The 144,179-nt window shown below is 39.4% G+C and overlaps 1 protein-coding gene across 7 annotated transcripts; it reads left to right on the top strand.

The window, feature by feature from the left end:
* Positions 1-67,814: 67,814 nt before the first annotated feature.
* LOC126848178 (uncharacterized) lies at positions 67,815-127,513 on the top strand. Of its 7 annotated transcripts, none has more exons than XM_050588849.1 (8): positions 67,819-68,163; positions 68,413-68,482; positions 68,594-68,702; positions 69,107-69,152; positions 97,252-97,349; positions 105,494-105,742; positions 117,753-118,174; positions 125,667-127,513. In XM_050588849.1, exons 6-8 carry the CDS (start codon positions 105,607-105,609, stop codon positions 125,847-125,849), a joined length of 741 nt encoding a protein of 246 aa, XP_050444806.1. In that variant the 5' UTR covers positions 67,819-68,163; positions 68,413-68,482; positions 68,594-68,702; positions 69,107-69,152; positions 97,252-97,349; positions 105,494-105,606; the 3' UTR covers positions 125,850-127,513. The 7 variants fall into 7 exon arrangements, with proteins under 7 accessions (XP_050444801.1, XP_050444806.1, XP_050444804.1 ...); XM_050588847.1 differs by having other exon boundaries at positions 68,356-68,478; XM_050588848.1 differs by having other exon boundaries at positions 68,356-68,482.
* Positions 127,514-144,179: the final 16,666 nt, after the last annotated feature.

The raw sequence follows: 144,179 nt of genomic DNA, 5'->3' as shown, positions 1-144,179 counted from the left end.
GTAGCCGTCGCGGATGCTGCCGCCGCGCCGCTGCCGGTGCAATTCGGTTCCGTGAATCTCGAGACCAGTTTAATCCACGTCGAGTTCGTCCAATCTTCTCCGGCACTTCCTTGAACGGGAGAATGAGTTGTCAGTAGCGCCTTCACGTCGCGGCGCTAACGTGCTGGTAAGTGGGTGTGCACGCGTACATACACAAATAAGCGCGAGCTCGTGTCTCGCGTTTCTTCTTACGATCGCCATCAGCTACACGTTTTCCGTCGCGGTGGATATTGTTTTTTTTTTTTTTTCATGACCATTTCCTTGATGACCATTGTGAAATAATTAGTACCGATTTATGAGCAATTTCGCATAAAAAAAAAAAAACCGTATCATTTAATTTCTATTTAATGCTATCAATGATGCACGGATTTTCGAAAACATCTATTTTAACGACAGAAATAAATTTGTGAAAATTTTTAATTTTATGCATATAAAAAATCCTATAACCATATATATTTTTATTAACATCTTTTATATTAATATTTTAGCTTACTGAAAATATATGGAGATATAAATTTAGAAATCTGTAAAATAATTTTTATTATGATAAAATATTATTTTTACTAGAGTTTTTAACTACGTTTTAAATGTACGAAAATAGCAACACAGTCTCCGTCCATCAAAGCTCTCTTGGTGCCTATATCCGCTATATAGATTTCTACCTGAATCCCCAAAAGGATTCGAATCCATCGCAAAGGAACAGGTGTCAAGAGGCAGAAAGGGACGAGGCAGGAAAGTGAAGAGAAAAAAAAAAAGTGGGAGAAGAGAGGCATAGTCCTCAGCACCCAACTCCCCCTCCTCAACTTCTTATATTCCCCGAGCGCATCGGAGGCCGTCGCGCGCAGGCTTCTCTCTCAAGGATAACGAGTAATTCTGGATAGTGGATCCCGCCGATCTCTTGACGCAGCCCACTCTCTTCCACCCTTTCCGCTTCGCCTTTTTCCTCCGCTCTCGATTCTCTGGGCCCTAGGATCCTTTCCAGATACCGTAATTACTTGAATTTTGATCCAAGTGGCGTGGCGAGATACCCCTCGGGCAGAGAAAATGTGGGAGGACTGTACCCCGGAGGAGGTCACTTTTTTCAAGTTTATTACTATAGGAAGACGGGCAACACGATATCGATTGTAGCATCTCATTCCCGTAGCCTCAGACTCAGTGGTTCTATCTCTGTTTCTCCTCTCGTCTTCTTTGCCTCTCTACCCTTAGAACGTGACTCGACGAAAGGTTGGGGTTTTGTTTTGACAAATCCTCGAATACGTGTGTGTCGAATCTCTTTCTTGGTAGACGTATGTTTCTGTGACTCCATGATTTTCTATGTAGAGACCTTTGCGTTCTATGTGTGTTCATGCAGAGTCTTCCTCCGTCCTTCTCCTCCACCCAGCTATCGAACTGACGTGTCTGCGCGCCGAGCGAGCGGAGGCAGGCGGGATACTTTAACTTACTCGTCGTTTTGTCGAGGTCCCCACCAACCTGGTCCGATGTAAACACGAGTGGCTGATAGCCGTGGGGCCCCATGAGCGGGACGAGGGGCCGGCGAGGGCCCGCGGAAGCGAGACAGCGAGCGAAAACGCGAATAAGAGCGAGAGACCGTCCTGGGCCCGAAGAACGCCGAGCCGAGGCGAACCAGACTGAGTCGAGATACAAACGAAACGAGCAAAGGGAGAAAAAAGTGAAACACGAGGGAGGCAAAGTGCAGCTGAGCCTCATTGGCGTAATCACTCGCAATTTCATCCGAGATTTCAGTCTTAATAACATAAAAATTCTTTCGATACACAGTGTATATTATTTGGGATTATATTTAACACATAATTGAATATATATATATATATATACCTAAATATTTAAAATATTATAATAATTAATTAGTAATATTATAGCATTCTATATATAATTTTAAATACCAATCAATATTAACGAATAAAAAATAAATATTATTTTACTCATATGTGTGTGTGTAAATTATTATATTTTCTTATATGTAAATATATAAAAAGTGCACAGTAAATATTATATATTTTATCATTATTCTTATTGAAACGTTAATCTATTTTCAAACGATGATGGCACATTACTTTTTTTTTTAAATAATAAGCGTTGTTTTCAATTATTTATTCTGCGATTATATTTGTTTTTTTTTTTTATAAAATCACGGAACTAGTAGAGCCCCGTGATTTTCCGTTAGAAAAAGTGAAAAAAAAAAACGCGGAAGCCATCCTATTGAAACGTGCGAGAGGGATGGACTTTTTTCAGGTTGAATCGTTGAGCTGATCCCATTGTGTTCTGCGTGCAAGTCAGTCCTCTGTAGCCTAGGGGTCTGGTCTAGCTAAAAGGGGCCCCAGGACCCAACAATCTGTATTCGTTAAATTCTAGGTCACCAGCAAAGTGCTTGATTGTATTTTTTTTCGTTCAGTTATCTCCCTTCTTTTTCTATCTCTCTCAATTATCAGATCTCGTCTTTTATTTGTTACTTATTTCCACTTTCTCTCTCTCTCTCTCTCTCTCTCTCTCTCTCTTTCTTTTTTTCGTTTTCTCTCTTTCTGTTTTCGCTCCTACATTTCTCTTAAAACGCATCAAAAATGATTTTTTTTTTTTATCTGGGTTAGCTTGGAAGTAAAACGCGAAAGAAAGACGGCTGCTGGTGAGGGGTGAGTGTCATTATGAAAATGATACTGTACCTGTAGCCAAGAGGACAGACCGCAGACCATGGTAATTACGCGTAATGAAACGCCCGGGTCTACGGATGGACGAGAGAGGCGGCGAAGGGCAATTGACGACGTTTATACCTACACGCCGTGGACCTGAAAACTCGGGTAAACTGCGACGCGATATCGCGTGTAAATAAGTCGTAAAAATCGGCGCGCCCTCCCTCCATGTGAATGATTACGCGTGAAGTTCTTGATGGGGGACAGACGAACGTATAAAAGACTCGAGTTCTCGCAAGACAAATCCTGAAAATTTTTTATTAACGCAACGATTTTTATCTCTTCATTTCATATTTATTACGAAAATACTGCTCTCGTATAATTTATAAAATATCTTAATTAAGGCGCGATATATTATATCCGGATATTCCGATATTACAACAGTCAATCGAATACGATGGTATCATATATCCAGATTTAAACCCCGGGGTCTAATATCGTGTTTTAAAATGCGTCACGTCATTATTCACACGATGGATGGCACGCACGCACACACACATGACATCTTACATCTCCTTTCTCGATTTACACTTTCACTTGTCATTCTTCGCTACCTAGGATGTCGTACATATGCACGGTTCACATCTGAAATTCTCCAACACGTGTTTCCACCCGCCGTGTTCACACAGTGTTTAGCCTTTTGTTTGACGTGAATCATTTTCTACACGCGTAACGCCAGCGTATGCGTAATGTACTCGCATAAGTCGGTTGTATGTGGATGTTCAACAGGTACGTGGGGCCCATTTTCTCTCTCTTTCTTTCTCTAACGCTGTTCTCTATACGGAAACGCGTTATACACGTACGAGTGGTTCCACGCATGATGAAGGGCTTCCAGTATTGTCTCCCATCCCGTATGAGTCACTAGAGGCGAACCATAAAATAGTCATAGAAGTGAGTTATGCCGTAACCCTCGAGCGGTATGATCGACTCACGTACCACGCAACTTCTGGATGTACTACCTGTATTCATAATATTGTTGTTCGATATTAAATGTAGATAATCTTTCTCTAATGTTTACAAACAATCTCGCATGATTGCAACAGCAGTGATTAATTGCATCTGTATTTTCTCTAAGTTATTAACGCTTCAAACTATTAATCTATAATCCATCTATTCGCTTGATACTCCTATGATGATTTAACAAAATGTAAATCTGTCTATTGGAACATCAGTTAGTTACACGTGTCATTTTATTTTATTAATCCATTACTAGTGATATTTTCTTTTAATATAAAAGAGCAGAGATTGAGAAAATGATGCTAAGAATAAAAAATGTCTAATGATTACAAATTAAATATTAATAACGGAAATTTCATTCTTCAAAATGTTCGGATAATAAAAGCATAATATCCTGCTTTTTAATTATTGAATAAGTTTACGTTTATTATGAGAGTTTTACGGATAAGCGAGATAGCATTCTGCAATCCGTTATCTCCGGATCTATTTACAAACTCACTTGTTGTGTGCGTTACGTGTTTAATGATCAATCTTGCTTCGTTGGACACAATGGACGAGCTTTTTTCCGATTTTGCGATAGCGCTATTAACACAGTTTTGCCCTGCTCCATCTTATTCAATTCTCCTTAGTTTAAAGCCCGCTCCCTCCAAGATAACGATCCGCGATAGCACATGAGTTGTACGATATAGATCGATAAACTTCAGAAAGAAATATAGAGGCGTTAGCTACTGTATGCAACCCGACGTCAGTCAGTACACGCTCGACGAATACATCGACAGAGATTGAAAGCGACAGCTAGATAAGTGGAAATGGAGAATAGATATTTAATCGTGAATAACAAGTAAATTGACTATACTTTGCATTATGCTGTCTTGCAGTGGCCATTTCCAGATGGATTTGATAAATTTATAAACGACTTACTCAATATCGGAAATACATTGCAGAAATATAACGCAACGTTTATGAAAATCAATAATTATTCCATTCAAGAGAAATCGTTATTGCCGAGAGAAATATTTATCAACGTGCAAATAAATTGCATCAAGCTTATAATTTTCTCAACAGTACTAATAACACGTATACGATTAGTGTGTTTACGTCTTTTTAATATTGCTTATCGCACGTATCTGAGAATTGACATTTTATTTTTAAAAGACTACTCATACATAAATACTTCGAAAATTATGCTAACTTAGTTGTATAGTTATGCCGATAAAAATATCATGCTGCTGGATTTTCACGCAAACTACGGTGACGCGAGAGGAAAAAGAAAAAGATATTTGTATTCAATATGCAACAGTCTATCATTCTTCAGTCGTTGAAAGCTCAGCTCATTCTAGTGTCTAGTGTCTAGTATTTCCAGCTGCCGTAGAAAACGAAATCGTTAACGGAGCCATTTCTTCGCTCTCGTTGCTCCCGACACATGGCTAACAGTGACCCAGATCTAAAGTGGCTGATAATTACGGCGAGTTGTCAGCGAGTAGCAGAAGTAAATCTAAGCGTCTACTGGACGACGAGGCATCGTTGTCGAGTGGCCGGTATGGATGGCAGGTCATCGTGCGACACGCGATGAACGAGCTAGACGGAGAGAGAAAAAGTAGACGGACAAGAAGACATAAGAGGAAGTGAGAAAGAGTGAGGGAGTGAGGGGGAGGCGAGAGGGTGTAGTCTAAATCGAGAATAGAGACGCGCGCATCATCCAGTGTGTCCACGCATGCACGTTTGGGATTAGCTCGCTTGTCCTAAGTAAGCACTTTCGAGCTTTGAATAGTACAGAATAGAACGATATATATATATATGTCGTGTCCTAAAACACAAACGGGACCAACCAACAGAAAGCAAGGCGGGGAAAAGGCGAAACATAAATAGGTCGACATCCAAACAATGATTTACGTATTTTTTTCCCTTTAACAGCTCTTTTCATCTTTAAATTCTTTTAATTATATTAATGATATTAATTCCGGACGAGCGTAAAACTCTCTAACTTTTGCTTCCTCATAGAGAAAGTTTTGTTTTTTAATTACTTTTTGTTTATTATCTTTTCAAAAAGAGATGGAAACGCTAATCAGCAAAATTTAAATTTAAAATGTACACTAAATATAAAGATTTTTCATTATCTAGAAGCTGTTTGCTTTCGTCGTTTATTATACTTTCTTTTCTACTTTATTCTGGATAACGTGCTGCGAGATTAGAGTCATCACGTAGAGAGAGACAGAGAGAGTTTAAGTATGATTCACATTATTTGCAAGAGAGCGCGACGTTTTCTTTTTCTTTTCATATTTCCTCTTGTTTCCTTCTCTCTTTTGCTTTCTCCGGTTCATCTATGCTTTCTCTGTTCCTCTACTGTGACAAGTGACATAATTACGCAGCGCCCCGAGGCTACTACACCTGAGTCACTCGTCTTCACTTTTTTCTTGTTTTCATTATCGTGTTGATAACATTTAATGGCCTAATAAACTCGTATTTCTCGTATTCCTTTTTAAAATTTTCGAAATAATTCCTAATAAATCTATCCTATGTCCACATATCATTAAGAAAACTTTAAAAATTTTTATTTAAAAAATTAAATTGCCTCGATGCGATTGTCGTATTAGACTGTGTATATTAAAAAATCATATCTTTATTTTGCAGAGTAATAAATTCGCGTGAATTTAATTTTTTGCATTTTACATAGAGTGTGCATTTCAATGATATCGTAAAAAAATAATCTTTACGATCGTATTCTTCGGGTTCAGAAGCGCGGGAAACCTGCTTTTTAATTGCACGCGTCACTTGACACCGTTTCACCAACAACCGTCACTCGGTTCAATCCAGTAGACGATGATCTTCGCGTTCACACATACAAGCGGAACATATTCGTGTAATAGCAAAGTAGACGAACCCGATCTCGTCTCCGTGGCTACTGTCTTACAATAGGGCGCTTTTTCCGTCCCTGAAACTTCTTATTTTTTGTAGAATGGCAAAGGTGTAGCTTAACACCGTGATCTACATATCAATAGCTCCCCTACTAAGTTCGCAGGTGTACTACCCCATTCACTACAAAAGAACAAACCTTTTGGGACAAGTGTGTTACGGCGAACGCGCTGCAGAGAAACGGTTACACCACGATTTTCTTCCCTTTCCTCTTTCTATCTCGACTGTCCTCTCCTCGCTGCTTCCCCCTTCGCCTTTTGGTTATGCACGGGGACCAGAGCGAGAGAAGGAACCTTCGCATTATCGAGGGGTCGGGAATCGAGGGTAACCGTAAGCGGAGTGTATGGGAATCTCACAGGTGTATGGTTTTCTAAGAGAGCAGAGGACTTCGCCCCGGGGCGAACATTCGTTCGTTCGTCATGTACGTGGGGGTGCGCGCGACGCACAAGGTAGGGAGGGAGGAGGGGCGGGGTTATGACCATGATGGCGATATTAAAACACAATATTCTATAGGATGACGTAGGGGTAGTCTAGGAACTGTGTGACGATGGTAGGTGATGACACTGCTCGAATGCACGTGCATGGGAATTTGATACTCTCCGCTTGAAGGAGATGAAGAGCGAGAGAGACCAACCAGACAGGGTCAAGAGTACTAACTATTAAGTTTCACGAGTTGAGGAGAGATCGCCTTATGAAGAGCTTAGAAATTTCAATCGTAATTTCTCATCTATCAATATGTCACCGCATGGGAGATTATTTGCAATCTATATATGGAGAGGCAGAACGCAATGCGTCATAGTGTGATTTCAGGAAGCACGATTTGTTTTTCATTGGTCATTATATAGTCAATCTAATAATTAGTCAATCTAATAATTATAAATATTGTATATGCTCTTCATGATTGAAATTAACAAAAATGTAAATTAAGAGTAATCTTTTAATACGTCATAAATCAGAAGCAAATGATTCTACGTATGATATAATCGCAATAAAACGGTAGTCGTAAACGCTCGTAAACATACCGACCATGAAAGAATTAATGTTTATCGAATCCGATTGCGTGATGATAAAAAACATACGATGATGAGAGATGAATCGCGCGTGTTAAAGAGAATGTTAAATCTTCGGAAAGACGCAGAACAGTTGTGTCAAAGTTGTCACTACAAAGTGTAACAGATTCGTCGCAATACGTTGCTTACACATTGCTTATCAGCATGCATTGAAATATTTTAGTGCTGTCACGTCGAAATGATTACAAACAGACTACGATTTTTAAAGCCTTATCGGGTACGACTTTAATCTGTCCTTTGTAATGTGTGTATAAATGTATGTATAAATATGTTATAAAACCAAAAATTTATACGATAACTACCTACTTTACTTATCTTAAATAAACATGTTTTAATAATCTTTTCGATAATTTTGATAATTTTTTTTTCTATATTCAAATATTATTATATGATTCATTATTATCGATGGTGATAAAATAAAAATGTACATTTTTATATTGTATTTTTTATTCTTATCTTAAATATAATAAATATTAATCTCTGTTAAAAACGAAAGATAGAAATTTTGTTCACTTTAAACAGCATACACACATGAGATTCTTATAATAAATTACTCCAGCAAACATAATAAATATTTGTTTATTCGATAAATTTATGGAGAGAGAGAGAGAGAGAGAGATTTCATATTTTTTCAGAATATTTTTTAGCACTGCAAAATTTTCATTTAATGTCTAACTATAGTCTGACTTTAAGTCTCTTGACCTTGACCGTACTGTTTTTGTGTCTAGTGAAAGAAAGAAAGATTTGTGTTGAGCGAAACGAAAATTATCTTTGAAGATTCATGGCAGTTTTACGATGTGATCGAGTTTGTTTTTTTCCAACGCGATCCTTTTTCTCCTGCGATGGGTTGAGTAAAGAAGAAAAAAAAGGGCGAACATGGCTATCTTCGAGGTCCACAGATACGTTCTCTGCAAAGTGCGATAGCAATATTTTCCGTTGTAAATTTCCCCAAAGCGTGAGTAGAACGTAAATCGATCAGGCACTGCCTTTGGCTCGCTATGGATGAGGTTTTGTTCCCTTTTGGGCCCTGCTCCCGTACAAGAGGGAATCGAGGGGCCTGATGACTCACGGACGGTGCCCCGCAGCGATGGAATACAGCAGTGGTTCTCCCCACTCTTTCGCATTCGGATTATTGTTTTCTATTGTGCCATTAATAAATTTTGACAGATGATTGATACGCGATTCTGATAAAACATATATCAATTTTTATTGTAAAATTGATCATCAATTTATTGACAAGCGATATCGGAAAATTGAATTTTTTTTTAATGGTTAAGATTAAACTGGGATTATAATAATTTAGATTTTTAATACATGCTTAGAGAGATTATGAAATATATATATTTATATATATAATAATATTTATAATTATATCTTAAAGATATAAATGTAAATATTTAGAAAAAATATGAGATCAATATATATAATTCCCATGTATTACTTTTTTTTTAGATTAATTTACACATGGACACATCTGAAAATATATTGTACAATTAAAAGTAAAATATTTTCTTTTTTTTCATACAAGAAATTGCCAAAATGACTAAGGTAGTACGGAATTGCTTAACACGTATGGTGATGCAAGAAGAATTTGAGAACCAAGGCTTTGGGTACGTTAGGAACACGTGCAGTCTCGAACGGTCCAGGTTTCCTCTCTCCCTTCCTTCCCCTTTTTCTCCCCCGTAAACGTGTTCAGATGGTGCTCGTACGAATGTGTAAGTGAGATATAGGAGCCTTCCCCCGCTCCATCGTCCGACAGTCACTGCCCTCCTCTCCTTCCTCCCGTCTTCTCAGTGCTCCGTACCCCAAGTTATATCCAAGAGGGGAGATTCGTATTTGTGCATTGGACGTATTGTTTGTGTAGGTTGGCTCCCCTGGCAGGTTGCCACCTGTTGACTAACCTGAACTTTAGGTCTACCCACACAAATCCCTCGGACGACGATGTTTTTAAACTACCCCCTCACCGATCAATCCTAATCTTTATTTTGCCCTGAGGGAGTTACAAACCTCTAACCTGAGTAACACGTAACTGCGCATTTCAAATCAATGGCCGCCAGGGCTGATGCGCTTTCCTCTTTTCCTGTTCATTTTCCATGTAAAAAGTACACCAAGGACCCTCAGAATTTGACGACATTTGACTTTGCAAATTTTAGGAAACCCTCGTCAATTTGTGGACAAAAAGTGTCATCGCGGTTCAAATCAAAACGCGTTTCTTTCGAGTTCTTTTCGCCGTTGTCAAGGAATCAACGACGTTTCCCAACGACGTCATTGCTGTAGTAAACTCTGAGATTTTCAATCTGAAGTTTACACATTACAATAGTTTTTATAATAATTAACTATAAGAATATATCTCTGCATATAACCGATTTTTGTTTTAATAATTCTTTTAAAATGATATCTAAAATTTGTAATTTTTTATTTGTTAAAAAATTTTTTCAATAATACATTTAAGAATATTTTATTATTTATAAATCTGCGTAAGATACCGGGATGATTTATTCAATAAATAAATTATTATAAAGAGAATAGTTGGAGAACGATTTACATGACCAGGAAGCTGTAAATGCAAATCACTTGTCGCCGTTGTTCGTGATCGAAGAGAGGCGCGAGCATGATTTGTGTTAGACGCGCGGAAAGTAAAAAGAACCGGTTACTCGCGAATGCACGATGCATAACACAAAGCGATAGCCCGAAGGGCGATTTTTCAGTTCGCTCGAGCAGGACGAAAGGACGTTTTTACGAGGTTTTAATTGCGATGCAATTAAGACTGTAGTCAATCTCTCTCGCGCAATCTGATCTAATACAATCTCCCTCAACTTCTAAATGCCGGCCGCATTAATCTCATGCTTCGAGATATCCTTTGGAACTTTTTTAATCAAACGACATTTCCTCAGTCTTCTCTTATCTCGAGCAAACCTGTTTCCTGACACGGAAAGTAGACACGAAAGCTGTATCGTGAGTGATGGATCGCAGTGCTCTCTCAGATATCTCATTTTTATTTACAACGACACGTCTTACAGCGATCCGTAACTGCGATTCTACCATTTAACGACTGTCTCCCATTAGAGGCCTAAACAAAACTTTAATAATTGTAATCACTGTGATTGCCTGATAGAATATCTAATTGCAACATATATATATATATTAAATACAGCCGAGAGAAAAAAAGAGTGAGAGAGAGAGAGAGGATCAAAATACGGCTTTGCTATATTTTATACTACTTTGTTCTTTTATTTTTGTATTAACATTCGAAGAAGCGATTAATGCAAATGCGCGCGATAGTAGGAGATCACAGTCGTGGGAGGAATGGAACGTGATTTGTTTTCGATGACGGAGGAAAAAAGAGGATGCTGATTGACGCGTATGATATATATATATATATATATATATATATATATATATATATATATAAGGCGCATTCTTAGTTGCGCGACCTTAGTTCACGTCTAGGACGATACAATCTTCGACAACGAAGATATTCATGTTGGAATGAAATTTCCATCCGGAATTGCCGCTGGCCCATTTCCAGCTGAACCTACCGGGAATGCCCAGTGATCCTTCCAACAATCCTGCAAATCGATTCAAACGTATTCAAAGCTACTCCCCGATATATAAGCGGATACTGTCACTATACTATAATAGCTACAAGGGAGTACAATGGAGCTCGTTGTGTCAGCCGTGTTTCGTTTAAATCTCGCGAATTCTGACTCACGTGCATGCAAATTACGTCAGAGATAAATCCAGGTCTGCGCGCGATGAAACAAAGTAATTATCTATTTATCTGATAATATTCAATATGTTGCACTCGGATTTTTATTTTAATCATAAAGATATTATTATGCATATTATTGGCTACGTGTTATCGAGAACGATTACAAATTAAATAATATATATGCAAATGCGATGTGCTTAGAAATATACGAATTAGAAATTCTTATGTAAGATTTAATCCAGTTTGCGTTTTGTTTTTTAAACGGAGATAGTTGTGCTAGTTCTACTAAGAATAAAAACTGGCAAACTGTTTACAACGATTGTGTATATCGCTAGACGTGAAAAAATATTTATCTAAAATTATAATTATCGTAAGATAACACGATGCGTGTTAATTACCACGCGATTCGTTTGTCTCGTTTGATTCGCTTGTCTTCGTTTGAAATAAAAGCGCGTGGTGGTACGGTCGACGTATTTTACGCGCAATAAAGCTAGAAAAGAGAGAGAAAAAGAAAGAGAGAGAGAGAGAGAGAGAGAGAGACAGGAAAATAGCCAGATAAGCACACACGCAAGGGTGCGATTATGTGGGAAAATAGAAATTATCTCATCTAACAGCCGCTTGTGATACTCGCGTGTCACGGAGTGATGCGAGCTGCGGAGCACCAAGATACGGGTTCCGTTTTCCTAATCGCAGAAAATGGTTATAATTAAAAGAACTGTAAGCGCAGCCGCTGCTCGCGCTCGCGGAAACGGCGAGTTATACCGGCACAATGAATGCCCGCCGGCGCCCGTTCCCTCACTCGCCATTGGCCGACGCCTAATTTCCTTTCTGTTATTCATATGTAGGTAACACGTGTTTTATCTCTTGCGGTTAATTAGCGAGGCGATGCCTACTTGCACCGCGCGGCGGATGGATTGCAGCGGTAATTAAATCGGCCTAACTATCGATTACTTTTATCAATAATTGCGGTTTAAATATCGCCCATTAGAATACCGTGAATAAGCGACACTCATTGCTGTTGCAATTGACAGCTATACACGATTTGATTGTCCATCATCATATGTCTTTTTATTGTATAAACTAATATGAGTTGCATTAATAATATTATTTTATGACATAAAATTTTTAAGCGCGATTTTAAACTAATTCTCTCTTTCTTTCTTTTTTGCAATTTTAGATACTCCTTCAACGTTCGCAATTTAAGCATTTAAAACTATAACATTGACACTTGAAAATTATTAATGACATTCAATTTTTTATGTATTTGATTTTGTATTCGTGTGAATTTCACGCATTTATGTCTTTCACAGTTAGATATTGCAATTTAACGTGATAACGATAACCGACATTAAATCGTCTCTCTGAGAGAGATATCATTTTGACAATTATGAATCATTGCGCCGTCGAAACATTAATTGCGTAAAATAATAGACCTAGAGATAAACGTCATTAATCGACGATACGCGCGCTACGCACTCGTGACGAGCGTATGTGATACTACTTCATTCAATTGGCGTGTCCACGCGCGTACGATTACGCGTAGGATTCAGACACGCTAGTGTTGTGCGAGAGAAAATCATTAGTAACGAAACGTCGCGGTCTGTTAATCCACGACAATCATTGCTGAGTCAGCGTTTTAACAAAAATCGTCGAACCGTTGATAAAAGTGAGGTGTCTCATTTTATATCACGCTCGCCCGAGTCTTATGCAGCTTCGTAAAGTTGAGGCTGTGTGCAACAACGATTCGATGTGACGTCATTTTTCTCATAATAATATCTTTTTTCTTACATTGAATTATTCACTCACACGATTTATGACATCTTCAAAATGGAAATGCATTATCTATGTGATGAACTTTGGCAAAAAAAGTACATTAAACAAGATATAAATATATCAATTTTATTAAAATTTTGTATAAATCTGGTGTAAATAAAAGAGAGTATACGCGTTTATTATCGTGAAAAAAATATTTGGATTAATACAATTTAGCTTGTTTGCGCGGTGATTATTCGTAAAAAGATCACGATATTTTTCCATCTAATACAGTTGGATACTAGCACAAAAACTTATATCGCAGTTTACAAGAACCGAACGGGGTCAATGGCATTTAGAAGTCATAATAACGGGAAAACTTGTTACGCGATGTGTTTAGTTTTGTTGTTGGTACATTCCGCCGTGTAATAATAATGTGCGGTTTGATTTTGACAGAGAGACACCTGAGTGATAAAAGTTTTTGCCGGCTAGAGCAAACGCGCGCGCGCGGGGATATCATTGCAGAAAATTGCGGTTCGATTGCGCACTACCTCTCATAATATTGTAATCTACGGGACAAAGAAACCCTCGCGTGTCCGTGGACGATCGAGGAGAGCTGATTGTCGATAGTCGATAGTCGTAACGGTTATCTGGGTTATATCTCACTTACCGTTTATCCAAGCGATTTTGTGATAGAAAACCTGACAGATAAAACGTTTTATTTGCCGTACAAATAATACGCAGTAGTAATTTTAAAGAACGTTATGTAAACTTGAAATTTTTACACGAGGAAGGGAAAAAGGATGCAATAATATTATACGTGATAAATTTTAATTGTTGCTTAAATCGATTAGATTTTCATCACTTTTAATTATTAAAATATTATTCAAGTATTTGCTTTCACGTTACAAAAAAAAAAAAATTATAAAGGATAGCGTATGAATATATAACTTTCGAGTACGAAGACGCCGGTTCAAAAGCAACCAAGCCGCATGATATACGAAATTGTATTTAATCTGCCGTTCTTCGGGAAGCCAGTAAAAGCCGCAAGCTCCCGTGTACGTACCGCAGACGTCACCGGAATAAAGTTATGGTCCCTGGCTCTTATTATGCAAGTGCGAGCGGCGATGAGGTTGAGAGAAGAGATGTCTATTCGTTTGTGCCGCCAAGAAATCACTTTGAAAGAGAGGAACGGACGAATCTTACGTTGCCGGAGATCGTAAGGGAGCGCTCTACTAGCTTACGCATGATTTATGTTTTAATCACGGTTTACAACGCCATGCCCTCGCCCACATCCGTGTGCCGGGACGTCGCCTCGACTTTGCATATTGCTTTTCAGCTGAATGCAATATGTAAAACCATCGTTTGCCGCGCGGCTCTTCCTTATTATTGGTGCACGAATCTCTTTCTTCTCCGCTGCTTCTACCTTCCTACCCATCGCTTATTTGGTCTTTTCTGCACTACTAACATCTACCTGGTTACCTACCAATACCCGCTTTTCCGGCTTCTTTCCTTTTCCGTTTGCGTTTATCTGTCAAATAGGAAAGAAATCCTTTAGCGTCGCGTAAAACTATCGGCCGGCGAATCTGTATTCTTTGAAATTTCCATGTTCTTCCGCAATATGAAAATACATCGAATAAGCTTGCATTCGTACTTTTACGATCGGATAAACGCATCGTATTTTTCCGCTATTTATCAGAATAAATGATTGAAAATATCAAGAAAAATATTGTTGTTTCGTTTTCTATCCAACGATTCTCGGCACTATGAATCTTTTTCTGCTGCTTCTGTTTTTCTATGTTTAGCTAGACTCGTTTTTGTTGTATTCTAGTCGTACTACATTTGGAAGGAAGTCTACCTGCTTTTCCAGCTCCTGTTATTTTTCACATTTCCCTTTATATGTCAGCTAGTCCAAAAAACTCCATTAGCAGAAACGAAAATTCTCACGGATGTCTATGGAAAACTTCTGTATTATTCAGGAAAAATACAATGTGATATAAAAGTTTTGATCAATTTCTAGAATTAAGTAGCCCATTGTATTTTTTCGAAATTTATTACAATAAAAACTTAAAAATAAGAAAAAAATGTTATTTTGTCTGAATACAATTTTTTGACGATAAATATAAATATAAAAAATATCTGTGCCAAGTAGAAATTTATTATATTATTATATATTTATTAAATTTATATATATTTAATAATAACAAATTTTTGTCGCATAAATAAATTTATATCTAAATACTGAATATTATGCCTCGAAAAAGCAGAGAATATTAAGATATGTAGGACAAAAATTATTTTTACAATTAAATAAAATCGTTGCTTTCCACTCGACTCATCATTCGCGATACACGTAGAAATCGCAATCGATCATCAAATTACATAGAAAATACCATCCGAGACACGCCTAGACGCTATTTTTCTCTCTCTCTCTCTCTCTCTCTTTTTCTTTCTTTTGTTGCCAATGCACTCCAGATAAATAATTGCACATCATTATGCAAACAGCATACACAAAGCCATCATCGACGCGGGCACAATGAAGCTAATGACACGCGATAGCTAATGATCCTAACCGCCGCCGCCAGTACGAGCAATCAGAGGGATCGGGTAAGGTTACGGTGTCATGGTCAACCGTGTTTGTATTATCAACAGATCGAAGAAGAAGGTCCCTCTCGTCGTGGCTTGCCATCGAGAAAAACAACGTTGCATCTCTCGAGAACGTTGCGACGGTTACCGCAGCGCGAGAGTCGGACAACCCGTAATCTCGATATTAATTCTTACATCTCTCTCTCTCTCTCTCTCTCTCTGTTTCTCCTTCGTTCTGTCTGGATGAGTAGCCGTCAGGGAACAGCGACGATCGGCGTGAAGGAAGAGGAAGCAAGGCCAAGTTTAGATCATCGACGACGACGCGACGTCGATCCTACGAGCACACTTCTCTCTCTATAAGCGAGCGATAGATGTTAGCAAGGATCCTAATGAATGAGAGGCATTCCCTTTCGTAATCTCGCCTCTAATTGCACGTCGCGTAACGGCCTTTTCGATCGATCGTTAAGGTGCCTCGCTCAAGGATCCTTGAGCGAGAAGCGCGGGCTTATATATATCTGGATCTATCCTTCCTTCTCTCTCTTTCTGCATCGCGCGGGGTTCCCTGCGGGCTCTATGATTAACGACGCTAATGGCATCGAGTTGCGGTGCGCGCACGCGGAGACAATGCGTCTCCGTGATGTGATGCAACGAGATGCAATGCAACGCGAACGGCTGAAAATCGTCGCGCGCGACCGGTGATCGATCTCGCCGCTGATAGCGCACGGCGACTGCGATTGCCGGCGATTAAGGAGCCATAATGGCCCCGGCATTATGCATGCCTCGACGGGGAAAATTGTACCGATTACCGATCGAAGGATATGTAATTTTTTAATTAAGACACCGCCAAGAGAGAGAGAGACACGGGGACTTGGCGTCCGTGTTTTTCTCTCTTTTTGTCTCTTGTGCGCTGTTGCGGAGATGATGCACGACACATTATTCGTTCGTACGCGCGATTGCTACATATTATTTATCTCCCGTATCTCGTGAGAACTATTATGGAGATACGACGACGATTACGAGTGTCACTCGTTTCATGGAAAAACTTGCGCGCTCATCATATCACGGCTCCTTGCGCTTTGTACAACCGTGTCGCCATGCGAGAGTTATTCTTTCTCGAAATAATAACAGAAGCATTATATCCGCGCTCAAATAATACAGGTCTTGGAGATGACCTTAAAACAATACGTGGTGTGACGTTGAGACAACAAATGCGGTTGGTATGCACGCCCGATGCACGCGTGCGTGCGTGCCGCGCAGTTCCGAAATGTAAGCACGGCCACGTGTTACGAGGCAACACGTGTCGTGCGGTGCCAGTGAAAATAAATCATGTGCCCCTCGGGGACGAAGGAGCTTTTAGAAGGAGAGAGAGAGAGAGAGAGAGAGAGAGAAAGAGTGAGCGAAGGACCGCCGCTGGAAGAAATTCGAGAAAAAGGTCGAAGTTCGAGACCCTTGTCAGCTGGTCTTGTTCTGTCTCGTGCCATCCAAGAACAGAATGGAAAAAAATAAGGAAAAGGATTACGCAGTGTATCGTCGTGCACAGAAAGATCGTGTTCCTGTTTTGTGAAAAACGCGAAACAGAAAGAGATCTGCGTGAAAAAAAAAAGGATTATATTTCAAAAATATGATATAACGTTTGACATCAAAATATTCTCAAATCTGTAATGTATTGAATTTTAATTATATATAGGAATCATGACAAAATCTTGACAAAATAAATAATAAATCGAACGTAATATATACACGATGTGCAGATCGTGACACACACGTCCGCGTTTCGAATATATAGGAATATGAATTTACGCCGCTTCGAGAGGAAACTTACGAGAAGTCTTAAACCTGCGCCCCGTTGAGACACCATTAACGTTAGCAGCTGGCCATTTTATGGACAACTTTGTAAGTCGCATTAAAAAATTGATCGTTGAACGTTTCTAACGGCCCTTTAACGGGTATAACTCCCGCCCTCTTTTCCCGTAAATCGATGCCTGTCAAAGGAGTGACTGACAAAGAGTTGCCCTACAAAGAGCATACATGTAAATTTATTTCTACGGGCGCGTTAATGCATTTTTTACGTTCATAACTGGAAGGTCTTCGCGTTTATGTCCTTCGTCACACGACACTCACTCACTCTCTACTCACTCGATCGGCGGAGCGTAACCTTTCGTCGTAATAATGTGTTGCATGTAGAAAACAGAAAGAGATTCCATAAATCGGTGGTGCCTGTCGGACGAGCGATTCATAAAGAAACTATGTTCTTCGGAGATATATATTTGTAAATTTCTACGACCGCGTTAATACGCTTTTTATGTCACGTCGTCACGTTTCGACGGAAGTTATGTATGGTTTATGATCCGCGCGACGAAATAGAATGTCGAACCAATAATGTTTCGCTAGCACGCGTCAAGAGAGGACCTTTTAAGACAAAAATTTGATATTATGTATATTCACTGACAGTTTCTGTAATAATTAAATATCATAAAAAAATGTTAGGCGTAAGAAAAGTTTTCCTTTTTACTCTTGAGATTATTACATCGCGCTAAACTTATTTCACGATCTAAAATTTACGTTTTATTCATAAATTTTTATCTACCTTATCTTATCTAATACAAAAAACACATTTGAGAAAGATGATATTCATAAATACACATTAAGATATGCGGTGCATATAAAATTATATACATATAATTCAGTCTTCAATTTCGTCACGAATTATAAACCGTCTAAAGCTGATTTTATAATAAAAATGATGGAAAAATTGATATTTAATTTTGTGAGAAACTGCAAATGAATAAACGTGAGAGTAAGTGAATTGAGTCGAGTAGAATAAAAGCGAAAAGTCATTCAAGAAGGATATCAATCAGAGATTTATGGAAAGTCGTCTATAACGATGTGCACAACCTTTTGTGGAAACAGCAGCGGATGTAGTCAAATACAGAGGTAAGACGATACTTGCGCGATGACGCGTTCTTCCATTCTCACGGAAGAAGAAAAACTCATCGTTTGCTTGCAGGTGTACATACAAGTGATCCGAGATGCATCGTGCGTTTTCCAAAAATATAATTGCTGACATATGTACGGCAAATCTGAGACTCACTTGATGAATCAGAGGAAATAATTGCACAATGTGTACGTGCTGCTTTTACGTGCTATAATAAGTTTCCTGCGTCCTTACGCGAAGAAGAAATACACGAAGAGGAAGAAATCATCGTAGGAATCACGCCGTGACTCTTTGTGTAATAACATTGCGTAATTTTAATTATAATTCAAGGTTTTCTTGGATCTTTGCGGAGAGTAACAAGCCGACAATCTATAGCGGAGCTTACGTAATTTCGCCAAAACAAATACGGAATACTGCCTGAACATGACGGAGAATTAGTGCGACTGTGCACACTGAATCATCCCTAACGTCTCTGTTAATTGCAAATCGATTGATAATAGTACATCGACGCGAATGTTTGCCGAGAAAACAAGATCAACGGGGGGCATCTATCGCGCTGCATCATCGATCGAGCAACATTATAGATTCTCATGTATATATTATTGATTATATTATATATTGATCTTAATATCTGTGGACGCATTGCAATTTTTACCTTTTATTTTTATCGTAACTTTTTTTCTAATAGAAATGAATAATTTTATGTGTACAATTCTTAATTATCCAAGTAGTACATGCTTATTAAACGATTATCGATTTATTCTTGAAAATGATAAGGAGAGACAGAGATATCGCAATTCCCAAATTTCCAAACCTGCATTTCGAAATTATCCAAAGAACGTATATCGGATCATCATTACTATCGTGTCCCTACGGATTCTCTGCTAATTACGAATCGATTTATTACGATGCAAGGAGAGACGATGTGTGTCGCCGTGTCGGATATTATCGGACGTTAACCACCGAGTGTACCAGTTTTGATAACAGGTCTTGAGAAACGGCCAGAGCAACGCGCGGGTGTGCGCCTTTTCCAATCCGAGAGCAGTAAGGCAGTGGACCAAGGTAATCTTGAAGCGGTTATCCGCGGTGTTTGGCATGATCTACGTAGTCACGTACCTGGATCAATATCCGACGTACATGTTCGAACGTCGGTATATGCTGCGGTAGGGAGGCGCGTACACCTCGATCTGTCTCGCTTTCCCCATTCCCTCGTCTCCTATCTATCCTTCTCCTTCACGAATATGTACACGGCCGAACCTGTACGTACTACGTGTCTAATTAGCGGAGCAAACAGTGTAGTTTCTGGATGGTAAGTACACAGAATAGTACGGCGGAAGGAAGGGGCAATAAGGGGAGGGGAGCCGAGTGAACAGAAGGAATCGCATTGTTCTATTGATTCGGACGCGTATCATGTCTCCGCTTTAAAGGTTATTCCCTTAGTGGCAACAGTGAGTTAAATTTCCGATTGAATTGCCAATTGTCGCTTAGACGTTAGCTAATTGAATCAAGACGTCCGGAGATTGCAAGATTTATTTTCTCTCTCTCTCTCTCTCTTTTCCTCTATCAAAGTTAATCGGCGATGGCAACGTTGAATTTATTATTGTATCATAAACATCATGTTTATCGAAGGAAGATGCAGCTGTACAACGTTGTCATCGTCGTCTCTAAAGCCATATACGAAGCGTCTATGTTCGTACTTCGTGTTCAACCGGATTAATATAACGATAATATCTTTAATAAAAGAATGGAGAGAGCGTGGAGCTCTCTGGCTCATGCCGTTTCGACACCGGCCTATCTCGCTGAGCGAGTAACGGTAGCATCCGAGATGAAGGGAACGATGAAGAGGACGAAGAAGAGAGGATGACGACAACGACAACGACGATGATGATGATGATGATGCAGGGCCCTCGAGCACGCAGCTGGCCGCACCGCCGTCGTGCATTATGCTGTCCCTCCCGTGCGCCTATCTCATCCAAGGCCAGTTGTACTACAGCTTACGCGCTGCATTGCAAAGGAAAATAAATCGTTGCGCAATCGATCGGCCAAGGCGCGATGGAGCGCGAGGGTGCTACTCGCGCTCGCGGTGGCATAAAATTATTGTCTCGTTTATTCCAGGCAATGATCTCATTGCCGGCCGCGACGCTGATATCGGGACATCGATCACATTATGAAATCGACGTGGCGCAAATCATTTTTTCTACTGTCTTTAAATAAATAATAATATTCATATATTTGAATATAATATCCATATGTAATATTATAGTTTGTACATAATAATATCTATCTTTCATATCTATATTTTTACACAGTTCGGGGGAATTTATTTTGCAATATGTTTTTGCAATGCGACAGTTTGATTTCCCCGAGTCTCTCTCTCGTGACATAAATACGAGTAATAATAATATCATAAACAAAGCGCCTCGCGCGCGCACGTCGCTGCAATTTAATTTAATTTATGTCGTTTTACAATCAGTGGTTAAACATAAATGTTAAACCGTTCCATAATTAAATAAACATTATTCGTGAAATACGATGTGGGGTATTCTTTTATCTCTCTTTTTCTTTTCCTCTCCCGGGGATTCGTAAGCAAACTTGTCAACGCGATAAAATCGGAATAATTCGCGTAATTTGCCGTAAACACCTGGCGATATATTTTGACGCTATTTATACAGGAGAAATTCAACTGAAATATTACGGACACTTTATCGAGGGAATCCTTTCTCCTCCCGTAGCGATACATTTCCTTCCACGTCACGCGCGAGATGCACGAATGAGGCTCGATCGTCAATATCCACTTGAAAATATATAAAAAGCTCGTTAAATCGAGAGACGCGTGTATACGCAGCTTCCCGCGGGGTACGCGTCCGTGAGCGGACTTGAAGCCTTAAATTAGGAGTCGAAGAATACATGTATACGTGCGCTATAGCAGGGAGGAGAGAGAAGGAACTAGTGAGAGTCGAGTATAAATACACTGAGCGAGCGGGGCCCTCTCGGGCCAGAACCTTAGCAATAAAAAGGAGGGTACCGAGGAAGAAAATAAGACGAAACAAAGTGTATCGGAGAACCGGCTCATCAGCTGGTCGGACTGGTCTGTTGTGCTGCCGTCCTCTTTCCGCACGCTCGCCACGCTCGGCACCGTCTCTCACTCCGTCACGAAAGATTGTTACTGCCCTGAATTTTATTCGGAATACATACGGTCAGCTTCGAGAATCGTCGGGGTATCGAGTTTACTGGTTGATAAACGGCTACTATGAAATACAATATATTAAACTCTCTCTCTCTCTCTCTCTCTCTCTTTGTATTCTTGAAAGATTACAGTATATAAAAGATGTATCCACATATATTTTTTCGCCTTTGATATACAAATTAGTTTAATACATTTGTTTATATACATGGGAATAAAATATATAATATAATTAAATATACTTTTTTTCTCAATTTTTAATTGAAATCAAGCTTATCATTTGTCATGTAATAAAAAATACGCAAAAAAGAAAAAAATAAATATTCACAAAAATCATGCAGCCTGCATGTCTTTCGGCACGCTTCGACATAATAAACTCGAAACCCGCGTTACGCGACGAACACCCTGTATTTAAAGGCGACGGCCTTAGTGGCTCGATCGAGGCTTCCGTGGCGATGCATGGCTTCTTCCTTTATGCAGTCTTCTTCAACGGCTCCTTGGCAGCCTTAGGCGCAGAAGAAGATCCTCTCCCTCTCTCTGTCTCTCTTTCTTTCCTCTCTTCATTCTGCAATCTACCTCCATCTCTTCCTTCGTCCTTTCTTGGCGAACCTTCGCGCTTTTTTCTTTCCTCGCGGGAACCATCTCCTTTCCTCCGCTCGCTCGCTCGCTCTCGTTCTCCCTCGCCCCCTCTTCCTTTTGCCTGCCTTCTCGGCATCGCTGTCCTCTGCTCTCCTTTTCCCCGCGTTAGTAGAAAAGCCAAGTGGTCCTTTTGCTCGGCGTTCACCGGTGGCGCGCGCGGCCAGGAGGCATATAATTTTCTCAGTGTTTTTATTGCGGGGTAACTTGTCTTCAGGTGAGCCGATCGAGTGAGGTGGAGGTGGCAGAGGCCGTGGAGGTAGAGTACTACAGGCACAACTAACGCGCAGTAGCCTTACTCTTCTCTCTCCGTTTCCCCTCTTCCCCCGTTGCCTCCTCTGCTTCCCTTACGTCCCGCTAGGCAAGTCACTCTTTCTCTCACTCCTATTGCTTTTCTCGAAAGCCCTTGGCCTCTATCTCTCTCTCGCTCTCTCCCGCTTCTCTTCTTCCTACTCTTCCTTTTCTCCTCAGTTTTTGTCTTTGTTTCTCCTCGCACGCCGTCTCGCTTCTTTTCACTTCTTGCTCCGCGCGCGCCGCGTCCCCGCAACGGCAGCGGCAGCTACAGCAGCAGCATCCTTCGAAGCGCAAGGATTTTGACCCTCGTTTCGTGTTGCTTGCGTTTCGCCGTAACTTTCCTGACTTTGTTTTTCGCCTTCGAGTGGAGAAACAAGATGGAAGAGAGAAAGAGATAGAGATAAGGTTGATAAACCGTCGGTTTGCTCCTATCCTTTTTTCCCCATTCCCTCAGTACCTACGAATTCGCATCTTCTATTTCCGTCTCAACCGAAAAGATCAGCATCCTTTTATTATCGTGAAATCCTGTCAACTTTGTTGATTCTTCGTTGCGTTGACGTTTTAGCTCATCACTTTGAATTGGATTATATTAGAAAAATTAATATTTTCATCGCGATATAAAAAATATTTGCACTTGCGAATAATGCATTCTTTTAAGGCTGATAAGGAAATATGATAGCTACAACACTATATTTCGTTATTTTTAAAAATGTGTGAAGATATTGAAAGAGCAACTTTCAGTTAAAATAATTCTATCCATATTTTATATAAAGATCAACAATGCATTATGCATCTGAAGTTTTGGCAATCCTTTCTATCGTTACACCCATATATTCTGTCGTCTACATTTCGACATCTATAATAAATTCATTTGAAATTCAACGTAGAGAATGTATGTATTTGTCACTGTGCATACGAGATTTGACTTTATCCGAGACTGAATTTTGCACTACATAAATTTTCTATCGTACTGTGTGTCAACTTCAGTCAAATCTATCTCAATTTATGATCCTCCTATTCGCTTTACTGGTCTATCTTATATACGATTCATACGTTATTACGCGTGTCCGGAATATCGACGCAATGTCATTCGTTCAATAATAGGTAATCGTGACGAGAAACGTCTTAAACAACGACGTGCCATAACGTCCGTCTGCGTAATTAGTAGACGATCGACTCGCGCACCTGTACGCTCCCATGACGTGTCCTGTCATTCGCTCAAAAAGAAAATCTCGATTTGTCAATACAGGATCTCGATGGAGATTAGTCACGTCTGCGGTAATGCCTCGCGAACGCGAAATGTCCGTTAGAGCAGATCTATGATCACTGCAATTAATTGCTTAAGGATCAACAATGAAATTCCATGAAACAGTACTATATATATATATATATATATATATATATATATATATATATATATATATATATCTTTGGTAAACTATATATTTCGCAATTTGTTGAAATTGCAATGGGTAAAACACTTTTTGAAAAAATTGTATACGTCTTCATTTTTATTGCATACAATTTTCTTATAACACTAGCAACTTTAAAAATATTAATTCGTGTTAACATTTTTATTTTTAAACGCGATTTATTATTACGCAAATATAAATGTTTATTTATCGTGAATTGTATACAAAATCCGAATTAAATGAAAATTGTATGTCGTAGAATTGACATGAACCGGATGATAAATGCGCTATCGGGCGCGAAATAATGGCTGTCGCAATAATCAACGATCACGTGCGCGCTCAGACAACGATAGCCGGATTGTAGAAGCATTCGCCGGATTCCAATTTCGCGAAGCCAACGGAGCCCTATTATATTGTGTACATCAGAGGCGGAGACGTGCATCGGGAGGCCCTCGGTCAAAGCTCCAAGTCGTGCTACTCGTCCTCGATCGATCGAAGCGCATCGCCGTGGGGATCACTCGCGCGCGCGCGGCCCCTCGACTCCTCTCCCTCTCCCTCCCTCCTTCTCTGTCTTTCTTTCTCTCTCGTTCTCTTTCTCCTTCTCTCGTTCTCGAATCCTCATCTATCTCGGATGCGCTCCCGGTAGCTCCCGTTTCGATCTCCCCGGCTGCGCGCAGCCTGGTAGCGCGAGTAACGCGCCAACTCGCGTAGCATATTATTAGCAACATCCCCCGTTGCCCGATCTCCCCCGTGGGCTACCGTACCTCGCACCACGCCTCTCTGTTTCTCTCGCTCGAAGAGGATGCACTGCCTCAACGTATCTCTCGCGTACGGATCGCGCTCGCGCAGCTGCGTATCTCGAGCGTATGTGTGTATACATGTACATATATGCATATTACGCACGCGTAGGATCGACGCGTACGATGCGCGTACGCACATGCACATTCTGAACGGCCGCTCGTGTACGCTGCAGCCTCAGCGTGGCGGATACAAGAGGCAAGGATAAAGCGAGACAGTTGCAAGAGAGATATGGTGAGCGAGAGAAGGAGAGAGTGAAAGGGAAGAGGGGAAGGGCAGAGACTTATTGTTGATCGCTAATTATCCTGCCCGGCAATTACATATAATTATCTGACACGCATGCACATCAGCGTGTCCCTTCACGCTGCGTTTCGTGATATTGGGCGGCTCTGTGTGCACGTGTGCGTGTGCCTGTATATAAATGTCAGTGCAACCCGGGTCGGAGTGTCCGACCAGGGTTGCGGAGGGAAGACGAAACCGATGTACCCGACAGCGTGACGCCGACCGTAGGGCTATTCTTTTCTTTTTTTTCTCGCTCCGCCTCTCCTCGTTCCCTTCTTCTTCTTTTCTCACTCTTTTCATCGTTCTCTTCTCCGGCTCTCTCTCTCTGCTTTTACTCGAACCCTCCGCTATCACTGTCCAATCTCCTGGTTTTTATCGCCGCAACCGTGGCTACCGGTAGCAGAATTTTCGGTCCGAAATGATCGAGAAATCGATTCGTACGAAGCGAGCTTATCTTCGATGTAGATGCCTGATATCGCGTGCGTTGTCCTCTTCTCTACAATTTTTATTTTTCCGAGTGTCTTTTTGTCATCGACCAATTGATAATAACTGTATCATATATGTGTTAAAGCTTTCGATAGATTCGTAAATTAACATAGAATATGATAATTAAGAGTCTCGTTATAACGCAACAGTTGTGATCGTGTTAAGACATTATGCGATAGAATTTAATTCTTATGACTTCCGCAATTGCATTAACGGATTTCTCGTATGAATTGATTATCGTGACACAACATCTCTATTTTAATTCTATATATTAGCAAATAATTAATTATATAAGACAAGATACTTAATAATTATTCGTCTTCCGTTTAAATCGACGATCACTTGTCGTAGCCAGATTACGCGATTAGATTACCAGATTACTCGCTAAACGGAAAAACCATCGCGTTATCTATACATCTAGTTTGAAACCAGTTTAATTTTTCACTGACCTGCGTACCTGCGTACACCAACTGCTGTTCCCTTACATAGTTATCACTGATCCTGAAACCCCCGATACGCGTTATCGATATATTCATTTCCCCCTCCCCCTCCTCTGCCACTAATAAGGATCAAACGCGCCTCTATCTAAGGAACTACCAAGCGACTAACGGTACACGCACGTGCATATATATGATTGCGTTAGCTCGCGATGGACTTGTCGATATCGCATAACAGACGTACACACGTACAACACCGAGCAGGTCGTGGTTTCTTGCGACCAGCGGCCACTTATATCATCCTCTCGACGCCTCTCTGCGGTCGAGCGTCTTGGACGAAAAACCTACGTCGCGCATCACGGCAAACGGAAGGTTAAACGGTCCGTCCGAACGGCCACGTCATATTTCTCTTTCTTACAGTCGAGAAAACGATCGAAACGTCGAATTACGCTGATAGAGAGAAAAACGTCAAGTACAAGTACGGACTTCTCGGTTATTGTTCTTCTCGCTCTTTCTTTTGATCTCTCTCTCTCTCTCTCTTCTTTCTCCCTTTTCTTCTGCACAAAGCGCTCGCTTATCGAGGCGAGATTCAATTATCATCGTTCTATCGCGACTCTACGCGTCCGCGTTCGATCCTTCGAGTCACCGAATGATTCGCGCGGCAGGATAATGAGGTTCATTATCCTAATGTGGCAGTCAGCGAAACAGGATCTGAACGACACACCGGTGGTAAATTCAGGGTCATCGTGCAGCAGGATAATCCTTGGCGGGATAATCCACTTTACTCTCAGCCGCGAGCCACTTTGAGGTGGAAAAAGTAAGGCGGAACAAATCGAGGATCGTCGGAAGAAAGATTGAGATGCGGGAAATAAAAAAAAAAGCGAACGAATCACTATTCTTCGGAGCAGTGATAGATCGGAAATATTTAATCAAAATGAATTCTCCGCGCGCAGTCTTTAGAATGAGGGCCGACTCGATGGCGAATTCGATAGGGTTCAAGGTGATTTTGTGATCCGCCGGACGAAACGGTGTGCATTACCAGAGGATCCTCTCTCGCGATCCATCCACTCATGCGGTCACGTCTGTATTATTTTGTTTCTCTCTCTCTCTCTCTCGTGGGCATCTGCCGTTGTATAAAACAAACGGGCGGCATTTGCAGCGCTACTAAAGAAACGTTATAAAACTGGCGCGAGCTGCTGAGCGTGGCCGCAGGGATGAGGAAGAAGCGCGCGAGGCAATCGTACTCAACGTTTAGCGGAAAGAAACGGGAACGGTTGCAGAGAGAGAAGTTAATGGATAACGCGCATTTAGAGAAGAGGCTGCGGGATCGAGCAGGCGCAGCAGGAAAAACCGATTATCGCTAGACCGATTGGAAGATACTTCGCCCGAAGGATGTCCGTAGTTTGATGTTACCGCGTTACGCTGATTAAAAAAAAATCCTTCGAGATTGCGAGAGTTATCATAATCTATAATCCCTCGATCTATGTGTGAGTTTGTTGTGCACAAGCAGAAATGGGAGTAAAGAGAGGAAAATAAATAGATGTACGATGTGCTTGCGGAGTTGGAGAGAGAGAATATTCTGATTTAAATTTCATATAGATCCGTGTCTGAATAAATAATGAAGAAAATAACAGATATGCGGAGAGATAGATACGAAGCACGAAAATAGCAGAGATTATTATCGGATCGACGAAACAGTCAAAGAGAGAGAGAGAGAGAGAGAGAGAGAGCGTGTGTAGAAATGGAGAGAAGCAGATGTCTTACGGCACATCCAGCGACGCAAACAGAAACCATATCGCCGTCTATGTATCCGCGAAGAAGCAGGCAAAAAGCATTGGAGAAGAAAACAGAAAACGTTACGCCGACCGCGCAATTACGCGAAATAAACGAAAAAGTATATTGGAGAGCCGCTGGTCGACTCGGCGATTATTTAGAGGAGAAGAAAGCGGCTGGTTGTGCAATAGTAGATAGAAGAGGAGAGGAAAAAAAAGGGAATGATCCTCGACGAATATGCGCGGTCGCGTTTAGCCGGAGGAGAAGGAGGAGGATAAAGAATCGGGACGTGGGTAGAGACGAGAGCGCGGCGAGGAAGAGAAATGAGACGACACAGGATGAGACCCGGCGCCACCGAGCTAATTACCCCCCTCCTCCTCCCTTTTCTCCCCTTCCTTGTTTTGTAACCTAAACGGCCGCAGGCGTTGTACCTGCGAGACGTATCTCTCGACTTACAGCATCCATCCATCCATCCATCCATCCGCCGAAGAGTATGTACGTCATGACGAACCACGCGGCATTGTGTTCGCCGCCTCTGCGGCGTGTACGCCGCCTCCTTGAGCCGTGTTCGCAGGAAATCGCGAAATGGATCCTATTTCGCGTACACCGGCGGCCACGGAAGTCGGAGTCGCTGGTGAGAGAAGGTGCCTCGACTGACGCGTCCAAACAGACGCCTTCGCGCGCTTCGAGAGGGTGAATTTGCTCCCGTTTCTAAAGAACATTGTTTGGGATGCGAGCGGGAGGGAAGCTAATACCCGACGCCGCTTACAGCGACTTCGCGGATGCATAAGTGGCTTTCGGGGATCGTATTTCCTCTCTATTTGGCGTTCCGCAGCTATACGATTTCGTCCCGTTCTTGTTTCTCTAAACCGCTTGCCCGCCCGCAGCGTCGTCTTGTGTGTACCATTAAGCGCAGAACGTAATTTATGCTCGCGAGATATCGTTTATAGTAGTATATATAAAGAGAGCCTTCTCTGTTTTCAAAGATCTTCATTCTTACGCGAGTAGAAATTCACGCGTAATTTTATTAAGAATTATACTCTTGTTATGATTAAAACATCTAGTGTTTATTAAAAATAATTTTTCTCAGATTATGATAATAATTATGATTATGTTCTTCTTTGTTTTACATCGTATATAGCGCAGTTCAATTATTATGCGCGATTTTGGCGAGGCAGTTAGATGATGTACTTTCCTCTTGCTCTTGCTAAAATTAATCGCGACTCGGCAACGGAAAAAGTTTCATTCAAAGTCGCTCACGCGGGAGAGAACACTCAAATTTCCCTCTCGGACGTGCTAAGGAATCGATAGCCGCATTTCGCGACAAATTGGTGAATCTCGCGTTTTCCGGGCTTTCTTGCCACCCCTTTTATCCCGGTACGTTCCACTCGACGCCACTCGAACTTTTCGTTGCTGGCGGAGCAGGAGGTTTGATTCAAAAGGTCGTGATTTTCGGCGCGATTTCATGTTTCGCGGTTCGTCCCCGGTCTAATGATCCATGTTCCCCGGGAATCTTGGGCTGAGTGTGGCTGAGGAGGTCCTTGTTCCTTGCCGAGGTTCTTCCAGATCCCGACTTAAAGAACTCAAGTGGTATACAATATCGTCGCCGTGGGGGTCAACGACACCCCCGCCGACGCTTCATCTTTTTTTTTTTTTCCAGTCGTTCTCCCTCTCTCCTATCCGCTCGCGCGCGCCCGCTCGACGGACCCTTTGGTCAATTAAAGCCGAAGGAATCGACGGAGAGATGATTGAACATTGTGCGTCACAATGCAGTAGCATGTACAAGGCCCCGCTCTCCGCGCTTAGCGAGAGTATGTAGTACATAAGAGCAACTGGACCATGATTGACGACGTGACGTTTCTCCCTTTATACCTCTCTCTCGTCTCTTCGCTCTTTGTTATCTCTTCTCTCTCTCTTTCTCTCTAGGTATTCTTCCTTCTCTACCACTTCGAGAGGTAGTAATCCTTCGCAAGCTGAACATCTCGCACTGAAGACGCACAATCCTCGTTCTCTCTCTTTCTCTTTCTTTTGTTTGTCTCTCTTTCTCCGCAGTGAGAAGTTCTCTTTTACTCTATCATTATATATATATATATATATATATATCTTTCCATTTCTCGACAGACACCATCTCTCTCGATCTGCTACCTCTCGTAATACCAGCTTTGTCCCGATCTTCGTCCTGATCCTACCTCCACGGCGCGGGGACACGCTCCTTCGGGATCCTCGAAACCGGAAGATGTTCCGCTCGCCCGGATTATATCGATGCAAGTGGACTCGCGCGAGAGATAACAGTCCTCCATATATCACGGCCAGTGAACCCGGGGATTCGACGAATCGATATATCGCCGTTGGTATATAGACTTTCGACACGCTTACTCTTCTGCTTTTTAATTCCGGAACGTAGGATATAAATGTGCTTAACGTCGACTCGCTTGACCCTTAATCCAAATACAACGCGATACGGATTTATGGATCTCAACGGCCGTGCGCGATATATAATAGTATCTATATAAATCAAATGTGATATTTGATATCGGAATCTACTCTGAGCGTAAAATAATCGTATAAAGTGTTCCAAATTATTATTATTTTTTTATCGTATTGTTTATCTAAACTTTATTGACGTAGCATAGCTTTACTTCTACTTTATCGTAAAACTCTTTGCGCTATGCGCTAATCCAACACTCGACCACTTTGAACGATCCATATCACAATTTGCTATAGATTCGTATCACCGTTCTTTCATCAATCATCTTGATGAATCGTTAGTGAAATTTACCGAAAGCCAAGTGTTCCGCGTTAGCCTTATCGCAGTGATGTATGACATCATAGCCGTAGCTACGATATACTCGTGCTCCGCTTTGTGTCTTCTTGCGTAATCAATTTTCAGTGATTCGATCGGTCTCGGTGTGTGTGTGTGTGTGTGAGAGAGAGAGAGAGAGAGTGTCGTGAGCGCTGGAGAGAAACAACCGCTTATGCGTCCGCGTATGCCCGCGCAGAATGAAATCGCAAGCGCGAAAGCAATTCCTTAGGACGAAGTTGAGGTGAAGGTAAGAACGTGCCCGCTCCAGGTCAACCAACTCAAACGTATGGTTGAAACGCCTCTCCCTCCTTTCTCTCTCTCTCTCTCTCTCTCTCTCTCTCTTTCTCTCTTTCTCAGTTGTTGGTTTCACATCGTATATGCCCCTTCCAATGTCTACCCGCCCTCTCCTACTCTTAAATCGGTGAACTCGTGCCATCGAGGTGCTCACATCGCGAGGTTTTGTATACAGTTTTTTTTATCTCTGTCAAATTTATGTAAAGGGAAGAGTTTATAAATGTTCAAATTAACTCTCTCTCTCTCTCTTTTTTTGCAGAAGAAAACATTATTGAAATTGAAAAAAAGAAAAAAAAAACAAACAAGAAACGTATAAAATCAAATTCTAATTGATATAAAAACTATTGATCTTATAATCGAGAAGATTAAACAATTCTTTATAACGTATTCATGCTGAAGGTTTCGTACATTGTAATAAACATTAATTTAAAAATACATGAGGAGGAAAATTGAATAAATGTATCCCTCACAAACAAAGCCTTTACTCTTATTGTTCTTCTGTGGCAATGTATTTCCGAAATGTGTAACATGCGGAAATTCGCGCTGTTTCATTGTATATTGTAATACGCGTTAATTAAAACGTGCACGTACTAATTTTCGATAACGAGTAAGAGATCCATCCACGCATACATTTTATAACGCATCAGAGAGGCGTTTTCATAGGATAGACAAGTTTCGAACAACAAATCGTTAATTGCTGCTTTATTTCCCGAGTCGCGTATAATTAAAGCGCCGATAATAATTATTCATTTACGTTTGACGTTTCGACAGTTTTTCGATAGGGTCGCATTTAAATCGACATTTTTTAAACTAATGACAGTCTACCATGATAAAGGATGACTCATTGGCACGACCGTGTTCTGTCCATTGCGGTTTGTAACGCATCACCTGACGAATAACGAAACAGATCGGAGTCTGTGGTTAAAGTGTACATTTAATTATAACTTGTGCATCGTATTCATTCATCGAAAAAAAAATGTGACCCCTTTCTTTCTCGTCACGTCCTCTTATTAAAACGCATCGACAATCATAATGTTGGCATCTGACCACCATTAATCGCGCGGTAAACCAAATGCATTTGATGCAACTGCCACGTAAATAGGTTGAACGCGTAATGATAGGTTGAATCGATCGTAACCGCCAAGTGATGAAGTTTCAATATTTCCATCGCCAAATATGCGAGAATTAGTGACGTTGAACCAAAGTTACGCGTTACTGACAAATAAATGCCCAATTAATGTACATTCCCTGCGACATAAACGCGGAAATACTGAAGTTTGCAATAAAGTTTTGTACATGTCGAATGAGTTTTCAGTAACTTATAGAAATAGACGTTTGCAGGCAGTCAAAATCAGTGATATATTATTTGATATTGTTGCTAAACCTTATAAAAAATTTGCCTATTATTATTTCAATTCTTATCATTATTTAAATTGATCAGATTCATTCAGATGTGTAACAACGCAGAATTTTTAATTCTGAATTATCTAGGATACTTTTACACGATTGTTCATAAAAGATACAAAATTCAATTTTTTGCAGGGAATAAAATATTTCATATCTTGTGCAAAATACAAACTTGAATCATTAGTAATCTAGATATATAATACTCGATACTCGTTTCATTGTTCGCCACAATCGAACAAGCTTATCGCAAACTACTAACTCGAGTCCTACAACCTGTTAGGAGACGGAGAAATTAACTTTTGTCGTTCCGTGGCTACGCAAACTGCCGCGTAAAACAAGTACGGATTTGTCCTTCGCACGGTCAAGTCACGTAGACTTGACCTAGTCTTTCTCGCGCGTAGCCAGGCGCGCAAGCCAGGCCAGAACCAGAGTTACCGGTGCTGCTCCCGGTGCATTCCGGTATCGAAAAATTTCAAGGCGCTCGCTCTCAAACCGCCTGACATAATTACGGGTGTGCCTCGCGTGTATCGCCATTTCGCGCATTTGTTGCAATTTGTCAGTACCGCCCGGCAAATTGCCATTAAATGGCGCGAGATTCGATCTAATGGCGCGTTATTATCGGCGAACGACACGCGCGACTTATCAATTTATCGCACACGTGATCGACGGGGATACGAGCGACGAGCCGAGTTTGCCTTTTGATAGACAACGCGATATCGCGCGTCACCGTTCAAGCTTCCGTCGTTTATTTTTTTTTTTTTTCTTTTATTTTCCGTCTCTCGCACACGCCGTCTGCTTTTCCGGAATTTCCGGCGAGCCCGAATGGGACAGTTTGCGCGTGCGATATCGCGTGTTTTCGAAGCCGGAGGCGCGCGGTGGAATGGACGCAGGAATCAACGCATTCGAAACGTTCTGCACGCAATGCTCTTTCGGGTTGCACTCCGCCGCTGTAATTCTCCCTATCTAGCCGTTTTTATCGCGCGGGCGTAAATCCCCGAGAGCGCGGCTTGTTTGCGAAACTACGGGGCCGGTGCACGAATCGCTGCGAGACATCCCGGAGAAAAGAGGCTTACGAATGGATTAAATGTCATTTATAAAACTGATTAGATGCTTCAAATTTCAATGCCTGTTGTAGTGAACATTATTTCGCTGCGATATTATATAGTCATGATTATATTTATACGACTTACAAAAAAGAGAAAAAATTTTTTTTTTATACAAATAGCCCCAATTTTTCTTGTTCATAGAAAAACAATATTTTATTCATATCACGAACAATAAAGAAATGTCTATAGTTTGAGTCGCGGGGAAATCTTGGTGGTATGCATAGTTGCGATTTAGTCTTCCGAGATAAACACCGACAATTTTCTTACGTGAATCTAATAATAGATAGCAAGAAAACTTTCTGTTGTTGAGGAACGTAAAAATTTCCCGAACCTTTCATACCTGAGAACCATCCATCTGTCGCTGCAAAAATAACAGGACGATCCTATGCAATCCTAATAAAACTTTTACGTGCGTGAGCGCATTTCTTTCAACTTCCGATCAAAAGATTGATAAAAACAAAAGAACATTGCTTCAAAGAAAATTAAGAGATATTTGTTATATATTTTGAAAAAGCATGGAGAAAGAATCTTTCTTATATGCGCGTTTTATTTTATACAAATTAAATTATATGAATATATAATTGTATAATAATAATTTACATTAATTATATAATTATAATTTTAATTATATTAATTTATAACGTATTTTTTAAGTAAGATTTTTTTCTACATGAGTTTTCTATTATTGAAAATAAGAGATTGTATAGATTAGAATAATAGTTATCCCGGTCTTGCCCAACTTGCAATTTCACAAAAGGTCTGTGTCGGGCAAACTTTCAAACCGACCAGCGATAAGACGGTATTACTTCGAGATAAGAAGTACGATACGATTTGGCTCGTGGCCAACGAAGACATAGCCGTCTTTGCAGCGTTTCTCATGCCGAGAACGTGTCTATCGTAGTAGTAGCCGTAATCCACTTCGTACAGCTAGAAAAGCCTGGCGGTAACGTTAATTTCCTGTCGCTGATTTTATTTTTTCTTTCCATCATCATTGAGACTTGGTGGAATTATTACTCATAATAAGTCATTTTTCTCGATTAAAACGATGGATAAAGAAAATTTGAATGATGCTTGAAGAATGGCGGAAGCTGAAGGCCAAGAGAATCGATCAAAAGTGCATTAATGTACGATGCGTTTTTAATTTTGCCGCAACCAATCACACTATAGTTTTCCCGTCATTCTCAGCTCTTTGATTCTCATCTTCCTCTACTGGATGCATGTCTTAAGAGTCATTTAGCTGCCAACTTCCACGAAGCTTCTCGCGCTCATTGACCTTGATTAATAAGAATCATTTGCGTGATGATTATAATGGAGCGAGTTATCAAGTTTTTAAATCAGCAATTTAAAATTACGGCAATTTCATCATATATTCGCACTCGATTACGACGAAATTAAAGCTCCTTGTACAAGGAGATATGGTTTCACAGGTGGACTAATCAAAAGTGCATTAGTAGGGTGCGATGCGTTTTTAATTTTAGTTTCCATTTTCGATCAATCAAACTTTCGCAGTCAAATCCAGTTTTTCGCATAGCCGTTCGTTCGCCTTTCGAATCAAGTTGATCCGGATTTTAAAGCCGAATCGAAGTTCGTTAATTACAAAGAATATGATAGAAACTTTGGACGAGAGGAAGATACGCACAACCCCGGACGCGATAAAAGGCATCGGGAGTAATTTACTCCTCGCATTCGTGCTTTCAAAAGGAAGTTTGATCGCAATTCAACTTCTCTATTTCTCCACGATTCGCGGCATTCAGGAAGCAAGGGGCAAGGGGGCAAGAGGGAGAAACGAGAAGGATATCGGTACGCGATAGTGTAGGCGCAACGCGGTGAGTACTAGCACCGTGAGACGTGCACGGATTTATGAACGGAGTCTTGGCACTATTCCAGGGGATTCCGAGTTAGCATTTATCCCCGCCGCCTCGCGTCGCTTTTCACGGGACGCAATCGAGTATGTATGGGTAGCACTGTGGGGTCCCATCTCCGAGGTGGAATGGGCCCCGTGTATTACCCTACAGAGCGCTAAATTATGCGCGAGAGAGCTTTTTACTACCGCGGAAATCGCCGTCTCGACCTCGCCGGAACACTCGGCCCTCGGTCTTTGGAAGACTCGCGGAAAGAGATTTTGATGCAGCGAATCAGAAACAGTCCACTAAACCTGTTGGATGGCATAAAAATAGATTACGCAACGATGATCGATCGTATTCTCATGGTATAAGATGGTATAAGGGAAAAAAAAATTGTTTACATGTTGAAACAAGTCTCTTGTTTTGTTTATTAGTTCGATTATTATGATTAAATTTGAATGGTATAAAACTAGCGTTATTAATACTAAGCATCTATTAAAAAATTTTGAAAATATTTAAGAGTAAAATTGACATCTGTCAGTTTCTTTTACTTTCTCACTTGCGATCTCTTTCAAGTAACAAATTTGCTTATCTCTTTCTCTCCTTCTCTTCATCTTAGAAAGTTGCGTTCGATGATTATGAATGCGTTTCGAAATCGTTCTGCAAACGGTGATACAAATATCTTATGATAATCGTGTCGCGTGTAAGCCAGTCGAGACATCGAATCATCGGTAGCACGTACGATCGTCCAATTAAAAGTGACAGAGCTCGAAGGAGGAGAACGGCCGAGCAATAAGAACAGGCGAGTAAACAAGAAATAATAAAGACGAGCCTGAGGAAGAAACGGCTTAAGAATACGGTAGCCGAGCTAAGTTATATTTGATGCGTTGATAATTAGTTTCGAGAGTGGCTCGGCCTCCTTCTTCGTTCGTCTACCTTGCTCTCTCTTTCTCTCTTTTCTCCTACTGGTTCTCCGCTCGGCAGTCCCGGTGGACCTGTTAAGTGTACCATTTATTTTCCAACTCGAAAGCCGAGAAACTGAATCCCTGTCTCGCTTTTGAAATTTTTGCATTGTGAAGAATGACAGCAAAAATTCCGAAAATCTCCTGTCAGCTACAACTTTCAACGAAAATAGGAAATTTTTTATTTATGACCAACGCATAAAGAAGGAAAGAAAACATTCATCTTATTTATGCTTTCACAAGATTTTTCAAAATATCCATTCATCTATTATAAATCTCAACGATATAAAAAATAATTTTCTTTTTAAATAAAGTATGAAATATATGCAAACGTCAGCAAATAATAATTTATAAATTATTAACAATTCTTTTACATCCAATGAATTATATAAATTTTTTATTTTGACAATTAGCACAATGAATCTTGAAACGCTCGATTATACACGATATTCGGTTATGAGACGTAAGGTTAATACGGTAGCTACAACACCATGACACGTTCGAGTTATCTCGTTGTGTACAACGATTATCTACAGAGAATGAACCGTAGCGCGTTGACTTGGACAGGGCCGGTTTCAGAGGATCCTCGCCGCGCGCGTGATCCTCGAAGAAGATTCACTGTCGAGCCGTAACTTTGCGAGCCAACAGTTATCACCCTCAGAAATCTGTCGTTCGTCCAAGGATCATCCGTATTCATCGCTCGACCGTCCTGGTCGTCTTAAAACACGAGAACACATCGCCTGGTTTTGTCGACCTCTAGTACGGGCCCTCGCAAATTAGAAATTTTACCGCGACCCTTGAACTTTTCTCTTTTTCTCTTGCTCTTCGCTCTTCTACAGAATAATCCGAAAGAATATCTCTTATTGTTAGGCAAACTGGGAAGGATCACGAGGAGAGTAAGTCCATTAATGGCAACGATATGCGGCAGCGATTATGATTATCCTGATCGAGAGAAGCGCGAGTAATGGAAATGTATACTCATGTGTGCTGCGTATATAAAATTGTTATGTCCGAGTTATTATATCGTGGTATTATCAGAGACGATTATCAGAGACAATGTCGGATCTCTGACGGGACTTGGGCATGTGGGAGAAAGCGTAACTGCGTTGTACCGACATATAATCGACGCATCCACAAAGTCTCATTTTTGCCACAAGGACAGAGGCGTCCTACTGTTGTTAGGCAAGAACTCTCTAGATTTACCTGTCGCCGGAGAGTCGAGGAAAATCGTCGCGTAGCGAGCGCTCCGAGATTACGGCCGAAGAGGAGACGGACGGACGGACGGCTGTTCGTCTCCATTTCGCCTACGCATTAATCCAGCCCTGGTCTTTAGGACTCGTATGTAAATGCGACGCTATATTTAGACCAGTATCTCGGGTGTATAATACGTTCGGTTGGAGAATCTCTTCTGCGGAGCTCGGGGCGACGTATATAAGTGTGTGCCGCGTACATGTCACGTGCGTGTACGCTGGCGACAGCTTGGTGTGCGCGCGGCCAGGCCGATACGTACACGTGCGTGCGCCGTTGCAACTGCAGGACCCGCCAAACCGGTTACCCACGCGGCTCCTCGACACCAACACCAGCCTCCGAGACACCGACTCCAACACCAAACGGAGTCCCTGCGCGGCGTATCGTTCGGACGGGAACACCATCCTCCGACCGCCATCCCTCCGCACTCTTCATCCTACATCGATCCTTCGCCTTTCTCTTCTTCTTTGCGCCTTCTCTCTCTCTCTCTCTCTCTTTCTTTCTTTCTTCCTTCCTCGCTCGCTTCTCCGCTCTCATCTCCTTGCACCAACCACGGGGATATGCACGATCATCAAACCGCGCTTACTGCCGAGGTTACACACCCATCGACCCGGAGATGCCTTCCAATGGACAGCTGGAAAACCATTGGATTGGGATTTCCTAGAAACCATCCAACGCGACCTCCTCGCCCTTAGTTCCTTTATGGGGTGAGCGGACGCTGTAGATTATCGCGCTTTTGAGATTTCGACTTTTCGCATACAATAGGTACACAGAATTCGCGTAAATACACTTTTGATGTAGGATCTCTGAACAGTACCTTTACAAACATTTTATGAATGCATGATTGCACCTATTTGTTGATCATAGGCATATTATTCATAATTATTTAATTTGTAACATACATTTTTAAAAAAGTTGCAAGAAATTATATGTATATATAAGAAAAAAAAAAAAAAAAAAAAAAAAAATTTGCTAATTTATATATTACAATTTTCTAACATATATGTGACGTTAAAAAACTATCGATAACGATATAATGCAGATGAGCAAATAATTAATATAATATATAATATATATAAGAAAAAGGATTCTCGTATACGCTTCTAAAAAACGTAAACGTCGCGACTAATGCTCTTCGACAGCGATCTAGTATAAGGCCCTACATTCGCTCGACGCCCAAGGATACGTAGCGCCCGCGCTCGAAAATCGTGCAAGTCGTCGAACTCTGGTGCACGAAGTAACCTTGAGACTTTCGTCACCGGAGGGGGGCACGGCCTCTTAATACTTGACGTAACCGCATGAAGAGCGCGGGAGAAGGAAGGATGGATAGAAAGAGAGAAAGAGAAGAAGGAAGGCACGATGCAGCGTGGGTGCGCTTTCTACACGCACGAGCGAGTGCGTACGCGAACGATATTTATGGCGCAGGTGACACGCGGATGGAAACGAATGGCCAGGATTCTCTCAGATACGCGCTCGATAATCGCGCATCAGCGCGTACCGAGGAAAAACCATTTCACGTAAAGAATGTGTGTCTATGTGTGTGTCTGTGCGTATGTGTGAGAGTTGACAGATACCTCGCACTCGCGGTAAAAATATTCCGCGAATATGCACCTCGTGTTCCGCCCGTCTAAACTTCATTCGTCTCCATCGAGTTTAACTACATGGTCGCGCGACCACGCACGATCGATGCATTGAAAAAAGCATCGGCAAGATTCATCCCATGGACAGAGACAGATCTACCTGTTTCAGTAGCGTGCGCGCTTACGTCGCCTACGGCTTTTATATTTCGCTACGCCGCCGAGAGAATGGCGAGAAAAACCCAAGTCGAAAGAGCATTCGAGCTCGACTCTTAGTTTCTTCGTTTAATCGCGCCTTCGGAATACACGTTCGAGTGACTTCATCAAGTCGTACGTGCTGTTGACTGTAAGGATCGAGTCGAATCTAGCTTTCAATCCGAGATTTTAATATATATATATATATTTCTAAATGTTATTTACATGATAATAAAAAATACATCAGGATATACACCTTATTTTTTTCTAAACTTTATTCGTCTTCGTCGAATTTAATTATAATTAATCGCGCGAACGATGCATTTAAAAAAATTATGGATCCATTAAAAAGATACGGTTATCTTAATTTAGCAACATTAAAGATTTTAGATGACGCAAGAAAGGCATAAGTTATGAACGACGATTGACGTGTATATACGTGACGTTGACTTGCATAAACGTGACGTGTAACTTCGGCACGTGGGGACCGGCGATACTATTATTTACTATTATTTACTATTCATGTCGCAGGTCGTTAAAGTCTATGCCTCGTGGCTGTACACATGCTCGCGCGATAATTGGACGATCAAAGCGAGAAATCTCTCACGAGTGCCATTTAAAAGTGTGATGCGCTTCCGTGCGCACTTTGCTAATGAGAGCGCACACCTGTTTTGGGAAATTACGAGCCCATTCATTTTTTCAGAGCTCGTTGTCCGGCGACAACGAGCGAAATTTAACCCGTTGTGCACGCGATAATTTTGTCATACAAACGCGACACGCATACTTTTGTGAAATCCTCCTCAAATATTTCAAAAAGAGTAGAAAGTAAGCCGCTCACAGATAAATAGAGATAATAGTATGATTTATGTTCTATGGCACGTCTATCCACCGATAACATCCGTGGCTGATGAGTAACACAAATTCTCGATCGTTTAACGAGCGAGATGCATCGACAAGATTCATCGCGCCAATTTATATCTCGTATGCGCACGCCGGCAGCAATTATAGAAATTTAATAGTCATATACGTGCTGCGACATTAAAATCATTTGTTACATCCGCAGGAAAAAATTTACGAGAGAAACGTCAGAATGGGGCTGAGCAAATTATACAATATATTATTTTTGGATCGGTGCAAGTATGATCGATAAATTCTGTAAAATAGACTTACAGATACTAATCCAATCGCTGAGAGATAGCTCGACAAACTAGTTGCCGTTAGGGATGACTTGCGCCATTACGACATTTTTATCAATACGCTTTATCGAATCATGTCGTAATTATTTCCGCATATTTTCTTGCGACTTGTACGTTTATTATATCGCCAAAAACATATGTCATGTTTTATGAACGTTATTACAAAAAAACTATGTGTATATAATATACATATATATATATTTTTGGTTATTGTTAACATCAATGCAGACTAGATTCATGAAATAGAAACAATGAAGAATTTTTTGAGAAAGTTAAATTACTATTTATTCGATAATGCCTTAAACTATAACATGAAATTAATACAATAAAAGTAAACTGAAAAATGTTTTGTGTTAAAGTTTCCAAAAAATCTCAAAAATATATTTTTACGTACATATTTATAACCTCGTGTCAAAACGAGAAAGAAAGATGTAGCTGATTAGAGAGATTACTGCATACATGTGAAAGGGAAAGAGAGAGAGACAGCGAATAGCTTCGATGTCGTTCTGAAATTGTATGTCTTATACTAATGATAAGATAGTATCGAATAACAACATTGCAGAGTGCGTAGATAACTTGGAAAGCGTTACACTTCAATTTGGATAATTGATGCATATCTTTGGCAAGGAAGGGGAAGTTATTAAGTCACAGCAATTTAACTCACGCAGTCAACCGGCTGGCCAATCGCGCGCGATCACCTTTAATAACACGTCTCCAATCGAATACAGAGTAGCGAGGAATAACTGCGTCGTACGCTCTCGCGCTAATAAAGCGATTCTTTGGAGCGGGCGCGCAAACTCGCGCACTCTCCTTCTGCTCTCTCTCGAACTTGAACCGGGAGCGCGGTGAACCAAGTGGACGGATGATGTAGAAGGGGCAAGGCTCAGAAAATGCATTCGATTCCGCCGTTATTGTCCAAGTTTACCGCAATAAGTTTCCAGGATAATGAGCGCGTAAATGGAGAAGCTAGGAGCCGAAGGAGGATAGCGAGAACAGATAATGATGGGCCTGGACTCGTTAAGGTGCCTACGTAGACCGCGAACAAAAAGACCTACCCACCAAACTGACCGCCAACTAACTCACAACCGATCGACCGACCGAGGAACGGACGAAGGGTAAAAAGAAAAATCGGGGCGCACCTGTGCACCTAGTAGTAATACTTTACTGCGCCTCGATGATGTAAACGCGAACGTAAATAAGAATAAGCGCGGCTGGACTTGAGAAAATTACATAGTAGAACGAGCTGACCATGCTCGCGCTCGCGAATACAACCGTTTGTTCGGTCATTTTTATAGTAACGTTGGAAACTGACCGTTATCGACAGTTTTTCGTCAACTTATGGATGCCGATGGTTTGCCAGATTAAGATTATAACACATCTTTTCTTTTATAGACTTTCGAATCGGTAAGAATAAATTCGATTCGTCTTACGAGCAAGACCGTAGCTGATCCCGGTAGTTTCTTTACAACGAATGAGCGAAAGTCTCTAGAGATTTCGTAAAAGTCATCTTCCGTGACCCCACGCCGCGGGGATAAGAGCATGCCCCGTCTCTGTGACATGTTTTGTAATATCGGAAATCTGCCAAGTCGCAGGTAATCAATTATTCATGTTTCCTTAAGAATACTGTAATTTATCGTGTATTCTAATCCCCAGAGATTATCTTGTAAATTAAAAAACAATCTAATATATTCGCAAATTATATTAAATCTCACAAGCCTGTGCACAGTTCGATATACATATAATCAAAATCAGAATTTATTATTATAACTCTCATATTGTGCGAGTTATAAAATCGAAGACTAAAAACAAAAAGATTATCGACATTTTCTGACGGGAGGAAGGAACCTGTATTTACATCGATAGTATGACATTGATAGTACGAAATAACAAGTTGGTGAGAATTCACAAGCTAGCAGCTCGTAAAGGCGGCTTTATATCGTAGATTTAAGTTTATTATGGCGTGACGCAGCCATGTATCAATTATCGCCGCCAGCTGAACGAGTTCCTAAATTCGCCGCACAGTAAAGCGCGCTCTCGATACTTTTCTAAATTCGACGTCATTGGCGACGCGACAAAAATCGCGGCTGCGGATGATAAATTCCGAAGCACGTCATAAACGGGCTTTTACGGCGCGCATAAATTATGAGCCGCGGAGCTGCATATCGAAAGCGGCTCTTGCTACCGCACCGAGAGCGACATTATCGTGACATGACAATACCACTGGTCTCTCTGCCTCTCTCTCTCTCTCTCTCTCTCTTTCTCTCTCTCTCTTGGCGGTCCGCGCGCGTATTGTACGCGCGAGCGGAGTTAAACGAATAAACACGCGCGTGTGCGTGAACGCGTACGCGAGCAAGCGAACGAGTACTACGTACGAACGAGGGGGCATAAACACGGGCCATTATACACACGTAAAAGCCGCATCGCCGTCGTCGTCGTCGTCGTCGTCGCCTCCTCCTCGAGAGTCGAGGAGGTGAAGTTCATTGCCTCCTCGTACGCGCGCGCTCGCTTTGCTCGCGCTGTGTGCGCGTGCGTTAGTCCTGGGTCCCCCGAGTGCATCTGTGTCGCTCGTAAATATACGAGTCACGTGCTGCCTGAAGACGTCAAAATGTGAGACGTAACTCAAGGCGAGAGATACACCCGGTAAGCGCGACGACTCCCACGCGGCGGTCGAATCGGTGCTCCTGTCGATCGATTCGATCGGCTCCCCTCGACAACGATGACTCTCAATCGACTATTGCTTCCCGGATTGATAACGGAGATTTTGTCGGCGTGAATTTGTACAAATTAGATTGATTATTCATATAAGGCGAAATGTAAGATGTTGGAAGATGGCGCAAAAAAATTGAAATACATTTTAAAATTCAAATATTAACATTTCTTTAAACTTTTCAAATTTAAATTTCTCTTATAAATTAACAATAAAATTACTAGAAAGTACAAATATTATCGAGCATTTAATTTTATATTCAGCAGATTAAATATAAAATTGCACAAGCAATTTTTGTTCTATATTTCTTTTAAATAATAAAGATATTAAAAAAGTGAGCTTAAATTCATAGCTGTAGTTTTTTAATATCATTTTTACTGCATCAAAAAATTGTGCATGCGTCTGAAATAAATCATAAAGATAGTGGCATGACAAGAAGAGAAAGACTTTTCTCTCTGAGATTTAAAATCTACGAATTTATTTCGAGACCAGTATAAATTCGATTTAAATAAGCTCAAAAATGTTGCCAAAATTGATCGTCGTAACGCATCGCATCGCGTCGCATCGCTTTATATCCTCGTGTCTCATTGGAATTCATAACATTTCCAACTACTAGAGGTTTATATATATACGCCAGTTTCTCGAGATAAGTTTGTTCGCGTATGCAATACATTCGGTTTTACACGGGGTAAGATAGTACGCATTAAATCGCGCGTCGACGCGGTAATCCGAAGGAGCTGATATCTACGGAACGGCCGCGCTGGCGGAGACTGGGTCTTGTCTAATCGCGAATGCAAATACGGCAGTCACGAATGATGCGTATCGCGCGTAATAGAGATATGATGATTGGCAGCGCGGTAACGCGCGTTCGCACCGTGGAAATGATATCTCGATCCGCGAAACGGAGCTCTCGAATCGGGGTAGGGACTATCGGCTCGATAAGTAGGTGGATTACATTTGAAACTGACTTGACAACGCAACGCGCACAGCTCGCAACAAGTTCTCGGGGAGGACGATTCGCGGTCGATGGTGGGGCTCACGAAGAGAGCATCAGTGTAAGAAAGAGAGAGAGAGAGAGAGAGAGAGAGAATAAATTTGACGAGCGTAGGAACGCGACGAAGACGCCTGGATAGAACGTGTGCGCAGTGCGTTGCTACCGTTCGTTGAAAAGGGACGAAGAAATTACGTTGTGGCGCAGCTTATGCGCCCTCGGGGCACCATTATATGGTAATCTCTGCATCTCCTTCTCTCCCTCCTTTTCTCCTCTTCCCTTTTTCTTTCTCCCTCCCTCGCATCCCAATGCGATCTCTTTCTCTCTTTCTCTTCGTTTCTCGTCCTTCCTTGTTCATCTAGTACTCAAGATTCTTTTTTGCGGTCTCCCTCTTTCCCTCTGTGTTCACTTATCTCGCTGCGCTCTCCTCAGCCTCCGCTTCATCCTCCGTCTCGCTTGTTCGCTCGATGAAGCATACGCATCAAGGCATTTCTCCTATTCCGTCGTTCGCTCCTCGGCCTTTCCTCTCATCTCCTCGCCTCGCTGCTTCTCCTTTTTTTTCTCTTTCTTAGTTCCTTTCTTTCTCTTTCTTTCTTATTTTTTTTTTGACTGTTCGCGCACCTCTACCTTTGCCCCTCTTTTCTCTTTTAGTTTATTTTCCATTGCCAGCGGGTAATTGTACTCTCTTGCTTTTACTTGCTCGACGCTTTTCTCTCTCGTCCCCCGGCATATACCAATGTTCCTATTCGTTTCCGTGTTTTTTGTTCATCTCCCTCTTCTTCTGCTTCGTTCTATTTTATTTTCCGACTAAGCTCGCTGTCTCTTTCCGAGAGATCCGATTTTTCACCACTGGTTCTCGCCCGTACATAGCAAAAAAAAAGGACAACCCGAGGTTGGGCGGGTATGCCTCGGGCCGCTCCAAATTTAATTATTCGCTGCCTCATTATAGGGCGAGAGAAGGACAAAAATTACGCGGCTACAATTATTTTCTCCCGAGAGCATTCGTTCCCCTTTATAGGCGATTTAATACGGTCGATTGCACATTTTGCGAGCTTTACACGACGATGTAGCATACTGTTTTTTTCTTCTGTTTTTTCTCATCCTCTTTTTTTCTTTTCTCTCTCTCTCTCTCTCTCTTGATATTTTAGAAAATATTTTTTTAACTGTTCAAAAAACACTAATATTCTGCAGATTTAAATTACATCGAAAACATATCGTAGAATGCGTATATATTCATTGATATGTTTGAATTATAATTAGTATTCAGCCGCGCACGTTCCGCGCACGTATCGCGCTGGCAAACAGACGTCTTTACACAAACAATTTGCTGGAGGAAACTCGGCTACGAATTAACATGCGGCATCTGGGCGTCAAACCGTTGAATAGACAGTGATAGGTGTCAGGTGCTACCAGAGAGACGAGTATTTACTTCCCCGCATCTCGCGAAATTCCAAATGTTTATCGGCGATGCCGTGCTTTTTGCCTACAAACAGAGGATGGGTTATCGCACTCGCGAGATATTCGCGAGTAAAGCATTGGCGTGTGCCATACGATACTTTATTATTTGCACAACGTATAGTAATTTAAATAATTTGTAACTTGTGTATGATTCAGCTGTTTTGACAAACGTTTTTCTTGAACAAGAATCGATAAAAAATTTTGATGAGATGACAATTCATGGATGAAGTTATCAAGATATGTTTGTTTCACTATGGACTACTGCTTTACTATATATGTATATTACTGTGAAAATGATGAATCCCATGAAAATCGGTTCGCGACGTCAGAAGGGGATTGTTTTGCTCGTAGCTTCGGCGAGACGGAAACTCGCTGGATCCTATAATGGGTAAAGCGATACGTAGCTCGTGTTTATGGGTAAAGACTGGAAGGTGCGGAGAGTAAGAGAGAAAGAGAGCCATTGCGAGCTGCTATATTGCTGCTCTACCCTCACCTCCCGATAATTTAAACGACGTATGTATGCATGGGGTCGATGAGTTATGGGGTGTTAAAGCATAGGTGACTTAACCATCCGATGCGTACCGTGTATCCTCCGAACTTTGCCGGGATCGTCAATAATGCAGTACTTTACGCGAGATACCGAGGTGTAATCTCTCTGCCGGTGTTACGAGAGGGGAATATCCTCTCGATGATTTCACTCTCTCTCTCTCTCTCTCTCTCTCTCTTTGTTTTTCCCTTACTCTTTTTTTTTTTTTGGAACCGCATATCCGAGCGCGTTACATCGTAGCGAGAACGCGCGCGCGTAAAAGAGTGCATGATCCGTTCAATGTGCGCTCATAAAGTTTATTAACGCGGCGATCCGAGAGATGTAACTAGAAGTATCGACGCATTGGCACGATCCCGCGCGCTGTGTCCAATGAAAAATTGATGGGATGAAAATTTAATACCCCTCGTTGGCGTGTATGCGCGAACGCGGAGTGAAAAGGTCTGTACGTTTTCATTATGCGATTTCAAATGAAAGTATCCCAAGCGAAACGATCAATCCGAGCCAACGCATTTATCGCGTACAACTAGATTAAACGAGAGGCGATTTTTTTTTCTTCCATTAAATCAACGTGCTATTGTACGCGTACGGAGTTGCAATTATTGAAAAAAAAAATGTACGTGTTCCCTAATTAATTTTACCAAAATTAATATTTAAATGTAATTATATATTTCTGTGAACGCATATGATTGTATTATTTAAATATAATTTACATTTCAAGATTGCTTTTTTCAATTAAAACATAATCTAGGTTTAGAGTAATATTTTCAAATAGTACAGATAATAAAAGAAACCTGCGCGTTTAAGTCTTAATTCAGCTTCGGCGATTTAAACGAGAGCCATCGTCGCGGCCTTTGGATCATAAGCGCGGTTAAATACGCGTTACATAAACTCAACAATACCGCCGCCTAACGACTAACGATAAAATTTAAGAAACAGTATTGTGTGTCGAGTCCCGCGCTCGCGTAGAAAGGAGTCGTTAAAGGCTGCTCAACCAGTTGAATTGGCGGCTCAATGTGGCGCGTGCTACCAACACACTGCGTCACGCACGGAACGCACCCGACCGGTGCTCTCTTATTATATTATGCATTATTATCTACTTATCGTGCTATTGTCCGTATTGACTTCATTGGAGCCGATTCTGGACAAGCTCGGCCTCTCTTCACCACTGATAATTGAGCGGGTCGGACTGCGCTTTGACAGCGCACACAACGAAGGGTCGAGAAAGAGAAAGAAAATATCAATTAAAGTGTGCGCGCCGTAGCTGCGCAGCATTGACAAGTTACAGTAATAATGAAAGAAATTCAATGACGCTTTCAAAAGCGCGGTAAGATTTATATTTTACTATTTTTAATACGCTCTGTCTCTCTTTCTATTTTTTTTTTTTTTTTCACGAATATGAATGACAAGACTGTAATTGTCTACAGTAGTAATTCGCGATTCGATTTTATCAAATTACGGAAAATATGATACGTGTATAATTTTCTATCTCAGTTTGTAATACGGTTGATATTTCCTGCTGTATTTATGTACGCTTTCACGAGCCTCGCGATTGATAAATTTGCCTCGTTTATTCCGCTTCCCCTCTAGTCGCTTTAGAATCTCTCGTGTATACCGCTGGCTACTACTATCTATTATCCATTTACGAACTGACACAGTTAGCGTGATCTGATAGCGGTTTGTAGCTACGCCTTCTCTCTCTCTCTCTCTCTTTCGCGCGCGAGAAATCGAGCGTGCTTGCGAGGTAACGAGTGCGCGTGCCCGCGATCGGAAACCCGGCGGAAAACTAAAAGCGATCGGGAGCGTTACCAGTTTTACTGCCCTACGGGATTTCTTATCTTATTGCCGCGTATTACGTAACGCGCGGCGAACCAGTTATTGTACGGATGCTGGCATTAAACTCGTTGAAATAATGCAGCAACAACCGTGAAATAAAGCGGCGCGCTGGTCGCGCTTGAAAGAGAGAGGCTGATGTAACATACGGCCAATTTTTGATTTCGAATTGACAACTAACCGCACACACGGCTCCGCACGACTACAAACGCACGCGTGTTTCGATGTGGAAATCATCTGAAGTTATATGATTATAATTTTTATATTGTAATCACGTGGACGTTTGCTGGCGTGACTTTACAACAAAGGGTGCGAACAAAATGATAGCAAGTTATAACTTTTTAAAAAAAAAAAAAGAAAAAAAAATATATGCCAAGAACATAAAAAAATATGTGAGCATTTGTATGCAAAAAATAAAAACTTGTAACAAATGAAAAAATTTAAGATATGCTTATATAATATATACTTGGCTGTTTTTGTCATAAAAGTCTATCACTCACCGGTCGATGCATCGATAGCGGAGTTGATATAAAAGCTATGTTGTTCTGTAACATAAAATACAAGAGTCAAATTGTAGCAGCGCTCAAAATAGTTAGTATCTCAAAAAATTATTATTGTATACACTGAATTTTATATATGATATTTATAATAATAAACAGATATTTTATGGTTTTAAATTCTGGAAAAACTATTCTTTTTAAGTAGAAATATTTTTACAAAATTATAAATTTTATATATATATATATTTCACAACAATTGTACAATAATTTAATCTCATAATCTTTGTTTGAAGCCTCGATACGATAGATATTGTTTCTGGAATACAACTTTCAGCTTATCCACGTCTCCTCGTTTACTATTTCGACGATGAAAGAAATTTCTCAATTATCGTCATGACCATAAAGTGGCCGTTCCGTCACGCATCATCGCATCGAATACGTCGACGCGTTATTTTTTAATTCCGCTTTAGGGCTGCCCTTAATTAACGTGCCGATGAAGCAGAAAGAAGGGACATGTGCGCATACGCACATCGGGGAGCCAGATTAATTCGTCGGGCTCGCCCTCGTCATGTTTCCAGGTTCACGTGCGAACAAACGCGCGACGCCAAGAATGTGCGTTTATTGTGACTTGAGGACCTAGGGCTTCCACGATGTGTAATATGTCGCATAACGCACGGTAACACTAAACCGACGGGCAAGAAGAGTTTGTAATCCAATAGCAAACGTGCTGGGCACAGTTGTGGCATGTGCCAGCTTCGTTCGGAGAGGAATCCTCCTTTATTATTGCTCCTCTCTCTGTTTCCCCGTCTTTCGCATCGTGCCGTTCGTAATTAAAAAAATAGATCCGCAATATGTTTTATTTGTTAAGTGACAAAGTTAAAATAACAGGTTCTGTAACGGAAAAATCGCAGTCTCTCGAAATCGTCATAAATCGTTATTATACACGGGCTTATAGTATCGGATATAGTATAGATTATCTTTACGCGAAAAAATCATTACTATAGGATGAACTGTATTAATTAATGATCGCAATCGTTAACTTTTAACGACAATATAAATAGTAATTAGCGTTTTTAGAACCGACAATTATATCTACTATCTAAAATCTCGTAGATTATAATTAATGATTTCTAAACGCACCATGGTCATCACATTGTGATTCTATTGACGTAATCGTGGACTTTTAATGATAATAAAATTAGATTAATCAGATTAATCGGGCAATTGATATGAACGCGGCATGCAATTTGCAGATTATAAACATTTTTTGCAAAAATATTTATTCTCTCTCTCTTTTTTTTCTCTTTCTCTTTCTCTCTCTTAAGATAAATATCGTTAATTTACTGAAATATATGGAAGTATCAAATGTGTAAATATCACTCTCACATCAAAGTATGTTTTCGAAATTACGGCGTTTGCGGAAGTGGTATTTGCGCGTAATATGGAAGTTATGGAACCATAAAGGTCTTACCGGGAAAAATTATTCCCGACAGTCGAATGAAATTGCACGTATCGGTCCACGCGAGTGAGAGTGAACATTTGTCTGATTATGCACATCACATGTTAGCCACGGTGTTCGCTAACAAGGAGTAATAAGATCTCAGATCCGATCTTGGCTCGAGAAACGGGAGTTGGACTTATCAGTATGCATACAAATTCTAATGTAATCTATTCCGCGTCTGGTGAAGTGTGAGGGTGGACGCATATTTATATATATGTATATATATATATATATATATATATATATATATATATATGTATAATGATCACGAGGTCATCATATTGAGGCGATGCAAACGGAATATGCGCTATCGCGGCAAATAATAAGTTCTTGTACTCCCGCTAAACCGATATCGAGATCAAAATAAATTTAACTCACACCGATGAAAATAATTTGTAATAATTTTTCCAGATCTTAGAATAGATAAATGAAATGCAACTAGACTTGAACAATCAAATTCATTTTTTATCATTACGAATTTTATATTATATTATGAAAACTACAATAAATTGTCTTCTTGAATAACAACGTCGTGTATATTTTGAATTGAACAGGAGAAAGAGGAAAGGGAATTTATAAAATTAATCTCCTAAATTATATCAGACAATAATTTGTGTGTGGTTATATACATATATAGAATACTTTTTTATACTAATTTTATCATAAAGAATTATAAAATTATAAAAGAAAATGAATTAATAAAATTCAACCTAATTTTAATTAAGGTTTCTCAAAGTGTGTTTGCTATAAACTTGAGTAATGCAAAAGCAAAAAATATAGCTGTATAAAGATCAATATAACAAAGAATATTGGTAACCATAAATTGACAATATACATTTATAGTAATTATTATCTTGAACAGTAAAAGACGAAAAGAGATACGCGATTTTTTGCGGTCGTCGAATGTCGCTAAAAAATCCCATTTAATGTTATCGCATAAGAAGAGAGTTCGTCATGAAACGACTTGACATTACATTAAATCCCGTTATTCGCGAGGCGAGCTAGCGAAATCGAGAGTCGAGAAAATATTGCGAAAGGAGGATTGTCGATATGATAGAGGGAAAACTGTGTATTCGATGCGTCTTATAGAGGAGAGTGCGGACGCGTGGCTCTTCGGCTTCTCTTGCAGCACGTGACGACTGGTAAAGTAAGTGGCGTTCTTAAATCGAAGTTGAGTCGAGCACAGGTGTGCGAGCGTAATCGCGATGTCACGGGCGAGTCACGGCCCTCTCACTCCTCCTTCTCTCTTTCGTTCTTGTCTTAAGTCTCCATCTCCATCTCTCGTTCTTTTTCTTTATTATGCCTTTTCTCTCGATCTCCTCCCGCTACTGCGATTCCTTTCTCTTTATTTCTTCTCTCTTTTTCTCTTTCTCTCTCTCTCTCTCTCTCTCTCTCTTTCTGTTTCCTCCTCTCTTAGCTGCATCAGACATAAGAATGCTTGTGAATGCTTCTTCACCATTTCTTGCCTGCGATTTCTTGTCATTGCAACGTTTTTATCTATCTATTTTGAAGGTCACTCGTTTCTTTCTGACTGTTCCATAAGAAAGAGAGGGAGAGAAATGCAATTAAGCTAATCTCTTTCTGATCCTTCTGATCCCCTGTGTGAATCACTGTCTCGAGTAGTCGAATTTCTGCGCTTTCAAATACTCGATTATCTCTTTGTATTCTTGTTTTCTTTACGACGATGAGAGGGTTTTACGCAGAAGTGCTTTAATACGATGGCATATTCTTATCTCGCATCTTTTTTTTTTATCAAGTATAATTATAACTGCATCAGAGTATATTGCTGCTCGTATTGCGCGACGACAGTATTATTCTCATGAATCATTCAAGAGCAAAAAATGATCGCGCAAAAACTTGGAATATCTAATGATGCTGTCACCGTTGATTCGCTGCATATTTCAATAAAAAAATAATAGTAAAAAGTAAGAGTTAATTAAAATATCCTTAAACACATCATATATTATTATATTATCATGTATACCTCTTTTTTTTGTATAATTAAATATACACATAATTTTGCCATGTTTTTACGAGTTGATCGGAATAATCGGACAGCCTTCGAAATGAAACACTGCAATATTATCGATTACCGCGAATCCGTGGAAAACGTCGCGTCCTCGCGCGCGTAAAGGCGAAGATGCGCGCGCTGAACGCTCCGGCACGCGTGCATGTAATTCGCTCCTCGGTGAGGCGCCTGCCGACCGTAATTTCAGCTAACCCCGAAGCCTGACCCCATGCACATGGGCCGAGTGTGTCACGTCACGTCAGCCCAGAATACTGGCAATAATTGCGGCATCGCGAGCAAGCGAGCGGGTTGGAAGCGCGGAAAGGAAGGAAGGGAGGAGGAGAGAAGATCAGGAGCAGACGAGGCAAAGAGGAAGAAGGGACAGAGGCCATGTGGCGAACAGTAGTTGGACGTCGAGATACGCGGAGATCGAGAGAAAGAGAAAGAGAAGAAGGATGAGAGAAGGAGAGAGTGCCGACCCCGGAGTCATCCACCCCTGAAGAAGAGGAGTCGGCGGTAGCTGTTGCCGCTGCTTGCTTCTTCGTGGTCGGCGCGCGGGGTTAATCGTCGCGACTTTGTAGATGAGATTGGATGGGGCATTAAATGGTGAACGCCAAGACCATCCCGTCGCTTCAAATTTAATTTGACCCCCGCGACTCCTCGAATTAATAATCCCGCGCTTGGATTCTTACTTCGGAGCCGTTATCGAGGATGATTAGGAATTATCGTTTATGCGCGACTACGTTTACGGCCAGCTTCGTGGTTACGTCCCGCCTAAGTAGGCAATATTCGGCTAATTCTGCGATTAACCGATATCGATACGATGTCGATAGATAGTAAAGAATGTCTATAGATTATTTAAAAAAAGAAAATTAATTTTTTCATGTGCCGTGTAATTAATTAAAGTTTCTATTTTTTATTTAGAAAATTAAAAAGCATAATTCTGTTTATATGTTTTCAATTTTTGAACATGTTATTGTTTATTTTATTTTTCCTATAATTTTTCTGCAAACGAGAGCGAAAGCAAACCTTGCCGACGCTGCTGCACAGACGATGCAGGCACGTCGCGAGGAGGTTTGACGGGAAGGGAGATACGAGTGAGGAGGGTAACAGAGGGGGGACCTAGTGGTCTGCGCTCGCGGTAAGCCTTAAGTTTCAGAGTCCGCATGAGGGAAACGCCGCGCATAGTTGAGAGACGACGGGAGGGGGAATAGGCCCGACTTGCAACGCGTGCACGTTTAGGGCGGAGTAGGAGAACGATCCTGGCAAGGGCCAGGAGTCATCGAGTGACACACGCACGACTGCCACGCTTCGTGGTCACGGTCAAAGCGCACGCGAAACATTGTCAACGAATGGGGAAGGATACGCTTCGATTGCTCCTGTAAGCGGAGCACGGCTCTTGCACGGCTGGCGGACCATGAGGATCCTGCGACGGTGTTCTTCGATCCCGATCGCGGGTCTCGGATTAGATTTCGTTACGCGATTGAAATAAAATTACTAGATCGTTGTCGAGATGTAAGCAGGTTATTGTAACGTAGAAAGATCTATACGCGATAACGAGATATGATAAAAATAAAATATTATTAAAGAGATGCTAAAATATGTCATATTATATTAACCGATTTTACTTATTTAATCTCAATTCTTCTCGACATTTATAAATTTAATTCTCAGTGCTATATAAAAAATATATATATTTTTTTATGCTAATTTTTCTTTTTTTTTTTACATAAATATAAATGCATTAAAAAGATAGTATTGTAAATATGATGGTGTAAATAATACTTGAACTAAATCTAGATTACGCTCAGCATCCTCTTAAACTGGCGCCAGTGATCCTAATGCGATTATAATTAGAACCATTTGCTCATCTTGGATCACGAATCCCAAAAGGGTCGTTTGCCTTTGCGACCAACAAACTCAAGTCGACGGTACCTTCGGGGTTTTCTGGAAGCCGTCTGGACAGATCAAGGATAATCTCGTTACCGTGATCGTAACGCGATAGCTATTCTGATATAAAATTGCCTATGTACAGCACACTGTGTCTGCGTGTCTCATATTAATGACAATATCTAACATACAACATAAAATCCAGGATAGGCTCCGAGGTTCAACAGCTGCTGTTGAGTCGCATTGTAATGAATGTTATGAACGTAACAGAGTGCTGCGCGCTCGCTATTCAATGACGAATACAGGTATCATCCGCCTAGTAATGTCAGGTAATTATGACGTAGCAGATAGTTAGAAACACGTCATCGTGGGTCTATTAGGGCGAATGGGCACGTATTCCTACTCGGCATTATCCCGCATTGTAAGAATTTAATCATTTCTGCAATCGCTGCAGTTTCCCTTTAATTAGGATTTGCTCGAGGTCGAGTAGACATCTGGATAAACTGACGTCAAGACTTTCAAGCGAAAAGAAAACTTCTTTTCTTATCGCAAGTACGATAACATTTCTTTTCACACCTTGAGACAAAAAAAAATTACGAGGCGGCCGAATAAACATTAATTAAGGATATTAAACTCTCAAGATCAGAATTAAATAAGATTATCTCTCTTTTATATTTATCTCTTTCCTTATTGTATTATTTTTTGCTTAAACTTATCGTAGAATTGGCGCGATTTCTCGCGAGGGCATTGACCACGGCATGAAACAGATTGCATTAATTTTGATCATATGTTTGCGAATGTTGATTATGTGTTTTTTCGAGGTAGAAAACGCGGATACGATTGGTATACGCCCACCACTTTTGTTGGACCCTTTTTCAATTCTTCCATCGACCCTTTCTGCTATCATACTTAGAACGAGAACAAAAGCCAGTGCCTCGTTTCAAAGGAAAGATTCTTTGAAGTATCATTTCTTTCTCTTCTTTCCAAAAAAGCGAAACTGTATAGGAAGAAACAAATCAGAAGGGATTTTAACATTTATTCCCAGAAGAATACAAAGGTATTATACTCGTAAGATTATATGAGATGAGAAAGAAACATGTATCATGAATAATAATAAAAACAAAACCTATGAATAACGATATTTGAACAATAATAAAATAAAAATATTTTTGCGCTATTGACTTCCATTAAACATGGATAATTATAATAATTCTCTATTTTCACAAATTTATGTATCTCTACGATCATCTCCGCGCGTTGTATTTTTTATCGAAACGTTCGCTGAAGTCTCTACTTCGTCATTTGCACAAAGAAAAAGAACAAGTGGGAAAAAAGGAGGGAGAGAGAGAGAGAGAGAGAGAGAGAGAGAAACAGAGAGAAACAGAGAAAGAAGAAGAAAAGAGAGAACCCCTCATTAGCAAGGTAACTCGTGGGGGCCACTGACGTTCGCGTTTCATAATATACGGTGCGTGCATGCGTACACGTGCAACGATGTTGCAGCTACGATACGTAATACTTCGCGTGGCTCCTCGCGAGACAACGCACGCCCATCAACGATGAATCGTACATACGAATTGCACGATGCGAAAGGGGAGGGAGGTTCAAATTATCCAGGAAGCGAGTAACCTGCGACGAGAACCTATGCTCACGCGCGTAAAGAGCTTCTTTTCCCGAGCGCAGGCCACGCAAAAGAAAAAAGGAAAAAAAAGGAAGGGCCTTTTACAGGAGTTTGACCGACGTTGTATTGCCATAATCTTTGCCGCGCGCAAGGGGGCGGTGGATGGGCCCCGTCGTAGATGGGGGCAATCCCTCTTGAACAGTGCTACAATGTCTATCGCAACGTATAATCAAAAGGGATCGCGACGTTCAGTGCGGTGGCTGATAGCATTGAAACCTCTTTGCGCGGTTTCACTTTTCTGCTTGTCCACGAGTTTCTTTACTACTGAATAAAACGCATCTTGCTTGTGTTTACCAATTTGTTTTTGCTGTCTCTCGCACCACTTTATTAGATTTTAATAATAAAAAATAACCATTGATATTAGTTTCAGAGAATCTCTGATATAATACCTATATTTTTGATTATAAAATTAATCACGTCAATTTTTTTTAATTTTTTTATAAATACAAATCTCATTAAAACATGCTTATAAAAATTATATAACGATTTAAATTTATATAACGATGTATCAATCTAAACAAAATGTTAACAACTTTAATTTGCAAATAAAAAATAACTATAAGATATTTAAATATCCTTTGCAAAAGAGAATTTTACTATAATGAAGACATTTTAAAAATATTCATACTAAAATATAATAAATTTATACTGAAATATAAATTTTTAGAGAAAAACAAATAATAAGAGCGTCCGAAAATTCTTGTCACTAAAAAATCCAATTGATTCGTCTCTTTATATGTTTTAGACATTTAATATTTTTTGTCACCTTCGTTTTTAGTTTATCATATAATGTTAAAGCTTTCGTGACACACGAAATAAAAGTGGAACAAGTATCTTGGCCTAAATAATTTATCACCTATAACCAATAAGATCCTTTCATGCAATGGTCTCTCAAGCTCTGTAATCTGACGGCTACGAACAAATTATTTTTGTTCATACAAAATTATACGAGACAAAAATTCGTTCCACAATTTATTATTAGCTCCAATTTATTTATGCCCATTCAATTCAAATTGTGACTTGTGTTATACTCTGTAATTATTCCGCGACGATCTTACCATAGTGAAGTCTGTAATTGGAAAAAATCGAGCTACACGAAATTATATTCTCAATATGAGATAGATCTTTAATAAAAGACAGGGAGAATAATCTTTCGCTGAATATCCGTAGTATTTTTTTTCCAATGTATTGTAATATTGTAACATTTGTAATATTATCAGAACGAGAGAGAGAGAGAGAGATTGTCGTAGTAAAAGCAATAATGACATTATTCTGCTCTTTTTTTCTCTTTATTTTCCCGGCGTACGATAAATATCCGTTTCCGTCTCTCGGGGGAACGATATTTCCTCGCGATTTACTATTGCACCAGTACGGACGCGCGGCAGTTTGCGGTAAGACGGCAATGCATTAGATAAATTCCCGAGTCCGTCGTACAGTCGTTCGCGAAAATAACCAAAGATGAGTATCGAGGTCGAAATAAATCAAGCTTTTTTACCATCTTGCTCGACGGACCGAACCGGGAGAGAGACTATCGTACATTTATTTTACGGATGCCATTTAGATCCTCGCGGCTGTTGTCAATAAGTATCGTATTTCTGTAGCTACGAAACGACAAACAAAGCGATTCATCAGAATGGCGAGGCTCGTGTCGTTGATTGTGCCAGAATCATTGCCGCACACAAACGCGACTGCTCGTGCGGCAATAGGGTGTCAGCCGTGCGGAGAGCCCTTAGGGGAAGAGTTCGCGCCCTACCGCAGAATAATATAATATTCAATTTGTATGTAATGAATATAAATTAACGAAGCAACTTACTGATTTGTCTGGCGCGACAGTAAGTTTGCGGGATAAAAGGGTTCGCGCAAGTTACCGAATAAACGGACAAAAGCAATTACAAATTGTGCGAAGCCGAGAATCGCGCTCGTTATATCATCAATTATAAACGCGTTTTATTAACACCCTGTCCTCTTTGTAATATCTTTTTTTACGCTGCAAATTTTTACTAGAGAAAGATTTTTAGCTTGAGAGCTAATTGTAAGATCCGACATGTTGATAATGTTGGGAGTTCTGATGAAGTAACATTCGTTGCATAATTCAGCAGCGTCGATTGCGATCGCGTATGCCCGCGATCGCAATCCGGTAATAATCACTTAGTAAGACAGCTTCGTAGAAGCTGACCGATGAAGAATAGAGTATAATGTGCCATTGTGATGTTAATTAGTACTTAATAGCAGTTAACGTAACGCAGAACCGAAGGAACGTTAGCTACTAGCACGTGCGAGTATCTACGTAACGTCGTGACCTGTATTGTCAGAATCGAAGCCACCGATTTAATGCGGAGGTGTTTATATCTTGAGGCATTTATTTTAATTTTTACGACCATCTCGCACTATATTCTTCCCACTTCTGTCTTTGAGCACTCGTAGATTGTGCTTTCGCAAGGATATGCCGTGTTAATTGCTACCTTCGCGGATATATTAGCTTTGATACATTTATGCATATGAAGTTGAGATTACAACGGACTACTTCTCTAAATCACATATAGTTGTCAATTATATGTGATTGATTATATAGTAATCAATGAATAAAATCATTATAATCTCCATATAAAATTATGCATAGGAATAAAATATCATACAGAGATACGCTATAATATAAATAATAAATATTAGTAGATTAAAAAAATCGTGAATAAAAAATATTAATTTTTTATAATATCTATTTGTTATATTATTTCTTTCTAGGACAATTTTATAATATATCAACATTTTTATTCCTTGTTCATAATTATAAATATCTGACAAAAAGGACAAGGTAACGACAGGAAAAAAAAAGAAAGAGAGAGAGAGAGAGAAAAGACTGAAAGCGAAATCACCGCTTAATCGGAGAAGGTCGAAAGCATCAACGGATCGATGCGTATTAATTAAACCTTACACCTACACTCTCGACTTTCTGGCCGCAAATACTCGGGGATTATCCGAGCGTGAAGAGCGATCAGTCACTATTCTGCCATACGCGTATTGACGATCCCTCAGGCGAATTGAAGCTTTCGATCCGTCCGCATGACACATTCGTAGCGATCCCCAATCGCGCGACAACCCTTCCTTTCACGCTAGTATTTATATTTGTAGCCGTATGATGCGTTTACCCACTCCTCGAAAAACCATCGCCGTCGCCGCGACTGCCCGAAATTAGCGGTCCCTCACCCTCCCCGACAGTTGCATTTAATTTTCCTGTCTACGCGCCGCCGAACAATCCTTTCTCCCATATGCACGTCAATTCGTGCGTCGACCACGTGCCGTTAGAAAATTCCTTCGTACGTGCCGACATTATACTTTCACTCCCTGTGGGCCGACGCGGCGTCGCGTCGCGGGGTGATTACATTGTATGTCATATGGCGTGCACTTTGCGAATTGCATCCCGTGCAGTCTGCTCCGGTCGGAGCACATGACGAAGTTGTCACGATAAGCGTGCCTGATGACGAAATTACGCTAAAGTCCGCTATTAGATGACTGGCAAAAAGCAATATGGGACTATCCTCCAACCTGCAATTTTTTTAAATTTTAGCTCATATTTGATACGTCGATTGTGTAGGGTTATTAATTATTAGTAAATTAGGGTCAATTGCGGAATGAAAGTAGAGAAAGGGAGAGAGAGAGAGAGAGAGAGAGAGAGGGGGAGGGAGAGCACCCATTTTTTCTCGTAAATGATATCGTCGATATATAGACAGGAAAATGTACAGAAAGTATAGGTTATTGCAAGTAATACTGTTTCATACAATTTTGTATAAATTAGCTAAAACAGCTGTCGTCATACTCTGATAATTGTGCGATTGTTCGATCAATTTGACTTTTGTGGAAGTGAGTAACGCAAAAAAAGTAGGTCAGAGAAAAATATAAAATTTGTTTCAACTTTTCGGGAAACAATATGCCGTATAATATTTAAATTTATTTCTTCGCTATTTTAAAATGTTTTATATCCCTTCATTTTTTACGCTAAAATTGTCATATGGTGTAATTGAGTTGAGAAAGCGTAACGACGCTTGTTCTGATCGAAACAGATGACATTTTTTCGCGTTAAATGAATAAGAAATTTGATTAATGAATGCAGTACGCATATTATTATTATCATTGGTTAAACGGAACGGTTAATTTATGCATCAATTTTGAAGCAACATGTACAATAATCACTACTTTATCGGTAAGATCTGTCATCAATCAATAGTATATGGAGGAGCAGAATTAAGTGAGTCTAAGTAGCTTCTATTATAACTAAAATTGCATCCTTGTTCTAAATTCATTTCATTTCTATGCGATGACATTTATTAATACTATAAAATCTATAACTTTATATGCATATAATTAAGTAGAGAAAGGGAGAAATTAATTTAAATATACATAAAAAATAGTAAAGAAGTAGTAAAGAACATCTGCTATATCTGAGTAGATAAGGATCATTTTCGCATAAGTTGTCGCTTTGGGAATTTTACTCTTTCCCCTTCATAACAAACTGGCAAAATGCAAAAGTAAAAAGTAGGCTATTCGCGCGATTCCGTGGCGTACAATTGTCTTGTACAATTATCATAGCTTACTACTGGTAGCAGAAAGGAAAAGTAATTTAATGCGTATACAAATCGCTTCGCAATGGAGAAGGCATTCGAGCTTGAAATTGCTTGAAATTATTAGCATCACTTGTAATGTAAATCGTTCACCGTTTTCAGCCAATTCGAGCACAATATATCTGTAACTGTACTACACTTTTTTAAATCTTTCTTACACTATTTTATACTTTTAAAATAATGTTGTGAAACGTAAGACAAAAATACTAATTTTACATAGAATATTTACGACACAATTAACGAAAAAAATCAGACTCTTAATAGGTCTCGATCGAGAAAATTACACGTCGGACAAAAAGAAAGATATTTTTTTTTCGCGTACAGATGCATTATTTTCTATGAACGCAGAAACACGTGCCGTAAGAATTTGCAGAGAATACGTAGAATATGTAAAAGATCGCATCTCCGTGTAAATCGGTGCGAAGGAAAGTACACCGAGGAGGAAAAATGAAAGGAAAGGATGCTCGGGTAGCGGGAGGTAGCGAGGTGGCAACAAAGGGAAGCATTGTGCATTGGCACTGTGAGACTCAAGACAAAAATTCTTTCTCTCTTTTTCTTTCTTTCTTTATCAGTAGATAGTAGTAATGTCCCGTACTGTGTTCTCCGAATGCGTCTCCGAGCAGCGAGATCTTAATTTGCATGAGCGCCCGCCCGAGATAAATGCGCCGCGCAATAAAAGTCCGTAAATCCTTCAGTCATCAGGCACGCGCGGAGCGAAAGAAGGGTACTGACAAGATTCGGAACGGCGGGGGATTCTCGACGGGGAGGGCCGCGATGAGATAGCACCCCTTGTTGCCCGTTATTTAAATTAGACCAATAAACTTAACCGACAGTCTACTCCTACACATTGAAAACCGTCGCATTCGGCCAATCTGAAGCAGACGAGAGACTGTCAAAGGCCCGATTTGCGAGGAAATAGCATTCTCGCGCTCTCTTTTTTTCTTTTTCTCCCTCCGCGCGATTTGCCCGCTGCCCTACATCCCGGATAAGTCCTATCCTTGCCGGTAATTGCACCTACATCCTGCGCCTACGTCTGATGCGCGTAGTTTCGATGGCGAAGGCGTTCAACGATCGTGATAAAACGCCCTTCGGCTGAGGAAATGGATCATGATCGTCACGACGATAACGGCAGCTTAGAGTGATTCAGAGAAAAAAATATTTTTTTTTTTTTTACAAAATAACTCTTTTTTCTTATACTTGAAATATAATAATAACAAAACGGAGAATATTGACATTTATACATTATATGTGAATTAACATTTTTATTTATACAAAAAAAAATGATTATTTTCCTATATATAATTTTAAAATGATTAATTTTAAAACGCAGTACATTTTGTTATTATTATCGTTAATTTTAAGATTTACTTTTATAAGATTTCATAAAATGCTACGTCGGTCATGTATATATTTATCGCTTTGTTCACCACGAATTTTCTTCACAGCTGCTTAGCGTTCTCGTTCGACGTCGCAAGCGTAACTCGTATTTGGTTGTACAAAGGCAAATAGCCCGTGCAACAGCTCGCATAAACGGCTATAACTTCGCTGTAACCCCGGTAACGTCACTCGTAACCCCATAAGGTACGCAACGATCCTCCTCCACACGGTTTACACGTGCTCTCGTGTAGAGCAACGCCTCTTGGCTCATTGCCTGTTCATTTTACAACCATCGATATATACGTGTATACATACATACATACATACATACATACCCATACATATATATAGAGTATTTAAATGTAAAGGCTGCTACGCTAAAACGAGATTGGAGGCTTAAATCTCCTTTTCACTATTTGAAAAGTTGGCAATTCATTTAAGGGTATCAGTTAACTTTATAATTTCCGCATGAGGAAAACTTCGTAATGACGCTATTTCGAAAATATTGTTCTATTTCGTCTGTTTTTTTCCTTCATTATCGTATTCACGCCGAATGTGTGTTATAAAATTATTATATTATTAAAAATGTTATTGATCACTTAATTTGAATGTTTTTAGTTCTTTCAATGTAATGTATTTTAAATTATAAAGTTATATTTTATGAGCTAAATTTTACATCATTTTATGTAAAAAAAATCATTTTTTGCTTTTACTACGCAAAATAAATAATACTGATTCTAAAGAAAATTATATGTTAGACATATGAAATTATTATGTAAACTGTTAAAATATTTATGAAACAGAAATAAGATAAAAAAGAATAATACAAAAGATAAAAAAGAAAAAGAAAAACTTTAAAGCCATTTAGAAACATTATTCTATACAAAGCAAGGATTTATAGTGTCTTAAAAGATACAAACAGATTAGATACTATAAAAGTTTCAAAAATTGTTTGACTAATCAGGAGAAAATCGGATTTTTCAAGGAAAAAGGGATTTCTAGTGTCCCTTTTGTGACTTTTGTATATTAATCATAATGAAAGTACATAACAAAAGAATGGCACTCAAAAGAGCTTGTCACTCTTAAATGCACATAATAGAAGTATACTTTTCTAAGTAATGCCACAAAGATCCTCGTAAAATTTTCTTTTTCATTTTAAATATTTTTTATTTGAAAATATATTTTTTTATTATATTTTTTCTATTAATTTTTTAAAAATATTTTTTGTTTCCTATTGTAATTATATTATAATTATATAATTTTAATTATAATCATGTTTTTTTTATAGAAAGCGTGCGTTTCCTTCATGTAATTAACTGTATTATTTTAACATATATCGCGAAAGTCGATCATGACGTAATGTTTACGACGCACACACTGTGTGATTCATATAAATTATAAGCGCGTGGCGAGAACAGGATTCTTGATAACTTGTATTATAGATGGATAACAAAAAAGTAAGTTCCATAAAAAGAAACGATTATTTGCGGCCGGTCTCTTATTGCTTGTTTTTATAAGCAGTGGAATGACCATTTGAATTACCGTTCCAGAATGAAATAATCTGCGCAAAAAATATTTCTTCCTCCTCTTCGTTGTAAGAGAGATTGTTCGCAGGACTTTTGCGAGAAAGAAAGACTTATATTCGAATCTTAAAATTCGATTCTTATTCTCGATTAGAATCCGGCGAAGGAATTGGAGTGCAGTATCTCGATATTTCACAAACGGAATGCCGTATAATAGAACAATTATCTCTGTTGGCATTATTACATTGTAAAATGTTTAGCGACGAGCCACGCCGCTTGTAATTGTTCGTGGAAAACTGAAATTCCGTGTCCACAATATTGCATTCGCGATTCCGCAATGAACGCCGGCTAACCGAACTTTATCTCGACCCTTACCGCAGTTGCCGCCGTAATTATCCGCGAAACTCCATTTACCAACGATATGTAACGCAGAACAGTCGATTAGCTGCCTCTTTGCGTACAACGGCCGGCTAAACGCGATGTAACAAACTTATCGTTGCGTTAGCTTTCGCGTAACGAGATCCGCGAACAATTTTGCGCGCAAGGTATACGCGATCGACAACATTAGCTACTCGAAAACACACGCTCATTAAATATTACCTAACTCGATTCGCGTCTCTCATCGTCATCATCACCGGTAACACGCTGTAATTTTCTAAAATAATTTTATCCGTCGTCGTCGGGGTGCATACTCTTTTCGACATGCCGGAGGCGCCTCGTTTGCGCAGCATCGATATTTTAGGCATCGTAGAGAGAGAGAAAGAGGGAGAGAGAGAGAGAGAGAGAGAGAGAGTCTGACTGGGGGTCATTTAATTGATCGACTATCGAGCCGGTCATCTCGCTGATGACTGTAATGATCGCCCTGGTTGGACCCGCCCCCTCTCTCCCCCGCCATACTGACAGTCCGGTATTTTCATTATCACAGGCGTACACACCCACATACACACAGGGAAACGAGCCATAACGGCGACGAGCGGGTACCTGAGCGATGACGCGCGCCGCTGATGTACCCATCCGCTTTCATCCCCCGCTCATTTGCATATTTCGAGCGGACTATCAACAATGGCGACGCGGAGCGGCCTCGCCCGGTCAATAGATTAGCCTGATTAGCTTATTAATTTAAATCGAGCGCGTTATAACCGCCTCGGGAGCGCAGTGACGGCATCGGTTACATGTTGGAATTGCGTTTTCGACGTAATGAAACGCGCGACATGATAAGACGTGATAAGTAGAATTACGTTAACGGACTACATTCCTCCTTCACAAATTGAATATTAGTTACGAGATAATTTTTTTCGTCGTAAAACTTATCTAATTCTGTTTGCTGTTTTTATTGTTTAGAAAACTGAGCAACTATTTACTATCTCTTTTTCCTATAATAACAGTGCAAGAATAAAAAAAAATACTCATTAAATTTTTCCTTTCTTTTAAAGAAAGTTGAATGCTTTTATACTAATTTATGCTAATATTCTTTTCCACAAATCCGTCGATTAGAAAGAACATTAGTCTCACATATCAGATATAATATTAAGAGTACCTTTATCCTAAGTACAAAGGGACGCGTGATAAGCCGCACCGTTAGAAAGGCGCGCCGCCTGTCTGTAGCGCGTCGCACGAATGCGATGCATTGTTGTTTGCATTTCGCCTATTTTCCTTTGTTATTACCGACGCCGGCACTCAGCTATGTAAATATTTAGTCGGTAGTCACTGTGTGTTCGGCAGTTTGGATGAATATTTTTGTTTAACGATTGCGCATTTGTTTACTTGCATCAGCGTGAATTTTCGTCGGAATTCATGACGCGTGGAAGCGTCCGGTTTTTACAATTTTTATAGAATCGCGTGCTCAACGATTTCGCGGAATTCCCCCTCCATAGGTAGAACAAAATTTTTTTTCATCACATTTCAAATTTGTCAGCTCAATGACGGAACGATCGTTATACTTTAATGTGAAAAAATATAAAATTGTAAAAGTATAAAATCTCAAAATCGAAATGTTTTGGTCCACCCTATATATTGATTGACTGAACGCGTTAATGTTTCCGATTAAATATTCATCAAAATTATTTTCATCCTTATAACATTAACTAATTACTGTTTAAGTTTCGTTGTTCTTTTATTTTTCATCTAAATAACATCAATTAGTAAGAGAAAAAAATATTTACATAGTGTCTTAATTAATTGTAATCAAAGTTATTCAATTGCTCGATGCAAGCAGTATAACAAAGCGTACGTGATAATACTGAAGACGCGCTCACCTGCAATGTCAATCAAGGCAGGTACGCGGAAGTTCAGCAAAGAATAGTTAAATGGCACATACAGTAACAGCACAATAGCCAGTATTGACACAACAGTCACGAATTAAATACGTGCGAAATGCCTCACAGTTCTTTGGATCTATTAAAAGTTGCAGAATGCATATCGTGCAATACGAGTTTGCGTTGAAGATACTGCAAGCATCGATGATAGAATTTCACACGACATTGAAAAAATGTTCATTTCTTTTAATTCTCTGAATCTTTTTAGTTTTCTCAAATTTTTAATTCTTTATATAATTTTCTTGCTGCAAATAATTAAAATTTGTTAATACTGTTAAAGCAGCAATTTTAAATATTTATATATTAATAGTCGCGTCAGAGAAAATACTTTAATCGATTTATTGAATATCATTTTCCCAAATTTATTACTTCAATATTATATGCAATTAAAAAACATATCGATCTGACGCGCAGCGGCGGAATTGCACTGCACAATATTAAAAAATTTGTATAAAATATAAATATATTTATTTGTATAAAATATAAATATATATGCATTATTCGATTTATTTATGATAGCAATGTTCAAAATAATTGATATTTTAAAAAATAATGGCAAGCAAAATAATTATTAAATTTTAAATAAAAACTTTTATAAAACATATAATTAAAGGCCTTAAATTTTTATATAAAATATAATCTAAATAATTAAAAATCTTAAATTTTTATATAAAAAATAATATAAATAATTAAAAATCTTAAACAAGTTAATATTTTATACGTATCTATATACATATATATATATATATATATTTTTATAAATGTGAATGTTTTATAAATTTCACGTTAAAATCTAGAAAATTATATTTAAATATAATAAATATATTTTATACGTGAATTATATTTACAAAATGTACGCGCGTGTGTGTATTTGATGCGTATATTATAATATAATATAAAAGATTCATCATCACGAAAAAAATTAACGATTTTTTAATCCTAACAAATAACAAATATACATATATGAAATGAAATTAGAAATTACTCACCCCACGGTGAATTTATTGCTTCGCCGTTGCCCGATACATCCCCAAGTCTTCCTCTTCTCTTGTTTGTTCTTTGCTGCTTCATATCGCTCACTCGCGATAACACTATTAATTATGATTATTACGCATTAATCAGTAAAATACGATAATCGCGCGACATTGTACGACACTCCCGATGTTAATCCGTACTGCATTATGGCGGAGAAATAACGCGGGAAAGCGATCGCATTAACCTGACCTACGACCGTGACATCGCGGAGCTAACTTCACGTGCGACTCTTGTCCTCTATCTATCGGTTGGTGCTGCAACGTAAGTTCGCACGCATATTTTAGAGTAATTATACGATCTCATATATTAATAATATAAATGAATGAAATTTACAAATGGAAGTTGAAAGCATAAACATTTGCGAAATGTATGATAATATCCGGAAGTATTGCATCGCGCTTTGTCAACTAGTACTAGCGATAGATTTTGATTAGTAAATAAATTCATCGTTAAATATAATCATGTTAATTAATTATACATATTATAAAATTTTGTCGGCTGTTTCTGTACGGGCAACGTTGATAATGACCGAGAAATTCGAAAAAATGTATGTTTGATATTGTATTGATATCTTTATTCTGATATTGCGTGATATATGTATATACATATTACGTTCGAATTAATGAAGTGTTCGAAGAATCAGTACTTATTTCGAAGAAATATTATATTAACTTCGCGAATCTCAACCTTATTTCTTATTATACATAAAAATCCATACACCATGTTTACATTTAGAGCGAGACTAGTTTTTCCATTCGTCTCCAGCGTCGCGTTGAATATCGATACGACGTTACGATCGATCAGCTGATTCCAGAACGATTTAACTTGCTCATCCTGTGATCATATCTGATCGTTTCGCGAAAATTCATCAATCATTTGTACGCGAAATCTCGAGCAGTACACAATCAGCGGGCACATTCTCTCTCAATAATCGGAATAAAACTTTTCATTTATAATATTCGCTATCTATCGCTAATCCTTCACGAAAGTTAAGAAGATTAGTTAAAAAAAGAGAGAATCATAGCAGAAATAAAGATTAAGATTGTAATACTCGTAATAAATCGTCACACGATATCTTCTAATCGTCGAGACTGTGTTTTGGGAAAAAATAAACAGAGAGAGCTGTATATTTGGACTTTTCTTTTTCTCTCTCTCTCTCTCTCTACAAGAAGGTCGTCGCGCTGAATGTAAACAATAACTCGGTACGTGTGCGTCATTATGTATCGGAACGCGGTCGTGACAAGTACTAGAAGATTCCAACCGCGATTAGTTGTTACGATTATAACAATTAGTGACTATCTGCGCGATTAATTAATTATTATCAACTCGATTAGTATCGCGCTACATCAGTATAAAACAATCGATGTTATTTTCAAATTTCTCGGTCAAACGATACGAAAGGAATTTACTGGAATAGTTTTGTGACGCATTTATCCAGGCAGCAACAGAAACCCAAAATCTAAAGATGTCTATAGAACAATAAGATGTCTTTAAGTCGTCTTTAAGTTTTTAAGTCATCTTAAGTCTTTCAGACGTCTTTTAGATATCTGTTAGACGTTGTATATTTTAGGAACATGTGCTGTCTGGGTAGTCAAATCAATTTATACGACTATATTTAACGATATATTTAAATAAAAACTGCGTAGCAAAATTTAAATTTTTGTTTATATGTAATCTATTAAATATATTTTGTGTATTTATTCAAAATTTACGATAAAGAGACGAAATATTTTGAGATATTACAGTCCGCGGATATTTATCTTTAATTTTAACTTGTAGATTTATTCATTTATGTTATAATGCGAGATGATAAAATGCGAGTTTATTATTCGTTAGCAACGGTGATGATGTTGCCGCGACGAGTGACATGTTAACTGCGTAATTTTCAGTGTCGAATAAATCGTAGGTATATGTAATTGCTTTCACGTTGTTTTCCCGTGCTAATACGCATAAATGTCGCGTGCGTTTAACATTGAAAGTGCCGTGTAAAGTGTCGCGTGATTATCGTATTTTACAGCGCGATCGTAATTAACAATGTTTTCGCGAGTGAGTGCCATGAAGGAAGAGCAAAGACGATCAAGAAAAGAGAAGGAAGCTGGAACGAGAAATGGTGGAGCAATCATAGAGTGAGCAATTTATGATTATTTAATTTAACATTTGTATATATGTATGCGTGTGTGAGATTAATCTTCGTTCGTTTATCTTCGCGGTAATAAACTTTTTTATATAATATAATACATAACATATACATAAAATATTTCTAAATTTTATCTTGAAATATTTAAATTGTTTATATAGTAAAATATTTATGATATTAATTTATATCTTTTTTATTGTATTTTATGAAAATCATATTTTATAAAAATCTAATTATTTAAAAATTGTTTCAAAAATTACGTAACTTTTTTATTAAAAATTTTTATCAATGTTTAAAGGATGAAAAATTTAATTGCGCACAATAATTATCTTTTTAAATGTTACTCTATTTGGATATTATTTCATAATTTGAAAATATATTTGTATTTTACAGATTAACTGTTGTGTACTACAACTGCGCTATTGTGTGCATCGTACCGGTGAGTGCAAAATCAATTTTTATTTTATATATTTTCTCAATGATAACTATGTCAAATAAATTGGTTAAAATCTTTTTCTAACATATAATAATCAATATACAAAAATTTAAGTTTGCTTACTATTAACAAATTTTTAATTTTTGGTTCAAAAACATTCTAAATTTTAATGAATTTTAATAAATTTCTCACACTTAAGACCCAATTATGGAGAGATATTCCAATTATTTAGATTTATTACACTTTATATCTTGTCTATTATTTTATACACGTATATTGTCATGTTCTATTATTATGTCTATATTTACATGATCAAACAGGCGTCAGTTTTAATGCGCACTTAATATTGATACTTTTCGATTTAAGTATAAAAACCGCAAACAAATTTTACTTGATGAATAATACCCGGTGCGTTCTTCTGCAAAAAGTTTTCTGAATTAAAATCCAGCGCATGTCCATTGAACGGGAAAGTATATGAGATACGCGTGCGTTATACTGGCGCAGCAACAAGAATTATTTACTCTTCCGCTTCTTTCCCATTCAATCACGGCGCGGATTATGCGCGCGCGAATAAACGATGAGAAGGCCGGATTAATTTGTCAGTGACAGCTCGCAAAATTCGAACCGATGTCCAGGTACGTTGAACCGCGCGCATCAAATAATATCGCAGCAATCATATTACGAAACAGGCAAATACGTCAACGCAACGTGTATACACTGAATAATGCATTGTTGGTGCAGCTAATGCACGGTCAGCTACCGTACGGATACCATCCCCGTATAATTGGGAGCCGTGTTTGCGAATCAAAGTCATCATCGGCCGTCATCGCGGGTGTGCTGATGAGACGAGCAGACGGTAGCACCTCCCGTTGAACAAATACTGTTTCCGTGGGCGAGGTTTAAAAGGTCGCCGAGCTTCGTTGCTCTTGGTTTACCACGAATTTGCTTTGCGTAACGCGATGTGATCTAACGATTTTCGCGATTCAATGAACTAACTAGGCAAAATCAAATTTTTACGATGCTGATAAATAATACATTATTATTCTTTTTTTTTTTCTTTTTGAATAATAAAAGAATTATATAAAACAATAGAAAACGTTCAGAAAAAATCGCAAGCTTATTTTCATATACACAACTAGTGGCTTCGAAAAATTCATAAACTCTCAGGCAATATTTTCTCCAGTGGCAATATTTTTCAAATTGCCCAACGAGAGTTATCGTCTTTCTACCGTATTTCTGTATCTTTCTTGCGGTCCTTGTTATAAAGGGACCACGATTCCCTTCCTTCTCTATGCGACGTTTGGACGCGGATAGGTGGCAGGACATACAATAATGGTCGGACGAGTTTTATAGATGCCGCGGTCGCCATCCGGTGGTCCGGACCGGCATAAGGGCCAATAAGGTGGGTCGCGTCTTTCTTGGCAGAATTTCAGCCAAAACGAAATTACATTCCGTCAGCTCTCAGTCACACGGCGTGTTCAAGATTTTCCCTCGAGCGTGCGCATACTCGTGCGTGGAATGCGATCCACACGAGAGAAAAGAGGCTTCTTTCCAGACGGCATAAAAGTCGTCTGCAATTAGCCGGTACTATTTCCCTCGACGCTTCGTCGAACGTCGTCGATTCTGGAAATTTATCTCCACGACAAAAGAGGAAGTAAGGACGGTAGATGGGCCTCGGGAAAATTTATTCGAATGCCACGAACGATTCCGCTGGAAATTGTGATTCGGGTCTAAATGAATTCTTCTGGTAGTCGAGGAGGTAAATTGATGGAATAGAGCAATCGTGTTGAGTATACTTTACGCTATACTAACAGTGCATGATGACAGATTTTCAATCCCTTGGATTTGCGGCATCGAAATATATTTCGATAAATTTCTAACATTATTTCTATATTTCTTCGATTGAAATCTTTACTTTTAAAGAATAAATTATTCTCAAATTTTCAGAGAGAGATACTTTTTCTGAATATAATTTTTTAAAATATTATATCACACTGTTAGATTAGGTTCAGCACCTCTTAAGAATCGACTCGAGATCTTGTTGATGCACAAAGATATCGTCGAGGAAACGAAACTCGCGTCGACCGATCAAGATTTTTCGATAGCTACGCCAATGATCGCGCGTAACCCGGTAGCAGGTCCCCATCCCACACCTGCGGCTCAGCCCCTGCCTCTCATTATCCCAACCTGATCTTTCGAAAGATACACTCGAACTTTCGTTATTTATCACGGGGTTAACGATCAGAATTTTTAAAGACTCCGTTTGGAAACACCTTCTCATCTATTAACCTTCATATCGATACACGAGAGATTTTATATATATTTAAAGTAAAAAATATTTTACTTTGATATTTCATAAAGATCTTTTTGAAAAATTACAATGAAAAATTATAAATGCCTAATTACACATAGCATATGATTGAGATATACATTTTATTACATTTTTTATATATCTTCTCTTCTATTTATATATATAATTAAAATTTAAAATATTAAATATATAATGGAGATATTATTTAATCATTAATATCTAATAACTCTTGATAAATCACAAAGGTATGTATAGGTTGTTAAATACTTATTTATATGTAATATATAATGTTTTATAATCAAATTAATATCGGTTTGATTTTTTTCACGGAAAGCTCGTGCAACATCACGGTCAAAATAGAAATTACAATCCGTCTATAGCAGCTCGAATCCGGCCGCTTTCTTTCCTTTCTTCTCAGCTCCCTTTTCGTTCTGGTCAGAGAAACTTATTTTATTCGGGCAGCATCATAAACAGGATCAGCCAAGCGGGAAACCAGTAGCTACCTTGCCGGCTTAGTCGGTGACTTGAGCTGGAGACAGGCCCGAGACTAAACCCATATGTGCGTTAATAAACTGTTGCCGCCTATAATATGTTCTAAAACCTTGACGCGGCACTGAAACCGTTTCTCCCTTGTTATTATGTTTTTCTCTTCCGGAAAAAAAAGACGTTTATTAAACACAAAAGAGCAGAGAAATCTCTTTAGACGAAGAAGATTTGAATTTGAATTCTACGCTATCTATTTCTCTTTCTTCTCCATGATTGCAATTCTCCGAAAAGTTAGTACAACATTTTCGTAGAATATCTTAAATTCTTGCTAACGTATATTTTATATTAGATCTTATCAAATATAATTCTCGTACAATACTATATATAATCGCGATGACATATTAGTCTCCAAGCTAAGTTTTCCAATTACTATTACTCGGAGTTAATTATCATGTGTCAACGTGGTTAACTCTCTCCCAGGAAGGGCCAAAAGAAACGCCATACGAACTTATTAAACATATGCTCGCGTTTTTCCTGACCGCGCGGCGGACACCCCTCGACTTCGGAATGATAATAGCTCGTAATCCGTCTAGCCGTAGCGCTACAATGATTGGGGTTGAGGGTCGGGAGTCGCTTCCAAATTCACCTACGGTGGGGTCGAGGCCAGGGCGCCCTGTATATTCTATTTGTATACATCGTGGTCCTGGAATAGAAAACACCATATGGCACACGCAGGTGTACCCGAAGGCGATTAGGACCCGCTCGCATGAATTTACATTAATACGCTTCGGGATTTACGTCGTTTACCGGATTTATTATTTCGAACGTGATTCGACGCTTTTCGGAACAGGTAGAGCAGCAATTTCTGCTGTTCGTTGCCCCCCGATGTAATATAATTCATCATATAAGCTCCTTTAATTCAAAATGATTTCTGATTGGATTGCATGATACAATTCTGGTACACTTTAAATATTGAAGAATAGTGTAGGGATACGAAATATTAATTCTCACTCTTTACGCGACCAAAAAATTATAAAGCAATAATTTGATATAAAATGATTAAAGAAAATTAAAATGCGCATAACGACTTGTTATTTCTGTAAAAATTTTTATTGGATATTAAGATCTATTACTATATATATCATAGAAAGCACAGAGAGAGAGAGAGAGAGAGAAAGTATTATTTTTTGTAAAATAATTTTATATATATATATTCTGAATTTTAGTTATCGGTCGATAAATAAATATTTATTGAGCTGTTAGTTATGACTACTACGTCGCGTCCCTTTTGTGCATCTCATTTTCACTTTCGATACACTATCTTTGGAAAAAAATTTCGGAAACACCGTGTGGTCTTTTACGCAAGATGACGTCACGCAAATTTCGGACCGACTAGCAGCGTACACACACGCGATGCCCACCTGTGCACGCGTATTTTAATCGCGATCCCGCGGCGAGATTATCGGCACTCGATTAGGATCCTCGTGAATGCATTAACGATTTCCATCAGCATAGATCTATCGTAGACCTTGCATAATAATCGGACAGGGAAGATTTGCATATGCATGAGTAAGCGGCACACGTGGTCAAATTCACAGCGCATGCTTGTCCCGTCTTCTTCCTTTACTTTTTTTCTGATCAGACTCTTACGTTGAATTATTTTTAAAAGTGCATGTTTCTTTAATTTAGCATTAATTAAATTTTTTTAAACGCTGCAATTGTTGAGAATGCAAAAATTCTGGATTTGAAAATGAAACGAGTAATGCTATATTTATTAATATTGTCGTCATCAGATGCAGCTACGATAATATGATAATACAATTTTATATAAATTCACAATTACATGATCTCTTTAACCGCACGTTTTAACCGTACGATGATTATTATGATCATCGAAAGAAATCCAAGGATAAGCGTTTCGTGCCTCTGATTCATGGCTGCGACACCCTTTAGAAAGAAAAAGATTACACCATCCGAGTGTGCACACTGCACGCATTTACGTGGCGTAACGGGAAGACGTGAGTCAGCTCAATTTGCCGATGAACTCCACCGTCTGGAGGAGCAGGTATACGGAATCGGTCCGTGCAAGTATTAGCGGGTGCGTGCGGTCGACTGCGCGATTGTGTGCGTGTAACCTATGTTGCGTGTACATCTGTGTGAGTGAGCGCGAGAGTGCTACGATGATTGTTATTGCGTAAAGTCGTTTGGAAACGACGATGGAGTGGCAATTAAGCCCGGAGAGTGTCGGGCGCCAATCCGATGCAATATTTCACCTGGACACCTTATGACGTGATAAACAAAGTCATTACTGCGCGACTCGGTGAACATAAGGCGGGCGAAACTCATTCATTCACCCGTGAGTGAAAAATGATTAAACAAAAAAATCAGAGCAGATTATTGTTTAAAGGGGTCTGCCCCCTACGCGTTAATATCACATAAACACGCGCTGTCACATTGTTAAAACTATCTGTTTATACTTGCGAAAAATTTTAATTTTGTCGGGAAAAGAAGATGAGACGAATTGATCCGAGCTATCATATTTTTCAAACAGCAAATAACGTATAACAGTATCTATAAAGAAATAATGATAATTATATACATATATGTAATGCCATTATTTTTGTATTTAAAAATTCAGGGAATAATATTTATATAATATCTTTATAAAAATAATCATGAAGAGCTGTAATTTTTTTATATAATATAAAGATATATATATATGAAATAATTATATAATTTTAAAAAATCATAAAATGTGCATAATTTTATATTAATATATTTATAATTTGTATTACATGCATGTAGAATGTTAATTAAAAATTTTTCTTGAAATACTCGATAATACTTGATAATCGGTGCTCGGATATTGATATCCGAATAAGGATTTATCTCCAGCTTTCTTGATATTAATTTTACGTCAGTAACGCCGGCACGTATTTTTCTCGCAAATAGCAATGAGCGATGATTCCTTCACGGGGATCAACGAAGAAAGGAGGCCGATTCAATCTGGCTCCTCGATCGTAGGACAAATTCGGCCTAAAGGGAGGATCAGCTGTCACTGTTGATGAGCAAGGGCTTCGAAGGGCCAAGGATGCGGGGATACGTTTTATATGAGAAGTCGCGGCAAGTCCCGACATCTAGACGCCAGCGTAGAAGGGAGAACGTAGGATTTTATGTCCCGTAACTCCCTCGGGAGCCCCACGTTTATGTTCTACCCTGTCATCATGATGTCCACCTACACGCCGGACAAAACAAAACACTATCCGAGCTCTTTTTCTCCGTCTCTCTTACTCTCTGACCTCCTCTCTTCCTCCCCCACCTCGCTGTCGTAATAGGAATTCGTCCGCGACGAGGAAATGCCACGCATTTCTGCGAGGAGGAAAGTGTTCAAGCTCTGACTTTCATTCTTTCGCTTTTATTTCGTCAGGGCGACTCGGGAATGCCTATCGACTTCCCTCGCAGACGAGCGTATCTTAATTGCGCCTGCAATTTTAGCTCGATTGATATAGATGGTGTACAATCTTAACGCGAACGAATTGGCACATAATGACGTAGTCTTTTATTTGATCTAAAAGAGAATGTGTGTCGCGATGCTAGATTATTTGTGGAATATATTTTTTTTTTTTTAAACAAAAGAGTACAATGTTAAGTCGCTACACTAGTATCGCTTTTCAATTGTATCATTGATTTTATTGATCGCTATATATCGCGCGTTCAATAACATCTGAAATTGTATCATAATTTTGTTTATGTAAATAAGCTGCATCTAATATCTAGTTTTCAAATTTTTATTTGGCATGTTACATTGTTACATTGTTTTAGTAATACTTTTGTAAAATTAAATTTAAATCGTAAAAAAATTTTAATTTTAGTTTAGCGTAAGCCGTCTGCGAAAGAATGTAATGTAGGTATTTCTTCTGCGAAACATAATACAGACATTTCTGTATTTCGCTTTGCATTTATTGTCGTCTACACTCGCTCTCTTTACATTAGACGTTACGTCGACTTAATGTTTTGCGCTCGCAAACGTGACCTGTATTTTCTTTCGCTACACGATCGTCATGTTTATTCATGTCTACTACGTCATCTTTGCATCACGTTTATGTATCGACATCATAATTAACGGTATATCGATACTGAAATCATTTCTTCTACAGAAAGTATTTCGCTTATATAATTAAAAAAATTGCTCCAATTTTTTTCTAAAAAACTGATACGTCTCTCTCTCTTGTCTCTCTCTCTTTCTCTCCCTCCCTGTCCTTCTCTCTCTCTCTTTCTCTCTTGTTATTATAAAGTATATATTTATCTCTAAAATAATAGGTTACTGTCAACTGCCGCGCCTATAATACTCTTTCGCGCCTTTATTTAATTCTCGACTTGTCTTCTGTCGCTGGATTATTGCGTTATTATTGTGTAAATTACTGTGCGAATATTGCTAATTTCGGAAGAGAAGGGGCGTGGGTGTAAAAAGACCTCCCGCTCGTATATTAATTTACGACGAATTCTATTCTTATAGTAACAGTCTTCACACGTGTAACATGTTGATAGATTTACCGTGACTAATCTTTCATATATCTTCATCATCTTATTATTGCTTCTAGCCACTTCTACTTTATTGTTAACACATTGAAATATATATATATATATATATATATATATATATATACATACACATACATACATATATAGGCATGCGATTAATCTCAATCGCTACCGTGATTCAAATTTCCGCATTGCGAGCTCTGTAACGGCACACAGCACTTATCATTACGTCTTACTTTGACCGATTCCTTTCTATTTATCCGGCTGTGTTTTTCCCGTATCTATCGTATAACTGGTAATTCCATTATTGCACGTATTTTTCACACCTCGGTACACAATAAAATTGTTTTGGAAATCGCAAAGATCACCGCCGAGAATTGTAGTATCTCGTACGGTCGATTTCTTATCAGATGACGGTCAGTGAAATTTGCCGCGAATATAAAATGACCGGAGAAAAAGGCAGGAATCACACGGCAATAATTCTCGAACCGGCAATGCTACGGGTGACAACTATATAACTTTAGCGAATGTAACGATGTCATTATTGGAATAACATAAGCCATGTATCGTACGTGAGATTTGACGTCTCTTTTCGTACGCATGTACATTTTTCCACGCAGATCCGCTGGATTTCCGTAAGTTTTAATTGCCGCTTTAAACCGTTGGCAGGCAATATACCGCTTCGCATCCCCTTGGCTTCCGCTTAAAATTTAAGAGGCTTTTCCATAATACTGCTCTACGCCAGATTTCAACCTTTAAAACTATGATAATTTATTATTCAACCAACATGCAATATGCAAAAAAAAAGTATGACATTGTTATGAAATTTTTTTTAATTAAAGAGAATAAAATAAATATATTTATTATATCCAAAGCAAAAACGTTATAAATTGGTAATAGCGATGTAGATTGTAGATCATCGTCCATATCAATCAGTCCGTTATATCGATTACAGTTGCAACATTGCGTTCGTCGCAAATTGCATTCGCCGTTGGATTAAATGCAAATTTCGGCCGCAATTGGCTCGGCCACGAATTACAAATCGCGTATTACGCGATTCCCGATGTGTTATTCGATCGTAATTATATCACGTCGGTCTCATTAACACCGCCATGCCGATTACACCTCGCGGCAATTTCAATTATATTTGAAAAATTCTCGTCTCGCGAAAAAGAGAGCGAAATAGATTAAAGGATGTGTGACGGGGCCCCCCATTGGACACGTTCCCCTAAGTATCTCGTGGAAATCACGGCCGTCATTAACATTGCGCGAACGGTGTTACTGATGCGAAGTAACAGCGACGATGCGCGCACGTCTTATAACCCAGTCAGCGGGTTATCACTATTACACACGCTATAATTTATTTCGTATTACGGTCTTCGCTCTTATATCGAAATGCCCGGCGAAACGCTGACTGCCCCGAGCCAATGGAATCGCACCGCGACGCCTAGTTTTACGATGGACGGGGTCAAGCGAGAGGTGTCACTCATCGAGCGTGTCACTCGAACTATGGTCGCGATAATGTAATGATAAATGCAAGATTTAAAGCGTTGTCTTGTTGAGGAATCTAGAGTGCGTCGGGCGTGAACACTTTCGTAAAGCTGAGTCAGACATTGAGGTCGCGAACTTTGAACACGCAGAAGAAATTTATACACGCTTTACCTTGCTGTAATAAGAAACTGTTTTTCTCAACTCAAATCACCGTCTATATTCTTCACGTATTTTTAAAATAATTATTTTATTTCTTATTACGATAAATTTTATGAAATTATTTGCATTTTGTTAATATAAATTTCGATCTCAACATCTCATTTCTAACTAAAGTATATTTATCTACAGTTAAGAGTGATGAGAGGTAATTTTGAAATGACGAGAGAATCTTATTGTCATCGCACTTTTACACGCACGAAATAACACTATTAGAGGATAACGTTTTCTATACACAATGCGTATTGTACGCCATATTTTATCGTAATAAACTCACATCCGGCAATCCTGACGGAATTCGGGGCGGGATTTGGCCGAGAGGAGAATACGATTCACGATACAGGCGCGTTCATCGTAACACCTGCGATAATCGCTGATGCATGTCGCCCTAAAATCCGAGAGCCGTCACCTTCGTAGTCGTAAAACTGATGAGTTATTAGTACGTTAACGAGCGCGGTGCGGCTCCCTCCATTTATTTCGGATCTGCTCGTCGGAGAGAATAACGGGTGGATCATTTCGCGTCGTGCATTGTCCGAAAAACGGTGCAAAATTGAGTTTTGAGAGAGGGCCAGGGATATCACGACCCTGGGTACTGTACAATCATAAAAGACGCGCTACGATGTCGACACATAATTCTCGCGATGGAATAATTGACGAGTAGTATTATGAATCGTGCACAAAGTCCGTTAAAACTGTCTCAGACATGCTGTATCATAACACTTAAATTAATCTTTTTCATTTTTATTTATTACTGCCTCAATTTTTAACTGCCAATTCAATTTCTAAATATTTCATGAATATTTTTTATTTACTCATTGATAATAAATTATTTTAACAAAAATCGAGAAAAATGTAATGAATTTATCGTCATTAAATTCGAGGATCACACGCGTGTTATTCATCAGGTAGGTGCGCGTCTTTGTGTGTAATGTAATCTGTGCATACAGCGTCGCGTATCCCTGCGATCTCGAATCTTGCAGCCTCCAATCGGCTGAGAACACGTAGACGGATTACTCATTCGCGCAGGGAGAAATTCAGCGATTCCATCAGATCCGTATATAGATAGCTTTGACGTGAATACATATAGGATCTTAAAGTGTTCATCGTCATCGGGTGCGGTGTGACGTGTGTGGAATTGCACCTTTTCACAGGCGAGACTACTTGCACGGCTTGATCCGTATTTATTTACGTACCGATAAGCGTAAAATTGGCCTAACTGCTGTGCGTGACGAGCGAGGAGAGGAGAGAAGGAAGGGGAAGAAGCTCGTGAGAGAGAAATGAGAGGAGAGGCTGGGCAATCATGCATAATTGAATTCATCTTTGTGCGTGGGAGTGGGTCCGGAGCTATATGAATATTCAATTCCTCAATTTGCCGCGCGAGCATACACGTTCAATTTGGCGAGAAGCGTCAAGGAGTTACAGAGCGACGCTTCAGGAGCGACGAGACACCACCGCCAACAACCAATTAGGATCGAGCTCTCGTGTACCGAGAGACAAACCGCTCCGTACCTAGTTTGACAGCGTGTTTCTGCTCGGCAAACACATTCGATCTGCCTTACGGTCTCTAGATATTTGTCTTCAAACAGCGACAGTCACACCCATCGATGGGAGACAGAGAGAGAGAGAGAGAAAGAGAGAAAAGCGACGAATGGCGATACGCGCTCGGCGTAACGAAAACGAACGTTTTATTAGAATTGATTGCAGCGCGTACAGCAAGTGGCAAGATCGTAACGACGAAATTTTATTGCCAGGAAGTCGGTCTCGCGCCGCACACCTTACATAATATACGTCGTGAGTTTCGCTCGGGACAAAGTGCGATTGCTATATATAATGCGGCGTGCAATACGCTCCAATAACGTTACTAATAAATAAATAGAGAAAATCACTTTATAAAGTATTACGTACAATTACATTTGTGAGAAAGAAGAAACATTATGAAAGACTTAATATTGGAAAAATACGAATGAAAATTTCACATCTACATATCTCTCCGAATGTCCGCGATTTTTCGCGCGTAAAATTCTAGCGGTGTCTAGCGGCAATTTCTTTCCATGAATTCACCGCCATTAATTTCTTACAAACGGACGTGCAGTCGTTTAAATAAACTGTTCGTGTAACGATTTTCCAGACGGGCGAGCGGGTGGAAACCGAGCGGACGTTTGTTTTAAAGAGAGATTTTCGCCGTGTTTTCCTACGCAACCGGCGAGCCGGGCTTTCGGGATTCACCGACACGTACGTACGCACGTGTACGCATCCAATGCGACTGTACTTTGGAGCGACTCCAGAGCCGAATTTACGCCGTTGTATAATGGCGTCGTGCGGGCATTACTTACACCCGATGATTACAATCAACAGCCATTCAGAGAAACCACCCTCCGGGGCGTGTACGCTCGCTGTTTTACTTTCCGTTTGAGCGATGCGAGCCGCCACGTGACCGCAATCACGTCGCTGTTTGTAAGTACTTACGCAACTGTTTAACAAATACATCGGTGGGAGGAGAGAGTGTACGCTTTTCCACAGGATTGTACGGATTAGTCGCTCGCAATACGACCTTTACAAATGAGTATTGAATCGAAGAAAAATGATTTCGACCGTATATGGCATATATATATATATATATATATATATATATATATATATATATATATATATTAAATATGAACAAGAATTAGCCATTCATGTGCGTATTTCTTTGTTTTATTCTGGAACACTATAGGAGATTAATTATTTTTTGTGATATTATCCAAATAATAAAGGAACGTTATTTTATATAAATATCATGAACTGCTATTTAACAGCAGCAATTAAATTAATATTTTCTAAGTTTATATTCTCATATAAATTTCAAATTTAGTAAAATAAATAAAATCGATATATATCGTTATGATAATACGCAGAGATGATAAACGTCAAGAGATTACTTCGACTTTTGTATCATAAAAAAGCCATGCATATAAAATTTGTTAGATGCAAATGGAAGATATTAATTAAATAGAAGATATAATTATGCGAACTGCCATAATAAATGTACCGTGGAGATAATGCATTCGAATGAATATTCAATTTACGTATATGCGGGATCAAATTAATGTAAAAAATCTGTTAATTTATAATGCAATAGATCTTTTTATCGATACAATTTTAATTCTATTCTTTTTTTTCTTTTTGTTTTTTTTGTGCATCTAATTATTCGCTCGTATATTCACTTTTTGTTTTCTTTCTTGTCTCGCTACTTCATAATTAAAATACAAAACAGCTCGTAATACATCTTTTTATTCAATGGCGTTTTTATACTGTATATCATCTTATAAACACAGTAATACAAGTTTGCTACAAACTATGCTATAGACCTTTTTTCATTTTATTAACTCGTGTATGGAGCCTTTTATTCTTGGTTTTCCTCTTCGCAGTATATTGATCGTCAGTTGTAAAATAGTACATCTAGAATGAGGATCGAGTAACAGATCACTGTCCATAGGCATTAAGTTTAAGCGTCCGAGTGGCGCCGCGTCGCTCCTAAACGCGTTGACTTCCTCGTGCTGGATCCTCATCACGTGGTCTTCGTGACTGGCGATCTGCGTCAAGTACAGGGACATTGTCGTACCGCGCGAGGAAAAGTCGTGGAGGCGGCTGCCGGATTAATGTCACTTGGTCTTGGATAGCTCAGTGGGTGCCAAGAAGTGGTGAAAGGTTAGCGGTTGATAGATGAACGCGATTGGAGATTTCTCAATTTATTTATGACCACATAAATAATGACAGACGCGTACGCTCGTAAATAACGGGGACATAACCCGCTGAGAATTTTTTATCTGAAAGTACTTTACACCGATCCTATAAATTATGGAAACAAACTCTGTCACTGTAAAATAAACAGAAACCGAGAATTACATAATCAAAGAAAATATCTCGTTTGATTCGGCAAAACTGACGAGCTGCATATGTATTTGGAATTGTAATATTTAACTGTCACATAAATATCTATATTTTATCTATAAATTAAAGAACTATTTAGTATCAAAACATTTAATGATATGATTTGATCATTTTAATTAGAAATTGATTTTTTATCTTATAAATTTCAGTTGTCATATTGAGTTTAATATTCGTACAATAATATTGTTGAAATTATATTGCATATATGTGTATATCTTTCTGTCAATTTGCTCTTTGATTGTGATAAAAATTGTTTAAAACAAGAAAAAAGATATAAGCGTTGATTAAATATTTGCTCGTGCATTATTTTTTCTTTTTCTCTCTCTCTCTCTCTCTCTCTCTCTCTCTCTCTTTCTCTCTCTCTTTGTTCCGAAAATATTTCCCGGCTCTCTTGCGTCGTTATATCTAAATCAGGCCGTACTCGTTGTGTGAAAAAACGGCGAGTTTCGCATACGCACTCGCGCCATTAGACGCGGCGCATTACGTTTTGTTCTACGTTTAATTTTGGCAGTTTTCGCCGCGCCCTCGCGCGCTAACAAGCGTTGCAGGCGCCGCAGCGGCGGCGCGTAATTAACAACACTAATTTTAATTGCTATGCAACAAAGAGCGGATGAGCGCGAATTCCCACGAGACTCCTATGAGCGATCCGTTGATGAACGATAATTTCGGCAGATTCTCTTTCGTCCTTCCCTTTCCCGCTCTCTCTTTCTCTCCCTCTTTCTTTCTCACTCTCTCTCTCTCTCTCTCTCTCTCTCTCTCTCTCTCATTCTCTTCCTTTTCATTCATTTTTGCCACTCGGCAGTTATTTGATTCGGTTCCTCGCGGCAGGAAAAAAGCGCCCTTTCTCATTGAAAGACGCAATTTAATTTTTGTACACGCACGGTTTGCAGGAGAGGCGGGGTTCGCTCGCGAAATAAGCTTGCAATTCGGCTGTTGCAGTTTCTCGCATGAGAAAACACGGCGCAGAGACACGGTGCGTAGCTTCCTCGATGCACGCCCGAGCATTTGCGTCTAATTGGCGGATAAAATATGCAAAAATTAAACTTCATTGCTTCGCGTGTCATGTGAATAGCGAGAAGTAAAACATTTGCTCGATAAAGAAAATTGCAATTCGGAATTATTTATCGATCAGCGTCACAATACGCTCGGATACGCGCGAATAGGTTTCGCGAAATAAAAAATTCCAAAAATGCTAGCGATTGGATCGTCAACGTCGATGAAACGGGAAAAACACGACGGCCCGCGATGGAAAGCGGTATACGCATGGCCCGGATAATCACATCGGACACTGATCGGTGGCCAGACAGGTGAGCCAGCGATGAAAATCCCATCAGGGCGGTACTCATGAATAAAAAATTTGTATCGGCCTATCAGGGCATCTGGTTGACCAGACACCCCGCATTAAGGCTGATATCCAGAAACACTCTGCGAGATTGTTATACCACCCCCGATCCACCCCTCGCGCCGCTCTAACACCCTCGCAAATTCGATGGTCCGGGTAAAACTACCCCTTATTGCCGCGCTGATCGACTCTGACGAGAGGGGTAATCGAGCCCGTTTCTCGTCCGTCATTTTTCCTTCTGATGGGACAAAACTAATAAAAGCGATCGATTTCATGCGTCATACTATCCGTTTATAGTTTCCTAATACACAAATTCGTTTTCTAATATATACTTGATTTTTTTTTAGGTAGCAATATATTGTTTATATATGCAAATCCTATGAAAATGATAATGCGTATAACGCATCACAACGCTTTCAGGAGACGATGTATAATGAGCTTAATTCCAGTTTTGATTATCTTCTTCTTTGCAGACGCGCTTTTAACGGATACAAATGACGTGCCAAACGAATATAATCGTATTAAGTCGTCGTGTGACTAAAGTTTTCTTCCACTATTCCTCTTTATCCTCCGATTCCATCTCTTTTTTATCCGTCGGATTTTAATCTCGTAATGTCAAAGCTGTGCTTGGATATTGGGGATCATTAGTCAAACTGTCATACTGATATTAATAGTCCACAAGTATCGAAGTATGCACTCTATGGAAATGCATTTCATTTATTTCCCGGCTGGTGGAGTGACATTGTTGAATGACTTCGACCTCTTTTTCCCGATTTTTCTCCCCAACCGATCTCTCGGGTAGCCGTCTTACACTTTCGCATTTCGAGAATTCGACGGTGAATTTGCACCTTTTCGTGATACGAGATCACTTTACAAACCATTATGGCGTAAGCAATATATATTATGCAGATTGAAATAGCATTCCGCTTTATAAGAGTATCGTATTATTATACGTATAGAATTACGAAAAAGCATGTGAATAAACTAGTGTATTTAAAAATATCAAATAATTAAATATTTAATTTTAAATATATAATTATTGCCACAGATTTTGCTTTTAAATATTAAAATATTATTAATTAAAATAATTTTTCTTTAAACTTTTCATATCAGATAATTTCTCCAAATTTAAAATCAGAGATGAAAATGTTATTTATATGCTTACGTGTATTATGTTATAATATTATACAAATGTAAAAAAAGGAAAAAAAATCTGATATGCCAACATCGCAACGAAATTGTTTATTCATTACTAGATATATTATTTGAGAGAGGATCGTGAGGACCGTGAATACGATTCATTATTGGAAAATGTAGCGGCAAGCGCAATGACTCATAACTCGCGCCGGTTGACATACGCCGAGTAATCTAAGGAACATACATTACGATCACACTGTATTAAAAATAACTTGGCCGTTACTCTATCATCGTGACCACAGGCACTTTCTGCTGCCACTTGATAAAATCTTATCTCATTATTTTACCTATAGTTACGTCGCACCGCCCGGCTACCAGGATCTGACCGTACAAAAAGAACATACCGCTGCCGAGATAAGACTAGCCGCAGCTGCAAAATCGAAGTTCGAAATCACGCTACCGGAATTCACGACGAAACAGGCCGATAAAATTGAACAGGTTTCAGTGCGTCCTTGAAATTGATCACATTCCGGAGCGTGTGCTCATACAGAACGTAAGATTAAACTGAACAAAATTCACGGCAATATATATATATAAAGATATATAAACGAATATATATAAACGAAATAAATAAAAATAAATAAATAAAATAAATAAATAAAAATTTCGATAAACATGATAATGCAAAGTAAAACTAAACTTTTGCAATGTTATTATCGCAACGGGAATAGTTTTTTGATAAAAAGATTCGCGATTATGTATCGTCGACTATATTATTTGCAAACCGCGCAAGCATCAGGCTGACTTCCCGTACCGCGGCATCCGTCAGGGACACACCAGCTGTTGTACGCGGAATAATTAGCAGCATCGTGCAAGGTGTATAGGGGATCTAACAAGGTTAGCTAGTCTGTTGGCTAGCGCGTGGGGGCCTTACGCGCGAGAAGGCGCCCCTGCAAACCGCACCGTTGGCATCTCCCAAGGTAGGGGCCCAACGATCGGATGACTCATCGGGGCCCCGGACATAATGATGCTCATGATGATGACGACGATATCAGGGCGGTGGCAATGACTACGAGACCCCTATAGCAAAGCTTACCCCCTTGACGTTGATGCAACGCGCCCCACGTGTACAAGCGCGTTCTTAGTCATCAAGTCATCCGGAACCATGAGCTTCTATTTTTTTCAATTCCTTTTTTTCGCTTCCCCGTGTTCACCACCTGATCCGCACACGTGTAGAACAGGCGACTAGACCGATGTCTAGGTCAACGTACGGCGTGAATTCACTACCGATCGCGTGAGTCATCGCACGCCATCGGGGACCGGTGCAAACGACTTTGCAGGAGAACGAGACCCTGACGCGAAAGTGTCAGCATCTAGGAATATATCGCGCTTGGCGAGTCGGTCTTCGTGGAATGCGAAGTATTTTGGGTCGACGAACTTCGACGAATGTCGGTTATCGGCCGCCAACGTTGCCGGTGCATACGAATACGTTAACCCGGCTGACCGAGGGGGCGGGGATTAATTTTTATAGGTCTCGAAGATGAAGAAAAATATCAGTCAGACCGGATGCGTAACATTTGGATAGTCACCCAAAAGGAGTTTCACAAAGAGCATTAATGATGAAACTATATTAGGATAATATGATATAGACTTTGAAACGATTAATCAGAAATCAATTATTTTTCCACGAGAAATTGACTTCTTTTTTTTGCAAAACAGAAATATTATTTTTAATATATACATTTTATATTTCGGAAAAATTATATATAGCAACAAAAAAAATGTTTTTCTTTATAAAAAAAAAAAAAAATAAAGGTACTCACGGATTTTGAAACAGTAATAAAAACAAAAATTTTTTATTACTATTCGACTTCAATAGATTAAGATTAAGACATCAAGCGAGCAAAATTGAAGAAATAGCAGGAAAAATTTATTCGAGCGTTGATTAGTCCCATTGTTAATTCATGAGTGAAAAACAATCACAAAACATTCGAAAAGTATCTCGGCGCGGCGGAGCAAGAATCGTTTTTCAGATTGCAATAACAGAACGTTTTTGTTCGTACTTCGCCAACAATGCGTTCAGCCGCGCCAGCCACTTGAGCGGCGTAGCTGCGGGGCAATGATACATGTGCAAGTGGAACACCGCTGCTAATTGGTTAATCGTGTCCATCAGTGCGCTTCGCAGAGAAAGATAGGGAGACCGCGGAAAGCCGAAGGCGATGTGCTCGCGCGAATGTGGAGAATAATTTTTTGCGCGTTAGCTAGACTGTATCGGAGTAAGTAGTAAACTAACCGAAAGTATCATTCCGTGAAGTCGATCCGCTTACACGGTCTGAGAACATAAGATAATAGTATCGTGTGTGGCATAAAAAATGCATGTATGTGTGTATGTGTGTGTGTGTGTGATTTTAGGATTGACAGTTAATCGATCGGCTTATCTATTTTTTTTCTGTCTGCTTTCTCTTTTTCTTTATCTTAATATTTTCTTTATCTCTTAATATTATTTTTAAAATTTGTCATTTCTTGCTTATATTTGTTAATTATTTGCTATAAATGACAAGAAATAATTGATTTTTTTATATAGATATCAGATAATAAAGTAGATTTTTATATAGATATCAGATAACTAAAATAAAATTACGGTATTTTTGAAACAAAAATTAATCAAGAAAATTATAAATATAATATAGATAGTTGTTTTCTATATAAATAATATGCGCTCTATAACAGATTATGGAAGAAAGTTTCTCTTTCTTTCTCTTACATCATCTGATTTTCCTCTTTCCTCGTTCATTCCAACTCCTCTCTCTTTTCCACTTTTAACCATTTCTTATCCTCTCTTGAAAACCAGTAGTCGCTGATTCGTTTAGCGAAGGCACACTCTCGAGTCTCGAGAATAAAGAGATGAAAGGAGGGAAGACGTAGAGAGAGAGAGAGAGAGAGAGAGAGAGAGAGAGAGAGAGGGGAGAATTGCACAATCAAGCATTGCCCTCTGCGAGCGGACGATGGTTCCTAAGTGTGACGCATAACTCAGGCGGTTTAAACCAGAAGCAGGTGACACAATTTCACCAATGATTCGCGAGTAAAATCATAGCTGCCGCGTGCGTCCATGAGAATGCATAGCTCGCGGCACGATAAGATAATCGCGGATAGCTGCATCACGCGATCGGCTTAGCGTTATCTATAAACACGGAATTCTTACCGTATTGATTTTGTACATATGATAAAATATCTATATATTAGAAATTTATTTACAATGAAGACAAATTTTTTGTCTTCATTGTAGATATAATAAATTTTTTGTCTTCAAGTAGAAATAAAGAACAATCCGATATTTATCAGACGATAAAATGTTGTGTCAAATTGTGTCAAATTAAGAAATTAATATTACGATTGAAATTCGAGAGTCGATGAGTCACGTGGTATTTTTAGATAAGAAATCTGATAAATCGAAACGCGGGATTTATACACTATAGGCGACAATACGTCACGATTGATATAATTGAAACTCATAATATTTCGCGCATGAGATTTAGTAAGCAATTTTTTTTTTAAATTATCTACAAACTCTCTTCCGTGTTTGTTTTCTTTTTTTAAGAAACATCCAGTTTAACTCAACAAACTCGTAAACATTACTTTGATACAACTCTCCCCATCGCAACTTTACTTTATTATGATGGAGCGGTAAGATCTGTCCTGAGAACCTTGTTTACTGATGATAAGATTTTTGTCGTCAATGTCCCGCAACCGGAAACTCGAATTTCCCTTGCGGTGAGCACGTTTTTTTCGGTCAAACGGGTCACTGAAACAGCGAGATAACGAATGCACATAAACCCTGCAAGCGAACGATGCAAGGCCGCATGTACGTATTTGCGAATCCCACGAGAGGCGGAAAAAAATCCGAGCACTTCTCTAATTATTCATCATCGTATCCGAGAGAGAAAAAAAAATAAAAATTAGCGAGAGCCCGCTTGTTTCCTCTCGACTAATACTTTCATCTAAAGAGGATTTTGCTCAGCCGAGTCTCGGTTTGGATTAACGAGAGGACTCTACGGATTTTTCTTTATTTCCTTTCGTCCAAAAATATGTTTTTCCGAGTCGGCAGTAAAACTCGTGCGGCAAAAAAGACGAAATATGTTTAAACGTGTTTCGGAGAATTTGAATTTATTGAAGCGGAATCTGTGTTTAGATACGACAATTAAAATATATATTGAATCGTAAAAATCTTTTTTTGTATCTTCACGTAAAATTCTTGAAACTTGCAATAAATGTCAATTATATCTACTGACAACGATACTTTTTTCGAGTAGCGAGCGTTAAGTTACGCCCATCTTCGTGACGAGAAGTACAGTAACGTAAGTGGATGATGTTAAAAAAGTTTGAGAGTATAAATTCGTAAATCGTCGTGTCATTGACTCGTTGCGAAAATGCGTAAGCATGAAGAGATAATGAGGCAGAGTGAAAAGAAAGAAAGGGACGATCGACATGACATCACTCATCCATAATTTTGCGATTCAGAACGACTTCCTTTTTACGGATTCGGTGAATAACTTCCGTGAACTGTCACTGCAATCGTAAAAAATGATGAATGCGTCCAACCTTTTTTGCTGCACAATTTTCGGATCTTTTATCCTGCTTTATAATATAAATGACCATAATCTTACCTGTATAGTAAATGAGAATCGAGAATATTTTGACAAAAAATATGATCATTATTCAGTTTATTTTTATTTTAATCTTTTATTATCCCCAGAAAACAATTCACTAAAAATAAAAAGTTGAACGACAGGTAGACACACGAAAGTTAAACATTATCAGATGGTACTATACCGGATCACAAAAAATAAGGTAACTTTAGATTTAGATTTTAGAGATTTTAATTTAGATTAAGATTTAAAGGAGTTTATCTTTTCAATCTGAGAAAGCGATCAATCAAAAAATTCATAAAAACTTTTTGAACTTTTTTGAAAAAGACATCGAAGGAAAGAAGTTGAACGGCAGGTAGAGACACGCAGGCTAGATGTCATAAGGTGAAGCTATACCGGATTGTGTTGAGAGATGGATAAGAGCCATTGGATAAGAGAGTTTGAGAAAGGAAAAGAGTGGGGTAAAAGCGAGGATCAGCGTAGTCTCACTAACCCATAATTTCCGAAAGGGCTCCTTCGAGACCCTCGGGCCGGGCACAGAACCGGTAGATGATTCCTTAGAATCGCGAAAGCGAGTTTATATACCTGATCTGGTCTTCCGTGCATTCCGAGGTTCAAGGAAACGTCTTATATTGCCCGTCTTTATTGGTCCAGTCGCGAAAAGGAGACTGAAGCTTTCCGCATATTGCGGTTGCGAACTTATTGTTAGAATAATTCATCCTTACTTTTTGGCTTCCCGTAATAATCTCGCGTAACGCCCACCGATTATATGCGCGTTGACCATCGCCGTCGGCGATTTCCCATACGGCAACACCATAGGGCTCCTCTCTCTCCGCCTTCCCTCTGCTTGCTCCCCCGCGCTGCATTCATCCTTGCTACTCATGGTCTGTCTATCAGTTTCTCTTTCTTCCATTGGCTAAGCATTGCTCTCTCGCGTTTATTAAAATGCATCGTGTAGAAGGCGCACCGGAGCATCCCCATTCGTGGCTCCCATAACAAAATTACTGTGATTAGGGGCCTCTCTCTCCCACGCTAACCACCGTTCTAGCTTGTGCCCTAATTCTATCTTCATGACGATCCACAGAAAACGCACGCGTTTCGTCGCTCTTTTGCTCAAGCATCGCACCGCAATCCAAGGTTATTGTCCACGTTCTTTATATATATTTTTTTTTTTTTTTCGTGAACCATGTCGTTTAGAAAAGGCTGAGACGCGATCTAACGGCATAATTTCTAGTTCCTCGTATTGATTTATCTCTACTCGCATTTGAGGAGTCGAACACTTATGAGGATTTTAATTCGCCTGGTGAGCTTTAAATGATTCTCTTCCTTCTGTCTTTATATTGAATTTCCTGAGACTTTCTTATAGGCCAAAAGGGTTTTATGGCCGATAAAAAAAAAACCAGTTGTGTGTGCCAGCGTGTTTCTACAGCGTATCGTTTCCATTCCATCAGATCTATCGATGTTATTCCGATACTGAATATATCTATTGCTCGCTATACCCTATAATTACGTGTCTCGAATAACGCGTTTAATGCTAATGTAATTTCGTTCCAGTAAACGAGTAAACGATCGTTCTGTATTCCTTTGTTTTTTTATCCTTTGTTTTTCAACTGTCCGCATTTTAAAACATTGGATGCGTATCGTGCGAACCGATTGGATAAAAAATAATGAATTTTACATGTCTCAATATTTTATATATTTTTTATAATTTTATATTTTCTTATATTCAACTAAGTGAAAATAAGAATAAACAAAATTTAGAAAAAAAAAAAACAGAGAGAGAGAGAGAGAGAGAGAGAGAGAGAGAGAAGCTATGTTGAAGCTTTTATGTTGTTTTTGTAATGAAACATCAATGCTATAAATAATATTGTCGACATAATCTTAATATTTAATACACATTACTGGAATTGCATTTTGCATTATTGGAATATCATTATTCATGATTTTTTCTCCGCCTACAAATGGTAACGCACACACCTGTTCAAAGCGTTCTTTCAGGCTTCACAAGTGGAACACAATAGATTTAGCATCACTGCGAATATCATCTTTTCCGAAAATACTTTTCCACGCGGGAACATCACCTGTCGATTTATTTCATCTTACGTTTGCCAGCGAATTTGGCTCAAGTGAGCAGAATTTTTCCGATGCGCAGTAGAATCTCGTCGATATATCGCAGGATTCACCGTATGAGTCTCGAAAGTCTCAGAAAACCTCACTCGATTCCAAGAACCACGCACTTCTCGCGAGAAGAAACGAGAAGGTAGAGCCTTTTTTGTCCTTGTCACAAGGAGATGCCATAAAGATAGGGACCTTGTCGACGAGCGGGACCAGTTTTCGGGTCTTTAGCCCTCTCCTCTCCCCTCCTTCTCTCGTTTATTACGTGATGCGCCGCGAATCTTTTCAGAAATCCCAACGAAAACGGACGGCCAAGAGAAACGGAAAAGAAAAGGAAAAAAGGAAGAGAGAGGCAGCAGGGAAAGGAAGAAAAGAGAACAAGATGATGCCACATGTGAACATCGTTACACACGAGAAGAAATCCTCGAAATAGATTCTTGCAAATCTTTTGTGAGGTGGAAGCTATAGTATTATGGTATTATTGCATCGTCTGCGATTATAGATGTATTTAAACGACAAGTCATTTTTTTCTCGTTGGAAACTGGTCAGTTTTAGCTTATACATAAGTGTGAGATAAAGAAAACAAAAAAGACTCGTCCAAGCAACAAATTCGACTGACCTGTCTTTCAAAAACCAACAAATCTGAAACTACGCAGTCTCGATGAGCACCCTATAACACTTTGTCTCTTAAGCGTGTTTCACACGATGCTTTTTTACCTGCTGTATGCTAGTGCGGTAGCAGCTAATAAAGTTGATAAAATATTTTAACTTAATGCACGCTAGTTAAAGAGAGAAAAAAGCATGTTAGTCTAATAATATTTTTAAGTACACGATGCTTTTTTACTATTTGCTAGTAAACTGCTAATAGCTAGTAACTTGTGTGGAGCACACTTTAAACAAGTCTTATACTTTTCCTTTTAAAACGAACGGTCTTTGTTGGAAAAAGACAAAACAGCTTCTTTTAAGGACCTTTCTGGAAAAGAGACTTAACAATATCAGCAGAAAACTTGGGATTTCACAAGTGTCAGTGTAGACAAATGTATTTTTCTCTCAGTTTTGTTTACGTTTAAAATTGATTCAGGCTCAGATTCTCTCTCTTTAAGATAAGATAAATTTACATAAAGTAATAAAATTATAATATATTATTGTATATAATATTTCTCTGTAATGCATATCATCAAACAGTTTTGCATTTTCAAAACAAAATTTTGACATATTGCGTGTCATAAATTGATCATAAACAAATTTAATTATAAGATTATTCGCGAAAAAAAAAATTTATTCGTGAATAAAGAGAGAGAGAAAGAGAAAATAATAATAAATTCTTTTCGAATATATAGATAAATGTCAATCGCTAATGCACTTTCACATTTCTTCTATATAATCGTGCAACTCTATTTTTTGTGCATCTTTAAAGGAAATCTGAACGTGTATGAACAGGTCGTGTAATGGTAGTGATGACAAGGGAAGCCATCCGTGGTAGTTCGCTATAGTTTAGTCGTAGTTTGTAGTAGACCTGTCGGCATCTTGCAGGTGCAGCAGGTGCTTTACCAAAGCTCGGTCTTGAAAGGAAATAATAGACACCCGGAAAAAAAGGACAACGGAGAAAATATCTATCTTTTACGTCGTCTCTTACTTCGTTGAATATTTTATTGTACAAAACAATTTTTGCAATGCTACATACAATAATGAAATGCCCTTATTATTGTGAAATTCTATGCAATTTTACATTTTTTTATTTAACACGAAATCTTGTTAAAATAAAATTTCATAAATTATATTTAATCGACCATAATATGCGATAAAGCGTTTTGTAGTTTGCGTTTAAGCGCGATGTCACGTACCATTGCTCTTTTGGCCCTCTCTTTATTTTCCAGTCTCTGGGAAGAGATCGGACGGATCTCTCTTGCGGCGCGCGTGAAATATATCGAGGAGCATTTATAATCCGCTCCGAAGCCAGCCAGTTGTTCGCGCGTTATCGGGCAAAAATATCGGCCGCTCTGCGCAACCTCGCATCCTGCATGAAAAATCGCCTTCCTGGCGCGTTTCCTCTCGAAACCGACATCAGTCGCGTCTCGTCGTTCCCTGCGAAATTAACAAGATCGCGCGGCGCACGAAAATGCAAGTCGGCAGATCCGGCCGCGATTAGAAGCGCCTTATTACCGAATTATGCGGTGGGCGACTTCCGGCCGACGAACATCTCTTAATTACGCCGCGTGCAAGTTAAAACGTCCGTCCCGTTCCGCAAATCCGCAGTTTCTGAGAAAAATAATTCTTGTCAGAAGTCTCGCATACGAAATTTAACAAACGAACGTTGACGTTTTAGCTTTCAATTGAAAACAACAAAGGGAAACGAAAAGAGAACAAAAGTGAAATAAAAGAACAAAGCAAATTGCAGGTAGTAAACTGTATTATATACTGAAGAAATTGACTTTTACATTTAGTACCAAAATTCAGAATTAGATAGATACTTTATTATATTTTCATATAGACAAATTTTTGAAATCAGATTGGAATCGAATTGAAAAAAAAAAAACATATAACATCATTTTAAATTATTTTATATACAAGGTGTTTCAGGGTTAAGTGTCTTATCTTAAAATATGAATTTAGAATAAACAATAAGAAAATTTCTTTATAGATATACCTATGACACATGTTCATAAAAAATTGACAGCTAAACATCTTGAATAAGGTTTTATGAAATTATTATTAGATTAAAATAAATAAATTAATAGTGTGTCTCAATTATTTTATTACTCTTAAAATATGAAAATTTTAAAATAATTATAAATTTTGTTCAAAGCAATATTTAAATACAAATTTAGCATTTTTTTATGTTTGACATATAGACATAATACACACTATGTACAGACTGCGCGTCTCTACATCTCCCGCAGAAAAGCGTCAAAAAATAGAAAGAGATAGCTGCTGCATGACCAATTTGTCTTTGTCTAACGACATTGTAGTAAAGAAGCCTTCGTTGGAAAAATAGAGGGGATGAAAAGACGATAGAATGGTGAAAGCTATCTTTTTTTAATATTTAACACTCGTTCTAGATATACTATGTCTATGGTTTGGCAACAGTAACAGCAAAAAATGTTAGTATTCAACTGTCATCAGTGACAAAACGGCATTGGCAGTTCTCTCAATAATCGTGTCACACGCTTGAATTTTTCTTCGTAAAGAATTTAGAAAGAGAATTGCTTTTGAAACCTTAATAAGTAGGTTTTTATTTGCGCATTAACATCTAGAAGACATCTAGAAGATATAAAAATAAAAATTTTTTAAAAACGGCATTTCTCTGAGCGAATAATAGACAATCAAATAAAATTTATATTATAGAAAAGTAACATTTTCTAATGTTGAGAGACCCTGTCACCCGTTTTGATCTGTTTTTAATTGTGTGATAAGTCTAATCTAGCGTACTCATAATGAGATTATGTGATGCACAGACAAGTGTGCGGTAAGAGCGCGCGGCCAGCTAGTGCCGTCTTAATTCGTTTCTTCGGATGAGTCATCGGATTCGCTTCCTCTCGACGATGGTTGTACTCGATTCGTTCCTAAACTTCCAGCGGTCAGCGCGAAAAACGACCCTCCCCCTTAAAAAATCTCGGATCAACCGGTTGCTGGGTCGAACCAAACCTGTTTCTTTGAAAAAGTCGCATCCCGTTTATGATTCATCCCGCTTCTGAGTAACCTGCTTGATATTTCGCTGAAAGTCCACCGACATACTTTTCGTCTTTGATGAGTCAATGATTACATATATATCACGCTTCTATACAAACATAACATCGATTTCAATTACCTCTTTCCTCTATATTATTGTTTTTTCCGCGGTACACTTAGACGACCGAAGACTGAGAAGTTAATCAAATCCATAAGTTGCGGATAAGTTAGATTGATAGTACAGGATCGAGTGAAATATTTTATATGTGCATAAATGTATCTCACATTATATTTTTTATTTGTTGCAATGTGATATGAAATATATAAAGATGTATTTAAAGCACGAAGTAGATTCACGTTATTTTATCATTAGTTTTCGTGAGTTAGATTCGCATACTCTTATTATTGGGAATGTTGTAAGGCTATCGGGTGATTAAAATCACTTTGAAATTGGTGAACATATTAAAGAGTCTTGCTAATTTAACGCTCTAAAAATAAGGCGATTTTTGAAAATTTTTTTTTAAGAAAAGTAAATAAAACATAATTTCACACAAACTGTGTACGTTTATTGAACGTTTCAAGTATATTCCTAATTTTTTCAAACAAAAATATTTATTTGTTTTGAAGTTACAATACTCCAAGGATGTCCAAAAACAAAAATTGTTGTTCGTGGCGAACATAATTCCAGCCGTTGTAATCATCTGAAATAAAAAAGATTCTTAATCTGCTATGTATGGTTATCATGTGAACTAAAATTAAAAAAAAAATATTGAAAAATAAATAATGGGGGCATTTCAAACAAAACATTTTATTTTTCACCAAAAAATTAGTTAGTTTTCAAATAAAATAATTTGAATAAAATTCGGATTAGTTAGTTTTCAAATAAAATAATTTGAATAAAATTCGGATTTTGCTATAAATATTGATCTTTGATGTGTGAATTTTAACACGATAATTTTCACACGATAACAGAACATGTATTGAATATATCTAGCCATGGTGTTAATGTGTTTGAGGGATAAAGAAACTTTGGTGAAAAAAAGAAAAACAGCTACTTTTAGGAAACGAAAATTTTCTATTATACTTATAAGCACATGCTCGATTAGACGAGAGAAGTTCTTTATTCTGATTGGTCACCAACCATCCATATTATATGAAACAAAAAAAAATAGCACAAAAGAATACTGCGTAGAAAAAAAAAATTTAGGCTGGACGGTTGGTGATGGACATGATTCATTGTCCAGTATCTGCCAATAGCAGGAAAAGGGCCAAATCTTGTCACGCCCTATACACGTTTTTCAAAGATCCGTCCTCCCAGCACAGACACAACTTGTTATTGGTAGATCTAGACATGTTTTCTCTGATATTCCCCTTCCTCTTCTCCTCTTCGCCTTTTAAAAAAGAACATCCGACGAACCGCATTTTATTTCAACAATTAGATTTGTGAGTGTACCAGTCTCTTCTTCATTATCTATACTTAGTAGTTAGGAATTTGGTGACAACTGAAGGCATATTTTTGTCCGTCGTATTTACGTCACTTCTGTTCATTGCATTGATAAGTAGTTCAGATATGAATCACAGATATGAATTTAATCCGGAATTAATCGGAAACCGATAAAAGTAAAACGCGACGAAAAATTATTTTGATTTAATCGATGACGCACGCTGAACATTTTAGTGTAAAACAAAATATAAAAATAGAAAGTGAATTAAAAGGTGCGTGCATAAAAACGACGTAGAAAGGGAGAGAGAGAGAGAGAGAGAGAGAGAGAGAGAGAGAGGGAGAGAAAAGTGGATACCAGTAAAGAAAAAATTATAAAGACAAAAAAATATAATTTATTCTATCTTTTTTTCTTGGAATAAATAAAGTTGTAAAAATAGAAATGCGTGATATATAAAAGCGTATAAAAGTTAATACGTGCATAAAACCGCAGCTTGATCCGGTTTACGATGACACGTATCGTTTGCAATGCTATTTCTAAGAATTACATCATTATAACAAATTGTAGAGCGAGAGACCAATTAGAAAAGATTATTTGTGATTACTTCTTCGTATATACGATATGAAATAATAACGCGAAAAAAAAATATACATATAACTTTTTATTCGCTTTATATATTGTATATAGGAATCGTGTGCCTCTTTTATCAAAATTACGATCTAAAAATACGGTTTTGTGTATGTCATGCCTGTGTCTTAATTTTTTGTTTCAGAACAACGTCATTTTTAATTATAATAACACTTGCGGCTACAGTAAAACTTCCAAGTCACCATCTTATCGCGGTCACCACGTCAGAGAAAAAAAAAACAGGTAAGATTGATGTATTATATTATATTATGCGTATATGTCAGAAAATTTCCTCACTGAGCTTTTTCCATAAAAATATTTTACGTGATTCTATCATCGATTTTATGATCGATTTTGTCATCGTTATGCAAAGTTCCTTCGAGAAGAGAGTATTATACATATAATAATGAAATTATTTAGAGCACATTTCACATTTTACAAAAGAAAGGAACAAAAAAAAATCCTTACTGTCGGTGATGCGACAGTAAATATATATTGATAATGTTGTGTGTCGGTAATGGAAGAAAATCGGTATTATAATATCTGCGTTATATCGCGTTATAATTAATCGATAATGATGTGGTCTCTTGTGTCGCGGCTTTCTTACATCTTGATTATAGCTGGCGGTAAATGCTTATCCTCAAGTGCAACATGTGTATGTGCTTACGTATTACATACTTATCCGTGCATCGCTGTGATTACTCAGTCAATTATTGTCCATTTGATTGTTGTGTGTACAATCCAACATTTTTTGCTCATGCGACTATTTTAGCAACAACTCGTATATTTTATCGAATGGATGCGCATCGTTCTTTACTGTCGCAGCGTTTAATGTTACGAACGTATTTGTCAATAACAGGTTGTAAGACACGTAAATCAAGCTCAGCCGTCATGCGTAAAATTGAAACAGCATCAGCATCAGGAGAAAAACCAAAATTGTCCCCAAACGTTTATTAAGCTCGTCCCGTCGTGTATATAAAAACGTAGCCGGGCGATCGAACCGCGATAAAAACGGATTTTGCGCGGAGATCTCGTCCGCGATCATAACTACGTTCGATATTTATCGTGACGGTTCACGGCCGCTGTCTCTTAAAAGACCGCAAGAACGCGGTAGACAAGAAAAGCTTGCGGCTAAAGAGTGATGATTTCGTTACCACATCCGCAAACACCCTCGCGAAGTTCCGGCCTTACGATCCATCATTCGTGCCCGACTATCGTATCATTTGTTGATACGCATATATAATAGAAAAACTTCCTTGTCGCCGTAGAGCAAATTTTTTTCTATTTCAATTTTACTAATCTCTTGTTCACCAGATCCTTTATTGTATTTTTTATTGCTTTTTTCGTCGATATTGCATGGAACTTACTTAATTTTTGGCTAAATCGAACAATATCGACTTTCATTCCCTTTAAAAATAGAAACGTCAAACTTGTTTTGTTCTCTCTGTTTGTCGACTTTAAGAAGAAACTTGACAGATAAGCTACGTCAAAAGTTAATAAATCTAATGCATTCCGAGATTCGTAAATTTGACATTGTGCACAAAGGATTTTTAGCTTTTTAAAATTTAAACTTAATAATTTATTTGTGAATTAAATTAAAGATTTGTCCCGTAGAATTAAAGTTTTTATTTTCATGAATATTTCTGTACAGTCACTATAAAATTTTTGTGGCGCAATCATTATATGAAAAAGTTACCTTGATATAAGATAATGCTTACTATTTTGAGATTAAATTATATTTGGTGTGTACACAAAGTGTGTGCACTTTGCGCAATGTCAAAAATTTATGAATTTTTGACATAGCTGATCCATCCAATTCCTTCTTAAAAATAACGCGATAATTGCACATCGAGGCGCGACAAACGTAAAAATAACATACAATCTTTTTTGTACGCTTTGATTATTTCTCGAGAAACTAAAATTCGTCGCGACTTCCTCCCTTGACACTGGCATTCACTTATCGTGGAAATCACCGTAATAAGCGCATCAATGTGTCTCGAGGGTTTCATGACTAACGTTACGGAACGTTCTTGGAACCAAGTTCTTTCACTCCAGGCAGTTAGCACGTAGGCGACGGCTTAAAATTGCAAAATTGCTGATATTAGTCGTACTTTTGCAGCTGCACGATGAATCCGTACGTAGACATATGTACCCGCGCTTGTACTTGCACGAATGAGAATTATGCATTGAGTTATTTATCCACGTCGTTTATCGCTGTCCTTCTTGTTTCTATTTATTTATCTATCTTTCGAAACGGTTATCAGCGATAACGGAATATTTGTCCTGTGCGGTATAAACGTGTGGTTGAAAGATTCCAAATTTTACGCATTTTTTTTTTTTAATCTTTATTTTACTTATGATATCCGATAAGTTAATCTTATATATTCTTATTTGAACATAATTATCCTTGAATAACATTGTATTTAAAACGCAAGCGGATGTCAAGAATGACTTGAAAAGAGATGCGTGCCCACGATTTTCCGGTTCTATTGTTTTCAGCTTCCTATTATTTTTCTTTTTTTTTTTTTTTTGCCCCTTATCATCAGCCACATAGATGGAACGAGGCCGCGGTGTAACGTATCCGCGTGAGATACATATTACCGATATATTCGTGGCCGTTTAAACGTTTAATATTTACAGAAAACGAGTGCGCGAAATCTGGTTCGATGAACTGCTCGACGGGTGAACGCACCAATAACCCGATAAAAATGATAAGACATGCAATTCGTAACATCAACCCGATAAGTTGAGTCATCTTTCGGACGTGATTCTTGTAGCATGCGTATTTTTCAGTTTTTTCTCACGCTCTAGTTCCATTTTATAAATTTTTAAAAAAGATGAGAAAGAGAGAGAGAGAGAGAGAGAGAGAAACGCAAATAATTTTTATGCATTATTTATGAAATAATTTTATTTGTTGTTGCGATGTAAAAAATATAAAACAACAAAATAGTAATCTTATCTTTTGTATGTGTATGTGAATGATTACGGCAAACAGCTCCTTTCTTGTCAGCCACTATTATAAAGAGCGTTTAATAACGCTACTCTCGCTGTTAACCTTGTAAGCGATGGCAACAGCGTGTCCGTAATACTGCGAAGGGACATGAAACCCGCTCGAACATGTGGACGCGTGTCGCGCGACGAGCGATAACACTCTTGCCCGCCGCGGTAATTACCTCAATAATTAAGGCGCTTCGTTAAAACCGCGAGAGACCTTAAACGTTGAACCTTTCTTCTTCCCGGCATTTTCATACCGATCGAACACATGTAATAAATATATTATAGATCTATGAATCACACACACATACACGCACGTACATGTTCTCTGAAAAGGTAAACAAGTTTCTCAGAAATATCAAATATAAATTTTGTTTGCATAAAATAATTATGATAATTGGAATTATAATTAGATTTTTAAAAGTAAAACATTTATCCGAATCTTTGCGTATATATATATAGTATTAACCCGATAGTTTTCAATCATTGCAGTCATAGTTGATGGAGCATGCTTATTTTAACAATGAAATGAAAATCCTCTTGTTGGCATAAAAATTCTATCGAGTGGATGAGAAGATATAATATATAATATACTTTACTTAGAATTACGAACAGACGTTATAATTTATTATCAGAAATCTTACTCCAGAATGGAATATTGCGATGTCTTGAAATGTGTGTAATTTCTCTCTCTTTTTTTTTCTTTGCTAAATATATTTTTTTCTGCACTGCCAAACTATACTAGCGGAATATCAGTCGATCAGTCGGACGGGATCATCGCGATCAAGGTATATACGCGCTCGAAAAACAAAGTAGCGGGCATTCTCAGACCGATGACCAGTGTTCGCCCACGCGACCGCGGCGGTCGTTCTAAAAATATACAGCCCGGTCCTACGGTGCTACCGGTTTTAAATCTCGGTCGTCGGGGACCGACGATACGGGCAGCGGGCGTTGCGTTGCGCGATGTTCTTTCCGCCGAAATAAAACGACAGGATTGTGAAAGAGATAGGAGAAATAGAAAGAGAGAGAGAGAGAGAGAAAGAGAGGAATATGGTTTACTCGGCTTTTATCGAGGCGTTTTTTTATGACACTAAACTCGCGGATCGTTAATCTTAATCACCGAGAGCAACGAGAAGCACCTGCGACATTGATTCCGATCGTCGGTTCGAGAATCCTGAAGGTTATTAAACTGACATTTGCATGCGCGATTTGTTGGGCGAGATATCGCGCGATTGTTTTTACATGATGGAAAATTGTATGACGTCTGAGGGGGGAATTATTTATTTATTACAATTATTATAATCGCGTCAGATAGGTATATATAATCGATGATAAAATTTATTTGCCGGAAATTTATCGATAAGAAAGCGTGATGCGTAAAAGATTTAATCAGAAATTTCGCCGTTATGATTTCATGTATATAATCGTACTATCTCTGAATTATCTACTGAAGGACCATTTTGCTCGGATATTGATTGAAATGATTGCTTATCAAAAGCTTGATAAGACGCATCTTTTCGAAACGTATATTGAAGAAAATAAAGATTAAATTTAAGGACAAATTTCACGATTTCAAGTTTTCTGCAGTTTATAATTATTTAACACTCTTTTTTCCACCCAATTATCTATTTGCAGCAATAATGTAATCGTTTGTATATTTTCTATATATATCCAGCGATCTTAATCTAATCTGTCAAGATATATTGCCCATGTTGTATAACATTTCGTAATTCCAAATCGCGCCTTTCTCATCTCCTCTCGCGACTTAAATAAAATCCATTTTTTCACGCGTAAAAGATATAAAAAAGTGCTCTTCAAAGTTCTTCCTCGGGAACAAAATTTAACCTTGCGCCAAGAGAATCGACTTGTCGTATAATGATGGCACAAACAACTCGCTCGTCGCTCATGTCGTCTCCTTTTTACTTTCCCGTACATTGAGACAATCGGTTTCGTAGAAGTGATTCCTGTGAGACACGCGATAAGCGTACGCGTATCGATCCATCGGTCGAGAGCCCCGAGAGGATCCGCTGAAATTCGCGCGCGCAAAATTATCACCGGCACTTGACTCGCGTGTCATATCGCGCCACAGCTGATATAAGCATCGATCCATCGATGTCCGACGTGCCATTCCGATGTTGAACGGCCTGTGGGTGCGCGCGCGCATATCGACTCCGATTTCCACGATCTATAGTGGTAATGTCATCTCTCTGTAACGTCATCCCCGACGCGCCGAGATTCACCTGGCCTTTAACTCCCGCATCTGATATCCAATGACAATATCTCTTCCTGCGTGTCTCTAGCTTTAATCTCCTCTCTCTCTCTCTCTCTCTCTCTCTTTTCCTTCCTCCTTCCCTCCTGCTCTCTGTCTCTTTCTCTCTTTCTTCTCTTCCCTGTGTATACACATACACATACACACACACACTTACACATATACACCGCGAGGAGATCTCGATCGTCCATCGATTCAAGACGTGCACGTTTACGCTCTCGAGACTGTTTAACGCGCGCGTGAACGCACGTCTCTTGTACTTATGTTATGCAATTCAGAGAGAGGAAATTCGTAAGAGTGAAGTGCACTCGATTCTTCCGCGATTTGGATTGTATGCCAGTCTTATTGGAGTTAAACGCGCGGTGCTGTGTATTTTAAGTGCTAAAATCAGATACGTAAATATCGAGAAGAATTTTTCAAGGGATACATACAATACGCTTTCAATACAGATACGGATACGCTTTCGTTTTTGTAGTGCGATTGAATTTCGTCGCAGGATGCACAATTTATAAAATTTGGCAAATATTACGCGAATTGTATGTACAGTAAAGAGAACAATATTAATGGATGCGATACCGATTTTCTTTCATGATTCGCGTTGAATGTGGGATCCTGTTTTTCACGCAGATTGTACGCGCGCCAACCAATATACTCATATATTTATTTATATAGTTACACTCTGTGTGTGTGTGTGTGTGTGTGTTCATGTGTATGTGTACGTATGTGCCTAGTCGCCGCACATATGCATAGTGAATCAGCGCGCGCAATAGGAAGATATTGTGCGCTTTTGTTTCTCTCTGTTCATCCATTCATCGGCTGCATAAAAAAAAATGTAACGTTCTGCGATATATATATTTATCGTCATGAATATCGTTTGCATCGTCACAAATTATCGGGAAATTAAGCGTGAGTTCCGCTCATGTCCCTTTCGCTCATCCGTTCCTAATTAATTATAAACACAAGCTCATTAACTCCGCATGTAATCATTCGAACGATTCGAGTTAATCTTTGACACCGCAGACCGATGCTCGTTATCACCCAAGCGTCTATTATAATCGTCGGAGAGTATAAATGGAAACAGTTTAAGTATTATCGAAGATATTGTCGCAATAGTATTTGTCATTAATATCGATGACTCACGCCTATTTCATCATTATATATAAATCAAAACATCAACTCATTTGCCAAAAAAAAAAAAAACGCTAAAGAATATCGCGATATTAAAATTCTAATAAAATCTAATAAAAACGAACAAAAATTTCTTTTTAAGCTTCTCCGAGAATTCAATTTTTTTTTTTTTTTTAATCGAGATAACGTAAACGGTTTCGATTGGCGGTCGCAAATCCTACCCCCGTCCAAAGGTCGCACTTGGTCACAAAACTGCGCAGTTGCGGTCGAGTGTCATACGCGCCTTTACGGCCCCGATAGTGTGCGTGGCCTCTCACTCTCTCCCTCGTCGAGATCTCATTGCTACGTGCTACACGCTCTGTCCAAGATTATGTCGCGCGCAGCGCAGAAATACACTTCGCGTCTTCCAAGCGCGGGACGGACGAGTCGTCCTCGTGTATCAAAGTCTATCAAATGTCATAAAGAGCCAAATATCTCGATATGGGAAGAATGTATTTATAGGCGATATATATTTTATAAGAAAAAATTATTTACATTTATTTAATTTCAATAAAAAGTAATAAATTTATGTCTTAGAAGAATTTTTTTGTTTTGTTTTATCGTAAATTTTATGAATATAATTTTAATTTCGTCCAAAGTGTCATCAATCGCATCGGTCTCCCTTATATAACGAATGTTTGAAAAATATATTATTCATGTGGAGTATTACATTGGACGCATCGTGTATCTGGTGACTGCAAACGCATGATTGCAGTAAATATTGGCGTTCAAAACGGAGCTCACTCTCTCGCGACGTCCGAGGAGCGGACAATGTATTGTCACGCTCCCCGCGCGCACGTACACACCCCACCCGGGAGTAAATCGACTACCCTCACCCAAGCCGCTTTATTTCTCGCCACGAGAGTTGCGCGCGCACGCGTGTCCCCACCGTTCGACCAATCGACCGCGCGAGCGGAGCGGAGTAAGGGAAGAGCCGGTTGTGCTGCCGCGAGGCAGAACGTGCGGACCGAGTGACTGCGAAAGCACAGAATCATTACCACGCCAGACCTCGAAGAGTGCAGACGTGTTTCTCGTTACTCTGAGCTCAGTCGAGATCTCGTGTCGCTCGTATAGTAGTTTGTTACCCGCCTTCGTCTCTCTCGTCGTACTCTTGTTTTCGGCGCGCCGCCGATTTTTTTTTACACGCGTGTGATATATCGCGCCAAAGAGGACCGGACCGGACAGATTTCGCATGTCGTTCACCCGTCAGCCGATGTTATCGTCGTTCGTTGTCGCCGATATCGAAAAGATTCGATCTCGTGGCAATTTCGCACGCGTCTTGTATTCACGTGACGGCTCGCGCGACCACGGCCGACCCTCCGCCTGTGTTATACTCTTGCGAGTGAGACGTGAATCAATTAGTGTGGCTGTCAGACAACTGTGGGGAGAGGACATTGAACGCTCCGTGCTTCGACAAGAGAGCGTCCGCTTTTGACTCTTTTCTCGGGAACTCGCGCGAGAAAGCGCTCTTTGCAAAGTTTCGCGTACATTGAGTTGAGTGTCGCGGGAAGGGACACAGTTTCGTATCTCGCGATTTTCATCGAGTGACCAAGAGCGCGAAAGTGATCGGTCCTCTCGGCACGCGCGGACAATTTCCTCGATCGTACGAGAGAGAGGAGGCTGCTCTCTAATTATCGGTCGCGCGAGAAAAAAAGAATAGAGTAACGACAATTGTTCCCTCGGTCTCTACGCGTATCTCGTATAAATACACGGGGGCTGCTGCGTGCGCGCACCACGTGCGATCCACTACGATGAACATTGAAAGCGTGCGTGCGCCGGTGAACTGAACGGGGTCACGTGCGGCATCTAATACGCGTTCTAATACGCGCCGCGCTATTCGCTGTGAGAACTATATTTAAATAGATATCGTTGGAGACTCTAAACGCGAGCGATCAAGGTGCGCGAGGAGAGAGTGTACAGTGAGCTCAACCACGAACATTGCTTGCTTTCGTTGCAGTGCGCCGTTGCAGGGCGAAGCAGGAGACACACGCGGCATTTGAAACTCGGGGTGCGTTTACCTGCGCCTACGATCGAGAAAAGAAAAGAGAGAGAGAGAGCAAGGAAGGCACCATGGCGATCCCATTCCTCTTGCCAGGCGATGACAACGATGAGAGAACGCGAGCGGAGGAGCAGCTGATGCTGCAGCTATACGTAACACTGCACAATGCCCTCCGGAGCAGGAACGCCCACCATCCGTCGCGAAATCGTGAGTTGTACGAATTTCTAAGATTTATGCACTTGAGCGTCTCGTTCTACCTCGGGATGTACATATATCGCAAATTCTCGCGATGAGCGATTTGTCAGACGAAATGTGAGAGGAAAATACTGAGAAAGAAAAAAAAAAAGAGAGAATAACTGACAGTCGACTTGTCATGTGCTTGAAACTGCGGACAACTCTTAGTAGCGAAGTGATTGTTGATAATTGATTAGCTGTCGTATGTAAGTACGCATCTGATCATAAATGCTCTAACGCATAAATTTTGCCGCATGTCGAGGTATTATAGGAAATGCATATATGCGTAAATTTATTAATGATACTGTATGTAAATAAAGAGAAAGAGAGTAAGATTGATTTTATTTAATTTTATTATACATAGAATAATAATTTTGGATAATTAGATTAAAAATTAAATCATAATTTTGACTCAAAAATATTTTAAAAAATTAAAAAAATAATATATGAAAATTATAAAAATATAGTTTTTTGTGCTTGTGATAACACGTTGCGGATATAGATATAGGGCAGAATTTATTTTGTTAGTTGAAAAAGCATTATAAGAGAGATAAAGAGTAATAACATGAAAGAGAATTTGTCATTCCCTAATATTTTTGAGAGCGATAAAATTAGAAATTACCGATGCGAGTCCCTTATATCCCTTGATATATCTATTAATTGCAACGACGCAATTGTTGGATATATATAATATATAATAAAGTGCAACATGCGCCATTCTCGTTTATAATAATTGTATAATCATAGATTATAAATTAATTAATAAACGAAGTAAGATGTAGCAACATAAGAAGTAAGATATAAGAAGTCTGCTTTTTTTGTAAGAATATCACAATTACGATTGATCAATAAACATCTAAATTGTAAAAAGCGAAACAATTCCTTGATTTCTTTCATAACGATTTCGTAAGTAACTAACGTAAACTTGTCGGTTTCGTTAAAGTTGCTACTAGTTGTAGTGGTGTTATCTAAAACATTAAAATTATTCGAGTACTAAGACTATTAGATTGCCAAAGCTATCAGAACACGAGAATAGCGCAGCGAGAGCGGTCGATAACATCTCGGACAGAATTCTGGAGTGCAACACGTGGTTGTGGCGGGGAACAATTCGGAGCAGTGCAAGAAATATGGGAGGGACCCACGTGTGACATTTTAATTTCTGTGCCCAGCGTGATTAATTTCTTACGCGTTGAGAATAATTCATAGAGAGGCTGTTTCGAAAAATATATTTGTCAACGTGCACCACGTAAAGACTTGCGTTTTCGCGAAATTCATGCTAAAAATGATGGATGGTAAACGCGATATTGAAATTACGTATATATTTTTCGTCTCACAGATAAATAAAACTTAAAATTTTTTCAGACAAGAGAAAGCGTTGTACAGTTATATATTCACTAAGAATACGAAACCATCCTTTCTTCACTTGTTTTGTGTTTTCGAAAATTGGAGAAACTTGGGGTTTTTCGCATGTGTTGTTGCATCACATTGACGAAAATTACACCATTGACCGGGGTCATTGTCCTTGTCGTGCATCACGGTCGAAATATTTTGTTCGGTCCATTCCAGGTAGCGAGATCTCTAGACACCTTGACTTTCAACTGTGTGCGATGCCTCGGGCGTGTTGTGTCTTTGATGTCACTCTAGACTCAAAATTACAGGACAGCTTCGAGCATTATCCTCACGATAGTAGTAATATCCTGGTATTATTTTTTTGGCGCACGTTACATCATGTCGCGGAAATAGCAATATTATTCCCACAGCAATATGCTCATTTTACTTTTATATTTCTGTGCTCTTATAAATTGTATTTCGCAATACAATGAAAATTTACGAAATTTGCATATTTTTTATTATATAAAATATAACAGTCAAACTAAATTTTATAAATTCCATGTCAATAAAAACACTATTTTTTTACATTAACAAAAATCTATAAAGATATCTATCATTTATATATTTAATTCGTGTTACGTCAACATAAATCTATTTTTCTTTTTGACGTTTTATTCATGTTTCGCTATTTTTGATTGAAAAAGAGTGCATGCTGATTAGATGTCTTGTAGAAATAAATACTGCAATGCGTCGCTCATAAATGTCCCATATCTGCAATTTCGTTTCGAAAAATCACAAATCTATCCGATGATACGAGAGGGCATCTCTCGCGAAATCGCGATGGCTCATATTCGGCGCACAGTAAAATTCAGCTTTACGAAAGCGCAGTACGAGAAGGGGGGGGGGAGAGGGGACTACACGCGAATAGAACAGACGTAATGTGGGTGTAGAGCATCGCGAGCGAAACAGAAAGAGAGAAAGAGACTATGGCAGACGATGTCCGGCCATGACCCTGCCCCGCTGGTCGTGCCTCCTTTATGAAGAAAAGAGAGGAGACCTGAAGAGCGAGAAAGATCGGTGATGCATGCGAGGGAGATACGAGAGAAAGAAAAAGAAAGAAAAAAATCGCTGGTCAGTCGCAGCACACGCACTAAAACGCGCTATAAAACGCGCGGCCGATGCTGCGACGAGGCCCGAATCTCAGATGTCGATCGTGCCGGCGCATCTCATAAAAAGATTGCGGCTATCAATCGCAAGTGCGTGACATCATCGATTGCTCTCCCTCTCTTTCTCTGTCTTTCGTCTTTTTCTCTTTTTGCGCCTCGCCGCTCTGTAAATTAAGTAGAAAATCCGCAAGAGAATCGATGTTCAATACTCGTTAAATGCGCGATTTCTTATTCCCGAATAAAAATGTTATATTATACGTGGACATCGATCAGTGAATGTGTAGAAAATTGCTGCTGATTGGATTGCTAAAAATGATAAATCTTTAATTTGAAACTTTTTAAATCAAGCAGCATCGCGATTAAAACTTTATCGATCGGACGATAAACGTAACAAAATTTGCTTGCTTCAATTAATTATTTGATAACCGTGATTAAAAAAATTTCTGTAGACTATAATTGATAAAATATATCACTTTGGTGCATTAAAAATATATTGAGAGGATCAGATAGAAATATTACGAGTGCGCTTGCCGCACATTACACTTGGCGGCTATTCGAATCGCGTCGTTAATGAATATCGTTTGTACAGTGAATAATTTATGGAGATTTGATCTTTCGCGACCGTGATGGATAATGTAATCCGCGGATAAATCCCCCGCTTCATTGTATAATATATTTTATTGCATTTTGCCCGCTGTGCGAATAAAGCTGTACGTCAGGTAAAACGTCCCACGGACTATAATCAAATCTTCAATCGTAATGCATCGTTTTAATGCGAACACACGCTACTCTGATTTTGCCAAGCGCGTAATTTTCATTTACCGAAATAAAATCGTGAAAATTCAAAAATGTTGTCACTTGATTTACGAATATCAAAAGTTTATCTCCGATTTACTCTATTTATCAGACAGGATTTATTCTCTCAATCTCTACAACTTAATATAGTTATCCATAATTAATCTGTCAATATATAATTAATCCGTCAATCTATAATTATTCAAAAATATCGGGGATAAGTTTATATGTATATGTATATCTCGTCTTTTTATATTCTCGAAGATTGAAGGTGATGAAATTTATTAAATATAAAAGATTTTTAGAAAAGGCAAACATAGTATAGCTAAAATATATATATATATATATATATATATATATATATATATATATAAATTAGTATACTCTTCAAGTATATCCAAACACACGTATAAAGAACAATTTGACACAATGTGTCTCGCATTTATATTGGATTACGTAGTCGACGCATTGAACCTCGGGGGATCCATCCTTGCGCGCGTTTAAATCACACGTTGCGATGCTCGCGGCCCATTATTTCACGAACGGAAATAGTGCTTCGGGCCGGCGCGCACGAGGGTCAATAACCATAGTTGCGGCGCTTTCGCGAGAGAAGATGCAGAATTGCCGCCGCGCGGCACTCGCGCGGTTGCATCAAATCAGGGGTTGTTATTTATAGGAACAGCTGTGGGCAGTCGCCCGCGCGCGCAAAAGAGTCTTCTCCCGTAACACATTTGCAAGAAAACTTTCCCCCTCGTGTCGTCGCGCGTGAGCGGCAAACGCCTCGCGAAAGCGCGATGATCGTCGCGATTACCGAATATATTTTAAGATTGCCACCGTCCCAGGTTGCCTTTTTAAGAGAAAGATACAATCAATCCGAACGTCGCTCATACTAATGAGATGTTTACCCGGAATTTCTCGCGCTCGAATGAGCGCGTCAACTCGTTAACACGAAGTACTTGAATATGTATGTACGCAGTATATATTTATTATTTGCTGGAAATCGATTTTCAAAGAAAATCCCGAAACGATGACGCGAATTAAACGTGGCGTGTGTGATTCGACTGATCTCTCGCATTATCTTTTCCTTACGCCTCTTTCCCACAAACGAGCCTGATAAGAGTCGAATCAAATGATCGGGATCGCACGCTCTAATCGGAGGAGTTTGATTTCTCCGTACGAGAAAGATCGGGTAACGTTCATGTAATGCGATACGCACTTGACACTGAACTTGGTATTACGTTACTCTCTCTTTAGTAAATCCTTTTGTCGTAGCAGCTGCTCCCTCACAATTTTCGGCCGGATACTCATCCACGCGTTAAAATCGCACTTGAAACAATATTTCTCAAATCTTTAAATATATAATAAAAAAATGGATAATTACATTAATGCTTTTTCGTCATCGACAAATCGGGCGTGAAAACCACGATGATTATGACTTGCTTATTTTATCGAAGGATATCCCACTTAGAGTTAAGAGTAGCGACAGACGGGCGATCGATGCCCGTCGGGATGAAAGAACAGTGACTGGAGAGTCTATAGACCTCATGAAATATTGAAAGGAATTCGTCATTGCAGATTGCCGGGTCTCTCCACCGCTTCCCGCCATTCATATATACTCGGCTAGAGCGATTGCTATTGACAGAATTCTTCAAAAATTCATCGCATCCCTCACTCGGAGATCCTCCGATTCTCTTCCCTCTCCCAGTCTCTTTGTCTCTCTTTCTCACGAATCGGCAATCCGTTATCGTCGGAAGCGCGTAAACCGCGCTTTATCTCGTCGCAAGGCAGACACACTCGAGGGCACGACGCGTCGCTTCTTTTTATCTATTCGCCTGTCGAGCTTATCGAATTTTTTCTCTCTCTCTCTTTCTCCCTCTCTGTAGTTTTTCTCTCAGAGACGCCTCGTTAAACGTCGATAAATCAGCATACGCGCGAAAAGCAAACGATAATAAACGCGTGTTCTAGAGGTTTCCGGATCACGGATAGAAATGGACGTTTAATTAATTGTCGGTGCGGTCGTTGGTCGTTACGCAAGCGTCGCTGATCGAGATAAAAGAAGGATCATTGGAATACAGAACGTAATGCGGTTCAAAGTAATGGAATAGTAACAAGAAATCAGTCTAGATCGCACCTTTTTCAGTTACTAATTATCAACCGTGCGTTCGTTCGCGATTCTGTAATGACGTTTTACGATCTGTTATTACATAAGGATAAGTTAAGTTGAATAATACACGCGTTATGATATCCGTAATAGAGACGCATTAGAAATGTATAATCATACATTAATTCAGGAAAGTAAGTGTAAAAGTATAGAGATATTTCCTAACAAATTTTCCGTAACACCCGAATGATTCCAAATAACGTACAAGTAACTCGTTTTTTTCACTCGTCTCTTTCAATCGTTTTGTGAATCATTTTGTAATCAAGGCTCGTAAATGAGGTCGTTGCTCATATTCCGGCAAATGAATATTTATCTTCGACGGACGCGCATCTTTCCGGTTTGTTAATTCCCCAGCGCTGATTGAAGCAGTCAACAGGGCTCTGCGCTAATTTTGGTGCAGTAATACTAACTACCTGCATCGACATTAATAATTCATCGACGAGATAATATCCGCTCTCTTCATGCCGATGCACTAGCCACATTGGCGCGCGGTGTAAAACATTTTTACGGTCTCTTGAAGCCGCGCGTTTCTCGTAGACCGGATCAGAGATAGGGGCACGCGCGTATCCACCGGCTCATGAAATTCGGCAGATCTTATCTACGCGAACCTTTTCCTTCTGCGCCGCCGAGATTGCGCGCCGACTCGTATTATATATTTATCGTGATCTGTTATCGAAATTTCATCGAGCGTGAAAGTCAAGTGCGTATGCATTCAGTCCTTGCGATCCTTCGATGCGCGCCGCGGAACGAATTGTTTTTTTTTTTTTTTCCCATTTCTTTACACGTCCTTAATCCTTTCAAATTATTGCTTTCGTTCCTCGCTATCTCCATCGCGTCACAACTCATGTCAGTTACTTGTTAAAGTAACTTGAGATGCGTATGTGAGTCACGATAAGAGAGACTGACCCTCCTCCTCCCGTACATTAATTAAAGTTCCGATTTTTAAAAATAACTTCTGGTTGTATGTGCAACGCTCGTTTACGTTATCTTCATATTTTGATAAAATAAGGCCAGCTAAAGGTTCAATCTTTTTTCCGAAGACATCCGAATGCCATGCTGATTAATGCGCTCAGCTCGCCCTTACGCGATCTTTGCACTCTATGCTTCGCAAAATGCACTTTTCGAGAGTCGAAAATAAGCGTCCACTTACGCGCTAAAGATACGACGATAAACACTCGCGGGCATTCCAACTGATTCCGATTTTATTCGCGATAAAATTTTTAATATCATATATATATATATATAAGAAAGATAATTTATTAAAAAATTTAAATTATTATCATTCAAGTTATTAAATGATAAAAAATGCAAGAAGTTTTAATTTGTCATTGCGAGTGTGTGAAAGGGAATCGAGAATATGGGAAACGTAACGAGGCGACAAAAAATAGGAAACTGACATTTTATAAGAAGCGAATAAATATTACTCTCTTTTACTCGCTTTGTCTCTTACCTTTACATATGAGTGATGGACTCGAATCACGCTTCGCAAATTTATCAGGAACGACGAGGAGAATGGTACGGTGGGGAAGGGAAAAGGGGGAGGAAACCGTGACGGGGGGGAACGAACAGGGTGAAACGAGCGGGCGATAAAAGAATGAGACAATTGCGATAAAGTGCAACAGGCTCGCAGAATGGAAGGAGGATACTTTATTTAATTTTCGCGACTCACGAAACGCATCCTGCGCCGCACGTGTCCCGGAGCGCGTTTCGAAGAGCCGGAGCTGCGCCTCCGCATCGCAGATCGTTGCCTCTTCGGCGAATCGCCCTTCGCGGAATCGATTTCTGCTCTCTCGCGCTCGCGTTTGCCCGCTACAAAACTCCGTCCGATTATTATTACCGAGTATTCGCGAAATAATGACGGTGGGGCCGGGGACGACCGTAGCGCTAATAATCGTGATTGTTGGATCAAAATTACACTCGCTGCATAAGGACATGTCCGGAGCAAAAACGAACACGTACGGTCACAAATAAATATCAAAATGAATGAAGTTAAAAAAAAACGCTAATTCTATATTTTTTCAAATATTAAAAAAAATTTAGTACGCCAAACTTACAATTTATTTTAATCGATGTCCGACATATTTTTATAATATCAATTTTATAAATATTGAATTTTGAAATATTGCAACAGTTGTCAAATAATTTAATTCCAAGTCAATCGCGCATTAGGCAAGACAAATAGTGGAAATGCATGCCTAATATCGTTCGCGTCGTAATCGCGCGCGCGGTTGATGCAACTTTATTGCGGCACGTTTTTTTCTTTTTTTAGCCTTTCGATTGCGCGATTTCACGCGGGATAACGCGCCTCGTAATATTGGCATCAGTTGGCATGCTAAAATCGTCGATAGATAATGACGCCTCTTATTAATCAGTTATTAAACGCAATGCGCCGCGAATAGGACAGATCGACCTTTCTGTTCGCCCCGCAATCGATCGACGATGCATCGCGTTATGTGTAACCTTTCGACTACGCGCGCTGTGTATAAAATCTCTCGAAACGTATAATATATTCGACATCGCAAGTCAGACATGAGCCGAATACACAGTGAATCCGGGGCTTTTGTTTGAAACATTTACCTCGTGAGTTATCGTTTCTGTTTTCATAGTAAAAGTGTGAATTTATGATTCTAATTTTATTTTACTATAATTCTATCGAACAATATTTAAAGATATCTATATTTATAAATGATTAATCGTATCACAGGCTTTGTCAAGTCAATGAAAATATTTCAATTTATTGTTAGTTTTTCTCTTTCAATTTTTTTTACTCAATTCTCTTCTTTGTTACAGTCATCGTATAATTTAATAGTGAAAATAATCTCGTGATGTGAAATTAAACGTAATTACACAAGATCAATTCTCAATACGTAAATAGCAGCTGAGCGCAATTTTTCATAAAATTTAAAAGATTGATAAAGTGGAAAAATTGATAAAAATATCACGCTTAAGAGAACATCAATGAATAATTGGCTAGATATCAAGACACATTACATTCAACGACTTTCCGAGATGGGAAATCACTATCGAGCCACGACAGGTTTGCGAAACGACGTAGTTGTAACCACGTGCTCTCGTATCTGTCCGTCTCGCTGCTTCATTGTTCCGGAAAAGTATGTAAAAGAGTAGCGTGATAAAAAAAGCACTCGATTGCGACAATCGCAGAAGGAGCGCGCGCGCGCGCGCGCAGAGGAGCATACGGTGCAGCGGCCGTAGTGTATTTTACGCATTTCGTATAGGTATATACCCGATGCTGTGCAGCTCTGGCGGCCTTGAGAGAGGTTCTTTGTGCGTTCACTGCGCGCGTTACATACACCTACACAGTCGAAACTGGCTTGCGCCGTTACATGCATACACTGTAACAAGTTGCGTTGCGCTTATGTACAAAGGGCGCTCCATGTGACTCATGTATGCTCGCATATGCTACCGTCTCCGTTTCTCTCTCTCTCTCTCTCTCTCTCTTTCCCTCTTTCTTCCTCCCTCCCTTGCCCTCCCCTCTCTCTGCCTTTCTCTGCCTCTCTCTTGCTTCTTCTTTTCATGTTGATCTTTTTTTTCTTCTCTTCAGCCTATCTATTTATCTGCCTTTCTCTTTCTCTCTCTCTCTCTCTCTCATTCTCATTCGTATGTATACATACGTGTATGGTATATATAGGTATATATATGCCGCGTTTCTTTCTTTTTTCTGTTTCTCTCTTTCTCTCTCTCTCTCTCTCTCTCTCTCTCTTTCTCTCTCTTTGTCAGTCAACGTCTCTATCCTTGGAATGTGCACATAGCTCGAACCAGATATACACGCCAAAGTGCACATATGAGACCATGAAGAGTGCATGCGGGTGTTGGCCACGTGCGCGCTGCACTTTTTGCTCGCGGGGCAACCTTCGCCTTTTATGCGTCGAGCGCGCGCCAGCGCTGGAACTTTATGCCCTTTTCAGCGATTTGTTACGACGAGCTTTTCGGTACACGCCGTAGAACAAAGATAATACGAAAAGCGCATGCGACATCACCGTTCGTATTTCGTAAAGTGGAAATGTTTCGTCAAGCTTTTCTTTGATAACAATGCTGTTGATCAGAAATGTGTAGTGGATCGATTCGCTCTCAAGGTTTCTTGCGTGTGACATATTTATGAAATTTTAAGAGACATAGTATCTCGTCTTGGAACAAAAATAGAAATATTTCTATGAATGTAATTTTATTCAATCACATTATTTTTATCAAGTATTTTATTATCTAGACGATATATCATCCAATTATTTTAGAATAATCTTTTTTGCTGCATTATCATTATAAGGCATTCGATAGATTGGTAGCTGAAAATTTTATATATTCCTAGAAAGATAACTTTGATAAAAATGTGGCACACCTCGTTTAGTGATATATCGTTTTCGATTAATTCTCTTATGCTTTTTTAAGAAATGCATTTACGTACACCCTATTCCTCATAGATTTATAACTTTTAATGTTTGCGTATTAGCCAATTAAATCAATTAGAAATCAATTTCCAAAGAGATATAAGATTTTGCAGCTGAATTACAAATAATTATTGCTAATCTCTCCATCAGAAGTCACACATCAAGTCGTAATAATAAACATCGAGTTCGATTATTATAAATCTCTGTGCAAAGGTTCCAGCATGTGCACAGTCTCACGCGGACCACGTCGAGTGACATTTGGCTGGGAAAGCTATAGAAAGCAACGGGGGGGCGTCGTTGCCACGTATGTTTTGCAAGCGACGAAAAGTGCGACCGGCCGCATCTCCTCTTTCTCTCTTTCTCTCTCCTTCTTTCGCGGATGCTGCAGCATCTCGACGAGCTATCGAAGATTCCGCGAGCGGTGGAGGGTTTTACTCGAGTGTAGGTGACGACGATGTGTGTGCCGTTGCACAAGTGAAAGAGCCCCGGGGGCCTCTACTCGAAATGTCAAGGATGCAACCATGTGCGCGGTTACTCGCGAGAGAAGAGGAGTGAGGGAGAGAAAAGAGAGGGATGCATCCAGAGTCCATGAGACAATGGGCGGCCGGGAGGCACCGTAGAATTGTTATTTTGTCACGCATGAAACTCTCCGGCCACGGTATTCGTGCATCCATCCATCGGGCGTAATGAAAAGTGGCCGTGTCTAAATGTTTCTAGAGCCTCACAGTACGGTAAGCAACGCATAGTAGACGCTGCTTTCACTACACGGATTCGTATGATGGGCTTTCAAGGTTGCAACCAGGAGAGCAGAGGCGAGTGATAATATCACGCGATTCTGTTTCGTAACGCGCGACAAGTGTCTTCTCCGATGCCCCGTTATCCGTAGGGAAGGAATGACGTCATTAGTTCGCGTGCGCTGATATGCAATTGTATCTGATATTGATTACACGAGATGAAGAAATATCTATTTATAACCAGCTATCTCTGTGATATTAAAGAATATAATAGAATCCTCTTGTTCTCGAACTCGAGGAAACGACGTAGTTATCTAATAAATAAAACTACGTTAGTCGATGACGTGATAGTAAAGAGAAGAATATTATCTCGACGGGCAAATAAGCGACGACATAAGTATGCAGAGGAAAGCGTGTCACTCTTGGTAGTAGAAGCGGCCGAGACGAGACTTTATCGATGAGGACTGTTCTACGAAATCGTAGCCGTGACGAGATAAAAAAAAAAAATATAACGCGCGTCCATACATATCCAGACACGAGACAGGCAGTCTGCCGCGAGACACGATAACGCACGTTTTCCAAGCATAGATAGCGATATATGTTTGTCGAGCTCACGGAACAGTTGATTTCGCCTCTCACTACGATATTGTTGACGTTTGTTTTATCATCGAAGAGATGCCCTCGCGAATTGAAAAGTATCTTTCGTATCAAGGAAGATGAGCCTCGACAAGTATATGATTGTGCTGTAAACATATTTATATTTTTAGTTTAGCATAAAAATAATTGCTTGTGCGAGATTAGAAAGCACAATTACATACATATCATATTCCTTACAATATTTTTATCTAGATATAAAATCATATATATGTGACTCAGGAGATTCTCTCTCGTAGCAAATGTCGAAATTGCTAGGAGAAGGTTATCGCGAATCAGCCGTTAAAAGTTTTAAAGCTATCATTACCCAACAATGTCGTTCTCACCATACACGGACTGCATGTTTACCTTGCAGCGAGCACTTTGTGGTATTAAAACCTTATAAGCGAAATAACTGTCTCAGCATACTCCCGTCACCGGAATGGAAAGTCACTATTGTGTAATTTGCGTGTAATCAATTGTCGTTATATGAGCGTGGCGACACGAGTATGGTCGGTGGTATTATTACGTTCGTACGGCGCGCACGGGGAGTTGTAAAACGCGATCTCATTATTAATTTTCATGTTCACGTGACTACTCGTTAAGCGCATTCGCGGCGAGAGAGTCCCGAGTCGATTTCTCAATTAGGTCGAGATGACGAATTCTTTCGCGATCATCTTTTCATCTATATATATATATATTATAAATTTTTATAGAACGAATCTTAAAGAAAAATGTTTGCGCTTTTTTTTTTTTTAGATCGAGCACCCCGTCGACCCGGCGGTCCCGAGGCCCAGCAGCCTCTGGTGATCTTGCTGCAACCCGGCAGCGCCGAAGATCTGTCGAATTTGCCGTTGCCGGATCTAGTACAGTCGGCCGTAGATCAACTGCCACCGCCCCAGGTGACAGTTTCCGTCCCCAACAGCCCGATGAGAGACGCGACCTTCCAGTTTCCCGAGTGCGTCAACGGCAGCGGCGCGCCGCTGCCGAGCCCAAGGCCGCGGCCACGAAGACGCTTCGCCTCTGAGAGCTCCATCATGGAGACAGGCTCGAACGAGGTGAGCAACTGCAGCAACGGTAGCACCTGCTGCTGCCTGATCCTCAACGAGAGGCAATCGTGGACGAGTGTGGGTGCCAATCTCAGGAACATCGCCGGTGACTTCCACGCATGCAGGACCAAGGTCAGTGTTACACAAGAGATCGTTATTTCGCATCGAGATCCGCGATCACGATTAAATCGCGAGGAAAGAATGCAGATTGCGGATCTCGGTTGGAATAACGTTTCAGATAATTGAGATCTCTAGTTTCATTCTTTTTCTACTATTTGATGGAATTAATATTTTGTATATTTATATGGAAAATAATTGAAACGTTTACTATACTTTTTGCATAAAATTTCGCGCATTTTTACGATAATTAGTTTTACTTTCCGTCAGTAATTCTTCGAACATGCTGACATTGTCATCGCCATTTTCTGTTCTATTCGCCGCTGATGGCATAATACAGGAGCAGTTTACGGTGAGAGGAGTACAGGTGTAAAATGCCTCGTATAAAAATTGTACGGCACCCACGGTTTTTCCGCGCACGCACGGGAGCCATCGTGTAACTTTTCACTCCGCGCGTCGCAATTTCATCTTCCCCATGAAGGCTTTTATTCGTCATAAAGCCACCCTCGCGTCGCGGGTATTATAAAACGTAACGAATACGCACAACGAGAGGTCCTCCGGCGGGTGTTTAGTTTAAAATTTTGTTCGCCCTCGAATCTACTATTAAATTCCTATCGTTTAATTTACAAATTTTATCACCGCTTTTATAAACATATATATGTGTCTCTCCTATTTCCACACTATACATTTTATTCACACATGAATTTTTTTGTGAAGCGTGACGGGCCTCAAAATATCTTCAGCTCGATAATTAAAATTGACATTTCCCTTATATAAAATTCATCCAAGTTTCTTATTTCAATATATTTCTCGAAGAGTTCTCCTATATTCGTCCCGTCTGGATTAGTCCATATTTATCTCAACGACACCGCGAACGTGTCGCGCGAAAAATCGATTTCGACCGAGAACGAACCCGAAGTGGATTCAGATCCTTCTGATATCCCAGGATTTAATAGCCTTGCGAATAATTCAGTACTTTCCATCTTGCCTCGAAACTTCCAGGCATTTCATCGCAATAGATTCGTAGCTAGAAGGTATGTTTCTTCCTTTAAGAAAGATAGAAACCATCGTAGCGGGGTGAAGGGGGGAGGGGGGGGGCGCGTAAACGCGATTTAGTTATATCAAAGTATATACCGATGATGTGTATATATATATATATGTGTGTGCGTGTGTACGTGTCCCGTGGGTACAATAAATATCGGCTTCACCACCGTTCGAGACGTCTAGTATTGCCCCCCCATGTGTACGTGCCCCGTGCCACCGGCACTTCATCAAAACTTCACCCGTCCCCCCTCGCCCCTCCTTCCGACGACCGCGGTTCGGTCGTTCGATCAAATATGTATCGCCGACTAGCATGGTTCTTCTCCTGGATTTTATGACGGTTCTCCTCTCTTATTTGCGGTCGGAAGAAAGGAAGCAGCGATTGTGTGCGTTTTGGCGAACGAACGGATAAGAGAGATGGACCGGGAGATATTTGGTGCGTGTAGCGAAGGCACGTAATGTCATCATCTGCGAGATTAACGCAGCGCAGTTGAAACGGTGTCTATATGATATTATCTTGAGAGATCGATATCTTTTCGCATTCTTAGCTTGAGCTTGACAGAGAGAAAGAGGGAGAGAGAGAGAGAGAGAGAGAGAGATGTTCGGAGGATTTTTTTCAGACTGTTTGCTAGAAGAAAAAACGGCGAATATCTTCGTAGTGCGGGAAATAAACACCTCTTTGCTAAAGATGCCAAGAAACATACGAGAGATTGCCAATTTTTGTTTTTTGAAAATTTGAATTTCAAACATTCTTTAACACATACTATTCTATTATGAATATAATCTTTTTTATTGTGTATTATTAATCGAGATGAGCATATTACGCGATGCTAATATTATACCGACGATTCCGGCTCATCGATTTTGCAAAATGCGCGAAATAAATTATGAAACGCAATTATTGCGGGAAGTTTTTGATTACTACTTTGACAGAATTACGAGATATCCATCCCCTCGCCATTAAAAGACTGCAGAAAGTCGTTCAATCAAATGTATCGATGAACAAGACAATTCTCCCCAGCTTTACGACGACTCTTGTTTGCCGTTGCGGATTGAAAGAAAGTGAATGGCGGGAGGATGAGACATTAATAGGGAAAGAAAGACGAAGGAAAGGAAGTGAAGGGAAGAGAGTCGGACGTAAACACGAGGTGGAAAGGGTGTTCCTCTTTTATTCCGTCTCGCTTTTATCCGCTTTAAAGGTCTGTCGGCGTGATACCCAATCCCGGAACGTCTAATTATTGCTGGTTAAGTGCCGGTAATTGAAGGGGGCGAACAGACCCGTGAAATTGAAGAAATCTTTCTCCTCTTCGCTGTAGACGAGAGATCGGATACCGATCGGTTTCTCGGCACGGTAACTCGAGCGCCTTGTTGATAATACGAATCGCCGAGAATCCTCAGCAGGGTCGTCGTCTTCGTTCTACTCTCTTGTTTGCGCGCGTCCGAAGAAATTGAAATGTCAGATTAATTACCACTGGAAACACGGTTCGTAAGTCGGTGAGCTGTGGCTTGTTTACGTCAATTTCGCTTTATAAAAATTGAAATTTAAATCATTTCGCCATTCGATAAAATCTACAAATATTGTCGACAGATATTTTACGTCGAAATGTAATAGCGTCAAATGCAATAAATTTCGCATCTGCCAAATTTGACTTGTAATATTTTCATCTTGGCATTTCATCACATGACAAAAACGCACGTGAGACACACGTCATCGTCACACTATTTGTGTAAATTCGTAAATAAATGTCAGAGATATCGTCATGCGAGCACATAGTGGCCAAAACTCACCATCGGATCGCGGTTTCCTCGACGTGACTAAAAGCTTTTCGCGGCCTAGACTTCCGGGAGTACGTCATAAGTCACAGAGAGATCCTCTCGTATCTGCTCTTTCCTCCTCCCTTTCTCCTTGCGTCTACCCATCACGGGAAACCACCGACGGCGCTTTACATATGCATGGAGAGTAAGCGAGCATGTAAACGGCTAAGTGGCCACATCCCCTTACGTGAAAGTTAAGTGGGCATGGCAGCACGAGCCGTGGCCACAGGCCGAGAGAAAATTATCTTCAATTATCTCGCGCAATCGGAGTCCTCACCCTCCTCCTCCTCCCCCTCGCCACTTGTTTGCTCCTACTCCGATCTCGCTCTTTCGATTAGCCTTTCGATCATCGTTTCTACACTTGCTCGGTAAATGGGATAGTCGTACGCATTTTCATTGACCTCTGCGTAAAGAGGGTTACACCTGGTAACTTGGTTTTTATGTAATATACAGGATTATGAGTGAGCGGGCGCGCGCATGCCATAAAACGGCGAGATATAGTGAGCTCCAACGTGTCAGAAACAGGGAAATAGCCGACTCTCCTCGCCGTATTTTGCTCGGGAAATTGAAGTCAGGCAATTTCCTCCTCGACGGAATTCCGATACCGCTTCGAGAGACTCATTACTCGCGAATCCTCGCCTATATCGGAAAAGACAGTTTAAAAAAAATTGCCAAACACGACTCGATCTAATTTCTCTTGGCGCGGAGAGGAGAACTTTGCGAAATAACGTGTCCGCGGGAGAGGTGGCGTTTGACAGAGAAACGCGCTGACATTTATCTAGTAGTTTAAACGATCTGACCGACGCGCAAATTGATACATTAGTATACCCTTCTCGCGGTGAGATAACGGATCTTTCGCGATGGCGCAACATGGGAGGAGGGATGGAAGGGAAGGAGGACAGAGAGGGATTCGACGCAAGAAAGTCGTCGATATTTCTTCGGCCGTGTAGCCTACGTGTTCACCGCACGCAAACCGCTTAACTCTCCTTTACGTCTTATTTTCACCTTCGCCGGTGCACCGGCGTGCACCCTACCCAGTGCCGCGACGTCGCTCTTGCTATCCTCTCGCGAAACACGGCTACTGCGCGTAATCTGCGCGCAAATTATGACACTTTGTCACGCGGCGCAAACTTCCCGCTCGCCCGCCATCGTTCTCTTACTTTATTGAAAACGAGAGAAAATTATTATCGTATACCTTGCCTGTTCGATTTCGCCTGCCGGCATCATTTAGCCGATAATTTATATAATACTTCATATATCTAACGATACATGTAATAATAATATTCTGCTTGAGGTAGGCGACCGCCTCGCGAAAAATAGTGAAAGTCGCGAGTAATTTCTGCAATACGTTAGTAATCAGTATCCACAAACGTAGTTTATTACTACATTTGTGTACGGAAATCGTGCAATCGTAAGAATTAACGCTGATCGACATTTAACTATTATATTACCAATCATAAATAATATAATACTTTAACCAATAATAATGAAAATTTCTTTTTATTTAAATTTTAAAAGTGATATATTGATCGAGGCATTAGATAATCGCACTTGATCGACGTGCCCCCTGAAGCTGTATTAACGATCTTATTTTCGTCTTCGTTTGAGACAATACTTTTGTTATCGCCGATTATTTGGTATTGATTAGGCGCAGCTCGTTTCATCGGCTGCATTGCGCGTTATCGAATGAGCGGCAACAACCACAACTTCTGTTTTCCATCAGCTTTTTCTTATTTAGTCTCCGTGGCAAAAGATTGGAGCCGTTTCCCCAGCAAACCACGCAATTATGTTGCGCAATAATCCATCTTACCAGTAGTCGCGCGTGGCTGTAAAGGCCTCTCTATAAGAGAGAAAGAGACGAACGATTCGTTTAGCATCGCGCTCTCTCTCTTTCCATCGCAAAAGTCGCTCGTGCGTAATCGTTTTTTTGACATCCTTTTCCGCGGCGATCGAATTCGCCATAAATCGCGGCGCGAGCGCACCGCATGATTTTTATCTCGATGATTTATCTCACCGCACGCAAATTGATTTACTTTTATACGACGTATAAAAGGAAATAAGCGAGTCCTTATTTTGTTCATTGAAATGTGACTTGTGCCATTTTTTTAATACAAATTAGTATAACAAGTGTACTGAGATAGGTTCTATGTAAGCGCGAAAATGCGATGTATGTATTGATTCGCCTTTCGCAATGCGCTTGAAGAATTGGTTGCGGTTGGCGCAATCACGGGGAAATTTACATTTTACGATTCATCCGTCGTAAAGCAACGAACGCGCTGCATCTTTTCTCACAATTTACTTTCCAATCCATGATGCATTTGATGCTATACTTCCGATTATACTGTTCTACTGCCACATATAATTATATGTATGTGCCCTTGTTTTCTTTCCTCTTTTTAAATCTACAGGATTGACTCACCTATCGTGACGGCGCGTTTCCTTTGTGTAAATGCAAGTATTTTAATTTCTGACAATTATTTAATGTGTGCTTTCTCTATATATATATTTAACGTTTTATTTCAAATTTGTTATACAGATATAATACACTTTTTGATATAAATATAAACAATATCCATCACATTTTGTTTTTTTATAAAATAATCTTGATATAAAAAATTTTTCTGCTTGTATACAAATGATATATTCAAAATAAACTATGTATTTCTCAAACAACATTCTTTTTCGAACCATGGAGCTATAAAATGACAGTAATATTTCTATAGCTTTTTTATACGCGCGGAAAATAACGATATGTTTTACAGAAAGAGAGGAAGATAAAAAGAAAGAGAGAGAGAGTTTGTCCCGCGATTATTGTCGCAGGTGACGGGTCTCGTAGCTCTTCTCGTATGTGTTAAACATTAACGGGCGTAGATCATACCGGGTGGATCCCTCCCTGCGTTACGAAGACTCGCCCTATGGTATGAACGCGTGATTTTGCGGCAAGAGGAAGGGACACTATTAATTGACGAATAGAACTCCCACGACAGAGCACTCTCGCGCCCTCCCACATAATTCTCCCTTAATGTGACGTTTCTCGTCTACTCCTCTTACTTTCCGCCCTATTCACATCCGAGATAATCTTTCTTCTCGCGCCAACGACGAATCGAATGTTTCTCCCGCGCGTGATTGCGAACGTGTGAGAGCGTGCGATTCTCTCATTCTCTCTCTCCTCGTGGGGTCGAACCAGCGACGATGTCCAGATATTATGGTCGTCCCATAAAAGCCCGCCACCTCAACGATTGGGTTTTCCCGGGCGTTTATTATTGCACGTCCGGTCGCAGCGAGTGGATTAAGACGAGACGGGAATCGGAAGTCGCGGGTCGGAGTCGAGATAACGTCGGCGTGGGAGGGAGAGCGAGGGGTGGCAAAATGGAGAAACAAAAGGAACCCTTGGGAGTTAATCGTCCTGCGGCAGGAGATTGTTCTTTCACGCGAGATATTACGAGATCGTATCGCATCAAGATCCGCGATAATTTCCTCGGACTTTGGCTAGGTCGATGTAATGGATTTTCTCCTCATATTGTATTCCAGATAAGGTCACACTTCTCTAGCAATATTTTACAGAGATATATCAATCGTTTTTCGACACGACACCTCGCTCATAACTTGTCTCGAGAAATAAAACCGACAAATACAATAAATACAAATTTTTAATTTATTGTCGAGAATGGAATTTTCGTTGATGTTATCACAAATGAATTTTTTCGCAAAAAAATCCACAGAGGGATCTTATTCTTGTTTTCCTTAATGCAGCATCATCGTGAACCGCTAATGCACGGAATTATTATATACCAGGTATCACATATCAAAAAATAGCACAAACTAATTGGATAAGTATCGTTTATAAGTACGCTCTAACGGAATTTCTTTTTGCGCGCGAGCCATTTGCACGATTCTTGGCACGAAGCACCAACACCAGTAGCCGCGAGCGTTAGTCGACGCAGCGGAATGGAAGTTAATTGGGTAATTAGTGTCGTTAATAAGCAGGCTTTAATTGAACTTTTTTTCCGGGTCGCGAGTGGTTTGCACGTAAAGGAAACGTAAGAGAGTAGACACGCTATGGACTTTGCGAGACGCGATCTTTTTCCCCTCTACAACGTCGTCGTCGTCGTCGTTTCTGCGTGTAAATTCGTAGGGATAAGGGGACTCGATAAAACGACCGCGCCGCTTTTTCTTCCCCTTTTTTCTCCTTCGTCGAAGGCTTAGCCGCAAGAGAGTGCCGGATCGTCGGTAATTCCGTCCAATTAGGACACTCCCAATTAGGAACCTTAACCCCGCGCGCGTACGTCATTCCTTTCCGTACCCCATTCTCCAACTTTCCGGATCTACTATGCGGAGAGACTTACGACAGGTCGCCTTCGCTAAGTCTTCACGAAAGTATCGGAGAAACTTGGTTACGTGCTCGCTTACCACCGGATACTTCTTGCACTGTTCATTTTTGCAGAGATTAGCGATTTAATCACTGCTATTATAAATTTATTTCATTTTAAATTCATTTCATTTCTACGTGCTTTTCAGATAATGATGAGATATTGACTCATAATGTTTTGATATCGTTTTAAGGGCTTTAAATAACTAATTTTAGCTCTCTTTATTCATGTCACAGAATCGAACGATGCTGAACGATCGCTGTTGTTGCTTGTTGTTGCAGGATGCCGAGACCGAGAAGTCGAGGTTGCCGGTGATCGGTCCGGGTCTGTCCAATGGTCGCAACAGCAACTCGTCATCCACTGACAGTCTGCTGTCGCTGCTGATCCCGACGCCATTGCGAGAGACCCTCTGGGCAACGGTGGCCCTGTACCTCGGCTGGAGACTCGTCTCTCGCCTGCGATAGATGCGCCGATCTCGCCCAGCTATCGTTCCCGCGGGACCGATCGGCGATCGTGTCAGGGACCGGAACGACGACGGCCTTGTGAGCCGTTAGAACGGACGGACTTCCGCCAGCAATTCCTTTCCGGATGTCTTCCGGAAGTCCGGGAATCCTCGACCGGACTGATCGTCTTGAGAGGAGATGGAGTGCAGTCTGCGACGCGTACTGCGGATCTCACTTTGCGATCGGACGATGGATTATGGATCGAGGTAGAATGTATCGAGAAGACGAATAGTCTCTCGTTTGTATGTTCACTCCGATAACTCCGATTGTATTTTGTATATCTGTTTTGTATCTTGCGCGTCCCTGCCGCACGCGACTACGCAAGAATGCGCTTGACTTCGATCGTTTTCTGACGGACTTAGAAGACTCTTCTGACTACTTGGAAGATATTAATATAATTGGTCATGACAATGAAAGCACCGATGGTGGATCCATATATTTCTAATTTTTGGTTATAAATAATTTGATTCATTTCCTAATGATAATAATAATTGATTTAATATAGGATAATTAATGATTATAACGATTGACTTGATAATTGATAATCGATAATGATAATGATTATAATAATTGATAAATTTGCTAATTGATAATTGTGATAATTGATTATCGATTGATTTGATGAATCAGAATCGCTCTCTATTAAATGCGTTTCTCTTCATTCCTTTTTGGAACGAGTAGATAAGATATTTAATTAAGAACTGATTTCTTGATTATTTTTTATCGATTAAATCGACATTTCGCCGCTCGACCTTTACTCGCCCGATCTATTTCCATCTCGCTGCTATTCGAGTTGCGTACTGTCGATAAATTATGACTGTGATTGCCATGAAACGATGAAGGCGAGAAGTAGCGACGGCGAGGAATTACGAAGTACAAGCGCATTCTCGCGCGATGCAGGAGTCATTCTCTCGAACGCTGTACGTGCCGATAGTTCGCCCTGCGAATCTATAAGCGGAGGGCGAAAGACAGGAAAGAGGGGGCTGGAGAGTTTTAGGGGAGATAACTCGGGCGAGAGTAACCGAATTGCGTATTACATCGCGTCAATCGGAGCCCAAGACGACACGAGGAGGGAGAGGATATAGAGGGACGAGCCAAGGACGAGATCCAAAGAGGATTAAACCCAATAATCAAATGATGATCTCATTACGGATAAATAAAGAGAATTAAATAAAGTAGTGTGATTACACGGGAACGAGAGAGGGCGGACCACAACGTCCCTTATTCTCCGACGTCTTCTCTTTACGCGTCCGTCCCTCTCTTGGTCTCGCCAAGATAGAAAGACTACTTCTTCGGTGTGCGGTTTGTAGATAACTCAGTCTCCGGACCGATATCGCTCGACGGGGTCGAAAATTTGTCCGTGTATTTTTTCTCTAACGACGCCACGCTACGCGACGACATTTCGCGAGGTTTGCTCAATGTTACACTTGATCTAACGATACCGCGAACCTAATCAACGAATCTATTCCGTCTGAATTACAATCGATTGACATTTTCGTTACGATCGATCGGCCTTGCTAAATGTCGGAGCGACGTGGACGAAATGTATATATACACAAAGAGATGTCGAGAGAGAGGGAGAGAGAGAGAGAGATGACGACGTATTCCAAAAAAAAAAAAGAGAATAGGGGACGAACGAGAAAGTAAGGTGGAGACGGGGAGCAAACTTGTGTATGTATAGAGGATTTTATCTCTATTAAAATAATAAACAAACTCAGTAAAATAAGTCGATGTTATAATAATTAAAATAGATAATCGATTATATAGGCCGAGGATCGCAGCATCTTGATTGGCTAGCTGCGACTCCCGTGGACAGTTTTCAAATGATCTCCGGTAGCTTAGCTATTAGGTGGGCGCCCTCATTCATGCGGGACGCCTTTTCGCGGCGCATCGGAAGGAGAGCACTTCCCTCTTTCCTCTGTGCGTACTTTTTCTACAACTCGTCTATATCCTTCTCTTTCCTTCTCTTTCCCGCGCGATTCTACCCTTTTTCTTTTATCGGCAAATTGTCTATCGATTCTCTCGTTCTATGACTCACCTGTTCTCAGTTTTCTACGCGATTCCCTCCGTTTCACTTTCCCGCTTCGTAATGCTATATATATATATATATATATATATAATTTATCGATGACAGTTTCGTTGCGCGCGACATAACGTAATCTCGAGCGTAACGTGTATCGATAAAATGTCATATGTTGTTTTCACTCGACAATCCAGAGAGTCTCGATTTTCATGGCCGAGCGGGCCAGAATTTTTCATTTCGTGATTTTTCTTAGGGTTATATAGGAATGGCGAAGAAAGTTGCGAGTGAAAAGGAGGAAACGCGTATATCCTTGGGCTTTCGGTTGCAGACTATCGAGACCAAAACTATTTGAGGCTGCTGTACAGTCGTCCCTGCGGGCCGCGTTTTCTTTTTTCCCCGAGTGCAAGTCTACTGCGTTTTTCCTTTGTCTCCCTATTGATAGGCTGATTGTGACGTTACTCCGTCGAAGTATTCCAATGTGTAGATCCATAGTATTTATTTATAGGCGATACAGTTTTTCTATTCTAATAGGCGTTTATGAGGAATAAATAGTATATGTAGATGCGCGGGCGAGATATATTACTGCCATTTTTCGAGATAAGCAAATCCTCGCCAGACGCTTCCGTGAGAGCGGCTTTGTGGAAAGTCAATAATAATGTCGGTGTCCGTAATTCTTAAAGACGAAAGTAGTTAGCGTCGTGACACAGATATTTTAAGGGAATACGAAGAATACGAGAATTCGTGAAACGCGCTGCAAGGAGAAGTCGTCTTAGACGACGAAAAAAAAAAAAAAGTATTTAACGCGTCGTTTTAATCTCAGTACGCGCAAATTTTCGAGCCCTTATCGTGTGTATTTTCATCGTATTTCGCGCTCTATTCTGTCGTGTTTTTGCGAGCATATTTCTCATATTTAAAAACTCAAATCCATTTCTGCGGAACGCGGGCCATTCGTTAAATCCAACTATGGTGAGATTAGATTTCCATCGAGGCATTTAGCAAATTAATTTAATCCATAACAAATTTATGATCTTAATATACAAATAGCAATTTTTATTATATTTTTGAATTTATTAAACAGATGAAAAATGACCACAGAAGGATGTTTAAAAGAAATGCTCTTTATATACCCACATGTAAATTATAAGGTTTTAAATCAAAATTATATCATGGAATTCTAATTTCACGGGCTAATAGTTACAATTTACATAAATAATTTTTCGTCATATTTATTCGGAACTTTGGCTCTTACAATCGGCGTGTCAAAATTGTCAAAACTTGATAAAATTGTCAAAATTTGAATAATATTCGCGCCGATTATCGAATTCGCGCCAACTGTCAGGTCCATTGACAGCTGTTGCGAGAAATTTGTCTGGATTCAGCGGTATGATTCGTCTCCCACTCTCATCGGCAGAATCTCTAATCTTTAATTGGATTTCCTCTGTGCAGCTTGCTCCTTTCGCGGAGAGAGCACGCAACGGTACAAAATTATCGTATATACATATTTGATACGATATAGATAGTGTTCGTCGTTGTCACTGGGAGGGCCACGAGTTTTTAAGAGGGGAACGACTCTTACTCTCGTGGAGGTTGTTGCATTCCGACCAAAGGGAAAATTCCCGTTTTCCTGCAGCGCGGTGAAACGTGGCGCGTGACGGCCTAAAAGAAAGGCCGCAGCCATTTAATTCTTTTTACTCCGTACATAGATAGGGAAAGGCAGAGCAAGTTCGCCGAATTTGGCCCGGGGACGGAATATTAAATATATATATATATACTTGTCGGAGGAAAATTTTGAAAGTGAGAAAATACGGCGCATGTACATAGTCGCTTTTTCGGGGCCGTAAAAAACGCGATAATGTTCGAACTACGGTTTTTCCCGATATATTTTTTTCATTCTTTTTTTTGTTCAATTTTTTTTTTTTTTTTTAGATTAATTGCTCTGTAAAAGCACTTAGGTAGTAGTCAGCCATATTGAGGATATAATAATGATATATATAAATAAACGCATATAAAAATATATATATACAATATGGAAGATATATATATATATAAAAGCATATATATATATTTTAAATGGTATATTCGGGAATATTATTGTTTCGAAAGAGAGATGATAACTCGTTGTGTGCGGTGGAAAGAGAATCGTATATTTCGATGGGGTATGTGCTCGGAGAAAGTATAACGGGGAGATGGTGTTATAAGGGTAGTGGAGACGAGACGATTTTTCGAAGATTGATGGAGGTCGAAGGGCGTAAGTCGAAGGTGGGAAATAAGCTGTAACTGTGACTATGCGGATCGTGGGGGGCAGGCTGTTGATACGCTTACCGGCGAAAAAGTTCACACATTTGACAGAATTTAACCACAACTGTTGAACAACTTTTGACGTGGGAAGACACGAGACACGCGGTCTTCTCGAGCGTCTTTCTGCGTTAGAAGGGGAAACAAAAATCTGCAACATATGTATATATGTATGTATTTTGCACGCGTAATATATAAGACAAACGCACACACACGTATACACATACACACCCATACAATGTGACAAAAAAGAATGCAGCAGTACAGCAGTAGATGCAGCCCGCCCACCCGAGATCCCCGCGCGTCAAAGCGTCACTGTGATCTCGTAATTATTAATAAAATATCCGATTATTATAACGAATAATCACATTGAATATTATAATACATCCCTGCCCCTTTTATGAAAAAAAACCCTTTCCGAAGATACAATTTAACGTACTATCGTAACTACGGTTGCGCTTTTCTCTCATTGCATTTCTTTGTCCCACCTCGTTCTGTTTTTTTTTTCTTTTTCTTTATTTTTTTTTTATATTACGCGTTCGCGCGCGCGTTAGTTTGTAGTAATCTCGTAAGATTAAGTATATGTTAATGAATCTTTCATATGATCTCCTGGAGGTATCGATTGTTGCGCGAATTCAGCGGTCGACGCCGTTCGTTTCCGCCCGTCCGCGCACACAAAGTCTTTTCCTCTCTCTCTTCTTGTTCTCGACTTTTTTTCGTTCTCTCTCGATAAACGGTTTGTCAAAACGAACGGCATCGGGGCTCGATTGGCCGATACCTCAATTAGATAAAAATAAGATTATTAGAATTAAAGAGATAAACCATTATATTCGACGTGAGGCGAAGGATAACGGCGTTGTTGTAGCGATCTTCTTCGGATAGCTAGGTTTATAACAACGAAAAAAAAACAACAAAAAAACAACTGTTTATCACTGCGTTCGCACTCAGTAATCATCTACGACATAGTACGATCACCGATTATTATTATTATTATTATTAATATGTATTATTGATTATTTTATTATTTCTATTATCATACTCGTCGCAAAACATGTGAAAGCTCGAGGTCTCAAACTCCCCGGCGCTGTAAAGAGATAATCGACTAGTCTTATCGGACCAACCATTGAGATTCGTGTATTTTTGTTTAACGACGCATATTTTCTAAGATCGAGATTTCCCTCTCATACATACATATACCTATATACATATATACAAACATACATACATATATATATATACATATGTATATGTATATATATACATATATATATATACATATATATATATATATATATATATATATATTTTTTTTTTGTTTTAAATAATCCATTAAACCTCCCTTCTCCTAAGAATGGCAATTTTTGCCTTTCTTCGTAATTACGATCCCGAAGAATCGAGTTCGAAAGTATTGGAGGGGAGATGGGCTCTTTCGTATTCACGCGCACGGATAAACTTTTGAGGATCTTTCTGCAGGATATCACTCGATGCGAGACAAATATCGATCGATATACACTAACACTTGTATTTCTCCGTAAAATCAAACTTTTTTTACTAGCAATAAATTATCATAGTAGGCTGTAAAGCGCGCATTTGTGATTATGATGATCGAAACTCTTTTCGCGCTGAGCGGACGAGCCCCTCTTACTTTTCGATTCAAAATAACACACAAATTTGAATGTATGGAGACACAAGAACTCGTTGTACACAAAATCTCTCTCACACACATACACACACACACACACACACACACACACACGCACATATATATATACACACATATATATACGCTGATACACATGCGATGTGCATATTACATGATTACACAGACATACACTTGCCCTTAATACTATTGTAATTGTCTAAGATCTTATGAAAAATTTTCGTTTGCTCAGACTGTATAAGTTTGCCATAAAATGACTGTTGTGTACGTTCTTCGGATGTGTAGTACTCGTGTCTAGAAGTAAGGGAATTATTCGCGATTCTGTCGCCCCAGCCACAGTCAGGTGCCAACCGTCGCTCACGGTTCCGTTCTCTTTAGCGGAGCACGCTGGGACACATAACAGTGACCCACGGCTCCGATCGATAGGTCGATCATTTGTGTCACCGTGCCACTTGGAAACCCCCGCTTATCTCTGAGCCTCTCGAATGTGACTCGCTCGTCGATCGAAATACGTATCTCGATTTAATCTCGCTCATCGATTTAGTATTCACGCAACCATGTCGTCTTATTTAATTCTTTTTGCTTTATCTCACAAACTTTCAAATATACAAACACGACAAGAGAATATCAATCTATATTCTGATTAAATTTTGTAAATATAATTAATCTTTTTTTTTTTTTTTTAGAAAAAAGAAATATTTTTCTCGGAAAATATTCCAACATGAAAGTTTTATCATAGATTCTTTTCTTGAATGACAAATCTTTATCGCATTTATTTCATAGAAATTTTTTAATATTTTTCACAAATAATGCATCTGTCATTCCATGAAAAGTTGATCGAACCGAAACGAGAAGCGAGCAAGCCACACTCGGCGGACCACTTTTGCCTATCTCTTTGCTATATAATCTTTCGCGCTCCACTTAAAATAGCAAGAAGCTCGTAAACTTTGAATGCCTACAAAAATACGTTACCTGTAGCCAAATGTCCCGTGGACCATATAGACCGCCGCGATCTATACGTTATTTGCGAAAAGAGGGAAACGATAGAAAGAGAGAGAGAGAACGAAGAAATATTTGGACCGATCGAGCGTGTGTGAGATGATATGAAAGAGATATAAAGAGAGCGAGAATGAGAATGAGAGAGAGAGAGAGAGAGAAAGAAAACAGTTTGATAAAAAAAACAAAAAAAAAATTAAAAATTTTAACCGTTAGAATTTTCCTCCCCAGAACGGATTGTTATGGGGTTTCTCAAGTCGTATGTAAAGCTCGCAGCTGCCTTGTGATAGAGTCTGGACTGCAAATAATTCCGACATATGACAGAGATAATATATAATCGGGCTGTAAAGACTGTCAATGGAATACGCGATCTATGTATATGTAATAAAACATAGAAGAGACAAAAAAAACACCACGCACACGGAAAAGACAATACCAATCTCGTTGATCAATTTTCGTCCAGCTGACCAATCCAAAGAAGCGACCAAATAAGTGAGGAGGGAAATGATGCGAGCGCTTTGCACGACGCTTGAGGTGCTTTTCTTTTTCTTTTCTTTTTTTTCTATCGACAACACTGACAATGAGATGCGATAATTGAGATGCTATAAGCGTGTCCGTATATTTTTGTTCTTCTATTTTTTTTTTTTTTTTTATTTGTAGATATATGTATATCTTTTGTTTTTTTTTCTTTTTTTTTTCTTTTTTTGCTTCGATTATCCCGATGCGAGTGATTGGACGGAAGATGTACGGCGGTCACGTGATATATATTATACAAAATATATGGTATTATGTAATAATCTTCCTTCTTTAGTGCAGATGTGAGCGAAAGAGAGCAGAATACTGTTGATTTGTTTTTTTTTGTTTTAGTTTTGTCTCCCCTTTATCTCCCCCTATTAATTTCGATCGTTTCGACTTTCTCGTAACGATCCACTTGTCTCCTTCGTCCTCTACAACCTGACTTTACTTTCTTTTCTTATTTTTTTTTTCACGTTTTGTTTCTCTCCTCGCCTCCAATTAAATTTCGACTTAAGACGGAGACTCTCTGAGCGGTCTAGGAGTGTTTTCGAGGCGAGGAGAAAAGCCCGAACAGAAAACTCTTGAGCTCCTCCTCTCTCGTCGTTTCTTCCCGTCTTTCCGACCTGGAGCAGCGACGGAAGCGAGAATGCCGTAATAATCAACGCAGAATGCAGAGACGCTCAAGAGAATATATCTGTTTCTTTTTTTTCTTTTTTTCCTCTTTTTTATCTACAGTTTCTTTTTTGTCTTTTCCATCCTCCCTCTCGTATCCTCCTCTCTCCTCTTTCGCGTCTTATTGATGTTTTTAGTTTTTTAAACGAACGTATGATCGCGCGATCGTCAGGATGTGCCTCGGCTTTTCGCGCGAAACTGAATGTCGCGGGATGCTACCGAATTATCTCCGAACAAATTGAAAAAGGGGATAACATGTAAAAGTGATAAAAAACGTATAATGAAAAGCCGATGCGCACCTGGCGCGCGGATCTAATCATACAATGCTGTGCTATTATAAGTCATTACATATACCATATGTTATCGATTACTTTTGGTTTTAGTTTATGACAATTTTTCGTGTTATTAATTTTATTGAGTATGATTTTAAGTACTATGTGCGCGAACGTTTATTATTATCTATTAATAGATTATTATTATTATTATTATTATTATTATTGCCGGATTTAATTATTATTATTATTATTATTAATATTATAATATTAAAAAAGAGATATCATTACTATTATGATTATATTATCATTGTAATCTTAATATTTTGTAATCATCACCACTCCCCATGGTCGATTACTTTTACGAATCGCTCTCACGTCCGCTGTCCGAGCGCCGGTCGACGAAGCGCCTGCGAAGCCGCTGCTGCAACGAGAGGAGTCCAACTTACTGACTACATTTTTGTTCTCTTCTCCCTCTTCGCATGCTCTCGCATCTCTCGTGAGGCGCGGCGCCTTCGAGGCGCGACGACGACCATTGGGAGTTCGCAAAGGGACGGGGGCATCTCTCCGCTACCCACCATGTCTTTCATTGTACAGATTTTTTCACTTTTATATAGTTATCTCGATATATCGTAATGTTACGCAACATCGATTGCGGCGGTGGCCACTTATGCGTCGCCGTACCATTATTGTACTTTTTTGATTTTTCTATTGAATAAATGTGAACACGCCGAAAGCATTGACACACATGCCTTGATATTATATTATCACGTTCCCTTACCTAGTCCTATCTCTTATCATTTTACGCTATTTATATTAATTATTTTGTAGAATTATTAAAAATTTTAATTTTGATTACATGAATGAATAAATAATCCAAGTACATCTAAAATAAATTTTGTTTTAAATAAATAGTAGACTTTCGAATAAATCTTAATTGTATTGATAAGAGTCATAGAGAGCGTGATTATATATATATATAGATGAAGTAGACGTCTTGGTTGCCCAATTTGTATCGATCTGCGCGGCTTGGTCATGGTGTTTAGAATCGTTCTAATGGGTTTCCTGAGACGTGCCATCTGCGAGGCTCATTATTAAGGGATGCGACCGCAAACCAATCGAGCGTTGTGCGCCCCATTCTATTCAGTGTTCTGAATCTAATGCGGACCGCAAGACGTTGGGTTGCCCGTTGTGTTCTGTATGCCAGATTAGAGCGTGGCAATTGCTTTGTAACGGGCCCAGACAACGGTATACGCAAATCGGCAAATTGAAATATTAATGGCAAATTTGGAGCCGCTTTGATATTTTCTGGCGCACCTGTGTGGCATATCCCTCTGCGTTGGTAAGTAAGATATTTCTTTAATAATATTATATATAAAATAATAATCTTGTTTAAAAAAGAAAAAAATGTAACGACGCTAACAGTGACAATTTGCAAATTTCATTAGAGAGATTTTCCGGTGTATCGCGTTTACAGTTCGCGGGATGTCAAACGAAATTGCGTATCGGTGGTTTCGAATAACGAGAGCGCGCACATATGCCGCGTGGTGCCCGCCTCTTTTCCCCTCTTTCCCATCCTCATTTTTGCTGCGCGATTTTCACTCGCGCGTTTCCCCGTGGATTAACTCGATCCGAAACAACAGCAAACAAGAGAGCGTACATATCCGGCGTGTAACTGAAAAAAAAAAAATCACGCCGATGTAACAGCGCGCGTGGAAAATATTCGCGGCGTTTCGCTATGTTTTTAATAACACCGGCTATATATATCGGAAACGCAGGTGCGGAAAGTCGAATAAAAGTGTAGAAATGCGCAAATCGAAACATAGCAGGCTATATGGAAACTAGCGACCAATGAAACAATAGATTTAATTGAACGCGCGAACATACATATCGGTTATTATATATACATGTTTCTCTTGTAAAAAATATCACGCGTCGAAACATTTTCAATTTAAATTTTTAATTTAACATTCACTTTCATATTTTAAACTGTCAAATCATCTTTATTTATATTCATTTAAATTATTTATATTATATTATATTTATTTATATTATTTATATTCAATTATATTTATTTAGATTAAATTATAATTTTGCTGAAAGTTTTTTTCTTAAATCTTCAAGAGAGAAACTATCTATTTAAGGTAAAAAATGTAATTTTTATATTTAAAAAATCTATTGAAATTCTCTTAAATCCATGTGAGAAATTTAAGATTGAAAATAAAAGCAAAATTTCGACTTGGAATCGCATTGTGCATAGATGTAATGAATGAAAAACTGTTTTTCACTATAGAAAGATTCTTTATATAATAAATCATGTTAAAGACGATATTTATATATGGAAATGTGCACAAAAAAAATCATTTTTTGAATTGATAAAATATAAAATATAAAATGTGTCTTTTAAATTATTAAACTAAATATTCTATTTATTTTTTTAATTACCCGAATACTCGAAATGATTTAAGCAATCTAGATAATAAAATCGCGAAACAATGAATATCTCCATTTTCCCTTTTAGTTCTAGTGTCGCCGTTCACGTTTCTCGATCGATTCGGAAACCGCGTGCAAACAACGCGGAAACGCGTTCGACCGGCGTGAATGAAAAATATATTCGCAAATCTGTATGGCGCCGGTACGTTGCATCGCATGTGATAGTCTCGGAAATCGCGGAGAAAAACGTGCGTGGGAGACGAGCGGGGAGTTAAACCGAGTGCACATGTCGCCAAAAGCGCGCGTGTCATCGGGTAGAGAAAGCGCCTGTATATCTGGCGTGCATCCATATGCAGATCCCCATTGATATGACAACATTTACATACTGCATATTCGCTCTGGGCCATATACTCGCATCGCCAATTCCCCATTGTTGGCTTTCGGCCACCAGTGCGTTTGATTGACATTATTGGTCGCGCCGCTGACACCAGATTACATTTCTATTTGCATACATTCGCGAACCAGTTTGAGCCCACCCGCTCGCCTACGTGTAGCTCGCTCTCGTAGTAACATCCCTCTTTCGTTTTGCGTTTTCGTCCGCCTCGACGATTGGACAACGATTCTCTCGTCAAACTCTTCTCGCGCGTGTCATATTTTTTCACGAGGGGTGCAAGTACGATAGATGCCGATGATTTGACAGGGGTGGAGATTTTTTTCCCGATTTTGCTCGCTAGCAAGACAATTTGTTGCTCGTTTAGGGGTTATTCTGAATACTTGGTATCTATTGACAATTGTAGCACGATAGATAAATTTAAATAACTTGTTTTATCTTTACAAAATAATTATTTGCAATCAATTTTATAAAAAAATTCATAGATAAGACCAATACAAATGTTTTTTGCCTTAAATTATATGTAATCTAAAGTGAATAGAGACAGCACGTAAATATTATCTTATCAATTTTTTACATCATAAAATAAACATACATGTCAATATTTTTTATCAACAAAATTGACGTGTATGTATTACAAGTTATTATATAGACTTTTATAGACACATAATCGTTATATTACATAAGCAATTTACCGTTCAGCTTTGTGTGAAAAATATCTATCTATAGGGCAGTGCCCTTTAATCGTCGTACACTGTGAAATGAGTACACGTGTCGATATTTTCCACCGACCGCACCGCGTTGCGTTATCAAATAGAGATTTACCGAGACGTACCGAGCTTCGGCGAGAAAGAGAAAGATCGCAGCTTCCGTTTGATTAGACGTCGTTGCGAAAGAAACAATGGGTTAACCGGCCAAAAAAGGGCGCGTGTCAGGCGTTAGTGGGCTATGGCGGTTAGCCCTTTATTGGTGACCCTTCGGTCTGTGAAATATGAATGTTGTCGCCCTTTGTCCGCGGATAAGCGCGTCGCGCGGATATTAAACGTGGATACGACGCGCGCGCGTCGCGGATGGCGAGCTTCATCCGCAAAAATTAGACTATATGGATAACTACTCTCGCGGAAAAGAAGCGACACGCTCGAGTGGTGGAGTTTCTGAATGGACCGGTGATTGATTGTTCTTGATCATTTATTAAGTTTTATCAAGACGTGGGAAAGCTGTAATACTTGATAGAAATAACGTTATTTTCCAAATTTTAAATAATAATAAAAATTCAAAGTAACAATAAAATTATTATCAAAGAATATATGTTTAGATTTTATTAAAAATATCTAGGAGAAAAGAGGCGTGGCTTCAGTTCCTAGCATATTACATCATTACTTATACTGTTTATTCCGATGAATATAATAATCCACAAAAATAATTTTATTTTTTAAATTTAAAAAAGTGGGTTTTTTTCAGTACGTGAATGCGTAAATATGAATTTATTATAATTTAAGATGCGATTTAGGAAACCTGTTGCTTGAATGATAATTCATATGGAAGATTTATGATTCCTTTTTTTTATATATACTCTGGAAGATTAAAAATGGTTTTAAAAATTAAGAAAGAGGGAAGAAAAAAATATTCCCATTTTTGTGTGATGGCATACTCAAAAATATGTATACTATTTTAAATGATATTCAAAATATATGATAAAAATACTTTTTTTTTTAAGTCTCAGACCATTCTTAATATTATCAACACACATGTACATCAAAATTCCAAATAGATAGTTATACGGTAGATAAAATTTAGAGTGGATAAACCACTGCGTAGTTAAATACAACAGCGAGAATATATGTATACCGGCCAATGTTAACAAGCATACTTTCTATCGTTGCAGTAGTAAACAGTCACACCGCTTGATCGGACAAAAAAGTCGCGGAGTGACTTAACGCGCGGCTTTATTGCGCCGCGGACATTGCTCGCTGGATTTTCTCGGCTGGCGCGTAATAGATCTCACTCTCGCTCATGCCACGCGTGACTTTTTTTTTTTTTCTTTTGCATACGTCAGGCGTCTCGCGTGCTCTCTGTTGCGGGCACGCGGCATATAACCGGGTTAGACGAATGGTGCGATCTAAAATGATTCAAGGTGACGGTACGTGACAATCGTGCGGTTAACATTAAAATGCGATGACTAACTTACTTAGATAGATAAGGACTAATTACGTAGAAAACTTTGTTCTTTATTTGCGGCACAGAGGAGGTAAAAAATTATTGCGTATTTTAATTATTGTGTCTACCACGTCCGGCAAAGAAACGACACATGTCTATTGCTTCTACTTAAAATTACGTTCATCGTTTCGAATAAAACTTTGATTTTTTTTTTTTTCTTTTACTTATGACATACAAAAAGCTTGTTAGATATGATTGATAAATATTTGCTTAAATAAAATAAGATCTATGAGAGTGAGAAAATCTGGGACTGGCTTCCGTGGATATGATAAAGCATAGTGAGTCACGCTGATTTTTTTTAAATCAATACATATCTCTAGGCTTGCAAACAATGTAACGAACGAAAAGCACCGGTGGCGCTTATCGGGAAACGTTCGATAAAAATGCGATCTTTATGCGCGACGTAAGCGCAATACAATTTCATAGATTAACTCACCGTCTAAAACGGCGCGGTGAATCATCGTTTTTTGATTGCGTCGATATCGCAATCTTTTCTTATCAATATCTAATCAAGTATCAGACATTTTCGATAAACTTTTTGTAGAATTCAGGCATGAATAATGAACGCGTAGCGATAAAACGAGGCTTCGAAGAAATGAGTAACAAATGTATGATTATTAATATTGATGATCGAATTATAATAATCAATAATTGATAAATACAAAACGAGTTAAATTTTTTTCTGCAATTAATTTCAATTTTCAATCTAACATTTACTCCGGTACTTAAAAAATAATCTGAAACTATTTTCTTTTTTGAAACTATTTATCTCTAATTTTGCAAAAAATTTCTTTCTTAATTTTTTAAATGGAGAACTATTTATTTGTCTATTTAAGTGCCTATTTAATTGTCTATTTAAAGTAAAAAGTAAAAACTCAATTTCTATATAAAGTAAACAAATATGCAAAGTTTGCTTCGTAAGCCTATATTTTAACAATCACACCGAATAATGACAATAATGTTGAACAGATTATAACTTGATTCGCAATATCCTAACCGGGCGTGTTTCTTGACAATGTTCTGCGACGAGAATCCAGCTTAAGAGACTTCGAACATAGACAGAGCGCGTTACGTCAACGTTACCGATAACTCTGCTATGTACATCGGGATGCGCGTCGTGAATCAGCCTTCGGAGACAACCTCACTGGAGCAGGAACGAGCCGATACGCCCGGAGAGCAAGCATTTAATCACGCGGAAAAGCTGAGCGAATAAACAGTGATCGATCTAAGCTAGGCGATACGAGAGTATGCTTGTCCGCGTGTACACAGGTGCGAGCCACGCGACACTACGTGCGTGCGTGCGTGCGTGCGTGCGTACGTACGCAATCGTACCAGACGTGTACACACCGCGAAAGGAGAGAAGCTGTTGTATCGCTAGACTGCCTGTCGCCCGTGGCTCTTTATCGGCTTTTTCTCCGGCATGATTATCGTCCTCGGCGACCAGTCGACCGATAATGCGATTCATTTCCCGCGATATGACAAATCAAGCGTTGCGAAGACAGGTCAGGTTCGCAGATGCTCGACGATGAGTATGTCCTGCTGATAGGACTCTGCTCTAGATCGGAGAAATAGAGATGAAAAAATAAAAAGAGAGTCTTGTGGAAATACAATCGAGCTTGAAATTAAGGAAAAGAAGTGCATCCCGAGTTACACAATCGGTTAAAATAAAGTTGTTTCTCGTATTCGTGGAGCGAACAGTTTTGCTGCGCGAGCTCATTGTCCTCTTCTAATCGCTTCGTGCTTGAGCTCGAAATGACTGGATACAGACGAGTCGTCTAGAAGCGAGTCATCTTGAAAGCGGAGTAACTGTGGAACGGGGGTATGCTTTGCGAAGGTAATACTAATAGCCTAGAGATGTTCCGAGGATGTGCGCGCACTTGTGGGCGGAAATGGTATCGTAAAGCGGCTATTATGACGCGGCTCGTCTTTTGTACGGATAATAAAGACGGTGATGTTATTATTATTACTACTACTATTATTATAATATCGCGGCATGGAAAACACACTTGTTTCCCGGGTATCGTTACTCGAGAGAGCTTAACGTAAAAGACTGCCGGAAGGAACTTGAAAGCAGGTTTACTGGAGAACAGAAGAGAGATGGTAAAACCCAAGAAATGCTACATAATGATAAAAGTTAAAGTTGAAGGAGAAATATAATAAATGTAACACACGTGTTAAATAAAATTAAATTTATTAAAATTCTTCAAAACAAAAAAGAGACATATCGATGTCATTATATTAATTTATATAATTTATAATTTATAATAATTATCTCATATACAAAAGTTTTACGGATATATATTATCAATTTCTCACTTTATATTTTTATATTATTATAACTCAGATTTTAAGATCAATATAACATATAGTCTGACGACTGTATAACCCCCATTTCCTCCTTCACTTTTACGTAATAGCAATACGTCAGCAGGTAATCTACCGAGAGATACGATGGAACTTTTGGACTATGGCGCATGAATAACCGGCGCCCTCAACCTCATCATTCGTTTGCCAAAGGGGTTGCCAAGAATTTTTATGGACGATGGAAGAATTGTTGAATTTAACAGCTGCGCCAGACCTCGGACTAGCGGACCGTGAACAGACTGCCGAGATGGCCCGTAAGAAGATTTAAGAAAAATATTGCCCGCGGCGTAGTGTTTATGATTCCCCCGTATCGCGAAAGTTCCGATGGACGTGATAAATATTGATAAACGCAATAAATATTAATAAGTACGCGGCTTAACCAATCTCCTTCCGTTTAGCGATCCAAGACCCAACATTTTACGTCGGTTAAAAAAATTCGTAACATATAATTGACTTCTCTCTTCTCTGTTTTATTCTCTACATTTTATTTTTTCGTATCGTTCTTCTCTCACGTGCTCTTTCGTCTCTTATTTTCTTCCTTGCCAGATTCCCGCGATTTCTACTTCCTCCTTCAATCATCAACCCATCGGCCAACGAATCTCGCGCGAAACCCGTTTCTAGCTCGTTTATTTCGTATTTTATATTCGCGCAACAATATATTCGCACCGACCGTGTTTGGTCGAAGCAAAGAAAAGTCGCTTTTTCTTCAGCCGCGTGATCATTCGTTCGTGAACGGTTTCCATGATTCACGATGATGAGAATCGCTATCTCGCGAATGTTTTTCCGGAGCCATTTACGCGCCGCGAAAAGCAGCACCTATCCCGTTTGTTCATCCCGCGATTCTCGCCTTGCGAGAATAATTTGCATTGACGCGCCATTAGCATGTCGAACCACAAGTCATCGTGTGAGTTATAGCTGAAAGGGTTGAATTATGCACGAAATTATTCGAACGCCGAATTTAAATGCGCTGCCCCGGAACGGAGAGTCAAGTGATATTAATTGCCGTGACAAAAAGGAGTCATGAGGAAGAGGGCCGCCTTCGGACGGAACTAATTGCTCGCAAAGAGACTCGTGTGTCACAGACATCCAAAGAGACTTAAAAGAATATGGAGGGAAAAACAAGAATAAAGAAGTTCACAAGAAAAATTGTTTATCGAAATGTTCTTGTTATCTATTAAATAATGTCACATTTTATAGTTTAGTAATTTGTTGTTATACACATTACAGTGCGTGACACATTAAAATACTCGAAGATAAGTAATGGCTATAATATTTACTATAATAAAGAACACTAAATATTATAAAGTATCTCATCGTACAAATAAATGTAATTATTATCGGTAGCATGAACGCACAAAGATAACAGTGCGATAACGCACCCATGTATATTATGACGATATAAGATTTAATAAAATAACCGAAAAAAAAAAATTCAAGAGAGAGAGAGAGAAAGAGAGAGAAAGAGAGAAAGTAAAAGGAACGAAAGATCTTAATGAATTTCTAGGAAGCTAATAATTTCTCTTCCTAGATCGTATCAAGCGCCCTAGGGCTTTATATTACGTTTCAAGTTCGTAAATGTGCAGCCGGGAATTAATTAGCCACCTTCCGAGCGAGCAAGAGAGAATAAGAATCATTCGCTTTCGTAATAAGACCGATAAGCGAAACATAATTTATTGTTTTCTCCTTCGATACGCTGAAATTGATGCATTCATCATTATCCTGTCCGCGAGTGTATTAACGCGCGCACCGTTACAATCGCTTGAGTATAGACTTTTTTCTTTCTTAAATAAATGTAGTGAAATAAGGAAGTGTGTGTGTGTGTGTGTCTATTCGACATATTCATTAATCACAATAAAATATTTGTAAGGCACAACCGGTTATTGTTTAAAGTCCATTTTTTTTTTAAATTCAATTTTCAATGCAAAACTAAAGAGTATATTTGTGAAAAATGTCAATTGTGAGAAATGTCGTACACCGAATGATCGAAAGAAATCGATGCGGTTGACATCGTATCTTGCAATGTTTTCTCGGTTGACCTCGCGAGGGGTGGGAGAGGGGGTGGGGTGGGGAATGATAATTACAGATTACCTCGCTGCCCGATACCACTACTTAACCCGATTCTTTCAATGGCAAAACGCGATATTAATTAAGCATCGCTCCCGGGTAGTAAAATCTATCTCTTACGCAACGCGGACATAATAATTAAAGCGCGGTGATTATCAGAGTCCGTGCTTCTCGCGATCGGTATCTCGATTGTTTACGCTTCGAAAGGCCGCGCCGCGCGTTCGAAGACGTTCACGCTCGTGCGTGCGGCAGCACGCAAAACGCTGGTCCTGGATATACAGAGTATAATTACGACGCTGGCTTTGCGGCGGGCCTTGCGAAATAGTCGTACCCGGAATCTAATCGCCAGCGTATCGAGTACCGATAATTAACGCCGTTTGATAATTAA

The sequence above is a fragment of the Cataglyphis hispanica genome, chromosome 3, assembly GCF_021464435.1.
Source record: "Cataglyphis hispanica isolate Lineage 1 chromosome 3, ULB_Chis1_1.0, whole genome shotgun sequence".
Classification (NCBI taxonomy): Eukaryota; Metazoa; Arthropoda; class Insecta; order Hymenoptera; family Formicidae; genus Cataglyphis; species Cataglyphis hispanica.
The sequence above is the reverse complement of the archived record's forward strand: the minus strand, read 5'-3'. Positions and strand labels throughout refer to the sequence as shown.

Coding starts and splice junctions, on each gene's coding strand:
- LOC126848178 (XM_050588844.1), top strand. CDS start 105,607: ATGGCGATCCCATTCCTCTTGCCAGGCGATGACAACGATGAGAGAACG. Junction 105,743..117,752: donor CCACCATCCGTCGCGAAATC/GTGAGTTGTACG, acceptor TTTTTTTTTTAG/ATCGAGCACCCCGTCGACCC. Junction 118,175..125,666: donor TCCACGCATGCAGGACCAAG/GTCAGTGTTACA, acceptor TTGTTGTTGCAG/GATGCCGAGACCGAGAAGTC.